A 102,570-nucleotide genomic window follows, 5' to 3' on the forward strand; every position below is an offset into this window, starting at 1 on the left:
GTAATTTTTATGCAGGTACACTGATGTCATCTTATTTGTATATATATATTGGAGTACAGCGACTTTTAGGTACTACACTTTTTAGTAGAGAACGTAGGTAATTGTTTATGATAAAATATAACATAATTCGTTTCGTCTGTTTTCCTTTATGGAAGGAATATGTTAGTGTATTATCTACCTAAAACAAACGCTTACGCTGATTTTCGCATAAATCACAAAGGCGAAACTTACAGTATAATAAAACACAATGATACATTTATTTGTTGGCAATTTGAACCTTAAGTTTCTTATAATTAAACAAAAAACAGTACGAGCGTTACGGTAATGTGATTTTGTTAATTGATACAGTTTTTGGATCTGAATATTTTAATGAATTTAATAACAAGTCAGATATTGTTATGTCGATAGCATTTGTTACAAAGAAAAAAAACATTTTTTTTGTAGGAGTTCGAGTGTAATAAATGCTGAGACGAAATTTTCCTCTGATTGATAGAAAAACAACGCAATAGTTCGTGTAAATATTATCGAGTCCTTTAATTTTATTAAGAACAAACTTGTTTAAGCATTCACATTAGTGAAATAGAAGTATGACGTCAAATGGAAACGTACGCGTAAACTTTACTATAATATCTAATAATTTATAATCACATATTCAGAGAACATTATGATTTATGGTTTATAGTTGAACGGAATTTGGCTACTCACTCACGACGATCTCAGTATAATTTATGCTAATTAATATAAAAATTATATTTTTAAAGAACCGGATATTACATACATATATATTTTTATGATACATTAATCTCAAGCTTAACTATAAAAATATAACATGGATTTTTTAAATACAGAATTCATTTTCATTTGTCAAAAAAAATATAACAATGTACAATGTACAATATAACAATGTACAATGACTACTTATTTGACATATTTACCTGCATACAACACGTGCGCTACTTAATGTACGCTGATGACAAAAAAATTTACTACGGAATTGAATCCGTCGAACACTGCCGCCTAATTCAAAGTGACTTAGATAGACTGGCAGCATATTATATTAAGAATCGTATAAGTGTAAATGTTAATAAATGCCAAAAAATCACTTTTAGTAGGAAAAAAATATCCAATAAACTTTGAATATAAAATAAACGATGTTTTGATAAAAGAAGTGAACTGTGTACGTGATCTAGGCGTATCGCTAGATTCAAAATTGATTATGTCGGAACATATTGACATCATTGTAAATAAAGCCTATAAACAACTTGGTTTCATAAAGCGATCATGTAAAGATTTTAACAGCATAAATTGTATAAAATCTCTATATTCGGCCTATATTCGAAGCATACTCGACTACGCGTCGAGTATTTGGTCTCCCAGCTACGCCGTATACATAGATAAAATAGAATCAATACAAAAAAGGTTTCTCAGGTTTTTAAGCTTTAAAAACTTTATTTATTTTGACAGCTATGACGAAGCTTGTGTCCGCTACGAAATAGAACCGCTAGAAATACGACGTAAACGAAGTGATCTAATGTTGCTTCACGCATTATGGAATAACCACATTGACTGCTCAGAATTGCTTGAATCGATGCAATTGAATGTACCCGGTTTTCGTACGCGCCAGACTAACTTATTTTACATCCCTAAAGTTAATACTAATTATGCACGAAACGGTGTGTTAAATCGCATTATGCGTGTATACAACGCAGAGTACACAAGTGCTGACATTTTCCTACTCTCTAAACAACGCTTTGCTAATGAAATAGCTAAAATAAATGGTTTTTTAAACAAGCACTAGCACACACGCACACACCTACACGCACGCACACGTACACATACACACACACTCACACACACTCACACACACATACTCTCACACACACACACACTCAGTATGTTATGTTTTTTATTAATATTATTGTTACTAGTTTATAGTCTATTCTTGAGAATGATATTATGTTGTAATCCTTATTGGCTATTTGTTATGTAAATCAGCAAAATAGTGGTCTTGTTAAATGTAAAGCTGTTGGATTACCAAATAAATAAATAAATAAATAAATAAATAAATGAATAACGTAAACACCGATTTTTTTTTTATAAATATGTACCTACATACATTAAACAACTTTGGTTATTTTATTAGATATTAATAGAGTTAGTTATTATTTGTCAGCCAATTGACACTAATGTACTAAATAAAAATTGATTTTTAAATGCTACAAATTAACAATTATCAATATTTAGATCAATGACCCTCTTGGATAATTATAAGTGTAGTTAGTAATCAATTGTTTCTGACCGCAGGGTACAGAGTACGAACCTGACAAACAAATCGAAAGCTGATAAATAAATAGATACTTAATTAAAAAAAGCGCGAAGCCAGAAAGTCTACCTGTAAAATAAAATCAATTAGTGAAACAGATGCCTTTTAGGTTGTAAACGAATTCTTACAATATAAAAAAAGACGTGTGGCACTCGGGGACTGCCGCGGTAAAGCTATTGCATAGCATGCCTTCAAGCCACACCTCCGTGACCGTCGGAGTGGGGAGCGTGAGGTTTTTCGTTACGGAATTTCTCGATTCGGTCCCCGCGCTCAAGGCCCGCGATAGAAGCTATGCAATAGCTTATAAAAATACATAATATTAATAAAAATGTGTTACAACAAACAGCATACAGTGCCAAATGTTATTAAAATTTCTAGATGCCTACAAACACATGGATCAACCATGGATCAACACATTTTTAGGTTTTACATAGTTCAGTCTTTGGACGAAAACAACCAAATTATTTGGATGGCTATATGTTGTTTTTTATGGTGATTACATAATAATATATTCATGGTTTATAAGTTGTTTGTTGCGATCAGATTTGACCTTTGAGTAGAAGGTTCTTTCTAGTCCTTATTATTTATACTAATTCTGAATTGGATAATTTAAGCGTTATATTTCAATAAATAAAAAACTAGCGCTTGAATATTAAATTTGAAGGTCCTGATCTGTAGCTCGTATTATAACGAAGGTCTATCGGAATATTCAATGCTAATATGTACACATTTTACTCTAAGGACATCTTTCTGTGAATCTAGCGTTAATTCTAACTAACCTACACCAACAACGTCTACATTTTAACACGGACGCGTGGGTGAACTGAGGGTTCACCCTGGTAGCGACATGCGCAACGGCGTCCTCCCTTGACGGGGATTTCGAACCTTGGCTTCGGCTGTCACTTGAGTCGAGGAGGCCGGAAGGGCCCTAGTCGAACGGGCCCTTCTGGGTAATATTGAGAGACACCACACAAAAAAAAGACACGGGTTGCACTCCGGGAGTGCCGGCAGAAGTGAAAACTTGATTATTAACGTTGAGCATGTTTGATATTTTGGAATGGTATCCGTCTTACGCTTTTTCGATCAGGTCACGTGTCCTGACGCGAGTTTAAGATTTTATACCCATTACAGAAAAAGTGCTCAACGCCGCTAAAGAATTTTTCACTTCAAAAACATACATTGCATTTTGGTCTTAATATTCAAATGACAATTGATTGAAGGTAGCACCTAAACTAATAAGGGTGTATTGAAGGTTTTTTCACACTATCGGAAATACACAGGATAATAATAATAATGTGTGAAGAGATTATCAAAACAATTTTATCTTTTAGTACTTAAAAAATTATTGGGTCAATGTCCGATTACGAATCAATAATTGGCTTTACTATAAAAGTAACAAAATATCCAGTTCTCATTTAAAACGACACAGTTGCATCACTGGTTCAGAAAGGATACGAAAAATCTGGTTTCACAACCTGTATGATATGATATTTTAGGACAATACCCCTAAAAATACCCATCCAAACATTTTTTACAAAGTTCATCTACTAAAGAAGGCAATGAACATTTGATAATATGATAATATTATATGCAATCTTTATGTAACGTATCCAGTCTTTATTTAGATACAGGTCAGTAACAATGACCTTATTCATTCGAATAATATAAAGTATATTATTTAAATTGGCCAAAAGTTATTTTTATTTGATCAGTCGATCACGTGTGTGAGACACGAAGAAGTTTTTTTTTTGTAATAGAAGCACTTACTTACAAACTTTTCCTAACGTGCTAATAACAGTTCAGTCTTCTTTATGTGTCCATTATCTATGACACAGATAAATAATTGCTTTCATTCTCTGCTCAGGCTTTTGATACAACTTAAACCGGTTTTTAAGAAAGGGTTTGATGAACGAATAAATGCTACGCCCAAATTTATTGCGGAAAAATCATGTTGTTGATGGAATCACGGATAAATAGTTCTGAATTATTTAAAAACTCTATGGCTATTAAAAACACAGTTGCTCAGTGGGGGTCAAATTTGTGTTTGAATTCCTTGTACGAATGGTTCAAAAAACTAAGAATTACTTATTTTACACGTGTATGGTTAAAAATAGGTTAAACAGTAAATACATAATTTTCAATTAATTTATTTTTATATTTAATAGGCAGACGTTTGACCGCTATCCTGCCTGATGTTAAGCAGTGATGCGATCTATATAGGAGCACATCTGCTTAGAAGAACCCTATTCATTATTGACTTGAAGAGCTGAATATGTCATCCGGGAACATCGATCTTGGAAGAGAATTCCATACCTTCGCAGTTCGACGTAAAATAATTTACATACCTAACGCTGTTTACGTACAAGTGAAATCGACTGCGAAGGAGTGGAATCCCATTCCTCACCTGGATGTATGGCGAAGAGACAGAGAAGGAGGAACGAGATGATGGAGTTCATGCGCACATTCACTGAAATGAATTCTGTAGAAAACCGATAGGCATGCCAATTCTCAGTATTCTACTATTTATCTATGACTGACCGGTTGGCTTGGTTGGTAGTGGCCCTGCCTTCCAAGCCAGAGGTCGTGGGTTCGTTTCCCACCCGGGGCAATTATTATATTTGATGAACGTAGATGTTTGCTCTGTGTCTGGGTGTTAATTAACTGAATAAGTATTTATTTAAAATTATATCTACCTATCTGTATGTTTATCAGTCATCTGGTATCCATTACACAAGCGAAAACTTAGTATGGGATCAGATCGTGCCGTGTGAGAAAATTGTCCTGAATATTTATTTATTTACTATTTATCGGAATTCCCCAGTATAAGTTAAGTAGAACTAACAGGAGATACTCATAGGTTTTGACTAGTGTCTGTGTATTTTGTGCGCGCGTTATAAAATATAATTTTATACACATAAACAATTAAAATTTCTGACAACTTCGATAGAAAACTTCACGAGTGCGGCCAAAGCACCACTTTTAGATTTTATTAGTATGATGATTATACTTTTTAACGGATGTATATACCTACTAATAAAATATTAAAAAATAACCTTATGTAAAGCATTATAAAAAAATAAACTCGTATATCATATCAAGGTTAAAATTATTTTACGGATGGAAACCTGTCGGTGAGCAAAATGATTTTTTTACGTCTAAAATATATAAAAAAGGTTACGGTCCGAATAATCTGCTTTCAGTTCATCTAAAATTATTAATTTAGGCCGTATATTTCAGTATGCTATAAAAAACAATTATTTTTATTTGTACATTTCTCAGCATATAAATTTACCTGAAATCCTGAAATCTAAATAGTAAGGACAAACGAAGTCAGTTTAAAAAATGATGTTTTTTTGTAATACAGTCTTTTTTTATTAAGTTTTAATTAACTTTACTGGGAACTAAATTCTTGACTGCTATATTTATTTCGTAAATATAAAGATGAACATTGAACATATACCATAATAAGTACCTATTCTTTTTGCAGATTAAATAAAAACTAATATCGTATAGGTACTTTATACAGCAAAAAATATCTAAATTGCCACGAATAAAAAACATTGGGCTCTTTAACTGCCTTCACGAAAACCATACCGCCAGAATCTGTAACAGGTTTAACAAAAATACAAAAAATAATAATGTGTTTAATACAGATAGACAGAACTCGGTTTAATTTCAATATTTGCAATATTTTTGGTAAATCCACTTTTTTGTTAGACATTCTATGATTAAATTTATATAATAACTAGCTGTTGCCCGCGACTTCGTCCGCGATTAGGTCGTTTTTCGTCATTCGTCGTTTAAAAAAAATACGTGACACTTTATTTTTGAATGTTCTTAATTATTGTCTCTTATAAAATTTAACTACTTACATTAAAATTGAACACTCTGATAAGAAAATCTTAAAATTTGAAGAAAACATGAATGAATGTGATTTAAATTCTACATTACTTAGTATCAAAATATAATAATCTAAATTAAATTTAGATTAACAGTTTGAGCACACCATTATAGAATATGTACTTAAGTATAAAATTACGTTAGTTAACATAGTAACTTTACTAAAAACACGATGACTTTCTTTCGCGCTCGGTACCACAAACTAAACATGTTTGTGGTAAGTGGCCCGCGTGACGCGTCACTTGACCCCCCGCGAGTTCCCCTCCGTTGCTATGCGAAAATACATTCGTTGCTCTATTTTAGGAAAAATTTGTAATACTGTGGCCTGGGCGTTATAACACGCCCAGGGAGTTCCTGAGTGCCGATATCACCATCTTGAGGAAAAGCTTCTAATGTCGATTTAAAACTGCATACATACGAATTAACCTGTTCTAAAATTGTGAAATGAGTTCAGTTTTAAATTTGAGAAATATTGATTTCTTGTATTCCACTATTCGTTGTAGTCGAATACAAAATATAGGTATTTAAACAAACTTAGGTTGGTACAAATATAGGTATTTAAACAAATATAGGTATTTAAACAAACTTAGGTTGGCCTACAGGCAAAAGGGATCCTATCAAATGGTAAACTTGACCTTGTATCTTAAAAGTAAGCATGAACGGACCTTCTGATAATTATTGAGCACCAAAGGATCATTTGAAACGCGCTACTATAAGAGCGAATATTGTCTAATAACAGTTTACATTGCACAGTATGTTCCTCTAAAAGTAGTGATTTCAAAGGTTCCGTTGTATCTTCAAATGAAAGCCGACTCCTTACTACACTTTAAAGCATTACAAAAAGAACATACTACGCCTTTACAGAAGATGATCTGTAATCAATTGTGAGGTTATAAGCAAACCTACTTTTATATTTGTCAGACCACACCACCGAATTCGTAGATTGTTTACCTCAAGTCATTAAGACTATGACGAAATCTGTCTGCAGTAAGACGGGCCTCTCGCTATTCGTCCGTTTCCAGCTACGGTTTCCAGAGACCGAATAGTTTCAATTCTTTATCTTTCATTAAACAAACTTATTAATCGTTCTTGTCTCATATAATTGTAATATTCGCGTCCCTACTCTAGTCATTGCTTATACTCATGTTCATCTTCAAGAGATCGAATAATATTATGATGCACCCTATCATTTGTCAAACGGTCTTCATATTGAGTAAAGTTTCAGATTCTCGAGATAAAATATGACTGTCGTGATCAGTAGTGAGACGTAATTCCCTCTCAGTGAGGGTTTCGGTCTCACGGGATAGTACAATATGCCGTTTGCGATCAGCTGTGAGACGTCATACCCTCTCAGTGAAGGTTTCGATCTCACGGGATAGTATGGGGAGACCGGGTTTGGTTGTCTCACGGGTTGGTTGTCACAGCGGTCTTAACACAAAACTGAACTATCGAATAAGTCTGTTGAACAGCGTGGCAAGAGCGATACAGTGACAACGCTGTCCCCACTTCGCGTCAGACCGCCCCGATCTGCCGTGAGGGCCTCACACGTGTTTATTGTTTTCGCACAGATTTTTTATGATATGAGGACCGAATATGCTCCTCATAACATCACTTTTTGTGAACGAAACGACAGCGCGGTTTAATTTAATGCCAACACCATTAGAAAAAAGGATTATTATTAATTGTGAAAAAATATCATGATTTACACTATTAACACTCTTTTAAGATAAAATATAAGCCTGTAGTGTGTAAAAATAAATCCAGCTAATTACACATCAAACTTATGTTTATAATTAGGTATACGACATGAAAATATATTAATTACCAAGCAATAATAATACAGATAAGCAGTGGTGGCTCAGTGGTGAGACCTCGGACTTCGAATCGATAAGTCCGGGGTTCGAGACCAGGCGAGCGCGCAGGAAATAAATTGATTTTTCAATTTATCTGCGCATGTTGTAACATCACCACTGCTCGAACGGTGAAGGAAAACATCGTGAGGAAACCGACATGTCGAAGAATTAAAAAGTTCGATGACATGTGTCATCCGCCAACACGCACTTGGCCGGCGTGGTGGATTATGGCCTGTACCCTCATAGGAGGCCCGTGTCCCAGCAGTGGGGACGTATATGGGCTGATGATGATGAATAATACAGATAAATACTGAACATAAGTAGGTATAATAGATATTAAGTAGTATTAGTTAAAATATACTTTGACTGTTAGTCAAAGTTTATTTTTACTAACAACATGTAAATGAAGAAGAAATAATAATTACCAACGAACTAACCTTTTCTATAATACTTAACACGGCACATTTTTCAAATTATCTTGCTCAACCCTGCTCAAAAATTTGAGGGTTTTGTTGGAACTTTTATATGTCAAAACCTGTGGTCAAAACTATGATATATCTAAACTACGATACAACTTGCTTGCGGAAATGCTCATTACAATTGTGAATCTAAAGAATAACTAACAACATACTATTCAATTTTATTGAGCTGATGAATATCTTTTGCCTGGAAGAAATCACCGTCGCCTAATAAATATACTGTGTTTTCTTATAAAACCGTTACATAATTTATTTTATCTACTTAAATAATGAAAATTATATTATATTTATAAAATATAAAACATATTATGTAAAATGATTAAAAATAAATAAATGAAGCAACTACGATTCAAAGAAAACATCTTTTTCAGTGTTAAAATGCTCTTAGCAATCCTGGATGATGAACTGTATCATGTACTCTGATCCCAGTACGGTCGGTACCTCGATAGCCATAACGATAAATATTATAATCAGATAACCGCAAAGTCAAAATAAAAACATTACTTGTACAGTTGTGAGTGCAAAATTTACGTTTCATTTGGAATAACATTTTTTTCGGTACTAAAACGTAGTCGTTTGATATGTGGTTGGCTGCCCCTCCTCTCCTTCCTGAAAAATATCCTCCAAAATTTCCCGAGATACTTCCAATGATTGAACCATTGGACGTTGGACATTAACTTCAGTCAAAAATTGACGAAGCGGATGATTACTAATTTCCACTTAATCCTCGCTGCTACTATCTTTACCATCAAATCATCAATTTTCAAGTGGTGTTGTAAAAATATCAGCAGAAATCGTCTTCCAAAGGCGATATAATTTTATGAGCATTGAATCTGTAAATAACAAAATCAAAAGTTAACTGTAAATCTATAAAAAAAGCTACTTACAAATAAAATTTTATCAAAAACTACTGTTCCCAATGCACCTCAAAATAATAAAAGAATTCATCATTTTATTATTTCATTCTAAAAGTGTAATATAATACCTACCAACAAAAAACATGAATTGCTATCATTATAAAAAATAAATACCTATAAGTAACAACTTACTTTTTGTGGGAACGCATGATGGTGAAAATTCACAAAACACGAAGATTGCATTTGATATTTTTGGTTTTATGGCATTCAATTGCTTTATAAATATCACTACATAGTATAAAAAAAGTCGCTTTCTCTGTCCCTATGTCCCTTTGTATGCTTAAATCTTTAAAACTTCGCAACGGATTTTGATGCGGTTTTTTTAATAGTTCAAGTAGTCAATAAATGATTCAAGAGGAAGGTTTTAGTATAATATAATTTATTAGGTTTTAGACAAAGCGGACGAACCCGCGGGCGGTAAGCTAGTAAATTTATAAAATACGAAGATTTTTTAAATTGTAACTTATGAACGCAATCAATATTAGATTAACTTTAAATAATGGTGTCTAGTTTTACTTTAAATAATAAACATCTACCCTCACTTTAAAAAAATGTAGTATATTTATTATTTACACGAAATATACCTTATAGGGAAGGGAAGATATGGGCTAAAGAGTTAAATAAATAACATAATTATATTTAAATTATTAATTTCCAACTGTGTATTCAGTAGTGTTAACATCTAAATTGATTTGATTTTTACGAAATCTCATAGATGTTACAAAATTAACATTATACAACTTACATTCTTTAAACTATGTTTCTCTTCCCAAGTTACTTAAATGGCATAATTTTTATAGTGTCAATCTAGATATTGTCAAACAACATTTATATATGCGTCATTTGATTATTAATTTCCAATAGTTAACGTGTGTTTGATTTTTATAACACTTCATAGATGGCGCTGTTTCAAATTTGTCTTTATACTGCTAAGATTCATTTAACTGTTTCTCTGCCCAAATTACGTAAATGACATAGTTTTTATTTTGTAAAGCTAGATAATAGCATGGCTTACTCGAAACCAACATTTAAACATGAGTCTTTAGATTGTACGCTGTCGTAGTACACAGAATATGTAAGAAAAATAAAGGCTCACCGCTCCTCCCCCGAAGGTGATATCATGATAATATGTTTAAACTATCCTCACCCGACCTCTAAGGAATATTCATGCAAAATTTGAAGTAAATCTATGCAGTACTTTTCGAGATTAGCTCGGTCAAACATACAGACAAACAGACAAACAGACAAACAGACAAAAATTCTAAAAACTATATTTTTGGCTTCTATATCGATTATAGATCATGGATTATGTATTCTTTTAAAAAAATATTCAATGTACAGTTTTGACTTTCCTACGATTTTATTATATGTATAGATACCTATGTTTGTTGGTTGGCGTAAACGTGTAATTTTTGCTTCTTTCTTTAATTATTATCAACTATAGGTTTCCGACCGCGGCTTCGCCTGCGCAGTCAAAGAAAAACCCGCATAGTTCCCGTTTCCGTAGGATTTCCGGGATAAAACCTATCCTATATGTCTGTATGTCGGGTATCAAAATATCTCTATACCAAATTTCATGCAAATTGGTTCAGTAGTTAAGGCGTGATTGAGTAACAGACAGACAGACAGAGTTACTTTCGCATTTATAATATTAGATACGGAGTATATTATTATTAGTCTGTGATATTAGTATGGATAAGTATGGATTTTATACTAACTTATGAATAAACATAGAGGATTAAGGCGTTTTTTTTTATTTATTTTATTGTGTTTTTAGTTTTGAAATAGTTTTTACGTTTGTTTGAAATTAATGTAACTTGACACAAACATTAAATACCTGTATCATTAAACTTAAGATCTTTGTGACATACCGACGCTTAATAAGTCTTTTAAATTAATGTTGATTCTGATTAAATCTGTGTGAATTGTGATTTAACGAAGCCATAAAATGTATTAGCTGGGATTTAATGTATGCCATGTTTACACCACTGGACAAGGATAAGTATTGTAAAATTCTTGTAAATATTAATTAATATTATGACGTCTAGAGATGACTGTTTAACGAATCACTGTTTATTTAGACTGTGTAAAAAATCTGAATATTGCGTATTATCAATTAGCATTGAATATATTAAATATTATATAACAAATAATATATTGTAGTAGGTACCATAAATTCTATTGTATATAATATTTGTAGTAGTTAGTAAGTAGTTAGGTATTAAATTTTTTTTTTTTTTTATAAAAAGGTTTTTAAAAAACCGATAATCTCCTTCGGTTGCAATGATACGTTGATAAACCTCGTAAGAGTAAGTATATATCAAAATATAGTGGGCCTGGAAACGGGTATCTGCTGAGCGGAACACGCGGTAGAGTCGTAACCGTTCCCGCAGTTCCGCCCAAAGCAGCGCGATGGAACAGAGTGGGGTTTTAGTCGGTAGGAATCCGACATAACCACGACGGAGTATCTATAGATTTCCCACTATAAAAAAAGTACCAGTAAAATCCCTTTACGAACAAAATTTCGAGAAGACTCTACGTTATTTTATATGTACGTACATGGTTATTGGTTATCCTTGTTTCTGGTCATTTATAAGTTAGTGACCTCTAAAATGCAACAATATTAATGAACTTGTGAAGGAATATGATCATAAATAATTTAGCAGTATGGATTCTTGAATATTATTATAATTTAGTTAATAAAATGGATTAGGCACCGATTATTAAGAAAATTTACATAATTACTTTTTTTTATAATCTGTACCAGTATATTACTCGAACTAAGATTACGAAGTTTAATATACTAGTAGTTCGCATATGAATTAAGCTACCGGCACGTGTATCTTCTGAATATACTAGTTGCAATTAAGCACGTGGAATGTAGATAAAGTTTGCTCACTTTAAACATCAATGTAAAATACTGAAACAAAGTAATAAGCAAATGTTGCGGTTTTATACTATTACAATTATTACAAGAATCACCATAAAAGGATCTTGAGTTCTCTCTAAAATACTGCTTAATAGTTTTTAGTCGGATTGGGCTGGTGAAAATACGTTGCATTACTGCTACTTTTTAAATTTTTGAAGACGAAAAAGGAATTGAAGTAAATCAGTGAAATCACTACAACCTTAATAATATTTTAACATTTTGTGGGAAAAACAGTGGCTTAAAATTTTATTAAAAAATTAAAGATAACTTCGTAACATAACGTCATTTTATGATATTTTAGCCTACCCTAGCCACATACGTATATTCGTATAATTTCAATTATATTGTGACGCAATTGAACACTAAGAATAAAAAAGAGTAGTAAGAATATAAAGTAGGCTCTACGCGAGCTAATTTGCCGTAGGTACCCTGAGTGGCCATGATCCATTATGGAAAGTCCAACCTATAAAAGTAAATAAGAATAAAAAATACATGTTTGCGACGAAAGACGTATAAAATTAATATTAACTCCTTTATTTAAGTAATCTCAAGATACGTAGACAGTAGAAAATAAACATAGAGCATAAGCTTGTATACCTATTAAAAATACATAAACTAACAATTCACATACAGCCAATATACCAGTCGAAATTTTTAAACTACTTTCATGCAATCTGTACTCTAATTCCAATTTTTTTCTTAGATTTTCAGAATATGTTAAAACTCAAGATTACTACTTAAGTATACAAAACTAAACTTTAAACTTCTATTGTTGAAAACGTTAAGGGTGCACTCACACACATCAGTCACCGTCAAGTCACCGATGACTGATCGGTGACGGTTTGTGTACGTATCCACAAACACCAGTCACCGTCATGTTGTCCGTCAGTCACGTCGCCGGTTTGACTGAATCATTGAACACATACATCAGGTTAGTCAGTGATTAGACGTGTGTCACGCTAGAGAACATGTAGCAATTGACGGTAGCACGACGCTGACTGAACTGAGACGTGACGGCACCGGGTGAGTGGGGATAAAAGTATGATACATGTATGGAAAGATTATTTGACGTGCCTGACCGGTGACGTCACTGATAGATTTCGTGCCGGCGACTGTCGTGTGGGAACAGAGTCATACTAGAACTATTGATACATATTTTTTTTTAATCCTGTCCGGTGACGTGCCGTGACGGTGACTGATGTGTGTGAGTGCACCCTAAACATCTTAAAACTATCATTTTCTAAATTGACCTTCCGCAATGCACGTCTCATCAGCTGTCAATGAAGAGTTTAGTAAAGCAGTCTTTCCTTTATACTCGGGAAGTATAAAAGGAAGTCCGTGCGTGGAATCTCAAGAATTATTATCCATTGCCGCGAATGTTCAACGTAACTAAATACATCCACATGATAATGCGTCACGAATGCAGATCTAGTCACAGATCAATAATTAATATTAAAATAATATGGGTATATTACTACTAAGAACCTGTTAGCCTTTGCACAAAGATAGTATAAACAACGTCGTTGTAGCATTTAGAATGAAATGATAAAAATAATATACAATAAATCATTGTGCAATAAATTTTTTGGAAAAATTCATCAAAGGTACAATAGGCTACCTGCCTAATAGGATATTCATTCATTTCATACCATATCATTATAATATTTTGAATTATTAATGATATGTAGTATTATTAAAATAATATACTATACTTGAACAATACCCAAGAAAATAAAATTTCAAGACTAAAATAAACATTCAAATAATAAATCTTAACTTATCTGATCGAATATCAATGTAAATACATAACCTAATACGTATGAATTGATCTATTTTATAACTATCTTACGTACCTAAGTCAATTGTGAAAAAACTGTAAGATATAGTGTCTAAGGGATTAGATTGTATGTAACAAGTAGATAATACTGCTTAATTAAATATTTACAATTTACAATAAATTAGCATAATTGCTATAAACGCATTAGTTACAATCAACAATAAATCCTTTTAATTTTCAAGGTTTCACCGATTTTTATTGTTTTAATTTTCTGATAAAATGCAACAAAACTGTTTGAGTGCATCCGTAAAAGTAGATTTAAATTCTAGAATTAGTAGTTTTATCTATTTTTTATATGCTATTTAAATGTTAAATTAGTTCAAATCCGCATAACATTTACTTAACGTTAGGATTCTAATTTCGAAGGATTATATTATAATAAGTGGAGACAACAAAGAATTGGTTTAACATGGATTCTGAACAAAAGTATTTAAAACGTGACGATAAGTATATTGCTAACAGAACGATAAATAGCGTGGTTTTATTAACAAAACAATTACATTTTATAAGTCACAAGCAAAAAAGTATTTATTCGTTTGTTACAACCTCGTCTGTAACAAAATACCACAACATTTTGATTCTATTGTGTCGAATCTAAAGCAATGTAAACAATATCAGCATATTTTTATTTAATTAAGCATAAAAAACAGATCATTTATTTTCTAAGATTAAATAAAACGAAATGCCTAATGCAATCACCTAGTTATAGAATACTATTCTACTTATTTTTTACAAGCAAAACCATTTTCGATACGACAAAAAATATCATGTTTTCAGAGTAGCCTCTAGATTGTATTCGCATTGTATTGGTGAAACAAAAGCGTTCTCTATCCACAAATTACACTGTACACAAATAACATATAATTGCGCAATTTCATGTAACTATCACAAAAAGTTGTTATAGGTAATTAATAAATTGTACACGTCAATTGCCAAAATATCCCAATTCTTATTTGAGAATCGAAAATTATAAACAAACACTTTAGTTTACCTGTACTTCAGAGTACTTCTTATTTACGTCAAGAATTAAATAATCGGTAAAATCACTACAACTTAGGTATATGTCCATAAACACAAAATCAAACAGATTCGCTGAATAAATTTGACTTACAAACTATGTGCAAATATTTGTGTGTCACTAATACGACCTTCACTTATTGTGTTAAATTGAAGAAAGTATTGAAGAGAAAGAACCTAAGGGTTACATACCCCGTTTCGTGATAGAGATACGTGCTGACGCTTTGAGTGCTAGCGTTGTTCAGTATCTAGAGCTTTCAGTTCGACAAATAAATCGCATCAAAAGTTTTAGAACATTTGCATAATAGTTCGATAAACACGCGGCGCTTAGCGGCGTCGTTTGGTGACGTCATAAGCGTCTATATAGGTTGTTGCGCGTGAGAATCATAAATAGTCGATATAAAGACGTGCTGGACACCCCTCAGCATCAGCCAAGGTTTATTCGAAACAGTAGGGGCTTGTAGGAGCCGGTTCTTACTGGAAGAAGGTAGGGCTTTACCATAAAGTTTTTACAGTGATGTGAGTTAAATTCGACGTAGATAAATTTGTTCAATCAAAGGACTGCCTATTGTGATTTTAAGTGTTGGAAGGTTTATCACGTAGATTTAAAATAGTTTTAAAGTTTTAATGTTCATAATATTGTGCTAAGTTGTTCAAAACAGGTATAGTTTGAATATCGCTACGGGATGAATGTGAAAAATGAAAGGTTTCAAATATCTATATTTTTTTTTTATTTTTATTATCTATCATAAATATAATATATATATTTTTAATATTAAAATCGGTTTTATCTTATATAATAAAATGTGATAATAATGTATGGAACAAATTACAATATTTTTTTTTTCGATTAAAATACTTGTTGAATGGAAATTTTACTATAATTATTTTTTAATTTCTATAATAATTGGTTCTCAATAACTTGATTCTATGAAGCCTTCTTCATTGAACAGAAAAATTCCGTTGCGGTTTCTCGAACTGGATTAAGAACTTGGAAAAATACCATATATCCTTGTGAACAGTTTCTTTAATTGTTTTATCTTTAAATAAAAGGTCGATTAGTCATTAACTGATATTAATTAATCTATTTATTATGTAGGATTTATTTAAACGATTCATAATTAAATCAACTAGCGATCATCAAAATAACTTTTTTTTAACACGCTTTTATTAGCTTCATTTATTAATAGTAAAAAAATATCCAGTGGATCAATCACAATAGGCATCATATCAATTAAAACCTCAATATTGTGGAAGCATATATTATAATAGTGCATTGTATAAAGATCATAGCTCAAACATTTATCTCCTACAAACAGGCAATAAACCGCAAAATGAGTTACGCGGCTGCTGAGACAGTTGCCCAGTCCAGCACCTGGGCGGCTACCAACCTGTTCTACGTGCTTCTGGTACCAGCTCTCATCCTATGGTACACATACTGGCGCATGTCCAGAAGGAACCTATACGAATTGGCTGATAAACTCTCGGGACCAAAGGGATTACCCCTCATCGGAAATGCCTTGGAATTCACTGGAGGATCTGCCGGTAAGCAATATCATAAGTCTTTGATGGGATAAAAATTGCATTATTTCACAACGACTGATTTATTAACGATCTAAAATAATAAATATATGAAGAAAAATATTGAGAAAATTTAAAGATATAAAAATAAAAAAGAAGAAAGACATGACTCTACTCTGTACCGTTAAAAAAAATAAAAATAAAAGTTATTCAATACACGTCCGTCCCTTAATAATACGTTATATCACTCGTTTTTATTATCTTTAAATTCATTAATAAATCGGTATTCTATAAATAATGTGCAAAACAATTAAATGTGTAAATGAGTGGTTTTATATTCATGTGATTAATATAAATTGATTAAATAATTACGAGACACATTAACCTTAAAATAGCATTATATTAAAGTCTATATTTTTTTGTCTGCAGAAATTTTCCAAACCATGATTAAACGTAGTGAGGAGTTTGATGACAGCGTGATCAAAGTATGGATTGGACCTCGTCTTTTGGTGTTCCTCTACGACCCTCGTGATGTGGAGCTGATCCTCAGTAGCCATGTCCACATCGATAAGGCCGACGAGTACAAATTCTTCAAGCCCTGGCTTGGAAACGGTCTCCTTATCAGCACAGGTTTGTATTTGTTTATAACAGAGAAAGTAAAGGAGACGCAACTGATGTAAAGAAGTCTCAATCATTCTAAACTCGATTTCATGAATGTAAATGAGCAGTGATGTATTTGACGTAAACAAAAGGTAGAATAATAAACGGATCCAATTTTTTTTATAGAATATTTCGTATTGTCGATGTAAAAATAGAACTTTGATGTTTTTTCTTGTAAATTTTTGTGCGAAAGTGAAGCAAAGTCCTGTCGCTTATAAATATTTACTTTTATTGAGAGAAATACGCATTAGTTATGTAGGTATACTATCCGGTAAAATATATTATGCCAATGTAAACAATAATCGGTTTTTATTGAGATTTCATTATTTCCAATGTAAATATTAATCGTTGTTTATTAGGATCTTTTCTTATTCATCTTTATTAAACGAGCAGTGCTACCAAATCTGCCAAGCATAAACATAAACATGCCTGAAGGTGGTGAACCTCCAACTAATATATCGCGGCACCTTCGCTGAATACTAAAGAGGTAGTTACATTTAAAGAGCATTTGGAGGTCGTAGGAATTGATAAAACTTTTATTTTTAGGTCAAAAATGGCGTTCCCACCGAAAACTTATTGCACCCACTTTCCACTTAAACGTTTTGAAGAGTTTCATTGACCTCTTCAATGCCAACTCAAGGGCTGTTGTCGAAAAACTGAAGAAGGAAACAAGAGAATTCGACTGCCACGACTACATGAGCGAGTGCACCGTGGAAATCTTATTAGGTAAGTTAATTCTGAAAGGACTTCCCAGATGTAATTTACGTTACATATTTCAAGAATATTAACAGTAAAAAAGGCAAGGCCATTCATTATTTATGATCTCTTAATAAACGAAAAATCTAATTAAATTAAAAAATAAACTTATAGAGCATTAAAAATAAATGTGATTTGAAAAACACAAAAAACTAATTATGCTTGTAACAAACGTAAAAACTTAATTAAATTCAAAGAGCTATATGAGATATTAATTTTTTACCTTGCACATACATTTTTTCTATTCATAACAATTTGCATAAATATTAACTTACAAAATTTACGTTTGAATATCCTTAACGGATGTGATCATTAAAATCTGGTTCTGTATTAAAGAAAAAAATATGTAAATAAAACTACTCGATTAAAATGCCTTGTCACGTAATAATATAAATAGCAATACTACATATTATTATGTTTTCATCAAAGACAGTGGTCATAAAATTGCCTTGAGGTCAGCTTGAGATCGGTCTCAGGTTGTAACTTCAAGGCAAGACGTATCCCCACAAAACATTTGTTTACAGCGTGACATTGCAATTTGTCTAATTTCTTTATAATAATAATTGTAGTGTATCTAGTGTATAATTTATAATAATGACTGTTTTTTTTAATTATATATTCTGTTTCTATATATGCGTGTTGATCTTATTCGATTGGTTTCTATAAATAATTGCTTTAAATGGAAAACTACATACTTAGATATATTACGTCTTGATACTTACCTAGTAAGTATATAATACAGTAGTAAACGTATAATAAGAATATTTTTATCCTAAAAATATACAAGTATTAGAAAAAGAATGACCGTGCATAACTATTTAAATAATGTGCAGGAAGTAACGATTAAATAGGGCATTCTATCGCGTTCACATAACATCCGCGACTTTTATGGAAGCAATTGCGTTGTTTATATACAAGTCAATGATAACATGACCGTAGGCTTTAGAACGTGCTTCTAGTACATAACATTAATGTAATTCATAATGGCATAAGGAAAAGTATGCAAAGATACTAAATAGGTCGACTCAGACGACCCCCCACGAAACACGTAACGCTAATGGCCAATATTCACTAAAACGGGCTCGGGATTACGGAGTGATACTATTCTGATTACGCAACATTTTAAATACAATCGGGGTCAATGATGCGATCTAGTACGAATTGTTTTCTGAATATATATCGATTTATTTACAGAAACCGCTATGGGTGTAAGCAAGAGCACACAAGACCGCAGTGGTTTCGAATATGCTATGGCTGTCATGAAGATGTGCGACATCCTTCACTTGAGACACACCAAGATTTGGCTCAGACCCGACTTCTTATTCAGCTTTACCCAATACGCTAAGCTGCAAAACAAACTGCTCGACATTATTCACGGATTGACTAAGAAGGTAATTATTTAAATTTATACATAGACCGAGGTATTGTTATTATTGAAAATTATCATTTTACAACTATAAAATAACGAATATTTTATTATTTTCATAGGTCATTAAGAAGAAGAAGGAAGAATTCGAATCTGGCAAGAAACCATCAGCTGTCGTGACCGAAGTTGTTGAAAAGGAAACCGAGTCTGCCAAGACTACATCAGTTGAAGGACTTTCCTTCGGTCAATCATCTGGCTTAAAGGATGACTTGGATGTCGATGATGACGTCGGCCAGAAGAAACGTTTGGCTTTCCTTGACCTGCTTTTAGAAAGCGCTCAGGGTGGTGTTGTAATTTCCGACGAGGAAATCAAAGAACAAGTCGACACTATTATGTTTGAGGTACTTTACTTTCTTTTTCACAAAATAATATAAACTACATTGTTTACAATTTATATATTCTAATAATTTAATTATTATTCAGGGACACGACACCACAGCCGCTGGTAGCAGTTTCTTCTTATCAGCTATGGGCATCCACCAAGACATTCAAGATAAAGTAGTCGAAGAGCTCGACAGCATATTCGGTGACTCAGACCGCCCAGCCACCTTCCAGGATACATTGGAAATGAAATACTTGGAAAGATGTCTGATGGAAACGCTCCGCATGTTCCCTCCCGTGCCAATTATTGCTCGTCACCTTAAACAAGATATTACAATGCGTAAGTTGAATTCTATATAATAGTCTTCAACATCTTCATCTTATTACTATCCTTGTTAATAAACTTTTGTATGTTTATATTTAATATCATTGATATTTTATAGCATCCAACGGAAAGAAAGTCCCAGCCGGCTCTACAGTAATTATCGCTACATATAAATTGCACCGTCGTGAGGACATCTATCCTAACCCTGACAAATTCAACCCAGACAACTTCTTGCCGGAACGCTCCGCTAACCGCCACTACTACGCCTTTGTGCCATTCTCTGCGGGACCTAGAAGTTGTGTTGGTAAGTAAACTAGATTTTAAAGAAATGGACACAATATTTAAAAATTCAAACGGAACTTATTTTCTAATAAAAACTATAAATTTTTACAGGTCGTAAATACGCCATGCTGAAGCTTAAGATAATTCTCTCAACAATTCTAAGGAACTTCCGCGTCTACTCAGACCTTAAGGAGTCCGACTTCAAACTCCAGGCTGACATCATCCTCAAACGAGCTGAAGGATTCAAAGTACGCTTGGAACCACGCAAAAGAATGACCAAAGCTTGCTGAACAAGAAATAGATTCTAATATATAAATACTTAGTACATATATTTAACTGTAGAAAATGTGCACATTTATACAGTATTTATCGTTACATGCATTTGTGATACCAGTACTGACTAAATTATTGTTAATTTTTGTATTGTTAAGAATGAACAATTAATCTGGGTGGCAGATTTTTAAATGGGATGAAGAGGTACAAACGTTTCAATATTGCTCAATCGTGTTAGGATTATATTTTATAATATTATGCATATGATGCATTGTAAATAGTCAACATTGTCTATGCGTATAGGATAAATGTGATGAAGCAATAAAGGAAAAATCTTAATATCATATTTTATTTATAAATTTCGCACCTTCTACAGAACGCTCCTTTGCGAAACTGCTCCTTAATATTCTTATATCTTCAATAGTTCCAGTTCTTCCTAAATTTAAGTCTGTCTCGACGCCAGATAAATTTGTTGGTATAGATTTTTTCTCCAGTTGCATTCTAAAATAGAACATGTGTTATATAAATAAGCTTTTACATTAACAAATAGTTCAATGATTATTAATAAAGACTATTAATAGACATTTTTGACATAATGGCCAGTAATAAAATATCTAAAAAAGGAGACTATTGACAGAGCTTTACAAGTAAAAAAAAACAAATGATAATCGCCATGAAACACGTGCTCAAATAAGTTCTTCCTGAATCGTGCGACTTGCAATAGAAATCATGAATCAATAAGGAATTACCGTAGTATATCAAGCGGTGATCTTTGGTGCAACGGACACAAGCATGGTAAGAAATCGTGATGTTGCTTTTTTATCCACCAACCAGTTTGTGAAAGCTTCCATTCTATTGTCTTTATCTTTGCAATTGAACACTTTCTGGCTTCTCGTAGAAGATTGAAGTATGACGCCATAAGTTCTTGTCCTATTTAGCCAGATACAGTTATTATTCACACAATACTATATAGCAAACTCATGAATATTTACAGGTGATATAAGTTTCTTTCACACGTACCATAAAATGGCAAATTCCCTATTCATTACGTCTACACTTTAAAAACAATACAAGTCTGTTCTGATCAGAGCACAATTGTATTACATTAAATCTGGCATAATTAAAATCATTAATGTGATGTGATAAATGTCCAGTAGCGTTATACATTATAGGAATTAAAATGGATTATTAGTTAATCCACAACAGAATTTTAATATCAAGTAAAGTTTTTATCGAAAATTTCCAGTTATTGGACAGGGCAAAAAAATATTAATAGAATTTTATAAAGTACTGGTTAACGATTATTGTATCGTTAGCTTACGCATATGATAAAAATAAACTCGAATTGAAAGATTGAATATAATTGCGCATAATTGAAATAAAAAAACACTGAATGTTGTATTATTACCAATCAACATATCTCTCGTTCAATTTTGAAAGCTTTTAGGCCTGGACCATTTTGAACAGGTTTCAAAAATAATAGATTTTTTAAATAAGATAAAATTTTAATTTATTTAAAACAAGAACTATTGGGCACGTGAAACACAAAATGTATTCAGTTTGAAAACGTGACTTTTTCACATGAACATAGATATGCTAATAATATAACTGTTTCGTCTTAAAAAATCGAATACGTAATTAGGGTTCGATTGGCATTTTATTGTCTATGCCGATTACTTACAGTATAAAATAAATGTGATAAAACTTTACATATCATTATTTTTGTATCTATGGCGACTCTAGCTAAGATTTACCAATCCTACATATAAATTATCCTTAATATGTAGGATTGGTTACCTACCTCCATTTTCTTGAAGCAAGAGATATGTGTATTGTATTTTTATTTAATAACTAGCTGTGCCCGCGACTTCGTCCGCGTGGAATAGTGACTGCATAGTAGTTACTACTTAACACACAATTATTGAGTAAACACGTCTTGAAACACGTACTATCATATACAACTAAATTATAAGTAGGTACTTACACATTATTATAAAGTTAAGAAATAAAATAAATAATAACACAAAAGAACTGTTAGTAAAATTTATTACTAAACTGAGCTATAAAACTTAGGTACAGAAGAGTTCAAAATTTCCAGGATGTGGTTATTCTCCCGCTTCCATATTCCTTCTACTTTCACAGACTTTCAACTTTCCCCTTTCACCCCTAGTAAATGGCAGAACCGATTTTGATCTAAACCATGTCTAATCATACCTATATATTTACATGCATATCCTTTCGTTTGGTACTCCATTTGGATTATTTATCCCCACTATCACCCCTAAGGTGCTCTATATGCTTACCTATCTACACTAATAATAATATTATAAAGAGGAAAACTTTGTTTGTTTGTTTGTTTGTTTGTTTGTTTGTTTGTTTGATTGTAATGAATAGGCTCATAAACTACTGGACCAATTTTAAAAATTCTTTCACCATTCGAAAGCCACATTATCCACGAGTAACATAGGCTAGGTTTTATCCCGGAAATCCCACGGGAACGGGAACTATGCGGGTTTTTCTTTGAAAACGCGGGCGAAGCCGCAGGCGGAAAGCTAGTATGTAATAAACAGATTAACCAATTTTGATAAAACATGACTAATTTTAATTCACACGTCATTTGATATGCCGCTTGATTATATTATTTGACCACATTCGATTATTCATTCCCACTTTTACCGCTATAAATCAATAAATGGATGAACCGATTTTGATTAAATATGCCTCGACATTATACTTCTCATGTCAGGTCATGCCCTTTCATTTGATATGCCACTTGGGTATATTATTTGACAACTTTTATTCCCACTTTTATACCTTATATCCAATAAATGGATGAACCAATTTTGATAAAATATGTCTTTTTGTACTTTACACGTCATGTCTTTCATTAGATAAGTCACTTGAGTATATTTGATAAAATTTATTTATTTATTCCCACTTTTACCCCTATATTAAATAAATGGAACCGATTTTGATAACATTGGACTACTTAATTGTTTCTGACAGGTCGTCTTTTTTCATTTGATATATCACTTGGGTATAACAGACAGCATTCGTTTTGCTCATTCTCACTTTTGCCCTACATATAATTATTGGATGAACCGATTTTGATTAAATATGCCTCATTATACTTCTTACGTCAGGTCATGCCCTTTCATTTGATATGCCACTTGGGTATATTCGACAACTTTTATTCCCACTTATATACCTACATATTATGTATATATACAATAAATGGATGAACCAATTTTGATAAAATATGATTTACTTATTGTACTTTACACGTCATGTCTTTCATTAGATACGTCACTTGAGTATATTTGATAAAATTCATTTATTTATTCCCACTTTTACCCCTATATCAAATAAATGGATGAACCGATTTTGATAAAATTTGACTAATTGTTTCAAACATGTCGTCTATTTTCATTTGATATATCACTTGGGTATAACCTACATTAACAACCTACATTAACAACTATCATTCGTTTTTTTCATTCCCACTTACCCCTATATAATATAATAAACAACTAGGTAATGTAACAAAAAAACGCATCTAATTCGTATTACCCGTTAGCGAGCTACGGTGGCAGTTGGCACAGACAGACACGCAAACACACATAGCGGACATAACACCCCTCTTTTTGCGTCGGGGGTTAAAAATATAATACCTACGACATAATTTCAAAGACCTTTTATATATGTATAAAATTTACCTAGAAGTAACCATAATGCTATTTGTGCAGGTTTTAGACTTATGAGCAAAAATCTAAATAAAGGTCCTTTGACCCCCCCTACTACCCCCTCAGCATAACCACCCCCCCCCCACGCTTGGGGACTTTCGATATGATCATCTGGAGATGTCAAGGAATAACTTTAGCGTATAATTTACGTAATAAAGTAATTCATGTATAGAATGCCTTAGCAAATGTTCGCTGTGATTACTTAAATGGTCATAACTTTTTTATTTATGAACCGATTGACATGAAATAAACACTAAATGTTAAATGAAGCTTACCACAATATATTAGTGAAAACCGCATCTAAATCGGATAAGCCGTTTCTGAGATTAGCGTGTTCAAACATACAGACAAACAGACAAACCGACAAACAGACAAACAGACAAACAGACAAACAGACAAAAATTTTTTTAACAACAGTTTTGGGTTTGGGATCGATTTAGTAATAACCCCTGCTAATTTTTTTTTACATATTTTCATTGTACAGACACCACTTTTCTAGAATTTTATTATATGTATTGATGATATGCATCTGTTTTCCCGTTATTCCTTATAGTTATTAGCCTTCCAGTAATGAAAGTATTGAAATAGAGAGACCCGAAACATTCATCCGATAGAAATACTCAAACTATCATCTGACCTGCAGAAATCGCCATCATAAGTCGTGATTGTTCTGCTTCTTCAACATAAACATCGAATATTCCTTGCTTATAAATAACATCAATTTCTCTTTCTGTAGCGGTTGACATCAACTCATCAGTTGTTGATGTATTTTTCTGAAAGAAAACTCTCTCTTAAAACCTGAACTTCAATATAATTGGCCCTATTGTTTACTAACAATTCAAAAACAATTTATTTTACTTATCTACTTGTTTCATACATAAATTATTAAGCTTTTTGTATCTATCTAACTTTATGGTATTTTAATTGAAATTTTTATAAAATCAAAACAAAGATCCGTTAACCTGTTTTATAATTTTGCAATCAAATTACAAAGTACCTTTCCACATTCTTTTATAAATAATAGGAAATAATTAACTCGGTTAAAAGTATATCCTTGAACTTAGCAATCATTATTAATATGAGTATTTAATTTTTATGCTTTATATTTTGTGCAATACGAGTTCAACTACGAATTTTGCCAATTAATTATGTACATAATAAACCTAATTATTTATTTAAATATTATGATATCAATTTATGTAATTACTAATTACAAATATGTAATATATAATCGTACCAACTCTATTTTATGGATAAAGAAGAGCACATAATAATTACTTTTAAGAGGTTTTAATTATGATTAAAAACTAGCAAGTTTAATGTTTACGACGTAAAATTTCTGAAACCGAATGAGTGCGGTTCGATTTGCTCTAAGGATTTCAATAATTCGTATACCTTGAAGCCGTAGTAGTTCAAAAAATAAGGAAAACTTTAATAAAAATTAGACAAACGTAAAAAAAAACTTGTTCAAACTGATCAATAACCAAGGTGGTATGCTAATTACGATGTACTTGTAACATGTACCTACTCATATAATAATATATGTACTTCGAAGCGAGATTCATTCAAGTGATTTAAGTGAACTCTATTAGAACTACGAGCTTTTAAACATATTCAGTTTAAATCCAAATGAAGAACAAAACATATATAAAAGTAATATTGTAAGATATCAAATGCTTCTGAATCGTTCTGTAGGATCTATACATATAATAAATTAGCAATGTGTGTCGGCACCATCGTACGCCGTATTTTTAATTTTTTTTTTTAATTTTCAATTAGTTTAATCCTAAACCAATGACAAATCCAATAAACCAAAATCACTCCGTTGAATTGTTATTGAATCATTTCATTGATGTAAATTACACGATTTTCCTATTATAAATATTTCGATTCGATAGGTTTAAATTATATTGTAGCGTTAATTTGCTATTGAAAAAATGTTAATTATAATTAATTTATCAATTAAAGAACTTAACCTAATACAGTAATACAATACACTTCCTTAGCACCATACCCAGTTTATTCCCAAGAAACATTGAAAAGCTTCAGTAAGATGCTGTGTGCCCAGTTCAGGCCTTTCTCTCCTGAGATGCAGTTCTCCTAACAGGTGCAATGCTTGTCCCAATTGAAGACGTAGACCATTGTCCATTGCTAATGCGCCCATCTCAGTCAATAACTTCGCCGCTTTTTCATGCTCCCCTAACCTGGTATAAAAATAAAAATACTTTAAAATACCACGTTATAGATATCATTTTTGTGATCATGTGACTAGATTATTTCTAGTTAAACCAGAAGCTATAGCCACAATACAAAAATATAACTTCTATCTGATTATCATTAAAAGACGTACATGGTTGCCTTGATCATTAAGGAAAGTGCCAAGGTTGGGGATAAGCAAAGTCCAGTGTTAACGTGCATTCCTATCTGCACACCTTGTTTAGCGTAACACATTAATTATTAATTGAACAATATTTGCGTATTCTATCTAAGTAGACATAATAAGCAAGGTCGGTGGTAAAAATATTGTAGGTATTGTAATAAATACCTTTGCATCACAGCTGCCATATGCATTCTAGTTTCACATAAGCCCTTAATATCATTGTGTTCAGAATATATTTTAAATGCCTTTTCAAATGTTTTTTGAGCATTGTTCAAATTATTCATCGTCAGTTGACTAATCCCGATTTCAATGATAGCTTCCGCAGTTTTCGGTATATCATTTGCTAGGAAGATATTATATCATTATTAAAATTAGTTGTTATGAAGATATCCAATCAAATAAATTTGATATGTGGCCTTGATCATGACAACGAATTAGATCAGCAGTTGTAAACAACCTTGGGAGTATCAAATGGAAAATATTGTCGCAGAAGTTTATTCTGTAAACATACATTAAATTATTCGTCCAAATACTAATAATCATTGATTTTATTCATTTATTAGATAGAACCGTTATACAAAACAACATTAATTTTAATTTTAAATGTGTAGATAAATTTTGGGTTATGTTTACATTTAAACTCAAATTTAGTTAGTAAATATTATTATAATATTATCAATATATATTTAGCTCGCACCATCTTTAGCTCGCCTCTCAGCCAAGCGAGCTAGTCTTTCAGACTTCGCAGGATCCATTTTCCTACATGACCTTGCTTTATTTACAAGCACTCTATGTAGTTGTATTGCTGTAGCACAAAATAGCAATTCAGATGAGATCGGATCCTCTTCATCAGTTGCTTCGTAAAGAGGCCAATCCTGTGATTATATTTACAAAACTTAAAACTTGTTAGTCACACGTTTTATTCAGCTATCTAAATAAAGCTTTTAAATGTCACAATAATTTTAACGCACACACAATATACAGCAATATAAAAATGAAAATTAATGTCAATAATATTTCTAAACATACCTTTCCAATAGCACTATCCCTGACTTCTGTCAAAATTACAAAAGGCTCTTCGGGATCTGCCCCAGGAACTGTAGAAAAATATTGTCTTAACTATTTGTCTTCCTCAATTACAAATTTTACAATATTAGTTACAAGTTACATTTATCGAGCAAGAATTTTGCATAATGGTATTTGCAGCAGCCCTTTTGTCTTCCTCCGTCTATAAGGTATTGACTAGATACAGCTATTGAAGCATGAAAAAACTTCTCAGCAAGCCACAATATTCCTTTTCCTTTCCCAGCATATTGCAACGCCAATGACAGTAACTCCAAGCTTTCCTTTTTAGTATCCCCTTTGAAAATAAACAGGTAATTATTATAAAAACAAAAAGTTCGCCGATGAGAAAATAAAAAGTTCCAAAAACCTGATCTGCACTATCTTTTGTAATTATAATAAACGAATGATTTTCGCAATCAAAATGAATATAAAAATGCGTCAGAAGTATAAATATACCTTGTTTTCAACCGTACAGAAATAGCCAAAGAAAGTCTTATGAATATACTCGAAAAACGAAACCCTTCAGGCACAGATATAGAAAATGTCAGTAATATTGTTACTTTCATTATTTGTTTCCTTATTCCTACCTCAGTCTATGAGTGACAGCGGCTTATAAAGATTTATTCTTAGGGGAAAATTACTCTTAAGGTGTTACATAAAGATAAGAATAAGGACGTAATTTCAGTGAACAGTTACCTTTATCTCGGCACTTTTCCGCCCGAATAAGTCCTGCAGATATATGCTCCAGATAATCCTCTCTATTTCTCAAATCAACGACAATGCCTATGTCGTCCTTTTGAACCAACTGGATATTATCATAAATAAGATCTTGGAGATAATCGGATGACTCAAAAAAGCCAGACTCCCGCAGTTCGAGTATAAGACATTGATGTAGTGGACGTTTTCTCCTGTTCAAATATTGTGAGCAAAGTTTTAATGGATGTAGAAATTGTATATATTTTTTATAATAATTGTATTAAGGAAAAAAGTAAATAAGTATTGAACAGTTGTGATATCGTTAAAATATTTAACACACAGTACCCATTTGATTGAATATATGTAATGAAAAATATATTTTTCATTAATTTGAATTCCCGCGCAATCTGACCGAAACATCAAAACAGTTTATAATTCTATGTTTGAGTCTAATCTGTGGTAAAGAAAACTTGAAGGTAATCTATGGATCTCACAAAAAGCGCTCGTCATTGTGGATAAAATTACTATTGATCCTTTATTGTGATTTAATTAAGAAACGACACAATTATAAACATTAAATGTTGTTTCTTTATTTACAGGTACGATCTTGTGTTAATACTAAATGTGAAATTGAACTAATGAATACTAAATGTGAACTATGTAAACTAATTACAATAAAAACTTTATTTACAGAGAAACTCAATTGTGTTTTGTGTCGCCCAAAACTTGGGAAAATACCTTATATATATATGAAATATTTATATTTTATATCACGTAGACTATTTTTGTAATTTTCATTGTTATTTCTGCCTAATATGCCTTGATAACTACTCGAGTGAAATAACAAGAAAGGTTCAAATGTTTCAGAGATCAGAAAGAGCAAACTGAAAAACAATATAATGACTGATTTTTGAAGTGTGAAATGAACGCAATAGTAATACTAATAAACAAAGAAACAAACTGAACAAAAAGATAACGTGATTCCATTATGCATATTTATAATTATATCGAGCTTTACAAAAAAATGGGTAAATATCGTTACTTATTATGTAAATTAGTTTTTTGTGATTTGTGAGTGAATTTTTCTTTTTGTTACCACAATTTAATTACCCCCACTCACAAAAAAGGTATCATTATAAGTATTTTATGTTACATAGGATGTTTTTATTCGATCCTCATATTTTTTTCAATAAATTAACAAAAGTTTTTGTGAAAACATAGAGTTGTAGAGCCGAGAAAATGTATGTTTTTTATGAAAACAAAGGAGCGGTTATAAGAACAATAATTATTTGGGTACTAAATCAACCAAAACATAGGTAATATTAATATGATTCCTTTTGGGTCAAGAAGGGAGTGGAAAATAGAAATTACGTTAGTTACGTTATAGTTTCTTTCTATAGTGATAACGCAGTATTATAACGTATACAGGGTGTCCCACTGTTGGTATACTAAGCTCAAAGGAGGTTATAGTTTCGCATACGCTGAGTACGTAAAAAATACTTATAAAATTCCAGACGCATTTTTTTTTTCAAATAGATGAATTCTTAAAACTCTATGTGTACACCCATAACAAGCAACCCGCCCAACTTTGCCACCAGCACGTGAGATATCGTTTAAGATTATGTTTCATAGACAAAATGCTCACATTAGAGAAGCGGTATATGCCGGCTGCGCGAAGCTAGAGAATAAAACATGGATTTTCAGGAAAAATTTAGCAAAACATTTTTGACGTAAATTTGTTGTTTTAAGTATTTTTTACGTGATCAGGGTATGCAAAACTACAAGTCCCTTCGCGCTTAGTATACCAATAGTGGGACACCCTGTATATGTACATATAATCTGAGCGTATAAATTATAGAGTAAGTATAACTAGAGGTAGTCGTTACATTTTTAAATCTTATATCTTTCTCTCTTAGCCATTTTATTCATATAAGTAGTCTGATTGCTTGCTTGAACGAGCTAACTTTAGGTTCTTCTGGTTCGAAATGAGAATTTCTTTTTATGTTAAATACCTACCTCATAATTCATTCATTCAGGAAAGCTGCAATATGAAATTGAGAAATAATATAACATGGTACCTACATAATCTTGTTTGAGAGCAACAAAGTTGAGTAGGCTAGCCAGTTTTTTATACTTTTACCTTCGTATTCCCTTCGCATCTAGAGCATCTAAACTGAATAAAGCTCTATTTCGCAGATTTTCCAGACTGGTTTTAGTCATGCATGCCATAAGCTTTGGTAAACGTCGCTTTTTCGGTAATTCCACTTCGGTCTCCATGATTTTCTTGATTCACGTAAAATATATGTATAAACAAAACTATATTTTTTACAAACGTAAATAAATACTCGATGACAATGACAATTTTGTTGCTTGTGGTTGCTATCAATTTATGTTTTATAATGAGTTTTTAATAAGAATGTTAATTATAACTAAAATCGTTATTATAAAAATATCGTACAATATATTTTATCAAATCACACTATCAAAATGATAAATTAACGACTTAGTTAAGTAGGTTAGGTATATTAGATAGTAGAATACCTATTATACTACTAGTACATATTACGAAACATCAACTTATCCACATGTGTTACCAACGATGAGCTAAAACTTAACATATCATGGTATAAGCAACTTGCAATATATTTACGAACAAACTTTTTCTAATATCGTCAAAAACTTGCTTTGTCATTCCAGTATGAAATACTTACATAGAAATGTTAGAACCTAATTTATCTACTGGTCAAACAGTTTTTCATATTTTGATAATAGGATAATACCTATACTCGGTTATTTTAAGCAAAGCACGTCCAAATATCATGCTAAGGTCAATACAGGTGAATAAATACAGGTTATTATATAAGATTAAGTACATACGAAGCTTATGAAGACTCAAAAGCTATCGATACGAATTAATTTATATTTTCCTAAGTAAGCAGATTCCTAAATAAACTTGGGCAATCGCTGATTATTTATTATTACCGGTATGTCTCCCAAAAGTAATGTGTAAAAAACTAAATTGAAGCAGTTTGCTAAACTATTATACATATATGTATAAGAAATCAATAACGCCATCTCACGTTTAATATTAAAAATATTTTATGAGCATCATAATTTTAATGATTCAGTTGTTTTGCTACTGCTTCAAAGATGGCGCTTAAACAAATTTATACTTGTTCATATAACGGTGCATTCACATCAAACGCTCGTTCTAACCCCACTATGTCAAATTATTTTAGTGTAAACAGGCGTAGAGCATTCTTTCGTTGTTCTTTGTGCATTCGAAAAGATTTTATGCAATGTTCTAATACTGAACAACACTGAATAAGAGTTTTTGTTTTCACTAAAAGATCACGAAAGAATGCTCTTGCTCTAGCTCTAGCTTTAGGTTCGTTTGATGTAAATGCACTGTTAGCTGGCTGCATGCTCTAGGCGAGAATACCTTGATTATAGAGGTATAATATAATTATATTTTATTTTTATTTTTCCGTTGGGAACTATAATAGAATGATACAAGTGATGCACCGACACCATTGTTCCGTATTATTGAAACAAAGAAAGTTACGAGAATGATAGAGTCACTAACTATCAAAATGTATATTTTATTACATTGTAGGAAAACTTTTTAATTCTATGCTTATTCGGGTTAATTCCATTAGATACTAAAATTAAATTCATAAAATGTTTTGGCAAATTATTTCTCCAACTGTATTTTCACTATATATTTCAGAATTAGTCTAATTCAGCTCAAAGCGTTGTTTTGAAAGAATAATTTGCTCTGTTATGATATACCTACTGAAAATGATCTAAAAAGAAACAAATGCTATAGTTGTTATAATATTTACTTTAAACTAGAGTATTAACGGTATTTGTTCTTTTTATCGATATCTCTCTCGATGTCTCCCTAGACGTATCTAAACTTAACGTAGTTTTGGAGAAAACTCATTGCACACAACAAACAAATAGACTCGGAATAATGCTCCATTCAAATATGTAATTGTAGCTTGGATTGCTAGCAAATACTGCTAGAGAATGCTTGTAATGCAAACCACATTATTGTGCTATATAAACACAACGTTTAGGATTCCCTTTGTGGTGAACGTACTGAAAATAGCAGATTACACTTCAACTGTAGATTGTAGAATCTAGTATTTACGTATGTAAAATTGTAAATACATATTATCTATCTAGGTAATATTTAGAATTTTGCATAGAGCCAAACATCCTATCTCATATCATCTTACAGAAGTTATGAGAAATGACCAACTTAATTGCTTATGGTTATGGATATAACGACGCAATAAATTTTAGACTGCTTTCTACTGTCTAAAGGGGTATTTTTATTAAAATGTATAAAAATTAAGTACCAGTCGATAAGACTTCAAACTCTTTATATCAGATGTAATAAAATGTTGTTTTATTTATTTATTTATTTATTTATTTATACATCTTTGACTTACAGTACAAAACATACCAAAACGCACAAAGATAACAATTATTACAAAGTCTGACTTAAAAATAAGGTACAATTAGAGACAAACGATACAATATTAACATTAAATAGGTCCACTTCAGATTTAGCACGTAAAAATTTATTTAACAAATTGAGTGCATGATGGGTGGGTGCACTCCAAGCGGCTCGCGTCCGGAGCAGGCTCTCCGCGAACAGCGGACGCGAGCGCCACTGCACGGAGCAGCTCGGTGCCCACACACCACAGGCCCCCAGTGCCACGGGATTGTCAATTTTGCTATTTAACAGCAGATAATAATGAACCATAAGCGCGCGCTCGCGTCGTAGCTCGAGTGTATCCATTCCAACCATCCCCGTAACGTACAAGGATGGATATAAGTAGGGATAATATCCATACATCTTCCGGAAAAGGCATCTTGAGAACTTACGTTGAATTTTTTCAATCATTAACGTGTAAATTTTTTCATGCGGGCTCCACACGATAGCGTTATATTCAAGCTTACTACGTACAAACGCATAATAAAGGCTAGTGATAACAGTTTTGTCATTAAAACGAGCAGTCTGCCTAAAAATAAATCCAAGGGCTTTATATGCATTATGGCATAAATCAATTATGTGGTCATTAAAACTTAAGGAACGATCGAATAATACGCCTAAATCACGAATCGAATTCTCTCTAGCTACAATCTTATCCAAAACTTTATAGTCATAGAGATGTGGGGATTTACTCCTAGTAAAAGTCATTACTTTACATTTTGCCTCATTAAGATCTAAACGGTTCATTTTACTCCATTCGCAGACGCTATTTATATCGTTTTGTAATGCCTGACAATCCTCAATACTTCCTACAGCCAAATATAATTTTAGATCGTCGGCAAACATAAGACACTGGGAAGAACTAATAACATCTGGAAGATCGTTGATCATTACCAGAAATTGAGTAGGTCCGAGGGTACTGCCTTGACTGATACCAGAATTGATGGCATATGGATCTGAACGATAACTACCAAGTTGTACAAATTGAAAACGATCCCGGAGGTAGTCTGCAAAATATTTTACCAGCCTGGGAAACCAATCATAGAAAATTTGCGCAAAAGGACGTCATTATCTACGCGATCGAACGCTTTCTTAAAGTCGAAATAACTGACATCGATTTGTTTTTTCCGATCTAAGTTTTTAGAAGCGTAGTCGACGAAATTAATTAAATTTGTTGATGTTGATCTACGGGCACGAAAACCGTGCTGACAATCCGATAATCGACAACTTATTTGTTGTGAGACGTGATTATTTAAAATAATTTCTAGTAGTTTAGCAAAAGTAGATAGCACCGCGATAGGTCTATAGTTCTCAATGCTCACTTTGGAGCCACTCTTTGGAACCGGTGTAACACGCGAAGTTTTCCATACGGTAGGATACGTATCAGTTTGGAGAGACAAATTAAATATGTAGTGAAGAGGTTCAATAAAAATTGATATACAGTCTTTAATAATGAACGGCGGTATATTATCCGGACCTGCTGCCGAATGCGGTTTAAGGCGCCGAATTGCAAGCTTTATATCAGATTTTGAAATGTAATCTATAGAAATACGTGATGAAGCGACGCCGGATACAAGCGAAGCCTCCTTATAATCAAGTTTTGGTTTTTCATTTAAAAATACTGATTGAAAATATTTAGCGAATGCATTTGCGGCGTCAATACCACTTACTTTAACACCATCATAGTCATATTCGATACGCAACTTACTAGATGACCGCTGCTCCTTTACAAATGCCCAGAATTTCTTGGGATCGTCTTTAATGTTGGTTTCAATTTTTTTTATATGGTTCTGATAAGCCTGATTGATAAGTATTTTTACTTTACTTCTATAGTATTTAAACATTTCAAGGTTATACTGTAGACCAAACTGCTTATATTTTTTTAAATTAAAATATTTAATTTTTATATTAGTAACAACTTCCGTAGTGAACCACGTCGGATAAGTATATCGTGAACTATTCATAGCATGTCTCTTTTTTGGGACGCATTTATTGAAACAATTAAATAATTGTGTGTACAATCTATCTACGGCACTATTTACACTAGTACAGGAATAAACGTCATCCCAATGCAATGATTGTATGCACGCATATAATTCATTATAATCTGCTTTACGGAAATTCCATTCATTTAATTTACTACCAGACCGTACACATGAATCGTTTATATTGTAAGTCCTTAAATATGCTAATTTCACCAACAAAGACGGATGATAACTGTCAATGGGGACAAGTGGTGGTGTGTCACTACTTACCTGTAATTCCCTGCTACTGGCATTACTTAATACAAGGTCAAGAATTCCACCCATCTTATTCTTAATAGTATTATACTGATGCAACTTACTGAAGGAAATCATATTATTATATTTATAAATAACATTTTTTGATGCTGAATTTAAGTTAAAATCGCCAAATATTACAATTTTATATGATGAGAAACGTGTACTTAATTCTTCTAATATTTTAAAAATATCATAATAAATGTCCTCATTAGAACCAGGTGGTATATACAACACACACAATAACATTTTAATGCCATTGCGTTTTACCGTGGCTACTGTAATTTCGAGACAATCAGTACAACTACTTATGTAATTTTTAACACAAATATTTTTTATATTATAACAATTTCGAATAGCTAACAATACACCACCCCAACCTGAATCATTACACCGATCTTTACGCAATACAACATAATCGTTTGGAAACAACTCTGAGTCACACACACTACTATTTAAAAAAGTTTCAGTTAAAGCATAAACATCGTATTGTTCACTTAATATAGAATTCTTACATAAATCTAATTTTGTGCGCAAACCACGCACGTTTTGATAAAACATACAAATAGTTTTTAATTTAGGAGTTTTGTGTCGTTTTACGGTTGCGAAATCCACTACGCCATGGCTTTATGTGCACATCCTCCGCCCAATGAATAGGCGACATATAAGTGTCCAAATTTTTTGTGGGAACTGTCAACTTAAAGGATGCATAGTCACCACGCGAATTCAATTGTTCCACCAAACATTTATCATTTGGGCAAATACATAACAAATGTTTTATAATTTGTTCGACTGTAGTACCTTTTTTTAAATAATAGATATGCAAGTAACTTTTACGTTCGGACGCCTCCAATGACGTCGAACCGGGCGCGGCCGTACCACGAGCTACGAGCTTTTATGGCATTCCTGTGCATTGATTTATCTCTTGGCAAGTGGGATAGCTAGTATTATTCCTAAGTTCGTCTTTCAGTACCGATCAGCCGTGAAGCTATTTATGTCACTGCGTGTTTGTATGGATAGATCGAAAATATAGCAGTTTTATTGTTTTCACCAGTGGTTTGTGGGTATTAAGTATATATGTGACCGAGTATTTTATGATCTTTGCTTAAGACTTTCCACAATAACAATTTGTTTGGTCTTTATCGTCCACCCTCGAATGAGAAGAAAAGTAAATATTAAACACCCACTTCAATATCTGGTTTTAATCGAATTGTCCAATCCCTATAATCCGATACTAATGTTATTTTTGACGTGAAAATATCGTCGAAGGAATAACTAATATTATAAATGCGAAATTAACTCTGTCTATTTTCTACACGACTGATACCTAGAACCGATTTGGATGAAATTTGGTACCTACAAAAACATCTTGAGACCCGAGAAAGGACATAGAATAGTTTTTATTCCATAAATCCCAATAGAATAGGAATTATGCGGGTTTACCTTTTACGCGGGCAAAGCCGCGGGCGGAAAGCTAGAAGTGTATAAATCAATAAGAAGCTTATCTAAGTAGATATAGATATTAAAAACCACTCTTACACCCTTTTAACCGAATCTCAATTCGCATTATTTACTATTAACCATTACAGCGTCGAATTGCTACATAAATTTGCGTGTTCGCTTTACTATCAGCATTTGATTTATATTATTTGTAGTGTAGCATCGTAATCACTGAGTACGGCTGTGGCGCCGATACGCCGCCAACGTCGACCTCTACTCTGCACTCCATATATTTTGAAACTTACAGGAAATCTGAAAGGAACTAACCATGAACTAACCTACTTCTGTATCACGCAAAAACATATTTATCAGGTAATTGATACAAAAGTGATGTTTGAATGTTAACATTTAATAACTAATGGTAGTTAATAGAGTCAAAATTAATGGTTTAGAAATTACATTAGGTGGATAAACTTAACGAATATGTATTATTTTAACTAGAGTACCTACTTACTTGTTAATAGAAGTAATTTGTATGAATTATGTGTTTTACAAAATCTAATCCACTTTTGAAAATTGAGTTGTGTTCCCGGCTATGCGTGCGATATAGGTACTATACCTCCCAACATATAATTTGTGATGTGTCTCATTGTGAACCGAACCCTTTTTATAAAGTGCGCAACCTTCCCCTTTTCGAAGGTTAAACTCAAAATGACATTTACAAATGAATGTCTATTCACATACATGATATTAAAACGAATTTTCATATGTTCGTTGCATTAGTTTTATTTTTAACAATATTTCAAAATATGAGTTCAATTATGAGTCTCCGCTTGGATTATAATATCTAACCAAATATTTTAAAAAATCCGTGCAGCTGGTTTTAATAATAAAGATTTGAATGAATTTATACTTATTCCCGAATGTTGTACCAACTAGCTAGCTTTTCTATTTCAATGAAAAACTATAAAATGTAGAGCATGGAATATAGTAAGTAATTCTTAAATGATTTATTAATTTTTGGAAGTACATAACAAGATATCAAATTATGTAGATGTGTTTACCCTTATAAAATTTATATACCTACTTAAATTAAAATATCCAAATTATACATAAACTATTTTATTGGATTCTGTTTGTCTGGTTTTCTAGTATCCGTATTAGAACTATCTTCGATTTTAAGACCTTGCGTGGAACTGACTGGCTTAGATAAAATCGACGCGCTCCTAACTACATCGTCTTCGTTCTTCGCAGATTCATTTTCAGAACCTTCCGTTTCATTTTGTTGCTCTTTATTTTTCTTCGCTGCTTTTATTGCTGTTAACATTTCTGGAAATTTATACTAAAATGTTATTTTAACAAAGTTTAGAACTGAGTTTGTTTTAACTGCTACGTAGTTTTAATATCTTTCTTTTTTTCCTATCTATATCGAAGAATTCATAACGATCTAACTGCTTATATTATTGTAACAACAGCATTTGACCTTGCTGTCTAATAATACTCAATGAAATGACTATTGAAGAGTGTTAAATGTATTTCAACTCTAAGGACTATCTGCGTAACAAACCCAAAAACTAACCACGTCTAAATTTAGCTGATAATGGCATTTTAGTACTACAGGGCTTTATTGCGTTTTTGCATCAACTTGCACTTCCATCTCGAATTAATACTGACGCTGACATTGTCAATAGTCGTGAGTAATGCATAGATTACATAAATAAATCTATGTCATTGCCATCATTGCAATGATAGGCTATACAAGAAATAATGGTGAGTACCTATGTACCTTCTAACTTCGATTGAAATAATAACGTTTATTTAATAACATATTTCATTTTAACAGTATATTGATGGCAGTCTTATTCATCGTATATTAGACAATAAATAAATCTGAGACTGGCATCCTAGCTCACAGCGATAGAAGTGGTAATGAGGCAATTACCATTTAATTTCCATTCTTTAACGTTAGTCCAGATTGACTTCGTCCTTAATAAAAAATATAATTTAGTTAGAACGAGATAAAAAACATCTCAGGTCAAAAGAATGACCTATTATCCTGTAAAGAACATCTATATCTTACCGTTACACATTTTCCGTTACAACTTGTTTTCCCTGGTTAAAACTAGTTGTAACCAAATGCTTTTATTGCAACTACAACAAAACGAGTATTAACTTTATGAGATTTAGTTCTGAAATACGTCCGCTCGGTGGAAGACATTTAACTGATCCATTAATATAAAATATTGCTTATAAAAATATTATAAGCAGTATTTTATAGTAAAATATGAAAAGAGTTTACTGATTATTTAAGATAGGGCAATTTTCTCAGGCGCCATAAAATATACTAATTGTTTGTTACAGCGCCTGAATAAGACATTAGGCAATTACGTGTAACCAAGTAAAAGTAATGGTTTTATATAATTATATTTGTGTTATATATCACTAGGTATAAATTAAAAATTGCATCAAAAAAATATATTTTTTTGGTGATTAGCAAATTTTACATGTTCGGTTCAAACGTGGTTCAAACACAGGGTTCAAAATTTTGCTCTGTTTTCCGAACTAGGGGCCTGGAACCTCTGTCGAAAACAGTCCTTTCTTATGAGTTTATACAAATGACATAATATGACATAATAAACATGTATGGTGATTGACAATAAACTGTAATAAATGAACTAACAACATTGAAGTGATCTTTTGGAATTGTGGCCAATAAAATGAAAATAACATTCATTATCCCCGAGTACCAATTTGGTACTCTTGACCGCCTCCTCGGTACAGTGGTTGACGCGTGAGCGTAGAACCTAGGGGTCCTGGGTTCGATTCCCGGTGGAGACAAAAAAAAATGACACAGAAGGCTGATCACCTACTTGTCCCTAAAGAAAAATCGATCAGTGAAACAGATGTATGAATAATGCATCTGCCCCCTACCCCACTACGGGGACACGGGACTTCACTTTTTTATCCCAGAGTACCAATTTGGGTATTCAAGATCATTAATCACTCGGCTTTAGAGACTAAAAAGATACAGACGGGACCAAATAAGAAGTACTAAACGAATTCAATAGAACCATTAAATACGGGTAGGTATGTGTACAGACATAATAAAATTTTGACCAGAATTAATTAAGGGCCCTTAGTAGGTGAAAACGGAAAAATGGATTGTTTTCTATGAGCTATAATTGAAAATATTGAAGTTTTTTCGCACTGAAATTTCTAATATGTATTACAGAACGTATGTGTGATGGGATGACTGTTTCCAAAACACGATTGGAAAAATTTTGCTCGATAAAAAAAAATCCTGAAGTTACCTCTAAAATATCATATAAATTCTCATTACAACTGTATTTTACGATAATAATTCGTATAAAATCACAAATACATAGGTATTTACCTTCTCGATTTCGTGACTGTTTTAGATTTAGAAAATACTAAATATTTTCATTCACTTTTTGATAAAAATGTGAATGGCGCTTACGATTTTCAGTTTCGAGCACGTTGATTCCATACTAAACGCGGACCCCCTCACCGCTTACCTCAGGCCCGAATAGCTGAATTTTCGCTGACCGCCTAACCCCCCTTAATGTTATACATCATGCGCTTCAGAATATTATTTTCATATCTAAGATTTTCATATTTTAATTCCTCTGATGAAAAGCTCACGTCATCGAATTGTCTGAAATTAATAATTAATAATTATTGTAGAATCATTAACTTAAAATATATAAGTAAGTATAAAACACATTGAATATTTATCTATCCATTTTCCGTACGACATTATAATCCTATTGAAATCTTATATCACGCTTAATACATTTTATCCGTACATTTATAAAACGCTCATCAATCATTTTAATTCACAGAAGAGTTTATTTTCTGAAGTGAAACGCCTTAATTAAGCGTAATGTACTTAGCATTTTATGTATAAAAATAGCAATTTATTCTTCTTCTACACTTTATTAGGAATTTAAGAACTGTTCCTACTATTATATTTAATTAATTTCCACTTTTTGTATAGATACCTAAGATTATTTCACAACGAGAAACAAAAGAAGGAAATTATCTTGAAACTAGAACAAATTTAAAGAAGCCATTCGTACGTGAGTTCCCTGAAACAATGGTACAATATTGTTTTAATTAAAGAATTTCTCAATGTTTTAGCACTTTAGTCCCAGATGGCCTTTGAAAACGAGAAAATATTCAAATATTATTATCCTTGCATACCATGGAGGGTCGCGGATGAATTCTAAACAATATCTACCGCGATTCCGTCACCGAAAAAGGCTCCATTAAAACATTGAATTTTGTCGGTAGTCCACTGCTGCGCTTGCATAGTTAATCCGATATAACACCGGGCTCTTTATTTCTGTATACAGGGTGGAAGGTTAAGATGGGGCATGAAGCATTGCAATCTGGGGACTATGCACGCAGAGTTGCATTTTGTAGATGGTTACGGGGCAAATTTAGTAGAGATAATGATTTTATGAGTTTTCTATTAGCGCATCTTTTGTTGAATCACTTATTTTCTTAGTGAATGTGTGGAAATAGTTTTTCGCGATTTCTGACTTTTCTAGTACTCATACCTCAGTTGGTCTTTTAGAGTGTTTTGATCCCCATGAGAAACTGGATCGATTGGCATCAAAAAAATTTTTTTTGAAAACTGCCGATTTCCTTGCTGACCGTACATTTTATAAAAAATCTGTGAATGCAGATTAAAATTTCTCAAGAATTTAAGGATAGTCTCCTAAGAACGTTTTCATGTAGCTACAACGGTTAAGGTACCTGCCCTTCATGCCCCATCTTAACCTTCCACCCTGTATATGGCTATGTGTAAGATACTGAAGTTTTGGTTGGTGTCTTTATGTGTTTAGTGAGTCTTTACACCAAATATAATTTCAGAATAAAAATATTCTCGTCTTTTTCTACAAAATAGTTTTGTAAACAAATAAGTTCATATATTTACTTAAATAGTTAGTTTCTAGTTTCAAAATCATTGTTGAAAATTTTCTAGGAGAAATTAAACTTTCAATTTACTTTATATTCAAATTAAGAGCTTTTTCTTTTAACTTAGAAGAACGGTCACAAAGGACGAAATCCCATTTATATAAGAACAAGGCTTTACTCTTAGGACACATTAACTGGCAAAGTTTTTGGAGAAATTTTCATTTACAACTCAATTAGGAAAGAAGAGCTGCCGTACTTACTTCAAGGTTCCGTACAAGAAAACTTTATATTTTTTTAGCAATCTATAGTTTACTTTTTTTCCTCTTTCCTGACTTACTCCACTTACTCTTTGTTCTAAGTATTTTTAAGATTGTGATTGATCAAAAATAACTTTTCGATAACGATTATTTTTTAAAGAAAATCAATCTCAGTAGGTACCTAGTTGATTCACAAGACGAAACAAACACAACACAACGTACAAATAATATAAATTGTCGTTTTTTATATAATATGTAAGATAAAAATCATCATTATTTTATTTAAAAGGCAATCAACTACGTTTAGTTTAATTTAGTCATTATTTTAATTTTGGTCCCGTTTCTCTTCCTTTGAAAACATACAATCTTTAATTTTTAGAAGTGATCAATTGTGTATTATCGCATATTGATCGAGCCTGAATTATGAGGTGCCGCTCTGACCAGGCCAATAAATTAATCATTATAAATTATGTTTCACGTTCTAATAATTTATGGTTTTAAAAAGTATATATACTTTTTACTTAATAAATTATCTTTTATAGATGTATAAAGGATAATTTATATTTCGTGTCCCCCAGCCTTTTCAGTCTTAGATTAAATATATATATTGACTAAAATAGAGGCAGGTAATAACGAATCACTTATTTAATTATATGTATATGATAAGAAATCAGTTGTTGTATAAATGTGGTTCCATATATAATTGGTTAAAGAATGAATCTAAATATAAAAATGTATGAACTGTATGGAAAAGATTAGGAATTGAGAATTTTCAGAGTTCAGACTTATAGGTATTAAAGTAGATTATTTGCCAAAGTCAAACTGACTCTGAGGCTAATTTAACGCAATCAGCGATAAACTTGGAAAGTCTTTGGTGTAAAGTAATGAGCTTGTCATGTTAAAATAATATTATCATCGTTTCCAAAATTACGGCCAACGTAAGCTATACACATCGAATGTACATTTGTTGTATATACTATTTTTATATTACATCGTGTAATGGTAGGTTCATAGAAATGTTTGTATTATTAGGTATTTTTTTTCATTTACATCAAAGCATTACACATTAGTTATTTATTAAACATACACACCCAACACCCTCAGCATTCGTGAGATTGAATAATTGCGATTAGAAAACACGCAGGCGATTGAGAACAGAATCGTAAATTTTTCTCTTATTTATTATGTTACCTTGAAATAATTGTTTGATATAAACATTAGTTTTTCGTGGAAATTATATAACTGTTCGCTATGCTGATATATATTCAAGGTTCTATGATACGATCAGGTTCTTATATTTAAAAAAATATATATCTCTGATTGGAAATCTTTTTCGTTATAGCTTAATATTGTTCATTATAATGCTTGCTTTTTGTTCATTCTACTGCAATGAGACTCACATTTTTCAATTCTGCAGAGTGCAGTTCAATCATATATGGAAATCGTATGAGAAATATATTTATATCATATCAGCTGTCTATTGGCATGTTCATGTGTTTACTCTATCAAAAGCATTGCGAAGACAGTTCGTTTATGCATTCACATGATATTGAACAGGACGCGATGCGATATCAAAGTGCACTTGTGAATATAAACTGGGAATTTCTCAACACATATTTCTTGACAGAACATAAAATTAACCGTATTCATTCATCACTACATAGTATAAACGAAAGTCGCTTTCTCTGTAAATATTTAAAACTACGCAACGGATTTTGATGCGTTTTTTTAATAGATAGAGTGATTGAAGAGGGCGGTTTTAGTATATAATTTATGTATTAGGTTTGACAAAGCGGGAGAAGCAGCGGGCGGAAAGCTAGTTTTGAATAAAACACAATAAATAATATCGTGTAGGAGTTGGAGATATTTCAATTGAACAAAAAGATTAGTTCTGATACAAAATACACGAGTATTTGCACATGTGGTGTTGCAGGTTATTTTTGTTTTAGCTTTAGAAACAACAAACATCATTAATCATTACCGTAGAGCTAAATCTAATTTAAAATTTGTGTATTTGTCTGTTTTTCTATATGAATAGATAAAATGCGGATGGTACCTAGTGTATAACCCTATATTATGTTAATCCTAATTTTGAAAATTTCCAGGGCCCTTTGCAGGAGATGGTTGATACTCTGATGGAGCAATTTGCTGTGCTCTACAAATAAATTTATGCGACTTACTCTATATTATCTATAAAAATATTTAATAGATAACACATGGAGATTGGAGTATATCGCATTACTATTGATTTTGATCTTGTTCATTAATATATAAATATCTCAAAATAACTACTAACACAGTTCAAACAATACATTAGCCTCACATGTTACTCGATTACACCAATTTAGGCACACCCATTTAATTACAATTCACACCCATGAAAAGTGAATCTCTGTCCTTTCAATGAACAAAATATATGCGACTATTAATGTGCTACTAATCAATTAATATTTGAAAATAAAGCTAATTTAAAATTTGACAAGATAATATATTATTTGAATAATGCTATATTCTATTGAGTAGAAACTGTTTTGCATAATCCCAAAAAGTCCATTATTCAAAAGCTTAAAAAGGTTTGAGACACGTTTTGTTAGTAAAAATAATATAGGTAACACATGTTCCTCAAATGAGTGATCGCAAATAAAAACATGGTAAATATAAAAAATAACATAAAATAATATTGTAGTAGGCAGAGATACTGGTCGGATTTTCTTTAAAAGCAATCAACTTTTCCGAGGAAAAGCTTTTTTACCTTCAGCGAGATTCGAGCCTAGGGACTAGCATATTACAGTTATTCTAATATGTTTGGAACCCACAAACCAAATTTACTAATTGGAATTGCATTGATATAATAACTTGGTCTATATATTTTATCAAATTTTGTTGTTTACCATAAGCCAAGATTGTACGCGTTATCTACAATGTAGTTTCTGTGATGTATGTTTTACACTCACGTCCTATTTCACCTCAGGCTGTAAAGGCTGTTCGATAAAGCTGCCTTTGCTCTCTCCATATCACATTATAGCAAAATCGTTTAAGATTTTCAATTTAAAAGTTAGATAGAGTTCTTCTCAAAAATAAGCTTCATAATTTACTTTAATCTTAATCGCACATCACATTACATCGGGGACTAATTTTTTAATGAATGTACGTTAGGTGGATGCAGGGAGTTGCAGGTTTTAGGGATTACGTATAGAATCCTAATCCACGCTTTTTTTGTTTTCTCTAAGACAGAAAAAAGAGCATATTTACATACATTGCACTTTTTTTGTTGGACTGTTTATTTAATAGTAGATAGATAACTAAATTATCTCATCAAATAATAAAAATTGTAACCACTCCTTACATAATGTCATCTATGCTAAATGCATCTAGTCTTCAATACTTTTCTGCCAAACAAAATAATAATATCTCATTTAATTAAATCACTGTCTATCTATCTTCGTTTTAAATAAAATAAGCTTGAAAATAAGAATATGGAAAATTTTTACGTCGTCTCAGTAATAATGTGAACTTGAACTCAAATTTATTGCGCACTACTCAACGTGGGTAATAATTATATATCCTAATTCACTCGTTTCTAGTTGTTTACCATACACGAAAGTGTGCTGTAAATCACAAACTTTACGAGCGGAACAATAGTCATTCCTAGTTTATTTTATTATAGTCTGTGTCTCTCTGTGCAAGATGAACGATCCCCAGAGAATTTCCACTATTTGGCACACGTTAACTAACGTAGTATTACCTTCTAATTATCTCTGAACTATAATTAGAATATTACTTTTATGTAGTGTTCGCTGATTGTATGTCATTGATTTTACCGGTTGGAAGAAACTAATGTCTTTGTAGGACATGTAGATTGTAGGCACAATTTTGTTATGTGTTCTGTCTTAAATAATAAATTAATGGAGAAATGTGTCCCTGTCACTGCAGCTAGGTATATTATTTATAGAATACAAGTCGATAATAAATAATTAAAACGGTTTTCTCGTTACAAATGAATAACAGCGTCTAATATGAGTAGGTAAATCTGTCTGCCCCAAATATTATAATATGTCTACAACTTAATAAGAGAGTAAGAGAGTAGTAATAAGAGAGTTAGACCTAGTCCGTACTTAATTAACTGAACTGCTTGAAATGTTCAAGTAATCTCAAGCAACTGTTTCTCCTTTGGCTGATTATATTATTTAGTGAATTATATAAAACTCCCACAATAAACCTAGAAGATTAGATTGTTTTCATGTTATGAAACTATTATAATTGGTGTATTTTTAGATTCCAAAGATTGTATTTAAAGATATTCATGCAGTACGGGATTTTTAATAAGTCAATGCACCTAAATTCCTAAAAACCAACATAAGATCACACAGTACACTCATGCGTGATATTTTTTATTAACTCATTTCAAAAATGTATTAATTGTTTAAAAATAACATATTACCTAATTAGAATGACTTTTTTATCAACCATAAGAAGAAAGTACAAGCTATTAAAAATAATCCCATTCTTCTCTTGTAAACAGCATTAAACGTTACTCACTTAAGCTTTGATGTTTTTACACCTGCCTATATCATCCGTTTCTTACAGCATTATTTCACTCATTCGAATTTAAAGTGTTTGCAAGAATGTGAATTTACCTACGTGTTGCGTGGATTATACGCGATAGAATGAACTATTTAGATCACGAGATTGCATTAGCGGCGCACCTTGGGGTCGTGAAAATTGAAATACGTTTGATTAATCGTGTCGCACCCTTTCGGCTTCCTGACTATTTCCGTATTCCACGAGTTTTGATACTTTGAGGAACTTCTGGTTTAATGTAACTGTTTTTGTAATATTGAAAGATGAGTAATGTAGACACATTGTAGGCACGTGATTAGAATATGTACTTACTTATAATATTATACAACTTGCTGAAGGTTATGATGATCCCTTAGTGACTTTACACAGTGATTATTCATGTTTAAAAATATAAATCTTTTTTTTAATTCTTACATATAAAAACCTGGTAATTACAGTGCCTTTTTTGCTACCGATATTATTATATTAATAATCCTAACATCAGAAACTCAATCATTTTATTTTAACAAATAAATACATATATTATGTAGTAAGTATTTATAGTATTTAATGTTCAAATGTGTTTATGTTTATTAAAATAATATTTGCAGATACTTCGTTGTAAACATATATTACCAGCAAATAACTTTTGTCGCGTTCAGTGACATATTCCTTGTTATTTTTACACAAAGAAAATATCTCTGAAATGAAGCATTCAGTAAGTATTCTCTGAAATTGGAAACTCAAGTCGGGCAAACGTTCAACTTTTCATGACATGTCTCTCTATATATAGGAATTCCCGAAATTACAAATTTTAAACGAACCAAATAAAACAGTGTATTCATGCAATGCGAATGTGTGATCATGAATCATAATAATATGAAATAATTCTGAAAATAGACAATCAATATTAAAAATTAACATGATATCAACAGGAGGATGCATTCTTAAAATTACTGTATTTCATATCAATTGTAACAATATGTGAAGGAAAAAAAGTATCTATATAAGTATATAAAAGAAAGTCTGTATGTTCCAACACTTATAACTCGAGTTCTACTGAACCAATTTTCATGGTTTTAGATTCGTTGGATTTGTCTCCGTCCAGAATAGAAGAATAAATCATAAAAACAACAAAAACTAGACGAATAAATATTTTCCCAAAATTTTGATTTTCGTACATGTCAATCATTAGTTGTCAATCCTGTCAAATACGGAAAATAATGTTTGACATTCATGCGTTCAAAAATGTATTATGTGTAAAATAATAAAAAATTAAAAAGGGTGAATAAATATTGTTTGTATTTATTTTAAAATCAATTATTAAAAAGTGCAATAAAAGCAGATACATAAAAATTCCTCAAATGTTTGTGTTTACGCATGTTTTCAGAAATTAATAAGGTATTTTTGGTGGGGAAACTAACCAAGAAGTTTAGTTCGATTAATTATTAAAAAAAATCTATAAAAATGTAAAAATTCTGACAATTATTTATTGCGATTTCGTCGACTGCGTCAACAATATTGCTATCAAATTGCTATAAACAAGCTAAATTGCGTTTTGAAGATTACATCCATTTATGCGATGCAATTAGCACAGAAGAAGGTGCAGAAAATGTTGGTCTATTGATTATTTTACCGGCGACATACACAGGTAGCCCAAGTGAATATGCGCAAGATGCAATGACATAATAATATGTTCGTCATTATGGTCGGCCAGATCTAAGGGCCAGATTTATTCATTACATTTATATTTAATCCGAAAAGGATGGAAATTATTCAACTGCTGCTTCCCGGACATATATCAAGTGATCGGCATGAATGTATTCAATCGAATGACAACAATCTGGCTTGCAGCATGCAGACATTTTAATTTGGTTAGTCGAAAGGATTCGGACAGATAAAAATATATATGAGTGTGCGGGGATTGCTAATCCTGAAACCGATCTAGACCGACATAACGTTGTTATCACGAATATGATTCATGGACCGTGTGACACCATCAACCACCAATCACCATGCATGGTTGACAGTGAGTGTACCAAAAGGTATCCACGAAAATTGATGGCAGAGACCATCACAGGCAACGATGCTGTATCAGCGTCGATCGCCCAATGATAATGGTAAAATTATTATCACAACTAAAGTGAAACGAAACGATGGCGTGGTCGATAACAGTTAAAGAATGAAAAGAATTAATCCATGCTGCACAAATTATTAAAATTCAGTCATTTTTTTCTGAGACGTGTTTGAAGTAATAAAATAAAATACTATTACATATCAATCCATATAAATATTTATTTTGTATCATTGTATTACGTTCATCAAAGCCTAAATTAGTTCAGCTAAAAGGTAACACAACATTCTTTGACAGGGCGATACAAAGTTCGCCGGGACAGCTAGTATTAAATAAATAAGAACAATTGATCAACAGTTAAAATAATAATAAGAGTGTCAAATACTTATCAATATATATACCATCCAACACGATAAAACATCTTAAATATCTGTAAGTAAATTTGCATAATTACTTACCAATACATCATTTAAATGCTGACATGCGAATAATGAATCATCTTATAATATTATCATCATGCATGGGATATCGGTTGAAAATCAGCTACAAAGTCTTTAAAACATGAGAAGAATATCCAAATCAATCCTGTTTAGTATTTAATAATAATAAAAACCAGAGATTTTGTAGGTACACATTTGTTGACAGATTTAGAAGTTTGTGGGTTATTCACATTTAGTGATAATGTTTCGCTTTATTTCTAGTAGGTTCCTACAGATTTTTTATAAAAATATAATAATTTATTATATTCTTCGTTTTCAAATTGACAATATAGGTACCTAGTTTATCAACGAAGGTCAACATTGAGCTTTTATTTGTTATGATCTTCAATGTATTGGAGAAGCAAACAAGTTTTATAACCAAAGTAGGATCATAATTTCCTTGTACCTATCGGTGGTTTCAGAAAAGTTTGTCAAAGAAGGAAACAAATTCAATACTTAAGTTACTTACTTTCATAATTCGGAGAACCTCATAATAATATTTATGGATTCTTTATTCAATCGGAATTCTGGATCGATTGTCGCAGTGTTGAACAATCTGGTTAAGACCTGTATAAATTCGGCTTTATCACCCAATTTCGAGCATTTAATCCTCAACTAGATAGTTGTATAGATATACATATTTTATGAGTAGCGCTTAAACCAGGATTTTATATTCAAAATTCTCTCTCTAAGAATAGAACAATTTATGTAGAATCAATAAATAGAAGATGTATTTATTCACCACTAAATGGAAAGAAGTAACCTTGTCCTACATTGAGCAAGTACCGGGGTTCATTATTAGTATACGGCTTTGCTAACAAGTGATAAAAATATATTGCGGAGCCCAGACAGATTTGGCGATTGTTTTATCGTTATGTTTTTCTGATCTGTTTTGTTCAATTTTTTAGCTGTATCTTAGTTTTGCCAATGCAATAAATAACCGATGTTTATCACTGTTATAAAATATATCTTATAACTATAATATATGTATACAGTCATCTATTGTTCCTAAAAAAGAAGTCCCATTATTTGAGTAAGTATTTACTATTTAATGTCGTTAGGGAGGTATGTACATTGTATCTACGTATATAAGTAGGTATACCGTATATTCTTCGCCTGAAAGACACTTTATTCTAACTAAACAAAAAACTAAAAAGTAACATGGGAAAAACAACGAGAAAATTTAGGACGTCGACGGACACTGTTTTCTAACTTTGAAAATCGATCAATAAAACTCTCATCATTCATTTATCCCAAGCTAAGATCCCAAGACCCGTAAAGGGATACGGGATATGACATTTAAAATCAAATCAACTATGATTTATATCTTAGTTTCGCCAATATACCATTACTATAAACAGTGTTCGGAAATATATTCACTATACAAATGTTGAACAACTAACTTCGTTTTTTCCGACTTCAAAAATGGTGGTTTTCAATTCGTCTGTATATTTTCTTTTTGGTTTCCTTAGTTCAGAACTGTCAACTGGGTGAACCGATTCTGATTGTTCTCTTATTATTTGAAAGCTAGTTCCTCCCGCATCTAGTCATGAAAATTTTAAAGTGGTTTTGTTTTTTGATGAAAATAATTAATCAACTTTTATTTTTAATAGTTTCTCTATGATTCATTAAAGATAAAAACAAGAAGTTTTCGAGCATCACCGGATTAACAACACGCTTTAATAAATTACAAGTGTGTCATAACATTGTAACACATAAATCAGACAAATTCACAGCATAATCATAACAAAGGTTTATATGCATCACGCACAAGAGTAACATTGTGGAAATAATCGTAAAATCCAGGTAACAGATCAACTATGGATTATATTTTGCGTAGCAAATAATTTTCTTATACTATATTGTTATATTACCCCATAAATGTTGTGTTTTTAATAAATACCACATTAATATCTAGACAATATTACAAGATAAATTAAAAACGAAGGATTTATAAAAAATACGTTTCAGAAAAATCGTGCTGGCATTATTCATAACAGCAAAAATAATTCAATAAATAGTTATAGTTAACAATATCATAGATATTATTTTGTTTCCAACTGACAGAAAACACACTGAAATTAAATGTAGTTTTCAAATTCTACATATTCTAAATACCATTACTATCCCTTCCTCGAATGCTAGTGCGATGCGCTTTATACATAACAAGAAATGAGTTATTATAAACACAATTTATTTCAGTACAATACCTATTCCCACCACTTAAACGCATTCAACAGAACGTGGCAATGTTTGCATTATAAATTACCGATATTACACAAACATTGGGATATATTTTATTGCGCTATAAAATTTAAGACCAAGTATCTAAATGGAAGATCGTCCCGCAAACGTTAAAGAATTTTTATACACGTTCATTAAAAGTTTTTGCTTTTCGTGATGTGTTTGATATTTGGCTATTTGAAATAGCTTAAAAGAATATACCTGAACACAAATAGATATAATAGTTGGGTACCTATGAGCAAAGTACAAAAAAGTCCTACGTAATCGGTAGGAAATTTTAAATTTTTGAATTAATGAATTAATCAATGTAAATGTTAAAAGACACTGAAAAATTGAAACCAGGCTGCTACATATAAAAATATGTAATGAGCTTCCATGTAGAGCCCATGATAATGCTCAATGTTCATTTTTTCGAATACAAAATTAGCTGTAGGTTATCACCATTCATTTCTGTTATTTCTTAATAAACTAACGATAACGATATAAAGATATTACCATTGATGATAAAAACCAGTCCATAATACAAATAGTTTTAATTAGACATTGTTGCGAATGTTGTTACAGAATTTTATTACCTTACGTACTTTTATAATCGCAATTTCAGGAAATGTGTTTACGTTCCCAGTAATACCCAATAATGCGGTCATTGTATAGAAACGTAGTAAAAAGCTCTAATGCTGGGTACTTAGCATAAAATAGAAACACTTTATGTGATTTACTGTGTATTAGATTCGTGTATCGGCGTGAATAATAAAAAACCTTAAAACAATTTTATAGCAATGGTAATCATGCGTCAAATTTTAACAACAAATTGAATTCCAAATTTGCAAAACAATTAATCATTCTTAAATTCTATACATATCTACATTATACAAAAAATACCACTGCTTTACTGGTGCGTTAATTACGCATGGAAGACAATATTTTTAAAGCAGACAATTTAATTTTGTTTAGCTAATATCTATTATAACAAACGCATAGTTTGCGGTTTTGCGGTTAGCCTTAGCACGAAGTAACCACATAGAAATCGTTTATCATGCATACATTTATTTACACACGTCAGCATTTACGTATCGGAAAAGTATTTCGACAGAGGATATGTAATAATAAGCAAATGTGCTCCTTGTGAGTTGTGATATCTGACGAAGGTGCTACTATTGATCCAATTTCTTTACACTACGGCTACCCAGTCTACTTGACCGAATCTGTGACTAGAATATTTAAGCCGCTATCCGTCAATCTTTTTCTAGAGCAAATACGCTATTTAGGTTAACAAAGAAAATCCCATTCAGGATGTTATAATCATTCAAAATTGTTTAACGTTACCAAGAAATATCCTCAATTATTTAATAGAATACAAAAACAATTGCCTATATTATTTTACTTTAACACAGGACAGTCTTGTATCAAAAGTAATTTATCTAGAGAAAAGCGTTATCTGCTATGCTACTTTATTTAATTACGTTCATCTAATATTTAACGTAGCTGAAAGTAATTTGTCGCAACATTTTCCCGATTCACAAAATATCAGAATGTCACGCAAAACGTTCATAAGTTTTATAATGTAGCAATCCGCAGTGTACTTACTTCCTCCTTATGAAAACCGGCCGAACGTTCACAGAGTTATACAATAACATAGCGAAGTAAAATAACTGCTCAAGTCCAAGAACTTATTTATTGCGGAAGGGAACAAAACAAAGTTTATATTTATATTACAACGTCCGTTCGTAATTAAATTTTAATCGAGGTTTATTTACAGCAATTACCATAAATTAATATTGAATAGTAGGTAATCAATATGCAAAAAATATCCACATCATTCACTTAATTATTAAATTGCTATAATATTATGTACACATTTGTAATTTTAATTGTTACATTGAAGGGCAGCTTAGAAAAAGGAAAATTGTAACAACTAGACTCAGTGTAATCTTAAAATAGTTTGCAAAATCTTTGGTCTTTAAAGCATAAGCTTTCACGCGATCAACATGCTTGATTGAAATAGTGACTAGATTTTTAAAATACTAGATGTAGGTACAGTTCCCAAAATAAGCTTATCTGCGGCTCCGCGGAAAAAATATCAATGATATTTTATTGATATTCTATTCATTTAAACGGATGATTCATAAATAACAATTTGCACTATTGGTGGTTTTTGTTGAGTAGGTGACGGAGAATTTATATTTCTTATGACGGCCTCCAAAGCTGCTTCCCATTCGAGCTGGCGCTTCTCAGCTAGGGCTTCGCGACCACCGCTCATTCGTGGCATTGTTACCTGCGAATATATTATTTAATTAACATAATTTATAATATTTATGATAACATTTAACGGTTAACCACTAGTATTTTATTTTTCATATTTAAAGGAACCTGTTTAGTAAATTGGAGGCTTAAATATTTATATGGTTTTTAATAAATTTTAACTTTACAAGTAGGAAAAAACTCCATGAAACTTTCCATTTGCTGTTTTTTTTTTTTTATAATTGGTTTTATGAAAACGTCGAATTTGAATTCTTATACTTCCGATCCATTAGCTTATGATGACACTTTTATAATACTGCTCTAAAATCTGAATAAATTATATGCTTACGTTTTGAAAAGGCCCTATCTATAACTTCCAAATCAATCACATTGTACAATTATCGAAACTAATCAAATATATCAAAGGGACCACAAAGGGACTTGTCTATATGCTCGTAATCTTGGTGTCAGAATGGACGGAGTCACGTAAATATTCGAATACGACGCGACGGTATCAATAATTTCATCACGCAAAACTGAATGTGTCACGTGGAGCATGTTGTGTTTTATGATTATGTCCTAAGGTTGAACATGTTTGCGAAATATGAGACCCTAATCCTACCGTTAAATTTAATATTCAACGTTTTGAATCCGATCACAATTTACAATTTACGTAACATGCAAGCTCCCATCAAAATAATAATTGGACGAAATAAATCAAAACAATATTTCATGAACAAGTTTTCGTACACTTCACTTATTTATAATTTTTTAGCAATTAATACTAACAAAATTAACAATATATTGTACAGCAGAACCACAATCTCGATTAGTCCCTACTTAAAATGGGCTACCTGGCAACTATTGCTTAGTTACAATCAAATTATACACACATTATACATGTGGATGTAGGTAATCTATACATATAATAAATCTGTAGAAGGGTTAATTCTGTACATTGAAAATATTGAAAAAATAAATAGCAGGGGTGTTACTGGATCGATACCAAACCCAAATATGTGATTAAAAAATTTTTGAAGTGAAACTTCTTTATCGGGGGTGGACAAAAATTTTGTGTAACATTTTTGCGTTACGTTACGCCGCGCGCGTGACATTTTTGCGTTACGCCGTACTCGTGACTATATACATGTTATATTAAAGTGATCAGCAAAATCAAAGGGTTTGTTTTAATTCTAATTCCAGTGAATTTATAAAAAAGTAAATAAGTAATTACATCTATTTTTCTAATACTTAGGTGTAATAATGGTATTTATTTTTCTAAGTTATTTATGATTAACCTCACTTTTTGATTGTATTTTTCAATACACTAACACGTGGGTGGAATTATGGTATCTATTTAATTTAATAATTTATATAATATAATATATATATTTATATTATTTATATATTATATATATATATATATTTATATAATTATAATATAATATATAATTTATAATTTAATTGTGGTATTTATTTTTCTAAAATTGTATTTAAAGTTAACCTCAGTTTTTGATTGAATTTTTTAAAACATTAATAAATCTATGACTCACGTTAACACGTGTTTGCTTGATTGGTGTTCATATATGATTTTGTGAATTCAATATTTATAAGAATAAACCTCAAACTCTTTATGTCCAATCAAAATATGCATGTGCTTTGTTTCTAAGAATTACAAAAGACCCTAAACTTTGATTACTTTTACGATAATAGCCATTGACTATTATACTGTGCCAGATGTGGATACAGTTACCTATTCAAATTGTAAAAATGTGGTATGTCGTAGTAAACAATGCCGTAAAAACCAATGTTTTCGATAAGGCGGTCATATAACATTCAGCAAGGACCTTTCATTTTGGTCAATTTAACCGGTATGTTGTTATAAACGATGTCGCCATAAACGGTTTTGACTGTATTTAAATAGGTAGCGAGGAGCGAAGCGACGAGCGTGTTAGACTAACGTATTTCTGTAATATTGTATACAAGCTGTGCCGCGCGGTTTCACCCGCGTGGCTATGCTCCTGTTGGTCTTAGCGTGATAATATATAGCCTATATTACTCGTGGATAATGTAGCTTTCGAATGGTGAAAGAATTTTTAAAATCGGTCCAGTAGTTTATGAGCCTATTCATTACAATCAATCAAACAAACAAACAAACAAAGTTTTCCTCTTTATAATATTAGTGTAGATAGTAAATTATTTTTTGAAAAATAAGGTCATAAAGAAGTTTCACTTCTTACGTGTGTACTCTAGTACACGCACACATTTTTTGTTTGTCTGTCTGTCTGTCTGACTGTCTGTATGTGAAGGCATCACGTAAAAACTAACGGTTCGATTTCGATGAAACTTGGTATAATTATACCTTATTATCCTGGGCATAAAATAGGATACTTTTTATCCCGGAAAAATACGTAGAAAAAAAATAAATCTTAATTTTTCCGCGCGGACGGAGTCGCGGGCGGAAGCTAGTCTATACATATAATAAATCTGTAGAAGGGTCAATTCTGTACATTGAAAATATTGAAAAAATAAATAGCAGGGGGTGTTACTGGATCGATACCAAACCCAAATATGTGATTAAAAAAATTTTTGTCTGTCTGTCTGTCTGTCTGTCTGTCTGTATGTGAAGACATCACGTGAAAACTACCGGTTCGATTTCGATGAAACTTGGTATAATTATACCTTATTATCCTGGGCGTAAAATAGGATACTTTTTATCCTGGAAAAATATGTAGAAAAAAAATTAATCTTAATTTTTCAGTTTTATCCATAGACGTTGTTCTGTAGAACCGCGAACACACGTTGCGTATTATTATAGGCCTAGCCGTATTTGGGTCCAATAGATATTTATAAGGTGTCATAGTCAGAGTTACTCAAAATGGAGAAATAAACCATCCACGCGAAGACCGACATCCGCGCGGACGGAGTCGCGGGCGGAAGCTAGTATAACATAGAGAAACGTTGAGCTTGTACTAATATTACCTACTAGCGGTCCGCCCCGGCTTCGCCCTACCTACCTACCGTACCTACATGTTTACGTTTTTTTTCATAAGAACTATCCTACTTCATGGAATAGATTCCGCAGCGCACGCGATGACAGAATTTTTATTAAGGAATTTTTTACACCTTGAGTTACATTATTGCATTTTTGGTAAGGATCTCTATTTTTTTTGAAAATGCAATATAGCCTATGTTGCTCAGTGAAAATGCAGCTTTCTAATGGTGAAAGAATTTTTGAAATCGGTACAGTAGTTTATGCGTGAAAACCATACATACATACATACATAGGTACATAGTTACAAACCTTTACTCTTAATAATATTAGTATAGAAGAGCATACCGTATTTTCGGTAGTACTTACATAACATGGACGACCAGAAAAATAGCTTATTAAATCTGAGTCGAGTAAATAACAGAGATTACTGGATCCAAGTAATACATGATAATGTTCGCCCAACCTTAATAATTTTGGTATGATCCCGAGAATAAGCAAAGGCGGCGGTACGCGGTCGATTCTTTTGAAATTTTTATGTTGTGGCTCATAATTTCACAAATAAAGTGCGGTACATTTGAAACTTGGAACGATGTGGTTTATCCATCGATATTTATATATTTTATGACTATCTTTAAATCCGCAGCAACGATAGGTTGCAGCAATATCCATACAACATTGACACGTAATGGTCGGATCTCTGTGAAGGTCGACGGTCGGACCGCTGACGCACTTTTATAACAACACGATGTTTTACAACCGCGGGATCGGAAACATATAAAATTATCCAATAATGTTTGTATATGTTGGACATACATTCAGGAAATTCAGTATTTGTGTTTAATAATAATCAAAGCTTTAAAAGCCAAAAAAAGCTTGACATAAAAATACCATCGCGTCAATTACGAACATAATAGTGTTATTCGAAGAATTTTATGGGATACTAAAACTAAAAGGGTGGCTATTGCGCCATTGAAACATTCATCGACCTGGTTTGAATGTACCTAGTAGCAGTATCAAGCATTTTCAATTAAGGCATTATTACAAGTTTCGGCTCATAAAACTCTTATATAAAATTAAGATAAGCAATCAAGTTTTCGTCTAATAGCCAAAGTACGCTTCAAATATACATGTTCAAAGAAGTTTATCTTTATGTAATTTATTGCTTATAAAAGATCAATCGCGATCTGTCCGTTACTCGAAAATCTTGTTTATGAAGACGGACGTCTGTCGACTTTGCGAAGCCCGAAATTGAAAGGTTCTTTGAACTTGATGTCCATCGATATCATTTTGATGTGTTATGAATTACACATGAGTTGTCGTTACATTGATCATTTTAATTTCAAGCGATCATAGGATCCGCTTCTTTTTTACAATTTATTTTTTTACAATATTAACTACCTACTTGTTTATTTTTAATTAATAAATAAATTATCCGAATTAATATAAGCCACAAAACTACAATTTAAACCGGACGCTTTAATTTCCAAGACAGTTTTAAGCCAGCAGTAAATTTGTACAAAACACAATTAAAATACTTGGTTAATGGGTACTCACGATAGTTAAAACCTTCCGAAGGTCGTGCAGCGCAGACACGTCGACTCCTCTGCCGGCGTCGCCGAGCCTCCTTAATGTGTCTGCCAGTGGACCTGACAGCGCTCGCAATTGTTGCCAAGAACGAGCGTATTGTCTACGAACTAGCTCAATAATAGTAGACGTGAGCGCCAAACCGATTAGTATATACAACGTACATAGCAGCATATACTTCGGTCTCTCTGAAAGTAGGACGACAATGAGAAAAGTTGCATCTGCATCGTACATAATCCGCAATGATGACGTAAATAAAGCTAAACCACAATATCGGAATTTTTATGCTTACTTGGCACAAGATCGCCGAATCCAATAGTTGTCATAGTAATGAAACAAAAGTAAAATCCATCATAAAAAGTCCAATCGTCTTCCCACATTTTAAATAAACCAGCACCAGCTGATAGATATACGAATAAAAATCCGACAGCCCAAAACGCGTACAGTGAGCGTTGTCCAGCTGGATTTGCTTCTGACACCCGGTTACACCATTCTAAAGATAACAAAACAAACTTCATGAAGATACGTATATAAGTTCTTTTAAGCCTTTGATGAGAGATTTATGAGCAATTTGATATTAATAGCCAAAATAAATCACCTTGTAGTGAAACTTACTTGGCATCTCCGGTAAATGTTTAGCTATCACGGACACAAATGTTGCAAACACTCTTCCCAAATCAGCAATCACTGTGAGCGTCAACGGTATCCCAACAAGTGCGTATATTATACAAAATAACCGTCCCCAAAAAGTTTCAGGCACTATGTTTCCATATCCTAAAAAATATTTAACTATACACACATGGAATATGTATAATATATTATTAACACAGTTATTGAACCACAGTAAAAAAATAAACAAAATTTAAACAAACTTATTGAATGCTTACATGTTTTTACACACCTATTGTAGTGAGCACAGTGGATGAAAAGAAAACTGCTTGTAATATACTCCATTTCTCTTCTAAAGGTGGAAAATTTCTTTCTATTTCTAAAGCCAATCCACTACCAGATGCTTCCTCTAAAACCTATTAAAATATATATTCTCTACTTATTTTTTACTTTGTAAAGTAGAAAAACGTAGTATTAAAGAACAAAAAATATTTCATTTTAACTTTAATATAATTTTAGCTAAACATTAAGAAATATTTCATCATTTCAGTTGACTTACTTTTTCGTAAATGGATAGTTGGGCGCTCAGCAGTTTCTCCATGCTCACAACTTCAGTGCCATTAAAATTGAAATCCGATACCACTCGTATTAAATTCCAGCGTTCAGTGAGTAAACGGTCTCGAACATATTCCTGCTTTGCCATTTCTGCTGGATACTCCAATGCTCTAAATACCTATATTTAAGAAACACAACTATTCAGTTTAATATTCGCTATAGGTACATGAACAATGAAAATACACAAATAATGAAATATATAAATCAATAAATCCATCTCATATCAAGAACAACAAAAAAATCATAGTATGTATTATGTACCTTAATCTTAAAATAAGTAAACTGAAATCATCTCAAATCGCTTTATTTACAAAAACATATTACAATTATAGTATAATGATTGTATAATAAAACATAATATGTACAAGTACAGCCTAGAAATGTTCAAACTCTCTCTCAAAAAGGCACTCTGGAGACTTTTTTAACTTTGCATTATCAGTGCCGTAAAAATTACTCGTATCACCAATATTCTTTATTACTGGTTTGTATGGTGGATACGTTCTTTGGTGTAGAATTGAATGCCAATCGATATCTTCGAACCATACGTGCTTCTTGATGTCAAAGACACCTGCTTTCAAAGATCCGAAACGTTTTATGGGATCCACTTCTAAAAGATTCTTTACCAATGATTTACAAGCTGGTGTCATGCAATTAGGGGTTTTGAAAGAACCAGCCAATATTTTTTCATACAGTTTCATCGTGTCTGAACTGTAAAATGGAGGGTATCCAGCGATCATTTCAAATATAAGAATACCGAATGACCACCAATCCACAGAAAATGTATAGCCCTTTGATAAAATAATTTCCGGGGCTATATATTCAGGCGTTCCACATATTGTCCATGTTCTATTACGTATGATTTTACAAAAACCAAAGTCACCCAATTTAATGTATCCAGATTCGGAAAGAAATATATTTTCTGGCTTAAGATCTCTATGTACAACACTACAATGGTGTAAATATTCTAGTGCGAGAACCATTTGCGCAGCGTAGAACTGTGACAAAGGCTCTGATAGATTTCCTAATCTTTTTAATAGAGAAAATAATTCTCCTCCAGGTTCAAAAGGCGTTATAAGGAATATATAAAAATTATCCTTGCAACAAAATTCTAAATTAAGAACAAATGGAAAAGTGACACTTTCTAAAATTTTCTTTTCAAGGAAAAGTTGCTTAACATTCTTCTTTTTTATAACTTGAACCTTCTCTAATGCCTTCATGGCAAGATATTCGAGTGAAATTTTATCTCGAACTAGAAAAACGGTTCCAAATGCGCCTGTTCCTAAAGTTGCCATGAGATCAAAATCCTCAGATGACTTCTCACGCTTCACAGGATTAGCAAAATGTTCTAAAAAATCTTGCTTTAGTACGTCCAAATAGCGCTTATGGTTCAGTTGTAACTCATAAGTATACGGTTTAATTTCCTGCTTAGAAAAAGTCATATTCCTACATTATTAAGTAAATTAAGTGTTGTAAAGAATTATGTGCTTCCACAACATACATAATATTTGGTCAAATTCAAGAAAATGTCAAACACTGTAATGATCATGACATTGATATGTAAAGAATAGACATAAGCAATAAAGAACAAATCATAGTATATCTCGATTCTGTGGAGACTACTCTTTATAAAAAAATCATTATTATAATCATGTTGTGTCTAATTTCATGCAGTCTCACTTATTTGTCTCAGTAGTCGGTGAATATATCGCATAATGTCCTTATATTTCTAGATGTTCATTTCAATAAAAATCATTAACAAATCATTTCAATTTTCATTAAAAATCTTCGAACTCTTTTTCATATAAACATTTAGATGATTTTTTTAATTTCTGTTGTTCCATTTCAGGAAAATTACTTGTATCGCCTGGAGATGGACATATTGGAACAAATGGCGCGGGTAATCTTTGGTGGAGTATTGATTGCCAGCAAATATCAAAGAACCAATTATGACTCTTTATGTCAAATACTCCGTTTTTCAATGATCCTAGTCGTTTCGTCGGATCTACTTGCAATAACCCTTTTACCAAACTCTTACAATCGGGCGGAAGCGAATCTGGACATTTATATTGCCCTTCTAATATTCTTTCGTATAACTTGCTTGGTTCTGATGCAAAAAAGGGTGGATGGCCGGATCCCATTTCAAAAATTAAAACACCAAGTGCCCACCAATCTACTCCAAATGAATATCCTTTTGACAGTATCACTTCTGGCGCTAAATACTCAGGTGTTCCACATAAAGTCCACGTTTTCTTCTTCAGTACTTTACAAAATCCGTAGTCGCATAACTTAATGTATCCATTAGTATCTACTAAAATATTTTCCGGTTTGATATCTCGATGAACAATACCACAGTGATGCATATATTCTAAGGCCAATGTTACTTGACTAGCGTAAAATTTTGATAATGGCTCCGAAAATCCCCCATATTTCTGAATATATGTAAAAAGTTCACCTCCAGCAATATAAGGTAATATGAAATATAAATATAAATTATCTTTAAAAGCAACGTCCAATGATATAACATTTGCAAAATGCACACTTTCTAGTATTTTCTTCTCCAATATTAAATGTTTCACGTGCCTCCTTTCAACTACAACTCTTTTCTCGACAACTTTCATAGCGTGATAAGTAAATGTTCCTTTGTCTCTTACTAAAAATACTTCTCCATAAGCACCACTTCCAATTGCTTTAATATTATCAAAGTCATCTAGTGTTTTATCAGCATTGGGTGGATCCTCATATCTCTTTTTGAATTCGTCTTTCAGCATATCTAGGTATCGCAAGTGATCTTTATGGTTTTGATCAGTGTATCCTGCAGTAGGAGCAGTACGATCATGTGCATACATACTCTTTATTATACGGCTGTATATATTTTACATAATTCATATATCAAATGATAAAATCACCTCCAAAATATAATTGTATAAAAATCATTTTGTCATAATATATCCGTCCATAATTCACGACTTTGGCACATCTTTGGCATTCATCGAAAACTGCTAAGTACTACAGATTATCGTAATTTACAAATTACGCAAATTACCTTTATAAATTTCAGAATTTATGTAAATTTAAATTTAACACTTAGAGTTTTACATATTTTTTTATAAATAATTATATTTTAAAATATTGCAATATAGATTAATATTTGTAATAACATTTTTATTTTAGCAAAAAATGTGTCAATACTTTCGACCCGAATAAAATAAGCATATCTATGGTATTGGTTAGTATGAAATTTCAATGTGACGTGAAATAGAACCCCATATAAAAATTACTTATTTTCATCTTAATAGCATATGAATAATTTATCAAACTGTTGTCGAAAAGAGATATCGATGCTATGGCAGAAGATGCCAAAAGACATATTTATTCGCCACATCCTGAAGGATACTCGCAATCTAAGCAAGAGCAGTACAAACAATATCTTAAAAAATTGCAACACAATTTTATCGAAGCGTGGAACGAAAAATTGGAATGTAATGCAAGCTTAGGTGATTTCGAAAAAATTAAAGTTTTAGGTACAGGAGCGTTTGGAGTTGTTTATCTCTCTAAATACACAAAAACAGGAAGATACTATGCTATAAAAATGATGGAAAAAGAAAAAATTGTAAAAATGAAGCAGATTGAACATAGCTACTATGAAAAGAAAATACTTTGTGGACTGAACTTCCCTTTTGTGGTCTATATGAAATATTTCTTTAAAGACAACGTATATTTATACTATGTCCTTCCATTTGTGGCAGGAGGTGAGATGTTTACGCATTTGAGGAAATTAGGAAAGTTTGATGAGAGCACTGCAAAATTTTATGGAGCCCAGGTAGTTTTAGCGTTGGAATATTTACATACGTGTGAGTTAGTGTACCGTGACTTAAAACCAGAAAATATTCTCATAGAACGAACTGGCTACATAAAAATCACAGATTTTGGCTTTTGTAAACTTGTTCGCGGCAGAACATGGACCTTGTGTGGAACTCCCGAATATCTCGCACCTGAAGTTATTTTGAGTAAAGGGTACGGTATGTCTGTAGATTGGTGGTCACTTGGCATATTAGTATTTGAAATGAACGCTGGCTACCCACCATTCTATGCATCCGATCCGATGAGAATTTATGAAAAAATCGTAGCAGGAAAATATCGATGTCCTAGCCATTTTACCCCTGAACTTCGAGATTTGCTCGCACATATTTTGCAAGTGGATATAACGAAGCGTTACGGAAATTTAAAAGATGGCGCCCTTGACTTTAAAAATCACAAATGGTTTCGACAAATAGATTGGGACGGTCTCCTGAATAGTCGAATTCAGGCGCCATTTGTTCCCAAAATACGATCACCCGGTGACACTTCTTACTTTGAAACTTATGAAGATGAAAAAATAAAGGAGAGTCCTGTTTGTTTATATGAAGAAGAGTTTGCTGACTTTTAAAATATTCATTTTTCACTTTAGTACTATTTTTCATTTACTTAAAGAGTTCTGATTTTAGTTTAAGCAAGCACTTTTAACGAAATAAGGTTTACTAGTAGGCTATGGTGTTGAAGTGCGTTTTGACTTGTAAGTCACGATGTAATGCTGTGTTATGTACACAATTAAATAATTGAATAAAATATAATGTTATTTTTTACGTTGAGGTCAACAAGATAAAATAATACAAAATTTATTTATTGAATTTCTACTATATTTTTTGGCAACACGTCAATAGTTTGAAGACAATGACGCTATGCATGTTCTGACATCATTATGTTTTGTTCTAATTAGCTAACACAAATAATCACCCAACTACACGTAACATACATTATGGGAAAAGGAAGTATCAAAAATTTATGATAACATCACTGCTATAAATATAATATTTAAACTTGAAATTATATTACATACAAGCTGCGCTCCGCGGTTTCACCCACGTGGCTCCGCTTCTGTTGGTCTTAGCGTGATGATATATTATAATTATGAGCCTATAGCCTTCCTCGATAAATGAGCTATCCAACACCGAAAGAATTTTTCAAATTGGACCAGTAGTTCTTGAGATTAGCGCGCTCAAACAAACAAATAAACTCTCCAGCTTTATAATATTAGTATAGATAAACCGACATATAAAATCGTACATCTGAGTCAGAAATCTCTTTACGTTGAGGTTTAGTCAGAACTTCTGAATAATAATATTTAGTACCATTCCTTCTTTGAAAAAATTATATATGCCTGTCCAAAACTCGTATAATAACAATGGATATTATAATGATGATGATTTCATCAAACCTTTGTGAAATTACACATTCTCAGAAGAAAACTTATAAAAAACATGGGTTTTTTATAAGTTTTAGTCGAAATTATATACCAAACTATAACTATTCTTTAAGCCTTAATTCACACATTGTTGGGAATACCTCATGCTTCTTCCAAGTTTTGCGTATTATATTGTATTACTACCTACTACAGCTAGTACTTTACAATCCTTCTGACTTTATAAATATTATTTGATAAAAACATCTTTACGTTGGTTATCGGACTATTTTATACGTACCAGTCCACCACCGGCCGTATACAGCATGAGGGCGACAAACAATCCGACATGAGAAAGGGCAGCTTTAGGAAAATATCTTTCCCATTTCGACGGAGGAGGAGCACCGCCCATCAACGTCTCTGTCTCCCAACTAACATTCTTCACTCCTTTACACATCGTGTCAAAACACTTGATTCAGCATTAAAATAAATTTAACCATTTTTCACCGAAGACTATGGAGCTTCATAGTGACTAATAGTGTCTGAAAATATAAATCATTATTTTTACACTATAAATAAAAGATAGCTTTTAAATGTGAAAAGATATAAGTAACAAAATTACACAAATTGATGTGTGTATTTAAAAAGAAATGAAGGAAAAAGAAAAAAGCCTTTTAATTATCACTAAATAATATACAAGATATCAAACTGTAGCACGTAATTGACCAACTTATAAAAACTATTGTAAGCTAAACAATCTTTATTATGTAATATCACGTTCAAGAGAAACATGACCAATGTACACTGTAAATGTACTGACCTACTTTGAATAAGGAATTTCTGCAGGCTTTAACCATAAACTTTTTCTGATTACCAAAAGTAGGTTATCCCCATATAACCTTATCTTTCCGATGTATCAGTAATTTATAAAATTACAATATAATTTAAAAGCACTTTTTAAGGATAATGTAGCCTGCAATGGCGTCAAATTATGTAAGAAAGAAAACCAGACGATGTAGAAAACTTCTTAAGTCGAGATAAATAAATTCGCTATTTATCATTTTTTTTATTACGCTACACAAAATAGCAAATTCAAATAAAACACTTTATGGTGGAAAGTTTCCCATTAAATTACAAAATAATATTATATCCACTAAACGTACCTGACCTTTGATTAATTATAATACACTCACATTAACTCGAATAAAAAAAACTGGTAATAATAATTATACATAGATAAAACGTGCAAATGTTTCACCGTTAATAATGTAAAAAAACCTCATTTAAATACCGGCCACAATCACGTGACTTAAGAACGAACTTTTCGAGAATGAAACGAAAATAGCGTTTTACGGGAACATCCTATCCCGACAGCGGTAGGCGATAAACTGAAAACCGTTTCAATACTTCAGGCTAGTAAAGCTAAGCCCAGAGCTTTGAAAAGCTTAACCCCTTGCAATTAATCGAGTTTCGCTACGCGTTTAGTTTCCAAATTCCTTTAATGTATTTAATTCGATTGCCTAAATGTATATATCATTTACATAAATTGAATCTTATTAACAAAACACTGACGCCTTATTTCCGTATCGGAATCATAGGCCTACTTAAGGAACATCAATATTACACGAAAATTAATTCTATTATGTTTCCTTATCAGGAATATGGACGTTTACATTAAAGATTTATAACTTTAAAATTTTATTCAAAGCACATGAGAACTGGTTTAGGATTTGTTTTATTTAAATTACCTATACCAGTATGTGTCATGTGCGATTGATGTTACCAATCCTGCAATTTAGTTGTTTTGGGACATCATCAATTAAAATTATGAAGCGGCTATTTATTAAACTACGTAGTTATATATCTTTAAAAAGAAGTAAGTACAACATTAAGCTCTGGCTCTAGCTGGTAGTATGAATTAATTACACTGTTTTAGCAACGGTGTATTTATTAAATGAGTAACCAGCCTCCATGAAATAATAAAAATTAATATAAAATTAAAAACAATGTAATGAGATAAATAAGTTTGCCTACTCATTCAAATTAGGTATACCTAGCTAAAGTTTTATTGCTAGTTTAGTTTATTAACTACATACCTATATTGTCTGTGGTGTTGTATAATTTTTTCTTTTCTTTTAATTTGCACTTGATTTGCACAAATAACTAAGATATGTTTTTATTAAATCATACAAAAACAGGCTGTATTTGTCTCAATGTCAAACATAGGGTGCCACTTACTTTTTAAAACATGGGACAACTATCAATATTTTTATTTTTTGTTATTAACTTATTCTATACTTCTAGGGAGTTTCTTTTGTCAGCCAAACATGCGGGAATAATGTAGGCCTAGTTTCTTATAATACCTACCTTAGCATGGCCATGTCCTCTAGCTATTACGTAAAATTGTGATAAACAATATACTGCATTGAAGCTTTACATTTAAAACACTCATAACCTGCAATGCTACGCTATATTTTTATTATTTATGATATAAGTTCATATCTGGTGTGATAAAGCACATTCATATTAACAAACCTATACGTAGGTATTCTCATATCATTATATGAGTAAACGTACCCGGATGGGAACGGCATAATGTAGTTCCTAAAAACCGATAACAGCAAAATATGTGGATACATATTTTGCTGTTATCGGTTTTTAGGAACTACATTATGCCGTTCCAAAGAGACGTAAGTATAGGTATTTACCTGATAGGCTGGTAAAGTATCAGCTTTACATATATTACGTATTGATATTGACGAGTATTTATTCGTAACAAAACACTCCATGTGAGTGCTCTTAACACCAGAAATATATTATTCACGAATTTGGACCGCGTCGTTTACCATTTGAACTAATTTGCATATCATACAACACAAATCAACTGCTATCTTGTGTCTACTATCCATTGCTAATAATATACATGTGACACCAATTCTTTGTGTCTCCTAAAAGTGATGAAGGGAATTTGACCTTGAACTTTGACGAAGGACATATACCTTTCTTTTCGTCAATACACATAAGGCGAATTAAAGGATGTACTCTATTACACCTAGATATATGAAAGCATAGTGACATAGGTGTGTGTTTTAGCATTACTAAGCTTATTCGTTAACAATAAGTTTGGGAAATCACTGCTTATATTCGTACGTTTTTAGCTGACCTGGGTCACACCGTAAGTTTTGCGATAAGCTCGTTAATGGTAAAGCAGTGTTTTTTATCGATAGATTCAGGTATACCGTATACATAGTTAATTACTATTGCGGACCTCGCAAAGCTAATTCATTAGGGCACGCGAGCGCCCTAAGCGAGCGCCTGATCATTTCCTTTTCATTATCACGGTGGCTTATTAAAGTTTGCCTGGCTTTGGTAACAGGCTCGAACTGTTTTAGTAACGTACGATTTAATTAATTTAATTTTATGCCAGTTAATCTAATTCATCAAACACACTTATTAAAAAGTCTACGAAAAAGTTTTCAACCTTTAAGCAATTATAACTTTAGTTTGTTTATTAAAATTTTGCACAATATTCAATATTTGTAATTTTGATGCTCGTAGTTTCCCAATATTCACTAACAAGACGAAAGTAACAATTTCCCTATAAACCTCGTTATAAGTTTCTTTAAAACTTTAGCTTCATGTTTTTATGCATAACTAATTGGGCTTTAGAAGTTTTTCCAATGAAACAGTTAATAATCTTCTATTATTATTTCAGACCTAACAAATATTTTACCTTCCAGGCATTTGTTTTGTTGATATAGGATATATTTTACAAACATAAACTTCAAGAGCGGGGTTAAGAAACCATATTTATCTACTGAGACCAGCTTGAATTAATTATTATTTATAATTTCGCAGAAACGCTTTGGTAACTAACTCTTTGCTAGCAGAATGGCGCTATTATCTCGCATTTCAAGTACCTAAAGCTTTTTCTTAGAGATAAGAATAACTTAATAATAATTTAAGTTGATAGCTGATTAAATATGCATGATACAATTCTGACAAAATAATAAAAAATATATTATATTATGTAAATCGTAGTAATCGTATACTAAAAAATAAACGGTGTAGAGAATAAATTTAATTGAGAAGCTTATCTTTTCGAGTTACTAGAAAAAATACATTTATAGGCAGGTATAATTAATTAATATTTTTTTATTCCATCCAAATAACTGATAAATTAAAATGTTTCATGCTTTTTTTTAATGCTTCACATTTTCTACAACCATTTATTTAGCCAACAAAAAGAAACGCATAAAAACAATATATAATCTCGATTAATGAAGATAATTATTAAAGTTTTCTTACTTTAATAATTATCTTCATTACTTAATCGAATATTTCTATCTACGTAGACCATAGATAGGTTCATATTAATACGTTATATTATGTAGATAATATATTATATTAATTTAGTTTCATTAGTTTCAATGGAAAATATAGAGAGCTTGAGTTATATTTCATTTTTCTTTTTGAGATTTTACTATATCATAAAAGGTGTAAACTTCGTCAATTCTACTTAAATTAACTAAGTAACTCTTAAAATGGTATAAAATATATTCCTAGTATAGTAAAAATAGTTAATATTTTGACGTTATGAAAATAATGTGAAATTTAAATCAGTGATTTTACCAATATAAAAAAAAAATATTTACGAAGGAATCTCCGAAATTGTTTTTTATACTCAATTCAACAATAGAAGACTGACAACAATGACTCTTCAGGTGTAGGTTTTTACATAAAGTTCAGAGGTTGGAAAAAAAATTAAACAAAGTAACACACCAATATTTAAGCCTGCAGTTCAGTGCACTTCCAAAATGTCATAACCTATACCGTCATGTGTATTCTAATGTCATGATTTATTGTGTTTATTTTATATTCAGCATATAACTTTAAAGTGATTAAGAGCTATTTTTAAATCTTGTTAACATTCTACCGCTAATATAAACATCAATATCGAATAAATATATCATTAAAATTATCAATACTTAACCTGTCCTTTAAATATATATGTAGGTATCAATAAGTTTATTATACAATTTATATGAGTAATATGTAAACCAAATATGTATCAATTATAGTTTATATCCACTTAATTAGGTACTATAGATCAGGTTATATAGATTTAAGGAAATGTTGTACAAAAACTTCAACTTTCAAGTAAAATACCGAAATAAAGATACCAGGAACCAGCCTTTTTAATATTTTTTTTCGAATTAAAATAAATGCTAAAAATGGAAATACTAGTTTTGCTGGAACTTGATAAAAAATTAACGCTACAATCGAAAGATACGGTGTACACTCATATTGGAAATTCTGAAAATTATAGGCAATGTAAAGTATGGGGAAAAATTAATACAATGAAATTCCTATGTTTATTTACACACCGGGACAACCCGGATAAATCCGGGGTATGCAATTAGCTAACTATAAAAAATGTCATCTTATTACAAAGTACAGTATTATTTTATGATTCTGCTTTAATTACGTACCTGTCGCTAGCTATTTTATACCTTTTTATCAGAATAAGGACATATACTGAACATCGAATCACCATTATGACTAAAAAAAAGCTAATAAATATAAAAATTACTAAGCGATTTTAGCAGATGTTGCAAGAGGTCATAATCTTATAAAATCTGTCAGTGAAAAATTAATTGCATATTGATATGAAATAAAAAAATAAAGGAAGGCTCTAGGTTGGCTCTAGATGACTCAAATTTAAACCTGACGGGTGAAAGCATGAAATTCATTAATTCCATTATTATTTAATTAAATCAGAGTAATTACTCTCATAAAATAAAAGGGACATTTCGGTCAATTTAACCGATTAATGTGACAGCTACTTCCGAAAAGTAGGAAATAAAACAGCTTTGGATTCAAATGTCAATGACTTGTCGATTTTCTGTATAAGGTTTCTCGTGAATAATGAGTCACATACGCCAGGAAGCTAAGAAAACATATTATGCTATGTGAGAAAGCCACTTAAGGTAAATGTGTTAAAGTGTAATTTATGCGCCTTTAATGTCTAAAAACCTTCGCAGTCAATTCTCAAAACATGGTAATTGTTCAAAAATTCATGGAGCATGACTAGAGCGTAGAGCGTTTTATTAATAATGATTATAATGTTTATTGCTTAGCATAATTTTTGGTGTAATGTTTTTTTTTATATAGGTCTATTCATATTTGTTGCTAAGCATATTATGATAATATACAGTTACATATTTTGTAAAATTAAATTGTAATACTGACATGATTAAAAAGAGCAACTATGGAGTTTCTTGCCGGTTCTTCTCCATAGATAGGTACTGCTTTCCGAATCGGTGGTAAATGTTAAAAATATGTAATGACGTTTCAAAAGTGCTTCTCGAAAAAGTCTAATTGAATAAATAAATGTTTGAGTTTGAGTTTTGAGTTTTAAGGAAACAAAGGAAATATACTTAATGGACTTGTGCAAAAAAATCTCTAAAAGTTTATTAATATTTATACTATTTTATTACACTTGAATATGCATAGGTACATCAAGTATATTAAATACTTTTTACGAGATTTAATCTTCTAATTCAAGATTTCGAACACTCGTGGAAAATAATAATTATATATTTTACATTATCCCCTCTAAAAACGAAAGAGCCGAGAATATTTTAATCTGCAAAAAGACAGGAATTTTCACTATATATAAAGAAAGACTCTTAAACTAGTCAACCACAAGACTTTTTGCTAGCAACGAAAAATACCTATATTTTTTTTAATCTTCCCCAGCCCTACAATCGGATGTTGAAATCTGTATGAGACTGTCCACTAAATTAGTACAGGTCTTATAATACAAATAAATAATAAAATAAATGTTCTCTATCTTGTATCAGGAAAGGGGATCCGTGTTACCCCGAATTGAACGCGAGCGAAGCCGCAGGCATAAGCTAGTAAATAAAACAAATTATGTTGTATAATTCCGTAGATTTTCCCGTAGATTTAGAATTTATTGAAACAAATATAGTATTGCGTCGTTTTTATTTTACTTTGAAAAGTAACAGAAGATAAACAAAAGAAACTTAAAGCAGCGGCACGAAGTTAACTAAATAAGTACCGCAATGGTTATGCCACTATCACCATGATAGTATATAGTTAGTACAAATAATAATGCAATTAAATAAAAATTAGAAAAACTTTTTAACACGTAGGTATCTATCACAAATATTTCCTCAATAAATAATGCAGATAAATGTATTTGGTTTGTAGGAAAATATTTGTATATCACCGGCAAAAAAACTATTCAAATTAAATAAACTTTTATGGCTCAAATTGATATTTAATTTATGCTACAAAGAAAAAATATTTAGCCTCAGCAAATGTTACCTAGCTACAGCAAATTTTTATTTAAGAAGAATGAATCTTCCAACTTCACAACACAATAATATAGATATTATGAAAGGAAATCGTATGTATTAAAAATCATATTATATGCAAATCAAATGTACCTGCATGATTAGATAAATGGTCTCTATTATGCATTTTTAACAGTATTCGGAATCTCTTCAATACAACAATCCTTAATAAATCAAATAAATTATATTTAACGATATAAATACAATATAAAACGAATAATCACGTATAAAAGTCACAAATTTGCATTTATTTATAGGTATATTTTATGAGGATACGTTGACATCGCCTTTGCAACTGCATTATATTATAATACTAGGTTTCCGCCCGCGGCTTCGCCCGCGCACTCAAAGAAAAACCCGCATAGTTCCCTTTCCCGTGGGATTTCCGGGATTGCGTTATTTTTCCGGGAAAAAAGTGGCCTATGTCCTTTCTCGGGAATCAAAATATCTCCATACCAAATTTCATGAAAATTGGTTCAGTAGTTTAGGCGTGATTGAGTAACAGACAGACAGACAGAGTTACTTTCGCATTTATAATATTAGTATGGATTAGCATCATGCATGCATTGCTATATAATCCTACGTGCATTTATATATAATCGAGTTCATAGAAGCAGTTCCTTTTCTAGGAATTGTTTGTTTTTTTTTTCATCATTTCTTTTAGCTGTATTTTTCGATTATGTAAAAAAAAATGTAGGTACTCTTTTTTATAGCTGCTCATGAGTCGTCACTATTTTTTGTTTATTTAGAGTATCCAGCCTCATCCATAAACTAATATACATAACACGTGCAAAATAAACAACAATAAAATCTCTATATTTATTATTATTTTATTTAGAGTTCTTTCAAAACGCATAGTTTATGTTATACGACCTTTCTTCATACATGGACTATGCAAAAAAATTTTAATCAGTAGTTCCTGAGATTAGCACATTCACGCAAACAAACAACCCAACAAACTCTTTAGCCTTATAACATTAGTATTAGTGTAGATAGGTGCCTGGTCAATAGCAAAGCAGGCATTGTATGAATAATAATTACTTCACTAGAGCGTTGACAATAACTTAACGTGATTGTAAATCATAAGCAGAGTTTATTGCATCAGTAACTGATTAGTATTTTTTCAAACTTATTATATTACTTACTGTAAAACAAGATGTTTCATGCAATACATATTTTTACTAATATATTGTCTTATTTTTGTTTCAAAGTCCACTCTAATAAAATGCTCTAAAAGTTTGACAGTAATGATGCATTGAAAAGATAAAAGAAAGGCTGTTACCTAACTTTTGCATAAAGTATTTGCATTTTTTTATAATTTTCTCAATAATATAAAATGACTTCTATGTTAGTTTTTTGCAAATACAAAATTACTTTAACAGTTCTTGAATTATTACAAAAATAATAGTTGCATTAAAATATGGACTTAATAGTTATTCGAAACCACGTATAATAATAGATCAACTGCAAAAAAACAGTTAGTTATTATTAATTTCTTATTTTTTTATAATTTACAATTATTGAATATGATAAATTATGTGTAAGTATTTAATTTAATTAAATAAATAAATTCGAATAAAACTGTATTGTAATTCTCTAAACAAGGTACCGATTATTATTTTTATATTATTTAGTTTGTTTTAATTTGACTACGTTTTATAAATTGCTAACATTAAACAAAACTCTCTTTATGTTTATTCATGATGTGATAAAATATGGACACAGATACTCGAATTAAAAAATAGTCAATTTGTTTAAAACTTGTCGTCTGAGTGTTTGTGAATTTTATACGAGAGCCTCCAAGGTACCTACGCGTCGGCTCGACTCCACATAAATAAAAGCACATTGCCTGAACACGAACAGTAGTTGTTCAGCTGTTGTCAAAAATCATAGGTCCTTTAAGGCTCTGTAATACTAACATAGTTTAATTTGAACAATAACAATGAAACGGTTATCAATTTTTGTGTTCCTCGCCGCATTTTTCTGCACAAATGCTGAAGATGGATTTTTACGTGAGTTATTTTATTTTATAAACAAAAATTTTATTCGATTTGATACTATTACAATATCATAATATTAAATATGAGCCGTATAGGCGAGTTTTTTCTTTCAAAATATATTTAAACTTGAATTACACAATAAATAATAACTAAGTTTGCTATGTTTATAAAATACAACTAAACAAACCTAGTTATTACTTATTATAATGATTACAAAATATGTTTATTCTATTTATTAATAAGATTTTAATTTCTACCAACTATTATTTTTAATTTATCGGATTATACGAAAAAGTCTCTCAATTTCTTTTTAATATAATTGTTCGTCCAGGTGCAAAAAATCAACATTAACTAATAAATAACATAGAATTAAATGAATATAAACTAATAAATATCTGCCAATAAATATCATAGAATATAAATATAATTAAATGATTAAAATAGTTAAGTAATATTGTGGTTTCCTCAATGATTCTTAATTTATTTAGTTTTCTCTAGAACCATGGCCTTTATCCTTTGTAACTATGTTCATGTGATATAAAAAAATAGTAACATAGCTAAAAATTATGATTAAAAATACTATTTTTACGAGCACAACTTATTCGATAGGTAATAGGTATAAATGTCTATTGTTATTGGTATTGGTTGATAAAATATCTACGAATTACATCAATAGAGCGAATACATCCATGGAAATTTTTCATAGAAAGTCCCTTAATTTTTCAAGTTATATAGGTTTATCAAGAAATGAAGAAGTGTTTGATGGTAGACGACATTAACGATGCCTTACATGAAATTTTGAAAGATGCATTTAGACAAGAATTAATTGTGGGAAAATTAATTTAATTAAGGAATTAAATTAGTATTTTGTTTCCCTTTTTTTAAATTGATTACGAGTGTACTTGTACGAGTGTAAAAATAGTAGGTATTTATAATATAACAGTATGAATAAAAGGGGCTATCACTATCGAAGGTTACAACTTACAATACATCGATTCATTTGCAAAGCCGCAGTGAGAAAATTAACATAGGTAATACGTACATTAAACGAAAAAAAGCGAAATAAATCCCATCAAATGAAATAAACTATTTATAGGCCAGTGGAAATTAACATTAAATTCGCAAAGCACGATGTAGATTTGAATTTTTGGTATGTTGTTTGGATCAGTTAGGGTGATGTAAATCCCAATTTGCAACTTCGAAAAAGTTGTGCTCGCTGCGCACCACGTGATAAACTGCGAAAATTTTGGACTTTTTTCACTTTTTGCTCTAAAAGTCATAAACTATGCGTTTCCGACAAGTATGATTCAGTACATAAATTAAGGTTATTAAATTTGCAACAATTTAAGCCTAACCGCAGCTCTCTAAACCTTATAACGACTAAACTGTGGCCATTCGAAGATGGTTCATTTTTCCCGAAATATTGAAATTTTTAGTTTTGCTCCCGTTTGAAGCAAAATATTGGCAAAAACCGCTCGTTCTATGAGAAGTTCGTATAATAAAGTTATAGTGCATTTAATTTTCTTTCATAAGAGCATAGAACAAAGTCTGTGAGACAAATATTTCACACACAATATCTGAAAAACAAAAAGAAGGTAGAAATAGATTTTTAAAGAATTGAAACTGAGAGCATATAAAATCATAAAAAGAATAATACTTTTTCATTTGCAGGATAGGTAATTAACAAAATTACAAAATTTGGGAAAGTAGGAAAAAAGATTATACGCAAATAATAAACTGCGAAAATTTTGGACTTTTTTCACTTTTTGCTCTAAAAGTCATAAACTATGCGTTTCCGACAAGTATCATTCAGTACATAAATTAAGGTTATTAAATTTGCAACAATTTAAGCCCAATTACAGCTCTCTAAATCTTATAGCGACTAAACTGTGGCCGTTCGAAGATGGTTCATTTTTCCCGAAATATTGAAATTTTTAGTTTTGCTCCCGTTTGAAGCAAAATATTGGCAAAAACCGCTCGTTCTATGAGAAGGTCGTATAGTAAAGTTGTAGTGCATTTAATTTTCTTTCATTAGAGCATAGAACAAAGTCTGTGAGACAAATAGTTCACTCACAATATCTGAAAAACAAAAAGAAGGTAGAAATAAATTTTTAAAGAATTGAAACTGAGGGCATATAAAATCATAAAAAGGATAATACTTTTTCATTTGCAGTATAGGTAATTAACAAAATTACAAAGCTAATTAAATTTGCAACAATTTAAGCTAAACCGCAGCTCTCTAAACCTTATAACAACTAAGCTGTGGCCTTTCAAAGATAGTCAGTTTTTCCCGAAAATTTCAAATTTTTAGTTTTGCTCCCGTTTGAACCAAAATATTGGCAAAAACCGCTCGTTCTATGAGAAAGTCGTATAATAAAGTTGTAGCGCATTTAATTTTCTTTCATTAGAGCATAGAACAAAGTCTGTGAGACAAATAGTTCACTCACAATATCTGAAAAACAAAAAGAAGGTAGAAATAGATTTTTAAAGAATTGAAACTGAGGGCTTATAAAATCATAAAAAGGATAATACTTTTTCATTTGCAGGATAGGTAATTAACAAAATTAAATTTTCTACAACTTTATTTTATGACCTTCTCATAGAACGAGCGGTTTTGCCAATATTTTGGTTCAAACGGGAGCAAAACTAAAAATTTGAAAATTTCGGGAAAAACTGACTATCTTTGAAAGGCCACAGCTTAGTTGTTATAAGGTTTAGAGAGCTGCGGTTAGGCTTAAATTGTTGCAAATTTAATTATCTTTGTAATTTTGTTAATTACCTATCCTGCAAATGAAAAAGTATTATCCTTTTTATGATTTTATATGCCCTCAGTTTCAATTCTTTAAAAATCTATTTCTACCTTCTTTTTGTGTTTCAGATATTGTGAGTGAACTATTTGTCTCACAGACTTTGTTCTATGCTCTAATGAAAGAAAATTAAATGCACTACAACTTTATTATACGACTTTCTCATAGAACGAGCGGTTTTTGCCAATATTTTGGTTCAAACGGGAGCAAAACTAAAAATTTCAATATTTCCGGAAAAATGAACCATCTTCGAATGGCCACAGTTTAGTCGTTATAAGGTTTAGAGAGCTGCGGTTAGGCTTAAATTGTTGCAAATTTAATAACCTTAATTTATGTACTGAATCATACTTGTCGGAAACGCATAGTTTATGACTTTTAGAGCAAAAAGTGAAAAAAGTCCAAAATTTTCGCAGTTTATCACGTGGTGCGCAGCGAGCACAACTTTTTCGAAGTTGCAAATTGGGATTTACATCACCCTAACTGATCCAAACAACATACCAAAAATTCAAATCTACATCGTGCTTTGCGAATTTAGGGATTTTTAGTGTCGATTTCTACTGGCCTATTAGAAGGCTATATCAAGATAAAAACGTAATCTTCACGTGTATTTCATAATTAACAACCATAAATAGTACATATTGTGTCATCTATCTAAAATCCGGGTTTATTCGTAATTAAAAAAATTACATGAAGTCATGCGTTTATAATTTGCATCTCTGCGAAAGTTATTTAATAAAGCAATTAAGGTCCTTCTGCTTCTAATTTCTGGAATTATAGCAATCACACTCGCTATTCAACAGACACAAAGAAATTGACTTAAGATAACTCGTATTTGTTTGTAATTATATTTAATTATAGCTGTTCTGCAATAGACATTGTAATGGAGGGAAATTATTATTATCAGAGTTATTGCTTTTTGATTGTAAATAAACAATGCAAAGCTTTAAGACCGCCATTGTTTATTATTATTTCAATATAGCTGTCATGTTTAATATACATACGCCTCATAGAATAAAATGTAAAACAAACAAACAACCATGATATGTGTGACTTCCGTGGTTACTTTGTAATATTATTACAAACTTGTATTAGGTATATGTATATACAAGTATTATAAAAAATCTAAAAAAGACAGAATTCCTTATTGTATACCAATTAGCTAGTTATTAACCAAGTTATACGTTATATAAGTAATAAACAAGTCTAAAAAAAGAAAAAACCTAGACATGACAAGTTACTAGCATTCCAGATTGATTTGTTTATACTCCTTTGACATAAATTAAACGTAGGCACGTAATATCTAAAACAATTATTTTTTTTACTATATGTAGGTTTACTCACTTATTTACATTACCTATATAGAATTTGCCTGCGTCGAATAATGATTTGCTGACATATTTTGAGAAAATCTGTCAGAAAATATTAAAAATAGTCCGGACCTGCATCATAACAGAACCTATTATTATCCATGCTTATTTCTATTTGTATGCAAACGGTTTCGATACAATCTTATAAATTGATTTACAATTGATCGATTTTTGCATAAAACGTTAGAGTCATGTACGTTCTTTCTGAGAACGTTTAGTGTAGATACCTAATCAATTATAGAGACAGTTATTTCTAAATAGTTCTAGAATACATATCTATAAACGGTGTAGATACAATTTAACGTAAGCCAAAGTTAAAAATTAAAACAAACTATTGACAAATTAGTTACTTAAACCTAGACAAGGAGGTACTATAAAAAATCTGCTGCTTACTCACAATTATTTTAAAGTCTATAAATCCTATTCCTTTTTTGTAAGTCATATATTTGTAGCTAATAACCGTCTTATATTATTGTATGTAGACATCTATAACGAAGTTTTTCGAACTAAAATGTTTGAGAGCGGAAACCGAGGCATCAGAGCGGATAATAACTAGAAGCTCACTCACAAAAAAATTCAATAACAACTCATTTCAAATATTTTGGTAAAAAAACTCTCAACTCTCTCAAGCAGATATCATTCTTATACCTACTTTTTCCTTGTGAGATTTAATTTTTAAGTAGGTATGTAATAACAATTAACAACGCAAGCAACAAAACAATGTCCGCTTATTTACATTGACATAGAAATACAATCAACTTAATGTTAAAGTTAAGTCATTCTTAGTATGTCTTATTGTCATACTTTATGGAACTTTTTTGCTAAGTATCAATGTTTTTGTATTCACCTTCGCCTATAAGTATACTATCTACCTAGTGCACACTAAAAGTTTTGCGTTTCTGGCCACCCATAAATTTTTGAATTTCGAATGTTATATTTTTTTAACATAATATGAAGTCTCATTAGTTGAGGAAAAAAAATTTTGGCGGGAAGCGCTTGTCAATTTTTTTTTATCTCAAGTTGAAGTTCGTTGTCCGTAGCAAAAACGGAACTAACACAAAACAATTTTAGGGCGTTGATTTTTTGATGATTTTAAAAGTTCGCTTTCTCCGAAAGCTTGCACTGCTCGCCTTCAAAATACTTTTGGGAGGGAAGCACCTCATTTGAGCACTGTAAGGCATTGATATGCTGAATTTCATCTCTCCATGATGAAATTCGTGAAAGTCGACTCTCAACTGCGATCACGGAGGAAAATATGGCTAACGTCAGACGACTAATTTAAGAAAATTTCTATATCTCTTATATCCTTATAAGTCAAGAGGACATTTGGGGATTGGTATGAGCCAAATTCAGAAAATTTTACATGAACATTTCAAAGTTAGGAAGCTTGGTTGCCGGTGGATTGCTCACAAACTCACTCCAGAACAAAGACGACATCGAGTAGATTAGTGTTAAGAAATGCTATTAAAGCACAATTACGGACATTTTAATGCTGTTTATAATATCGTGACAGGATATGAAATATGAATATATGGTTATATTCCAGAAAGAAAACACCAATATTCTTTGTGGGTGTTTGAAAGTGACAGAAAACCAACCAAATTGAGGCAGGCGAGAAGGGTCGGCAAACAAATGATTGCATTATTTTTCTCTAAGACGAATCCTGTCTGCACTATCCCACTTGAGTAACAAAAGACTGTTAATACCGAGTGGTACACCACTATTTGTTTGCCCAATGTCTTAGAAAAAATAAGGGAAAAGCGACCTAGAAGTCGCACCTTGTTGCACCATGACAGTGCTTCGGCCGTTCGGCGCACCGCGCACACCGCGAACAAAACAAAGTCATTTTTGGCTTATGAAAACATAGAGCACGTGAATCATGCCGCACGTAGTCCTAACCTAGCACCTTACGATTTCTTCCTTTTCCCAAAAATCTATGATTCAATGAGTGGTTCAACATTTACGTGGCCAGAAGAGGCCGTGATTGCTTTCAAACAGCACGCAGACAACATACCCTCGGACCAATGGTCCTCATGTTTCCAGAAATGGTTTGAACGGATGAAGAAGTGTTTTAAATGAAACGGAGAATACTTTAAAAAGTAGTAAATATAATATTAGACAAATAAATTGTTTTACTTATTAGTTACGCAAAACTTTCAGTGTGGCCCACGTATCAATGATTATAAGTAGTCTTTTTACGCTTTTTAAGCCAAGTGTTTTTTATCGTATAACCTATCGTAGACCGGGAGATACTGACACAAAATTTCGAGTCATTTGTAACAGGATGGCGGTTCTACAGGGGTCTTAGTACGCAATGACAAAAAGAAAAATGATGGTGTGAACGCTGGTACCGGTGGGTTAGTCGCGTGGGCGTTAGTCGAACTCGTCGGAAAAATAGCGAAAGTCAAACGATTTGTAACATAAAAATTTTAGAATTTACCGATAGCCCATAAAAAAGAAGTAGGCGGTAGTGTCATGCCATACTTTTCCGGTGTGACTTACAGCCCGCCATACCGACGCGAATGTGTTGATTTAAAAAAAACAATTATTCAACCATTTGTACCAAGCTAACTTTTGCACAGGTAACCATCGTCGTGCAGCCATTTACGAAAATCGCCATGCCATACTTTTCGGACGATTCCAAATGGTCGCCATACCGCCGAAAATCTGCAAAATTTTTTTATTTCGCCTATCTTTTTGTACCAGTATTGCATTTGACTTTTTGGAGAGTATTTGATAAAATGTGACCATTAATATATTTGCCATACTTCTAGTAGGGGGAAAAAGTGCTGTCATACTTGAAAAATAAATTTATTATTAATTTATATAAGTGAAGATTTCCAACACCTAGATCTTTGAAATTTTGTATTTATATTCGTTGATCCTCAAACTTACAGGAAAAATAAGTGCCATACTGTTACAAATCGTTTGACTTTCGCTATTTTCCGATGAGTTCGACTAACGCCCACGCGACTAAGCCGCCGGTACCAGCGTTCACACCATCATTTTTCTTTTTGTCATTGCGTACTAAGAACCCTGTAGAACCGCCATCCTGTTACAAATGACTCGAAATTTTGTGTCAGTATCTCCCGGTCTATCGTACCCACCCTTACCTATTGTCGAGCCAATTTTATAGGCAACATTTGACGTCTATCAATTTTATCTTCATAGGGTGGTAACCTGCTTAAAAACATCGATTAAAGTGAATTAATCGATACGGACTTGAAACATTTGTCAATCGAACTTGAAACACATGACAATAATTTATGATGATTTTTATTTCCAAGTAATCAATGCATTCGATTCTAGATGTCAGATTTCGATTTTTAGAGTAACGTCTCTGGTATTTAAAAAGAAAAAAGGTTTATTGACACAAAATTGTAGCAACGTCAGTTCTTTAAATCAGAAATTGTTTATTATGTTTAGAATGGTTTATCAGTAAAATCAAATCCTAAAATTACTTGTATCGGTCATTATTATTATAAATATGTTATCGTAATTGGAAAAAGTTAAGCAAATGTACAGTTCTAACAAAACGAAATATCATATTATTCTATGTCGTCGTTACTAGGTTACGTTGTTGAATTTTGTTGAACTGTCAAATGTTGCCTATTAAAATGGCTCTACTATAATCAGCAAATTGTCGCGAAATTTTTTCTTTTATAAAAATGCTGTCAAAAATTGTTACAATTATAATCTGTGTTATTTATTACCTACATAACATAGATTTATTGTACAGTGAATATATTTACGAACCTATAATCTAATCTCTTCTATTAATTAGCTCCTATAATCTGCCAAGTGATTAATTATTTTTTTATCGTTATTAAATTATCTTATAAAAGGGTAATACAATGTTAATAAACTACCAAACGCAGGCAAATATCAGATATAGGTATTAACAGATTTTTATCTGTTTTACATTGTTGCAAAGTGATGTAGGTATTAATCTGTATCATATAGCTATATTTAAATTTCGGATATGTATATAATTATACGAGTACTAGCTTATCTACTCGGCAATCGTTGTCCTGATAAAAAAGTGAAGTCCCGTGATCCTCGTCGGGTATGGGGCAGATGCATTATGCATAGGTACCTACATATGTTTCACTGATCGATTTTCTTTAGGGACAGGTAGGTGATTAGCCTTCTGTGTCCTGATAATATGACACTAATTGAGATAAAAATAATAAAATAATAATAGTTTTACTGAATTTACACAAGAAAAACTTCAGAGGAGTCTGGTTACAAACACTATCTCACGAGAATTTTATATATAGTATACCTATTTTTAAATACTTAAGTGCGACTAGATTAAGAAATACAACCGTCATTTGTTATTTATAACTAAATAATATGTAGTAATTAATAATATCAAATCTTTTTTATTTTTTACTTTTCCGTTTTTGAAATCGGTTGTTTTTATTTAACGTTGTTATTTTTATTTAATACTTTTTAGTGTATTTTTCAACACGAATCAAACGAGCCCAAACTCGATAAAGTTGAGTCAATATATTACTGAGTTCCTATGGCCACCTTCCGATTCCATCATCAAATCAGCTCTATGTCATGATAATGTTTCATCGCTATCCAATTTATATACGTATACAAAATTACAGCTCAATCGGTTACCGGGAAGTGAATCAAAGTTACTTGCTACATTTCAATTAAGTCATCGAGATCGGACAAAAATTCTCATAAAATAAAAACTACTGGGCCTATCCGAATAAATTTTTATGGGACCAATTCGACACCATTCCGCATAAAACAAAAAAAGAATCACGTAAATCGGTTCAGAAACCTCGGAGTAATCGGTGTACATACATAAAAAAATATTATATATATACATAGTTATATACCGGCCGAATTGATAACCTCCTCCTTTTTTTGAAGTCGGTTAAAAACAAGATAGCTCATAGATAAGTACCTATTACACAATATCGATTTTTAGACCAAGCAAATTGCGAATATAGAATAAAAACTATACTAAAATACCCCTATTGTATAAAGTAATTTGTATAATTATAAAATTCTCGTCCATAACTTGTTACTTTTACACGTGGAAATAATCAATTATCTTGTTAATCTAAATAAACGTCTTTATGTAATAAATTAATCGTCCCATTTTAATTTCCAAGCACGTTATAATATTTTATTAAACTTTTAAAGTATTTTACATTAAAAGTAAGTACAAAATTTGTGCGTGTGTGTTAGACGAATATAATGTAAACAATAAAGTAGTAGCACGGCCACATTTCCCAAACATTTCTTAATATATTGAGAAATATAACCATTATATTGAGCCAATGAGTAAATATTTAATAAAGAAATATATATTGACCCTGTTCATATTTTAAAATAGGTCAAAGATCTTGCTAGAAATTATTAGTAAGAGCTATATCTAAAAGTTAAGCGAAAAAATCCTATAAAAATAATGAAATTTATTTTAATTTCAATTTTCAATACATTCGACTTCTGGGTGCATTAAACTTTTGACAATGAACTTTATTTCTGGCCAAGCGAAACTCAATGTTTAAAAATATTACAAGTTTTATATAAATACGGTTATGATTAACATTTAATTCGTTTGATTAATCAGAAATCGTTGAGGATATGGAATAAGGAAGGTACATCGTTATTTCTAAAAAAAAATAAACTTTAATTAACAAAATGTCTTATCTTTAAATTTTACAGCATCGTACATCACTCCGTGTGAACTTTCGAAAGACACCTTCAAGAACTGTGTCAGAGAACAAATCATGAAAAGTCTTCCCTTTTTTGCGAAAGGAATTCCAGAAATGGATGTCCCTTCTATCGACCCAGCTAATTTGGATGACATCCACATTGACGGCAACGGTCTTAAGATGACCTTCACCAAAGCCAAATTGCACGGTCTTAGTAACATCCAACTGACCGATTTAACGTGAGTTTGATAGCCATAATTTATTCTGTTTATCCAATTAAATTAAGGTGATCGTTAAGTTTTAATAAACATTTATTCTGCAATATTATACGCACATTATATGAACTCCTGAGCATATTAGTAGGTAGCTGATTTCGTTCTAATTTTGGAACAGCAGCGAATCGTCACAGTAATCTGAATAATGATTAGTTACTATCTAGTTTGATTCTATCCGCCTCATGTAATTGTAGATAATTGCTGGATTCTATTATATCTCTGTACAATTTTTTGCTTCAGAATATACTGTGTAAAGTAAAGTGAATCATAAAACGCCAAAGAATTTTCCACAAAATTGATCAATTACCAGAAGCATTGTCTCAATACAAAGTACACTAACAATTTAAGTAAACAAATGACGGATGCATTATTATGGCGATTTACCATTAAATACGACTCGTTGTTCTTTGGAAAATATTTATAAACATTCTTGATTTATATACAACAGGAATAATCGTGTTATTCGATGACGTTTATAAACTTTTATGGATGTTCTCATCATGGATATTAAAACTTAATATGTCATATTATTAAGATATATGAGCTTTAAATCCTTTTTCTTTTGTAGTATCGACATCGGCGAAAAGGAGGAGAAATTCAAATTGGACTTAATTGGAAACTTGAGCGTTTCTTCTCTCTACAACGCTGATGGTAAAATTTTGATCCTGCCTATCAAGGGAGACGGAGAATCTAACATCTACTGCAGTAAGTAACATATTATTATAAAAGTTAATTTTGATAGTACAAAATTGCTTAATAAAACAGTTCAAAAATCATAAAACTGTACATAATATGTATACCTATTTTAAAAACGCTATATGTACTCGTATGTTTATAAATAAATTTCCTGATGAAATAACTACAATTGTGTACATATCGGAAATACAAATTCATGATTATTTACAGCAAACGTGAAAGTCCAGATCAACAGTAAATTAAATCACATCAAGGACAGCAAGGGCGAACACTTCAAGCTGACCACGCCAAACTACAAATATGACATCGAGTCTACCAAATTTGACTTCAAGAACCTGTTCAACGGCAACAAACAACTCTGTAATTGCTATGTTTACCTCACGTTTGTCTCGCTTATTGACATTGACCTTACACTTCAATTTGATATTATCTCTCCTACTTTGATTATGGTCCGGGAGCCAGCAGCAGATTTTATGACCAAGTTCCTCTCAAGCGGTAATTAGTAAAATGCATCAAAGTATAGTATTATGAAGCCTCGTGAACGTCAGCTGGAGCTCGGTTGGGGGGAAGAGCAGTTGTAGCCTCCCGTATCAGCTGACGGTTTTTCCACCAAGATACAGCCAGCTGACATATATATTTATCCACAGTTACATATACCTAAGCTATCATCAGGTAAATTTTAGTTTGAGAGGAAATAACGAAAAATAAATTTTTCTTTAAATTTAACTTTCATGTTCGAGACACCAGCTGACGTATAATACACCATGTTGTAACCAGCTGACTATTTTTTTTCGTTGAGATATTGGGTTAGCTACAATTTGACAAATTTTTAGCTGAGAGGAAATGAATGAATGAATGTATTTTTTTTCCTATGTGCGTGGGAGGCTACAACCGCTCACCCCCCCAACCGAGCGCCAGCTGACGTTCACGAGGCTTTATAATACTATACTCTCATGCGTCTGACGAATTATCTCTTGAGAGGAAATAGTTAACCAAATTTACACCTGGCTCCCTAACCATTACGTCAATATAATTCAGAACTTTGTGAATGAATCACATGAGTATAAATTGTAGATAATGCAGGATTTATCGAATAAATGAATAATGATAAGACAATCCATCTGTAAAATTAACAAATTAGGTAGAATAGAACACAAAAATAATTATATCAAACAACAAATTAACGAATTATTATAATTATTATTAATTAACTCTAGACCTACTTTTAGGGACTTTACCAACGCACTATCTACATATTAATTTACCGTGATGCATATTGTTTTGTACAAATAATTTAATTGAATCAATTTTTTTTAGCGGAGACAACACATCAATTCGCAAACGAGAATTGGCGCCAACTCATGGACGATCTCGCGCCGCCGGTCATCAAGCAAATCGTAAAGAACATTGTCAAATCCATCAACAAGTTCTTCTCGAAGGTCACCATCTCGAGAATAGTCCATGATTACGTCGAAGCTTAAGCTGTGATATTTCTACAACCCAGTAAAATTATCTGACGAATATATTTTACCTTTAACTAACCACTAATTACATTTTGTCAGATAATTTTACTTTAGCGATGGTTGTAAAATAATAACACTCCTATCTAACTATTTTATTTATTGTGAAGAAAAAAGTAGCCAGCATTGTATGTGATATTAAGATAATGTTATAAATTAATATTTCTCTCGTGACGTATACTAATTCTTAATAATATTTCGGAGTTGATAAAATAACTTTTAAAAACGGGTCTCGCATATTTTAAATATTTATTGCTTACAATTATAAAGCAGGTTTTGTAATAAAATTATTCGAATTTTAAAAGGGAATAAAACATTATGATTCTTAAATGCTTTCTTTTATTTAATAATTTACATATCTTATATTTTGTAATACAATATAAGGAGAAGGACTTTTTTATACGAAACTCAGATGACACAAAATTTCCTTATCATCACAGATTCGATCGAAACTGATTATTACCTATATTGATTTACTGATGTCCTGTAGGAACAGCACTTAATTAAATTCCCTGTGTATTGTTCCCTGGTATCTTTTGACGGTCAAGCCACAGGTCAAGCAATAACATCCAGAAGTTTATTAATTGAATGTAAAGAACATATTGAGATAAATTTAACTTAATAAAAACAATATATCTGACCCTAGGAAGTCTTCTTAAATATTATTTCCTCATAATTAAACAAGTTTATTTAACACAAGGTTAAATATAACGATGACACGAATAATATACATAATTTATCCACGAACATTAAACCATTCTTCAATCCTTATATATTATAAGGATTGAAGAATGGTTATATATGACAAACAAATAGGGTATATTGAAGATAGAAACAATAAAGAAATAGTTAAGTTATAATTTTGATCAAATAACTTTACGTTCTTGGTGAATGCGCTGATTGAGCGACGGATACGGATTCCGTACTGCTTTGACTGGACCTACTACCAGCATCATTAGCAAATGTGTCACGTAAAGAGAATCCATCTGAAGCTGGTGGGTTTGTTTGCCACCTAAATAACGGCAAGGAAGGGCCACGTTTATACACTACATAACCTATAAATATAACAGCAAGGACCCCTAATCCAACACTGAATCCTATAACTCCAGCTCGGCGTCGGGGAATGAATGCTGAAAGAAAAATATTATTTTCCTGTATAAGTCTGCAAAATAATACGAAATAAATAACGTAACACGTAAGAATAAAGAGTTCAACTGAGTACAGTTGCTGGCAGCGACGACAGGAAAGGACGTTATTTAAATTAATATGCAACGAGCGTTGCTGCTATGTATTCATGTTTGTATATTTGTTTTGCTGATAGAAACAGTTGGAGTTTTAAAACCACAATGTTAGTTAATTAAAAACGCTAACATGGCTATTCAAGATGAAACCAGTTTACCACTATATTATACTGTATCATCATAATATATCATTTAGTACCTACAAATTAACAAAAAACTAGTTCCCAATTAATCAAGTGCGTGGCCAGTCGACATCGGGACGGCTTTGATTCTTATTTCAGGCTCCATCCATCTAAATAATTACCTAAATCGCCTACCTACCTAGTTTTTGTTATAGTAGATCACTCACCGATCGACATGAAGATAATATGGAAATCTATCCTATTTATCTCTGTGATAATTAAAATAGGCTCTAATATCTTAATATTTTTTTTATTAAAGACTTGTTAATAGAATGCAAACGCGATTTATTTCTTAAATTTTTCGGCGTTTCAATCAAGTGATTCTGTGGTCATGGTTACCCAGACCACGCAAGGCCAGACTTAGTGACAATGTTAAAAAGTCTTTAATTTCTTCTTCAATTAATTCTGTACAATAACTCTTAAAGACAAATACAAAGAACGATTGTTATAAACACTTACTCTCAGCAACGAAAAGTCGTATTTCATCCCGAGACTCCACAATTTCGTCATCAACAACCGCAGCACAGGTCCATTCTCCTATATCCTGCTCCTCAATGGAACTTATCGTCAACGAACAGTCGCCAATGTCAAGGTTACGGCCCGGTGTGAAATAGTAACGGCCCAAAATGGCACTAAAACAAACGTGAACTTAATATTCTCATCACATTCTTTACTTACTGTTTCCAACAACTTTACGTCAGTATGTTTGGGTTCTGAATTCCTAAACACTATTTGTGCTTTCAAAATATTAGCTGTTATGAATTTTCTCTAAATAGGTATTAATGCGTTGTCGTGAAATTAGCATTCATATATTTTAATTGATATGGCTATATTGTGTAGAACGGTATATTTCCTATAAATTTTCCATCATCACCTATTATTTTAATAGTTCTAGAATCATCTATTAATGAGGCATTAAATATATGAGACCGTCTTTGATACTTTGCCAATGCCAAATTGCCTTTGTATTTTAAAAAACGATATTTAGATGCCGTTTACAAACGGTCGGCATTTTGTAATATGCCGAAAATTCGTAATCAGAAATTTTTGGTTTGGATAAGGGGGTGGGTTAGGTTAGGTTCGTGTTTTTTAAAACTACACAGAAATAGGAGCCCCACGAAGTGGGGCTCCGTTGCTTGGCTCGCGACCGTCTTTTTGTAGGATTTTGGAAAAAGACGAATTTCGGCATATTACAAAATGCCGACCATTTGTAAACGGCCAAATATTACAATTTGCCTGCGACATAATCATAACTCAAAACCAAAAATCCAGTCAAGAGTCAAATCGAGTTAATTGGCAAGATTATACTTTATACGTGGTTGTTTTTTATGTGAATGGATGGAATATCGAAGATATCTTGATATATTAATCATTGAGTTACTTTTTATTTATGCTGCAGAGAATTACGATTTACGACTCAATTATCTAAAATAATAAATAGCGTAATGTTTTAGTAATCATTTTTACACCATTAGAACCTACTACTTGGTGCTACCCCTACGACGAATAAAATTTGGATATAATTTGAATGAATGTGTACTAAATAAAGCTTGACGTAATCACGTAAAGCTAAAGATATCAGAAAATACAGTTTCAATTTTTTTTCAAAAAGGGCTTCAATAATGAAAACAAACTAAACAATATTCCTATCGAAGATGACGCGTGGGCCAGCTTGTATGATAAATAGTAGGTATACTTACGTAAATATAAATCTCTTTAGAGCTTTTATACCGAACACGCTCTATGGAAAGTTACATGGTTTGTGTGTGGTTTGTGTCGCCGTTTCGCTTACTAATTAACACGTACACACATTCGCGACATTGTGCGCAAACGAAGTTTATCAGTTTTGGAATCAAACTATACTTGCCTTATTGAACATGCGATTGTCATTCTATGATATTTTATGCATGCAAGAAAACCCGCAAAACCATCATTGTTTAACGAGTTATGACGTATATCGTATTCTTTTTATAATTTTCCATTCCATTAGCATGGCAATTTCAAACTTTTGTTATTATTCCACTTAATAAAAAGTTAAATATAAAAAATAAATGATAATATAAGTAAGTACCTACTTTATAGTTTACTATATTTATTTTTTACCTACATTAGCCGAGTAAGATTTAAATTTTATTTCGTAGGTATAAATTTTAAATAAAGTTTTTGCTAGTAATTATCTAAAACGTGTTGAAAAACGTATAAGTATATTTAATATACTTATGCGTGATAAATGAATAAATCATGACATTTAAATAATCTCAATGTTAACATTAAAAATGGTGAATCATTTTAAATTTAATTGGATAAAATTTAGTTAGTTATAAGATTATTGTTTTATTACCTACCTATGTGTTAATTTCTTAACAATAATGTTGCCCAAATAATCATCATAAAAGAAAAAGAAATAAATAACCCAACTTACTTTTGCTCTGTTACAGATGAGTCGATATTAATTCCCATAAACGTCGGTGACAAAAACCGGCAATACGCTAAAGGTCTGTTTCCATTAGACGTGTGACAGTATAAAGTCGCTGTTTCACCATTCGACACTTTTATTTCCTTTCGATTTGCAGCTAGTGGCCCTGTGACTCTAACTTCTACGTCATCAGTCATTTCGACACCCAAATGTCCTCTAGGTCCCATATGGCATCTCCATTTTCCAGAATCTTCTTTCCTGACGTGGTTGAAGGTTATACCACATTGGCCGGCTGACATACCTTCTCCTGTATACCTGTAGGACAAAAAAGGGCAATTGACATAAACATTTTATAAAATACTAACGATTTTTTTAAGTTTAGCCTCGAATCCTCCCCGTTTATACCGTAGAATCTCGCATAAAATCAGAAATGCTAATCGCTGTTTAGCTGTAAGAAAAACTATCTACATACAGGTAGTTTTCTGCATATGTTTGACCATTCTAATTATAATATTAATACCTGCCAAAGAATACATTCAATCTATTTTTGTACAGAGTCTTAGATAAGTTAATGATCTAAGTACAGAGTAATCTAAATGATAAAATACAAATCCAATAAAAATTAATAGCTATAAATATTTGAGGTATTATTAGAATTTATTTGTTTTCAAATTAATACAAGATAACTGACATTGACCTTGTATTTTTTATAGAAGATCAGGAAAAGCATGTTGATATCCTAATTTTGAGTCCACCTTGAGTGTCGAAGATTGGAATACTAATAAGCCAATTTTGTAATACCTACCAAAACATTTGATTTTCGCTAGTAAGAGGCAGAGGTGTGAATTGGGATCCATTAGGATGTTGGAACCAACAATAGACTAAAGATACGTCGGCGTGGCACATTATCTTAAGAGACCCATCTTCTTGAACAAATACTGCTTTGCTTTCGTCTTGTTCGGTGTCTCGCTTACGACGTGATGCAGCTAAAAATATAAAAATATAACTACAAAAATGTAACTTACAAATTAATATTTTACTTTGTTTTAATCTCAGGTCAACCCGGAAAAATTTTACACAGGCGACTATAGTGACTAATATTTTGAATTTTAATGCCTTGTAGGTACATATATGTATTGATATACCTAAGAGTCTTGCACAAAACAAAACATTTCAAAGAAATATTGCTCTACGCCTGTTGACACTAAAACAATTTGACATAGTGGGGCTAGTTTGATGTAAACGCACCGTTAGATATTACATACTATAATATAATCTACACTAATATTATAAAGAGGAAAACTTTGTTTGTTTGTTTGTTTGTTTGATTGTAATGAATAGGCTCATAAACTACTGGACCGATTTTAAAAATTCTTTCACCATTCGAAAGCTACATTATCCACGAGTAACATAGGCTAGGTTTTATCCCGGAAATCCCACGGGAACGGGAACTATGCGGGTTTTTCTTTGAAAACGCGGGCGAAGCCGCAGGCGGAAAGCTAGTATTACATATTATAGAACACTCTGAAGTCTTAATCTGAGCAATATTTTTGAGTTAATCGCAATATGATCGCAAGACAATACTTAAAAGGAGGACTAATAATGACCTATGTCCTAGAAGAAATTTTACCTTTCGTAAAAACTAACCTATTTTATCTTTATTTTATGGCTATTTTAATCACTATTCACTACATAGTATAAAAAAGGTATAAAACAAAGTCGCTTTCTCTGTCCCTATGTCCCTTTGTATGCTTAAATCTTTGTAACTACGCAACGGATTTTGATGCGGTTTTTTTTAATAGATAGAGTGATTGAAGAGAAACTGTTTTAGTATATAATTTATTAGGTATTAAACAAAGCGGGCGAAGCCGCGGGCAGTTAGTTAGTTTATTATAAAACATTTTATATCTACTTACAAATACAATATTTCATTTTTTTATCTTCTCAAATTCGATCTTGTAGTTTTTAGAAGAAGAAATGCATATCATTATCATTATTGAATGATTTATTAATTATTTATCATTTTTCCAGATTTTTATGATATAATGTTATCAATAATAAAAACAGAATAAAATATAAACAAAAAGTGCAACTATAGATGTGGTGGTGGTGTGTTGTGTGTTAACTACTAGTTACTAGTTGTCTTAAATTCAGTCATATTTTAACAAACACATTAATTAGCATCAATTTTAATAATTCTAACGTACATTTAAACCGGTGTGTTAATGCTTATTTTTCATTTTCTTTTACACTTCTTTGTCGTCGTAATCTTCTTAATTTCTTTCTTCGTCTTAATTTGTTTTCTCGATACTGCGTTGCCATATAAGTTTAAACTATTCAGTTCAACTGTTTGACACACCATATAATTACACTAGTTTATATTACATTAGAATTTACATACATTTATTAATATACATACTATGTACTATTATTTAACTAACCTTTAGGAGCAACACTAATCAAGGCCTGCATAGGTGGCTGTTGTTCTATTCGATTGCCGACCCACATCTGGACTCCAAGAGTACACCTCCATGTCCCATAGTCACTTTGGGTTGGTTTCTCTACTGTTATCCCACAATCTTTCCATGCAAAGCCCTTTCCATAATAGCTACAAATAATTTATATTATAACTAGCGGTCCGCCCCGACTTCGCCCGTGGTACATATGAAAAATAGATGTTGGCCGATTCTCAGACTTACCCGATATGCACAGAAAATTTCATGAGAATCGGTCCACCCGTTTCGGAGGAGTATGCAGACTAACATTGTGACACGAGAATTTTATATATAAGATTTACAATAAAATATATTAGGCATGTATAGAATTATTTTTTTATCATTTGCGGGCTTTGTGTTCACTTCTATCTTATTAATGAATTGCCTGTAACGACTTCCATTTAGGTTATTAAAATTAATAGGTAAGGAAAAAATAAATAAACTGAGTAAAACTTCTCGAAACCAAACAGAACAAGTTTGATAGGAAAAAGTATAAAAAACGCAATATTTTTCCCTATACCTTCCATAATTTTCTAGAAAAGTGCATTTTTTTTTAAATTAAATAGGTACCTACCTATATGTTTGCAGGAGTAGTTTACCTGCCAGGAAATATACAGGGTGTAATCGTTAAGTGTGCACAGGCGATTATTCCGTAACTATTGCAGATATCCTCATACATTTATTAAGAGATATGACTATCCCCAACATGTAATATGAAAGGTTTTGGTTATTTTTTGGTTTTGTGCTTAAATAACTTCGTAAATTTTTATGAAAATTCATTTAGAAACTGTAAATAGAGCTCGATGTGGAATACAATGGTATTCCAAAACGAGGATGTCACTCCGAACATTTGCTTTGAATACAAAATATATGAGAAATTAAATGTATTTCCCGTTTTATTTTTTAAATGTTATTACTGTCATTTAACTCATTAGCACCCTGTATAGATTTACAGTTGCCAGGGGTCTCTACAATAGTTATTGGTACCTGTTAAAACTTTTCTACAATGCTCCATTTTCTATTAATGTCAATAATATATTATGCTACAAGTAGCAAGTCAAGGGATTGTGTATAGGAATTAGAAGTTAACGCAATTATTTGAATCTTAAATTAAAAAATTTAAACATACCTATGACTTCCATCGCTCAATCCATCAATAACATTATAACCATACGACTGCGAAGTCCTTTGAAAGCGACAAAATGTTATGTTCTTCATCGTATGCAGAATATTACAGTATATGTGTAATTTATTAGTACTACTATCATGTACGTATCCAACGTCTAGATGCTCCGCTAAAATTGGAGAACATTTGTATGGAATCATTAAAATGTATAAAAGTGATCATCAAATTGATGTAGGTAGGATTAATTGCTGTACATTCTGCTTATATAAAAATTACTACATATTACCTACACAGATTGATGACTTGTATGATAAGAGTCAATTAGTTGACCTAACTTCACTTTACTGTAGGTAATAATTCATCCTCCGTATTATAGTTTAATAATAATAAATACAGTAATTGGTACAGTAGCGTAACTAATTAATTTTCTTCGTATTAGAATGGAAAGAAACGAAAAAATAGAATGAACACAAAACTGAGGATCTTTATAATCTTAATATTTTTTGACATTGGATTTAAATAATTAATCAATACAAATCAAATATCCATACCTTCAACAATAACATGCCTCTTCATGGAGAGTTCCGAAACCATTCCTGGTATGCCCAAAAGTACTTCCCAATTGCCTTGAACAGCTCTAGTTGTTCTATCAAGGGTCACACTACAGTGTCCCGGTACTAAAGAACTTTCCGAAAAAGGCTTTGCAACCAAACAGTAAGAATTATCTAAACTGGAAAGGTCTACTTTCACGTCACTCGCTCCATCGTACAGTTCAATTGGAGGTGCAATGTATGACGGCGTTTCCTCTAAAATATAATATGGATTATTTATCTTTATGTAGCAAATAGCAATGTATGTTTATCTAGTTAGGTTCTATGAACCAGGTTAAAAAGATACCCCATATCACTATGATATTAGTAAGTAGTTGTGCTGAGCAGTTTCATTCGCGAACGTATCCGCAGGAAAATGTAATTAACTGTTTCTACAACTTATGTCTTATTCAACTACGTTAGCTACATTATCTACATAACTGCCAAGTATCACCAAAATTCGTTGTTTTCTTCGCGTAAAAAAGAAAAATTCCCGTATTGTTACAGAATAAACACTTGTAACACTGGTAGCGTTAGAGGTGGTTTGATAATAGCGCAATTATAAAAAAAATGGCTAAAAGTCCGAGAATAACAACATAACTATATAATTTTTACCTGTAACAAGAAGTTCAATCCATCCCACTAGGCTATCGTTGCCGCCTGAAGCGACAAGGCGCCATCTTCCTTCATCGCTTGGCACTACATTTTTTACTCGGACACTACATTCATCACTCCAACGTTCAAACCTTAAATATTAATAAACTTAAAGTAAGGTACATATAAAGTAAGGTACATATAAAGTAAGGTATTTCAGTGGTAGTAGTATCTATCACGAGGAAATAAATTGATTACGGGAAAGTTATATTTGTTTTGCAAAGACAGCGTTAGAATATTTTAAAGAATTAACGTTAAAAAAAATCACGCGATTACTAAATTGCCCTTATCATTCGAAAGGGGACACTTTAGTGTGTACTTGATCGGTGATCCATCATCCATACCATTTTTGAATCCACCAATCCAAAAATTTCAAAATCGGTCCAGTGACCAGTCCAGGAGTTTAGTGACAAATACACAAGAATGTGGATATTTCAATATATTTAATGATATTTTTTATAAATACTCGATAATTTATTTCTTCGTCTATCGCGTTTAACAATCACAGTCATAAGATAATGGATCTTATGTAATTGATTATCAATAAACAAAGGTATTTGCTCATTACACGAGTGACCTTGTACAATCAATGTCAAGTACATGATTTCAAGATGTTTAATTGTGTTTCTTTCATTTTCTCAATTGGAAACAAATCATAGTATAGGATCAGTTAAGATTTAAAATTAAAAGATCCTATCATGCTAAATTTCCGTTTCAAGTTTTAAGCAAATATTATACCTTATAAGTTATAACATTAAATATAATTATTATAATATCCTTCTCGATAATAATGGAAACTTAGGAAATTTTTGCGTAAAACCTATCAGAGTTCGTAAGTCGTAACATAATAACTCGCACATTTTTAACCCTACAGTAGTCGCGGTCTACACGTGTAATCCAGTGATACAAAATTGCAAATTTCTAAAAATCTAATAGCACTGACTGTGTTAGAGCCCGTAATTGAAACACACTAAAGTGCAGTACATGCCATTTTGAAAATGTATGCTTATTTTGTTTGCAAAATACTGATTAGACTAGGTTTGTATGTACATACTTATATGTTTTTATATCTTATGAAATGAGAAAATGTAAAAGGTGCCATCGCACACATGAGCACACATGTGTTGGTTTGTGGTCTAAGCCCTCATTGTAAGTTAGTGTCCCTGCAGAGGGAAGTAATATGATCTCAATTCTCATGGTGAAATTTCATGTGAATATTTTTATTTAATATAAATAGACATCAATAATAAAAATGATCATCTACCTGCTATTTTTTGGTGAGGATATATCGAAATGTTCACCAGTGGGGGTAGTAACATGGCAAGACTGTTCATTGTTCAATGTTTTTGATAATTTCATAAGAGCCTCATGACCCTTCGTTACTTGCAGATTATGGGGCCATCCTAAACCACGTTGCGCTAATAACGCATCGTCAAACTTTAGACTGAAACTATCTACAGCAAAACTCACATGAAGCAACCCTGTTAGAAAAAAAATATATTTTAATATTAAGATGACAGAATAAGACATCGGCATATTATTTATCATTCCACTTCACTACACTGCACAATTTATGATTTTTAATAAAATTATAACACTACATCCACACAATTATAAAATTTAGGTACCTTTTGTAAGGCTTAAAATATGTTAAATCCAACCACTATGTTAACTACGATAAAACTTACCTGTCAAAACAATAAGTTTTATCCAAAACATGGTAATTTCTCACTGGTGAACATGTTATCACTAAATTTGATAAAGCCAGGGTATGCTGTTCTTATAATTAATTGTAATGGTCATATCAAATTATCAGGCAATCTAGATACATAATATATTCATACATTTCACTATTATAATCATAATCTCCATTACATAATTGATAGGATTAGCAAACTTTATTTGAAAGATAACCACTATGTCTAGGCTAAGGCTAAGACAGCCTTTATTTTTGAAGTACATACTTTTTTTAAGCAATTAAATACATAATTGAATAAGATCATTGTATGGCAATTTAAACAAACATAAGGCAGTAAAAGAATTGCAAATATATCATATATATATATGTTGTATTTTTACTTCTACATACTTGTAGACCACGCAACCTCACCTATATATATATATATATATATATATATATATATATATATATATATATATATATATATATAATAATAAGGGCGTAGGGATGTGACGACCCCATCGCCCACGGTTGGAATATCTATTGTTTACGTGACAATAGATATTCCACCCGTGCAATCAGTCAACCCGCAGGACACCTTGTGGCGGGGTGTCGGGGAGTAGCGACCCCGCGGGAACCGAGTGCTCCCGGGGGAGGCCCCTGTCTTCATCTCCGGCTTGCCTTCACCGGCCGGTCGGAGTGAAGCCTGACGAGGACAGGACCCCCACCTCTGGCTTGCCTTCACCGGCCGGCCAGAGTGGAGTCGCGAGAGCTTTTAGCTCGAAGGGTGGATGCGAATCATAAGTGGCGAGTGGGCACGTGATGCTGGACCCTCAGGGAGCGCGTGATCGTAGTTTAAAGTCCAGGGACGCCTCTCCACCCTTAGCTGCTCACAATATGTTGCCCCCTTGTCGCACTTTTGCAGCGACTTATTTCGGGGGCCCATACAGTGAGAGGGCGAGTCACCGCCTGCCAACATATTTTTACTTTCTTTTAGTAGAAAGGCAGGTGCCATAGTTTCCAATAGTCCCTAAATACCGGCCCATTTAACATCCCACTCCATAGCCCAGTTTATTTTGTTTTCCATATCTCGAAATAGTCCTACATCGGCCGCGGACTGCCTAGGACTGTATCTCTATAGTGCAGTCATGGGCAGGCTGCGGCTGGTGTCCCACAACACAGTAAAGTTCTCTAAAGGGCCTCTGCGTGTTGGATCCGTGTCCCCACGTAAGCCTTCCAAAGGACCGGGTACCTTCCTTATGATGGTACCCGAGTATTATGGATGAGATACACATAATAATAAGACTGGGTTTTCGTTAATAATAAGCAGAGGTATGTAAAACAAACATCAAAATGTTCTAATACATTTTTATATAGAAAATTTATTGATATACATTTACAACACATTACTTAAATTTAATTGAGATCAAAACTTATTTATTGCTATTTATATTCACAACCAGTTTATCCGTTACTTTTTGTTTCACAGGCAAGTGGGGTATAACATCATCTGCGTCTTTCATGCAGACTGTTGGAATCTGAAATTAAGTGATTTGATGATAAAGTATATTAGAAAAATTGTTAAAGAATTAAAAAAAACGATTTTATTGCGCATCACAATTTTTTTTAAAGAATAGAAAATACACGATCACGAAGCGGTATTCGAAGGCACATCTTTTCCGTGGCATGCCACCGTTAACACAGATGGAAATAACGCCTTAATCTTTACTAATATTATAAAGCTGAGGAGCTTGCTTGTTTGTTTGAACGCGTTAATCTCGGGAACTACTGGTCCGAATTTCAAAAATTCTTTTGTTGTTAGATAGCCATAACCATTCATCGAGGAAGGCTATATTATATCATCTTAGTAAGACCAACAGGAGTGGAGCACAGTTGTTATATTTATTTTTACATTAATCAATTTAATAATATAAACTAGAAATAAAAGTATAAAATTATGTTTAGCATAGTCAATTTCACAATGTTAATTTAGATAGATAGTACATTGAATGCCACAAAGAAAAAAATAAACCAATTAAGTTAAGCTCATCAGTGAGTTGAAAAAAAATTACTTATGTGAAATACAAAAACAATTAGCTCAAATTAAATATTTATTGGTCTTGGGAAATCTATATGTATAAACTCTTCTCAATATAATTATTTAATTTTCTACTATACTCACATTTAAATCTTGTGCTCTTGCTTCTTTGGCGGTAAACTCCCTCAATACATAGTCTGTATTTAACAGGTGGAACATTCTAGTTTCATGGGACCTCACAAGCACGTCATCTACTCTAAGAAAATATCGTAAGAGCACATACCAATATGACGGCATAACCCTCTGCAAAAAAGTGTAATTAAATAGTAATATTAATAAGGTTTTCTTGTTTTCCTTTGAGTTGTTTGTATCTTGTACACATGTTGTGTGTTTACTTAAACAATATTTAAAATATACATTCTAAATTATGCATTACACTACTACACATTCTAAATTATGTGGAAACAAAAAAGTCTCGGACTGGCAGGATACAGAAGGCTGATCACCTACTTGTCCCAAAAAGAAAATCGATCAGTGAAACAGATGTATAAATAATACATCTGCCCCTTACCCCACTAGGGGACATGGGACTTTTTAAAGTTTTATAGTGAATAATAAAATAAATGGAAAATAATGCTTACTATTTTAACAGATAATTTTGATATTCCATGATCATGTAGCTCATCTTCAAACAAAGTTAGATCATGGTAAAATAAGATTTGCTCTTTCCGCTTTAAAATGTCAAAGTTTATAGTTTCATCTGTGTCCTGAACAGTGACATTTCCAGATAAAGTTCCTTTGTAATCTGTTGAAAAAGTCCAGTCAAATGACTTCTTTTGTTTTTCTGCTTCTGGACTGAAAGTTATGAAAAAATACATAAGTAACCAATTTTAGTAGTAACAGCATCAGACTTATTAATTTAAATTCTAAGACATGTTTGGAGGAATGCTTTGCATTATGGTAAGTTTAACAAAACAATGTGGTAATTCTTAATCTTTATAGTAATAATTCATTTCGACGACGCGGTTGTCGCAGTGGTAAAGTAACTGCCTACTGAGCCGACGGTCCCGGGTTCGATCCCCGGTCAGGGCAAATATTTGTGTGATGAACTCAATTATTTGTTCTTGGGTCTGGGTGTTATTATCTATATATGTATTTATTAAATATTATATTTATCGTCGCCTAGTACCCACAACACAAGCCTTAATTGAGCTTACTATGGGACTAGGTCGATTTGTGTAATAATGTCCTATAATATTTATTTATTTATTTATTTATTTGAAAATATTGGTCACTGCACAATATTAGACAAAAACATGTGCAGTTCCTTTGTGAAGTTCTATTTTCTATGTTTTATTTTAAAAAAGGATTTCCTTTTTACATATTTATGTAGCTTTCTATTGATTGAGTATTTTTAGAATCTATCCTCTTTATTAGTACATTTATACTTTAAATTACGACCTATTTGTTAATAATATAAACTTAAACAAGATGCAAAATTTCTCACCGTGATTCTTGCCAAGCTTCAGCACAAGCCACTTCAATGGCTTCCAACCTTGAAGATACTCTCTTCAAGGCATCAAGAGGATTAAATTCTATTTTAGCACCTGATCTATGCTCCAGCATCAGAATATTTTTGGGAAACACCATATCAGGAAAATGTGGAATATTCAATTCTCTGCAGTATCTGTTTATAGAAAAATATAGCTAGTTATGATTACACTTATGGCAAGACTAAAATATGTATTGTGTACATAACAACTAATTATTTAATTTTATAAACACATGATAAACCCTAGTTTTCTGCTTTTTATCAGATTGTTGTAATGTATACTATATGTTACAGATCTTAACAAAACACTTGTAACTTGTTCATCATAAGTTAACTCGGGAGTAAATACTTACATACAAAACTGACAAAACTGATCATCATCTCGTTCACAAACAATTTTCGTGGAGCATACACTGGGTAAAATGCAACTAATGTCGAAAGAAATATGCCATGGACCAAATTCTATTGATTTGGAGTTGGTAGTGTATCGTCCTGAGTCTATCCGGCTTTCCTGAAATTAATAAGTAAAACCTGTAAGTTATGCATAACTTCTATGTTTAAATTTGTTGACAAGCAAGTTACCTCAGCAGTGAATAAATTCGGGACGTATGAATCCATATCGGAATAATGAATATTAAAAAAATACTTCCCGTATGACTATAAAATTTAGTCTCAGAACTATTACAAAAAAATACAATCACACAACAGAATAATTATGTTATGATTTTTGTTTGACAAATGACAATGACAGTCTACAGATACATAATGAAAAATTTCTTTTTTTTAGATTTAATGGCCTGGCTACGAAACTTTTAAGCCAAATGAAAATTTCACTGAAGTGCCTATTTTGGGTGGGGTCATTAACCTTTAACAAACAGAAGGAGAAGAAGAAATAATGTTAAAAGGCTATCCAAGTTTCCACTTTGGTGATTTATATTTTTAATGAAAAAAAAGACGGGTTGCACTCCGGGAGTGCCGGCAGAAGTGAAAACTTGATTATTAACCTCGTTTTCAGGGTATTCCTCTCTCTGCCACAGCTAGCATCGGTATTCTTGGTCTCGAAATCTCTTGTAGCGTACAGTTCTCCTGTCATTTGGAAGAAAAGGCCAAATTGGCTTCACAGAAACTTGGTGTGCTCTGTCGAGCGGGGCAGTATTTCACGTCGCACCACCGCCTTATGCTTTATTAAGGCGCAAGTTAGGCCGCACATGGAATACTGCTCCCACATCTGGGCCGGGACACCTCAAAAACACCTCCTTCCATTTGACCGTATTCAAAGGAGAGCAGTATGACTCGTTAACGAGCCAAGTCTTACCGATCGGCTTGATACTTTGGCGCTGCGAAGAGACGTCGCTTCACTGTGTGTTTTCTATCGCATCTACAATGGGGAGTGCTCTGAGGAGCTGTTTGGAACAATACCTGCCGCTGAGTTCCATCACCGTACTGCACGCCACAAACTCAAATACCACCCACACCACCTTGACTCCTGGCGATCGACAACTGCGCGCTTCAAAAGAAGCTTCTTTCCGCGCACAACGAGTTTATGGAACGAACTTCCTCATGCGGTGTTTCCAAACGGTTACGACTTAGGGACCTTCAAGAAAAGAGCGTACTACTCCTACCTTAAAGGCCGGCAACGCACTAACAATGTCCCCGGCATTGCTGGTGCCTATGGGCGACGCAGTGCACTTAACATCAGGTGACGCGTCTGCTCTGTTGCCTCCTCTTATATAAAAAAAAAATGTTGTGTGGTTATATAAAACCACGGTAAAAGTGAAACTGTTCGAACGGTTCCGAACACTGCTTTGTGTAGCGCATGTCGCGTGACGGTCGGCTGCCGAGTAGGTAATAGGTATACCTACTCGGCAGCCGCGATACACGCGACATGCGCTACACAGACCAAAAAGTTTGAGACGATGTAATAAAAGTTTCACTTTAAAAAAAAAAAAATTAACGTTGAGCATTTTATATATTTTGGAATGGTGATCTTACGCTTTTTCGATCAGGTCACCTGTCCTGACGCGAGTTTAAGATTTTGTACCCATTACAGAAAAAGTACTCAACGCCGCTAAAGAAATTTTCACTTCAAAAAAACAAAATGTTTTTTAAAAA

At 31.9% G+C, this 102,570-nt stretch overlaps 8 protein-coding genes, 1 long non-coding RNA gene and 1 pseudogene across 9 annotated transcripts; 3 read left to right on the forward strand and 7 right to left on the reverse strand.

Moving 5' to 3' along the window:
- Positions 1 to 15,635: 15,635 nt before the first annotated feature.
- On the forward strand, positions 15,636 to 21,158 carry Cyp4g15 (Cytochrome P450 4g15). Its single transcript, XM_089704238.1, has 9 exons — positions 15,636 to 15,742; positions 16,575 to 16,800; positions 17,206 to 17,406; positions 17,983 to 18,162; positions 19,387 to 19,583; positions 19,681 to 19,959; positions 20,042 to 20,279; positions 20,383 to 20,568; positions 20,658 to 21,158. Exons 2-9 carry the CDS (start codon positions 16,590 to 16,592, stop codon positions 20,834 to 20,836), a joined length of 1,671 nt encoding a protein of 556 aa, XP_089560364.1. The 5' UTR covers positions 15,636 to 15,742; positions 16,575 to 16,589; the 3' UTR covers positions 20,837 to 21,158.
- LOC149482192 (tetratricopeptide repeat protein 29-like) lies at positions 21,159 to 29,052 on the reverse strand. The gene is made up of 10 exons (XM_089704078.1): positions 29,042 to 29,052; positions 28,704 to 28,915; positions 28,111 to 28,302; positions 27,972 to 28,039; positions 27,640 to 27,817; positions 27,108 to 27,285; positions 26,577 to 26,766; positions 25,200 to 25,335; positions 21,569 to 21,749; positions 21,159 to 21,320 (listed from the first exon to the last, which is right to left on the reverse strand). The coding sequence occupies exons 1-10, from the start codon at positions 29,050 to 29,052 to the stop codon at positions 21,161 to 21,163; spliced, it is 1,506 nt and encodes a 501-aa protein (XP_089560204.1). The 3' UTR covers positions 21,159 to 21,160.
- An 8,994-nt stretch (positions 29,053 to 38,046) lies between these two features.
- LOC149482193 (uncharacterized) lies at positions 38,047 to 38,597 on the reverse strand. The gene is made up of 2 exons (XR_016316709.1): positions 38,509 to 38,597; positions 38,047 to 38,258 (listed from the first exon to the last, which is right to left on the reverse strand). It is a non-coding gene; the product is annotated as an uncharacterized LOC149482193 (long non-coding RNA).
- A 13,448-nt stretch (positions 38,598 to 52,045) lies between these two features.
- Positions 52,046 to 66,137, reverse strand: LOC149482194 (TWiK family of potassium channels protein 7). Its single transcript, XM_089703898.1, has 8 exons — positions 65,913 to 66,137; positions 65,051 to 65,291; positions 59,476 to 59,649; positions 59,209 to 59,332; positions 58,923 to 59,081; positions 58,600 to 58,800; positions 58,278 to 58,495; positions 52,046 to 53,762 (listed from the first exon to the last, which is right to left on the reverse strand). The coding sequence occupies exons 2-8, from the start codon at positions 65,204 to 65,206 to the stop codon at positions 53,598 to 53,600; spliced, it is 1,197 nt and encodes a 398-aa protein (XP_089560024.1). The 5' UTR covers positions 65,207 to 65,291; positions 65,913 to 66,137; the 3' UTR covers positions 52,046 to 53,597.
- LOC149482195 (cAMP-dependent protein kinase catalytic subunit beta-like) lies at positions 59,761 to 61,044 on the reverse strand. The gene has a single exon (XM_089703969.1). The coding sequence runs from the start codon at positions 60,968 to 60,970 to the stop codon at positions 59,906 to 59,908; it is 1,065 nt and encodes a 354-aa protein (XP_089560095.1). The 5' UTR covers positions 60,971 to 61,044; the 3' UTR covers positions 59,761 to 59,905.
- LOC149482196 (cAMP-dependent protein kinase catalytic subunit 1-like) lies at positions 61,307 to 62,567 on the reverse strand. Its single transcript, XM_089703968.1, has one exon. It carries the CDS (start codon positions 62,375 to 62,377, stop codon positions 61,307 to 61,309), a length of 1,071 nt encoding a protein of 356 aa, XP_089560094.1. The 5' UTR covers positions 62,378 to 62,567.
- On the forward strand, positions 62,840 to 63,957 carry LOC149482197 (cAMP-dependent protein kinase catalytic subunit alpha pseudogene; annotated as a pseudogene).
- Positions 66,138 to 73,986: 7,849 nt separating the features above from the next.
- Positions 73,987 to 86,813, forward strand: LOC149482198 (circadian clock-controlled protein daywake-like). Its single transcript, XM_089704226.1, has 5 exons — positions 73,987 to 74,146; positions 84,003 to 84,231; positions 84,836 to 84,972; positions 85,174 to 85,323; positions 86,281 to 86,813. Exons 1-5 carry the CDS (start codon positions 74,077 to 74,079, stop codon positions 86,442 to 86,444), a joined length of 750 nt encoding a protein of 249 aa, XP_089560352.1. The 5' UTR covers positions 73,987 to 74,076; the 3' UTR covers positions 86,445 to 86,813.
- Positions 86,814 to 87,282: 469 nt separating this feature from the next.
- On the reverse strand, positions 87,283 to 96,952 carry LOC149482199 (uncharacterized). The gene is made up of 10 exons (XM_089703930.1): positions 96,876 to 96,952; positions 96,452 to 96,668; positions 95,149 to 95,279; positions 94,495 to 94,749; positions 93,947 to 94,112; positions 92,764 to 92,930; positions 91,128 to 91,308; positions 90,329 to 90,637; positions 88,366 to 88,538; positions 87,283 to 87,613 (listed from the first exon to the last, which is right to left on the reverse strand). Exons 1-10 carry the CDS (start codon positions 96,904 to 96,906, stop codon positions 87,360 to 87,362), a joined length of 1,884 nt encoding a protein of 627 aa, XP_089560056.1. The 5' UTR covers positions 96,907 to 96,952; the 3' UTR covers positions 87,283 to 87,359.
- Positions 96,953 to 98,224: 1,272 nt separating this feature from the next.
- On the reverse strand, positions 98,225 to 101,175 carry LOC149482200 (TIP41-like protein). The gene is made up of 6 exons (XM_089704072.1): positions 101,041 to 101,175; positions 100,812 to 100,969; positions 100,414 to 100,593; positions 99,548 to 99,761; positions 99,051 to 99,209; positions 98,225 to 98,406 (listed from the first exon to the last, which is right to left on the reverse strand). The coding sequence occupies exons 1-6, from the start codon at positions 101,074 to 101,076 to the stop codon at positions 98,302 to 98,304; spliced, it is 852 nt and encodes a 283-aa protein (XP_089560198.1). The 5' UTR covers positions 101,077 to 101,175; the 3' UTR covers positions 98,225 to 98,301.
- Positions 101,176 to 102,570: the final 1,395 nt, after the last annotated feature.

The sequence above is a fragment of the Colias philodice genome, chromosome 15, assembly GCF_061535455.1.
Source record: "Colias philodice isolate Cphi_HAF_F1 chromosome 15, ilColPhil1 Martin Lab GWU primary, whole genome shotgun sequence".
NCBI lineage: Eukaryota > Metazoa > Arthropoda > Insecta > Lepidoptera > Pieridae > Colias > Colias philodice.

What these genes read in the sequence shown, in the direction of transcription:
- Cyp4g15 (XM_089704238.1), top strand. Translation starts at nt 16,590, where the DNA reads ATGAGTTACGCGGCTGCTGAGACAGTTGCCCAGTCCAGCACCTGGGCG. An exon ending in ATTCACTGGAGGATCTGCCG is followed by an intron (nt 16,801 to 17,205) that starts GTAAGCAATATC and finishes TTTTGTCTGCAG; the next exon opens with AAATTTTCCAAACCATGATT. An exon ending in TCGACACTATTATGTTTGAG is followed by an intron (nt 19,960 to 20,041) that starts GTACTTTACTTT and finishes ATTATTATTCAG; the next exon opens with GGACACGACACCACAGCCGC.
- LOC149482192 (XM_089704078.1), bottom strand. An exon ending in GGAAAAGTGCCGAGATAAAG is followed by an intron (nt 28,303 to 28,703) that starts GTAACTGTTCAC and finishes TTATTTTCAAAG; the next exon opens with GGGATACTAAAAAGGAAAGC. An exon ending in GGGATAGTGCTATTGGAAAG is followed by an intron (nt 27,818 to 27,971) that starts GTATGTTTAGAA and finishes ATATAATCACAG; the next exon opens with GATTGGCCTCTTTACGAAGC.
- LOC149482195 (XM_089703969.1), bottom strand. Translation starts at nt 60,970, where the DNA reads ATGACTTTTTCTAAGCAGGAAATTAAACCGTATACTTATGAGTTACAA.
- LOC149482196 (XM_089703968.1), bottom strand. Translation starts at nt 62,377, where the DNA reads ATGTATGCACATGATCGTACTGCTCCTACTGCAGGATACACTGATCAA.
- LOC149482194 (XM_089703898.1), bottom strand. Translation starts at nt 65,206, where the DNA reads ATGTGTAAAGGAGTGAAGAATGTTAGTTGGGAGACAGAGACGTTGATG. An exon ending in ATACGGCCGGTGGTGGACTG is followed by an intron (nt 59,650 to 65,050) that starts GTACGTATAAAA and finishes TCTTAAATATAG; the next exon opens with GTATTTAGAGCATTGGAGTA. An exon ending in AACTATCCATTTACGAAAAA is followed by an intron (nt 59,333 to 59,475) that starts GTAAGTCAACTG and finishes ATATTTTAATAG; the next exon opens with GTTTTAGAGGAAGCATCTGG.
- LOC149482198 (XM_089704226.1), top strand. Translation starts at nt 74,077, where the DNA reads ATGAAACGGTTATCAATTTTTGTGTTCCTCGCCGCATTTTTCTGCACA. An exon ending in TGCTGAAGATGGATTTTTAC is followed by an intron (nt 74,147 to 84,002) that starts GTGAGTTATTTT and finishes TAAATTTTACAG; the next exon opens with CATCGTACATCACTCCGTGT. An exon ending in AGAATCTAACATCTACTGCA is followed by an intron (nt 84,973 to 85,173) that starts GTAAGTAACATA and finishes GATTATTTACAG; the next exon opens with CAAACGTGAAAGTCCAGATC.
- LOC149482199 (XM_089703930.1), bottom strand. Translation starts at nt 96,906, where the DNA reads ATGTTTTGGATAAAACTTATTGTTTTGACAG. An exon ending in AAAACTTATTGTTTTGACAG is followed by an intron (nt 96,669 to 96,875) that starts GTAAGTTTTATC and finishes TTTTTCTAACAG; the next exon opens with GGTTGCTTCATGTGAGTTTT. An exon ending in AGCGAAAATCAAATGTTTTG is followed by an intron (nt 90,638 to 91,127) that starts GTAGGTATTACA and finishes TTTGTCCTACAG; the next exon opens with GTATACAGGAGAAGGTATGT.
- LOC149482200 (XM_089704072.1), bottom strand. Translation starts at nt 101,076, where the DNA reads ATGGATTCATACGTCCCGAATTTATTCACTGCTGAG. An exon ending in CGAATTTATTCACTGCTGAG is followed by an intron (nt 100,970 to 101,040) that starts GTAACTTGCTTG and finishes TATTAATTTCAG; the next exon opens with GAAAGCCGGATAGACTCAGG. An exon ending in CAAAATTATCTGTTAAAATA is followed by an intron (nt 99,210 to 99,547) that starts GTAAGCATTATT and finishes ACTTTTTTGCAG; the next exon opens with AGGGTTATGCCGTCATATTG.